This window comes from Hemitrygon akajei, unplaced genomic scaffold (genome assembly GCF_048418815.1).
Source record: "Hemitrygon akajei unplaced genomic scaffold, sHemAka1.3 Scf000196, whole genome shotgun sequence".
In the NCBI taxonomy this organism is placed as follows: Eukaryota; Metazoa; Chordata; class Chondrichthyes; order Myliobatiformes; family Dasyatidae; genus Hemitrygon; species Hemitrygon akajei.
The window spans coordinates 213,231-357,409 of NW_027332081.1; the positions used below are offsets into that span (position 1 = coordinate 213,231).

Sequence of the window (144,179 nt, forward strand, 5' to 3'; positions counted from 1 at the left end):
ATCCAGTATCTGTGAATCCTCGGGAGGATGCCTTTCGGCATTCTGACCCACCCCCAGTCATCTAACTGACCGCACACTGCTCCCTCGGGATCCAGTATCTGTGAATCCTCGGGAGGATGCCTTTCGGCATTCTGACCCACCCTCAGTCATCTTACTGACCGCACACTGCTCCCTCGGGATCCAGTATCTGTGAATCCTCGGGAGGATGCCTTTCGGCATTTGGACCCACCCCCAGTCATCTAACTGACCGCACACTGCTCCCTCGGGATCCAGTATCTGTGAATCCTCGGGAGGATGCCTTTCGGCATTTGGACCCAGCCTCAGTCATCTAACTGACCGCACACTGCTCCCTCGGGATCCAGTATCTGTGAATCCTCGGGAGGATGCTTTTTGGCATTCTGACCCACCCTCAGTCATCTAACTGACCGCACACTGCTCCCTCGGGATCCAGTATCTGTGAATCCTCGGGAGGATGCCTTTCGGCATTTGGACCCACCCTCAGTCATCTAACTGACCGCACACTGCTCCCTCGGGATCCAGTATCTGTGAATCCTCTGGAGGATGCCTTTCGGCATTTGGACCCACCCTCAGTCATCTAACTGACCGCACACTGCTCCCTCGGGATCCAGTATCTGTGAATCCTCGGGAGGATGCCTTTCGGCATTTGGAACCACCCTCAGTCATCTAACTGACCGCACACTGCTCCCTCGGGATCCAGTATCTGTGAATCCTCGGGAGGATGCCTCTCGGCATTTGGACCCACCCTCAGTCATCTAACTGACCGCACACTGCTCCCTCGGGATCCAGTATCTGTGAATCCTCGGGAGGATGCCTTTCGGCATTTTGAACCACCCTCAGTCATCTAACTGACCGCACACTGCTCCCTCGGGATCCAGTATCTGTGAATCCTCGGGAGGATGCCTTTCGGCATTCTGACCCACCCCCAGTCATCTAACTGACCGCACACTGCTCCCTCGGGATCCAGTATCTGTGAATCCTCGGGAGGATGCCTTTCGCCATTCTGACCCACCCCCGGTCATCTAACTGACCGCACACTGCTCCCTCGGGATCCAGTATCTGTGAATCCTCGGGAGGATGCCTTTCGGCATTTGGACCCACCCTCAGTCATCTAACTGACCACACACTGCTCCCTCGGGATCCAGTATCTGTGAATCCTCGGGAGGATGCCTTTCGCCATTCTGACGCACCCTCAGTCATCTAACTGACCGCACACTGCTCCCTCGCGATCCAGTATCTGTGAATCCTCGGGAGGATGCCTTTCGGCATTTGGACCTACACTCAGTCATCTAACTGACCGCACACTGCTCCCTCGGGATCCAGTATCTGTGAATCCTCGGGAGGATGCCTTTCGGCATTTGGACCCAAACTCAGTCATCTAACTGACCACACACTGCTCCCTCGGGATCCAGTATCTGTGAATCCTCGGGAGGATGCCTTTCGGCATTCTGACCCACACTCAGTCATCTAACTGACCGCACACTGCTCCCTCGGGATCCAGTATCTGTGAATCCTCGGGAGGATGCCTTTCGGCATTTGGACCCACCCTCAGTCATCTAACTGACCGCACACTGCTCCCTCGCGATCCAGTATCTGTGAATCCTCGGGAGGATGCCTTTCGCCATTCTGACGCACCCTCAGTCATCTAACTGACCGCACACTGCTCCCTCGCGATCCAGTATCTGTGAATCCTCGGGAGGATGCCTTTCGGCATTTGGACCCACCCCCAGTCATCTAACTGACCGCACACTGCTCCCTCGGGATCCAGTATCTGTGAATCCTCGGGAGGATGCCTTTCGGCACTCTGACCCACACTCAGTCATCTAACTGACCGCACACTGCTCCCTCGGGATCCAGTATCTGTGAATCCTCGGGAGGATGCCTTTCGGCATTTGGACCCACACTCAGTCATCTAACAGACCGCACACTGCTCCCTCGGGATCCAGTATCTGTGAATCCTCGGGAGGATGCCTTTCGGCATTTGGAACCACCCTCAGTCATCTAACTGACCGCACACTGCTCCCTCGCGATCCAGTATCTGTGAATCCTCGGGAGGATGCCTTTCGGCATTTGGACCCACCCTCAGTCATCTAACTGACCACACACTGCTCCCTCGGGATCCAGTATCTGTGAATCCTCGGGAGGATGCCTTTCGCCATTCTGACGCACCCTCAGTCATCTAACTGACCGCACACTGCTCCCTCGGGATCCAGTATCTGTGAATCCTCGGGAGGATGCCTTTCGCCATTCTGACGCACCCTCAGTCATCTAACTGACCGCACACTGCTCCCTCGGGATCCAGTATCTGTGAATCCTCGGGAGGATGCCTTTCGCCATTCTGACGCACCCTCAGTCATCTAACTGACCGCACACTGCTCCCTCGGGATCCAGTATCTGTGAATCCTCGGGAGGATGCCTTTCGCCATTCTGACGCACCCTCAGTCATCTAACTGACCGCACACTGCTCCCTCGGGATCCAGTATCTGTGAATCCTCGGGAGGATGCCTTTCGGTATTTGGACCCACCCTCAGTCATCTAACAGACCGCACACTGCTCCCTCGGGATCCAGTCTCTGTGAATCCTCGGGAGGATGCCGTTCGGCATCCTGACCCACCCTCAGTCATCTAACTGACCGCACACTGCTCCCTCGGGATCCAGTATCTGTGAATCCTCGGGAGGATGCCTTTCGCCATTCTGACGCACCCTCAGTCATCTAACTGACCGCACACTGCTCCCTCGCGATCCAGTATCTGTGAATCCTCGGGAGGATGCCTTTCGGCATTTGGACCCACCCTCAGTCATCTAACTGACCACACACTGCTCCCTCGGGATCCAGTATCTGTGAATCCTCGGGAGGATGCCTTTCACCATTCTGACGCACCCTCAGTCATCTAACTGACCGCACACTGCTCCCTCGGGATCCAGTATCTGTGAATCCTCGGGAGGATGCCTTTCGCCATTCTGACGCACCCTCAGTCATCTAACTGACCGCACACTGCTCCCTCGGGATCCAGTATCTGTGAATCCTCGGGAGGATGCCTTTCGCCATTCTGACGCACCCTCAGTCATCTAACTGACCGCACACTGCTCCCTCGGGATCCAGTATCTGTGAATCCTCGGGAGGATGCCTTTCGGCATTCTGACCCACCCTCAGTCATCTTACTGACCGCACACTGCTCCCTCGGGATCCAGTATCTGTGAATCCTCGGGAGGATGCCTTTCGGCATTTGGACCCACCCCCAGTCATCTAACTGACCGCACACTGCTCCCTCGGGATCCAGTATCTGTGAATTCTCGGGAGGATGCCTTTCGTCATTTGGACGCACCCCCAGTCATCTAACTGACCGCACACTGCTCCCTCGGGATCCAGTATCTGTGAATCCTCGGGAGGATGCCTTTCGGCATTCTGACCCACCCCCAGTCATCTAACTGACCGCACACTGCTCCCTCGGGATCCAGTATCTGTGAATCCTCGGGAGGATGCCTTTCGGCATTCTGACCCACCCTCAGTCATCTTACTGACCGCACACTGCTCCCTCGGGATCCAGTATCTGTGAATCCTCGGGAGGATGCCTTTCGGCATTTGGACCCACCCCCAGTCATCTAACTGACCGCACACTGCTCCCTCGGGATCCAGTATCTGTGAATCCTCGGGAGGATGCCTTTCGGCATTTGGACCCAGCCTCAGTCATCTAACTGACCGCACACTGCTCCCTCGGGATCCAGTATCTGTGAATCCTCGGGAGGATGCTTTTTGGCATTCTGACCCACCCTCAGTCATCTAACTGACCGCACACTGCTCCCTCGGGATCCAGTATCTGTGAATCCTCGGGAGGATGCCTTTCGGCATTTGGACCCACCCTCAGTCATCTAACTGACCGCACACTGCTCCCTCGGGATCCAGTATCTGTGAATCCTCTGGAGGATGCCTTTCGGCATTTGGACCCACCCTCAGTCATCTAACTGACCGCACACTGCTCCCTCGGGATCCAGTATCTGTGAATCCTCGGGAGGATGCCTTTCGGCATTTGGAACCACCCTCAGTCATCTAACTGACCGCACACTGCTCCCTCGGGATCCAGTATCTGTGAATCCTCGGGAGGATGCCTCTCGGCATTTGGACCCACCCTCAGTCATCTAACTGACCGCACACTGCTCCCTCGGGATCCAGTATCTGTGAATCCTCGGGAGGATGCCTTTCGGCATTTTGAACCACCCTCAGTCATCTAACTGACCGCACACTGCTCCCTCGGGATCCAGTATCTGTGAATCCTCGGGAGGATGCCTTTCGGCATTCTGACCCACCCCCAGTCATCTAACTGACCGCACACTGCTCCCTCGGGATCCAGTATCTGTGAATCCTCGGGAGGATGCCTTTCGCCATTCTGACCCACCCCCGGTCATCTAACTGACCGCACACTGCTCCCTCGGGATCCAGTATCTGTGAATCCTCGGGAGGATGCCTTTCGGCATTTGGACCCACCCTCAGTCATCTAACTGACCACACACTGCTCCCTCGGGATCCAGTATCTGTGAATCCTCGGGAGGATGCCTTTCGCCATTCTGACGCACCCTCAGTCATCTAACTGACCGCACACTGCTCCCTCGCGATCCAGTATCTGTGAATCCTCGGGAGGATGCCTTTCGGCATTTGGACCTACACTCAGTCATCTAACTGACCGCACACTGCTCCCTCGGGATCCAGTATCTGTGAATCCTCGGGAGGATGCCTTTCGGCATTTGGACCCAAACTCAGTCATCTAACTGACCACACACTGCTCCCTCGGGATCCAGTATCTGTGAATCCTCGGGAGGATGCCTTTCGGCATTCTGACCCACACTCAGTCATCTAACTGACCGCACACTGCTCCCTCGGGATCCAGTATCTGTGAATCCTCGGGAGGATGCCTTTCGGCATTTGGACCCACCCTCAGTCATCTAACTGACCACACACTGCTCCCTCGGGATCCAGTATCTGTGAATCCTCGGGAGGATGCCTTTCGCCATTCTGACGCACCCTCAGTCATCTAACTGACCGCACACTGCTCCCTCGCGATCCAGTATCTGTGAATCCTCGGGAGGATGCCTTTCGGCATTTGGACCCACCCCCAGTCATCTAACTGACCGCACACTGCTCCCTCGGGATCCAGTATCTGTGAATCCTCGGGAGGATGCCTTTCGGCACTCTGACCCACACTCAGTCATCTAACTGACCGCACACTGCTCCCTCGGGATCCAGTATCTGTGAATCCTCGGGAGGATGCCTTTCGGCATTTGGACCCACACTCAGTCATCTAACAGACCGCACACTGCTCCCTCGGGATCCAGTATCTGTGAATCCTCGGGAGGATGCCTTTCGGCATTTGGAACCACCCTCAGTCATCTAACTGACCGCACACTGCTCCCTCGCGATCCAGTATCTGTGAATCCTCGGGAGGATGCCTTTCGGCATTTGGACCCACCCTCAGTCATCTAACTGACCGCACACTGCTCCCTCGGGATCCAGTATCTGTGAATCCTCGGGAGGATGCCTTTCGCCATTCTGACGCACCCTCAGTCATCTAACTGACCGCACACTGCTCCCTCGGGATCCAGTATCTGTGAATCCTCGGGAGGATGCCTTTCGCCATTCTGACGCACCCTCAGTCATCTAACTGACCGCACACTGCTCCCTCGGGATCCAGTATCTGTGAATCCTCGGGAGGATGCCTTTCGCCATTCTGACGCACCCTCAGTCATCTAACTGACCGCACACTGCTCCCTCGGGATCCAGTATCTGTGAATCCTCGGGAGGATGCCTTTCGCCATTCTGACGCACCCTCAGTCATCTAACTGACCGCACACTGCTCCCTCGGGATCCAGTATCTGTGAATCCTCGGGAGGATGCCTTTCGGTATTTGGACCCACCCTCAGTCATCTAACAGACCGCACACTGCTCCCTCGGGATCCAGTCTCTGTGAATCCTCGGGAGGATGCCGTTCGGCATCCTGACCCACCCTCAGTCATCTAACTGACCGCACACTGCTCCCTCGGGATCCAGTATCTGTGAATCCTCGGGAGGATGCCTTTCGCCATTCTGACGCACCCTCAGTCATCTAACTGACCGCACACTGCTCCCTCGCGATCCAGTATCTGTGAATCCTCGGGAGGATGCCTTTCGGCATTTGGACCCACCCTCAGTCATCTAACTGACCACACACTGCTCCCTCGGGATCCAGTATCTGTGAATCCTCGGGAGGATGCCTTTCACCATTCTGACGCACCCTCAGTCATCTAACTGACCGCACACTGCTCCCTCGGGATCCAGTATCTGTGAATCCTCGGGAGGATGCCTTTCGGCATTTTGAACCCGTGATGCTTCGCGCGTCATTCTGCAGTTTCCCTGGGCAGGAAAAGTCAATGTTGATTGCATCAGCACAAGTCAGGTTTAGCAAAGCGATAGGGGCAAGAATCATCTGATATCGAATGGGGAAAGGAGAGAAAGAGGGAGGGGCCATTCTTTGGAAAGCCTTTATTCATGACCACCACGGAAATAACCCAGAGAACGGTATAGAAGGTGGTCACTCGCCCGATTCAATGTAACGTTGAGACTTTATAAATCACTGTTAGGGCTGCACTTTGAGTGTTGTGAGCAGATTTGAGATTCTCCGCTTAGAAAGGATGTGCAGAAACTAGAGGGGGCTCAGTCCTGGTTTACGAAAATGATTTCCGGATTTAACGGCTTGTCATATGAAGAGGGTTTGTTGGCTCTGGCCCGGAATTCACTGGAAAACAGAAAAATGAGATGTGACGTCATAGGAAATATCGAATCGTGAAAGATCTTGACAGAATGGATGTGGGATAGATAATTTTTTTAATTGTGAGTGAGTCTAGGACCAGAAGACGCTGCCTCAGAATAGAGGAGCGTCCTTGTAGAACGGCAAACAGAACCAATTTCGTTAGCCAGAGAGGACTGAATCCTGTAATTCCTTGCCACGGGCAACTACAGAGTCCAAGTCTTTATGTATATTTAAGACGGAAAGTGATAGATTCTTTATTCTGCAGGTCATGGAGAGAGAGAAAAAAACAAGACATTGGGGCTGAAAGGAAAATTGGATTAGCCATGATGAAATGGCGGAGCAGACTCGATAGACCAACTTGACTAATTCTGCTCCTATTCTTAATGTCCTTGTGGCCTTAACTGCTTTGCGCTGATTATTATATGAGCCGTCTCGTTAACTTTGCTTCCTGTATCGTTTCGATATCTACTCATGAATCGCCCGTCATCTGTGTGCGCAGTTACATTTGAAGACACCTGGTGACCCCATCTCTATCACAGGAGCGGGCAACGCCTTCCAATCACAACCACTTATTGTTTGTACAACACCGCGTGTGTAGCCCAGGTGGTATCCTGGTAAATCTGCTCTTCACCCCCTTTAACGTTTCCACCGTCTCCCTAAGCTCAACATTTCAAGTGTGGTCTGACCTGTGCGTTACAGATCTGCCACATTTTCTCACCATGTTTGAGCTCGATTCCAGACAAATGAAGGCCAGCGCGCCTTCCTGACATTGCTCCCGACTTGTTCATAGTTCACAGCACATTTACCATCAAAGTATGTATACAGTAGACAGCCTTGAGGTTCGTCTTGTTGCAGGTAGCCGCTTAAATAAAACAAGAACACAGAGAATTCAGGATTAAGAAAAACACCAAGGCATTCTACATGTATGTGAAGAGCAAGAGGATAAGATCTGAGAGAATAGGACCAATCAAGTGTGAGAATGGAAAAGTGTTTTTGGAACCCGAGGAAATAGCCGAGATACTCAAAGAATACTTTACTTCAGTGTTCACTACGGAAAAGGATCTTGGCGATTGTAGGAGGAGGTTGCTGAGTCTCTGGCAATGATCTTTGCATCATCAATGAGGACGGTAGAGGTTCTGGAGGATTGGAGGGTTACGGATGGTGTTCTCTTATTAATGAAAGGGAGTACGGATAGCCTAGGAAAAAATAGGCCAGTGAGTCTTACTTCAGTGGTTGGTAAGTTAATAGAGAAGCTCCTGAGAGACAGAATTTATGAACATTTGTAGAGGCATAATATGATTAGGAATAGTCAACATGGCTTTATCAAGGGCAGGTCGTGCATTACGAGCCTCATTGAATTTCTTGAGGATGTGACTGAAAACATTGATGAAGGAAGGGCAGTAGATATAGTGTATATGGATTTCAGCAAAGCATTTGATAAGCTAACCCATGCAAGGCTTATGGAGAAAATAAAGAGGCATGGGATCAAACGGGACATTGTGGATCCAGAACCGGTTTGCCTACAGAAGGCAAAGAGTGGTTGTAGACGGGTCATATTCTGCATGGAGGCCGGTGACCAGTGGTGTGCCTCAGGGATCTGTTCTGGGAGCCCTAGAGTTTGTGATATTCTTTGCGGGGTTTTTTAAATAAATGACCTGGATGAGGATGTGGAGGGATGGGTCAGTAAATTTGCTGATGCCCCATGTTTGGTGATGTTGTGGATAGTGTGGTGGGCTGACAGCGTTTACAACGGGACACTGATAGGATGGATTTTCGAATTTGATAGCAGAAAATAGTATTAATGGTAAGACTCTTGGCAGTGTGGAGGATCAGAGGGATTTTGGGGTCCGAGTCCATAGGACACTCACAGCTGCTACGCAGGTTGTCTCTGTGGTTAAGAAGGCATAAGGTGCATTGGCCTTCATCAATCGTGCGACTGAGTTTAAGAGCGAGAGGTAATGGTGCAGTTATACAATGTAGTGATAATGGTCTCTAAACTGAATTTTCTTAATGTGTGACCTTATTCGTTTATTTCTACCAGGGGACTGCGGAGGTATTCCCAAATACACGGGTATTTTACGTTAAAGCAGGAGATGAAGACATCTGTTTACGGAGTTGAATCTATAAATGACAGAAAATATCATGCCGGTATTTACACCAGAGACAAATGTGTTGATGCCTGTGCTCGCAACCCACAGCACAGTGAATGGTCTTATCAGCCCATTACATTCCTACAGCTAATTGAACGCTACAGTATTTCAGCATCTAACTGCTCCTCAGGTGGATTCAACAGCGGTTTCGATGGTTACCTTAACGTTTCAAAATCCACAGCAGGGGCAGGGAATTTTATTCATATAAATTACAAGAGGTATTTCAGCATACACGCGCGCATATATACATACACACTCCTACATACACACACATGCACACTCGAACAAACAAATAAACACACACACACAAACACAACCACGCACACACACACACACACACACACACACACACACACAACACACACACACACACACACACACACACACACACACACACACACACACACACACACACACACACACACACGCACACACGCACACACGCACACAAATACACATAACCACGCACAAATATATACACACAGATACTACAGATATGGAGAAGATAGTTTAAGAGATAAAGGGAACTGTGAACAACTCTGGACTTCAAGGTATCGCAAATAAATATTATAAAGGAGAGGCTGGTCAAAATGAGGGTGGTAAACATTGATGCCATCCAGGGCTGATGGGGAACTGGACAGAGTGTCTCGTACAAAAGCGGGGATAGTTTGTATCTGGTGGCACATAGTGGGGCGGGGTGGGGTGGGTTTGTTGCCTGAGCGGTGACGCCAGTTTCTCAGTAATTCATCAGTTAACCGCATGCTGCAATGTGGAATATTGGATTATTCCAAATGTGAATCCTGAGCTTCCCTCACATTCCTACTCACAAACTCTCTCAGTACCACACTGAACAAGGCTGTCACTACATTATCAATAAAACATGTGTGGATGATACAGACCAGTCTGAAGCTCACATAAATGGGACATCACTGGAATATACTCACACTGTTGTGCACATTGAGAAACGGATAAAAGAATCGGCAAACTCTTAAGAGAGAAGATACTCTGTGACTGTAGCAATTTAGAATTGTTGAGGGACATCTATTGATATACATGCTGCTGGAACATGAAACATTCTGCCTCTGTGGGTTTCATTTCTATCAATTCATTAATTTACTTACGCAGTTATATACCTAAATTATGCACTTATCTAAAGTGTTCTTTCTCATTCAACATTGAAGTAGTTGTTTTGCCAAGCCATGGAAAATTACAGACCAGGTGCTGTTCTGGTTGAGTAAAGAAATAGCACGCAGAATGATGCCGGGACGAACGGTCTGTTTGTCCCATGACTCTATTATCCGGAATGCACTGATTCGAGCAACAGACACTATTCAATGATGATCTCTCTATCTCACAATTATAAAAAAAATAACTGTAGTAGACTCTTGTTCCAAATATAGGTCAGGGAAGACAGTGACTATTTTAAGTGTAGTTACTAGATTTGAGAAAGTAAGAGCAAAAATATACACGCTCCCACTGAATCAGTGGCTTCCGGGTACAGGACTAAGAGGACACACATAACGCTCGATCAGAGACTGACAGATACAGAATGAAACCCACACTCTCACACTGTAGCAGAGACTGACAGATACAGAATGAAACTCACACTCTCACACTGTAGCAGAGAATGACAGATACAGAATGAAACCCACACTCTCACACGATAACACAGACTGACAGATACAAAATGAAACCCACACTCTCACACTGTAGCAGAGACTGACAGATACAGAATGAAACCCACACTCTCACACTGTAACAGACTGACAGATACAGACAGGAACCCACACTCTCACACTGTAACAGAGACTGACAGATACAGAATGTAACCCACACTCTCACACTGCAACAGAGACTGACAGATACAGAATGAAACCCACACTCTCACACTGTAACAGAGACTGACAGATACAGAATGAAACCCACACTCTCACACTGTAGCAGAGACTGACAGATACAGAGTGAAACCCACACTCTCACACTGTAACAGAGACTGACAGATACAGAACGAAACCCACACTCTCACACTGTAACAGAGACTGACAGATACAGAATGAAACCCACACTCTCACACTGCAACAGAGACTGACAGATACAGAATGAAACCCACACTCTCACACTGTAACAGAGACTGACAGATACAGAATGAAACCCACACTCTCACACTGTAACAGAGACTGACAGATACAGAATGAAACCCACACTCTCACACTGCAGCAGAGACTGACAGATACAGAATGAAACCCACACTCTCACACTGTAACAAAGACTGACAGATACAGAATGAAACCCACACTCTCACAGTGCAGCAGAGACTGACGGATACAGAATGAAACCCACACTCTCACACTGTAACAGAGACTGACAGATACAGAATGAAACACACACTTTCACACTGTAACAGAGACTGACAGATACAGAATGAAACCCACACTCTCACACTGTAACAGAGACTGACAGATACAGAATGAAACCCACACTCTCACACTGTAACAGAGACTGACAGATACAGAATGAAACCCACACTCTCACACTGGAGGAGAATAGACAGTGTCTATGGGAGAGCGAGGGAGTGGTGTCTGTGTGTGTGTGCGTGTGTGTTGATAATACTTTTTAATATGGCTTTATTTGACTGTTGCCTGAGTCCAATCACAAACAAGAGAAAATCTGCAGATGCTGGAAATCAAAGTAATGGACACAAAATCCTGGAGGAACTCAGCAGGTCAGGCAGCCTCTGTGTAAAAGAGCAAACAGTGACGTTTCTGGCCCAGACCCTTCATCAGAGTGATCCAATACAATAGGATTAGACATTTCTACCACAACTGCAGGGTCGGCGACAGATTTTAGACAAACAGGCATGTCTCTTACAAATAGAGGTAATTGTAATGAATAATATGCAACGGGTTGTCTGAGACCCCGATGTCGTTGTGCTAAATTGCCACTAGCAAACCCTTGGTGTTTATTTGCAAATAATTGGAAAGGAGCTGGATAGTCAGATATGCCCAAAGCAGGGACGGTTGACAAAGCGGGGTTAAGAGCATTAAAGGCTGTGTTCATTTCCTGAGTCCACTGTATTTCGGCAGACATGCTCGGTAATGAGGCTTGTCGACGAGGAGCCTCCATCATTCGATATTCAGGAATCCAATGCCTAAAGTAATTGACCATTCCCAAAACGGGAAACATTTCAGTTCGGGTGCTGGGAGGTGGCGCATTAATAAACGCTGCAATTCGTTCTTTGGCAATTTGCTTCAATCCTTGAGAAACCATGTCTCCCAAATCCTGTAGAGTGGACTGACATTTATTGAGGAATGTTTATTGAGGGATACCTTTTGTCTCTTTTCAGCCAGGCTTGGCAACAGAGCCGCAATGTCATTTTATCGCAATTAACTCGGCCGAGAGTGATAATCGGCAGTTTGTAAATTTCTACATTCCCCTGGCAACCGTTGGGCGCTTAAGTCTCGTGTGACTGCTGCGGCATAAACCGAGGGGTCTCAGTTTACCCATGATGCACCCTGGTCCGAGTTCACTGTCCATCACTGTCAGTGAAAGCAAAAAATACTGACTGTCCTTGTGTAATGGGATGGAGAAAAAGGCAGAACAGGGTCTATAACTGAATAACATCAGATGCGGCAGGAATATGGAGAGGATGACGTTAGCATCGGGCACGACGGGACCAAGAGGTACAACTATCTTGTTAATTGCCCTTAAGTCTGGTTAAAAAAAATCACTCACTATCACGATTTGCGTTTGGAATTGGTGAAACAGGGGAATTACAGGGACTACAGTTTGGGAGAAGCACTTCCTGACCCAACAGCGCATCTATGTGAGGCTTCATACCTTTCACTGCCTCCGGTGACGTTATATTTCCGTATAGAGGGTGGAACAGCATTGGTCTTCCTGTGGTGGGGCGGAATGTACAATCCCACATGGTTCTTGTGTACCGACCACAGGGAGGGAGGTGACCCCTCCGGTGACAAGTTATATTTCCGTATAGAGGGTGGAACAGCATTGGTCTTCCTGTGATGGGGTGGAATGTACAATCCCACATGGTTCTTGTGTACCGACCACAGGGAGGGAGGTGACCCCTCCGGTGACAAGTTATATTTCCGTATAGAGGGTGGAACAGCATTGGTCTTCCTGTGGTGGGGTGGAATGTACAATCCCACATGGTTCTTGTGTATCGACCACAGGGAGGGAGGTGACCCCTCCGGTGACAAGTTATATTTCCGTATCGAGGGTGGAACAGCATTGGTCTTCCTGTGGTGGGGCGGAATGTACAATCCCACATGGTTCTTGTGTATCGACCACAGGGAGGGAGGTGACCCCTCCGGTGACAAGTTATATTTCCGTATAGAGGGTGGAACAGCATTGGTCTTCCTGTGATGGGGTGGAATGTATAATCCCACATGGTTCTTGTGTACCGACCACAGGGAGGGAGGTGACCCCTCCGGTGACAAGTTATATTTCCGTATAGAGGGTGGAACAGCATTGGTCTTCCTGTGGTGGGGCGGAATGTACAATCCCACATGGTTCTTGTGTATCGACCACAGGGAGGGAGGTGACCCCTCCGGTGACAAATTATATTTCAGTATCGAGGGTGGAACAGCATTGGTCTTCCTGTGGTGGGGCGGAATGTACAATCCCACATGGTTCGTGGGTATCGCCCACAGGGAGGGAGGTGACCCCTCCGGTGACAAATTATATTTCCGGATAGAGGGAGGAACAGCATTGGTCTTCCTGTGGTCGGGTGGAATGTACAATCCCACATGGTTCTTGTGTACCGACCACAGGGAGGGAGGTGACCCCTCCGGTGACAAATTATTTTTCCGTATAGAGGGTGGAACAGCATTGGTCTTCCCATGGTGGGGCGGAATGTACAATCCCACATGGTTCTTGTGTATCGACCACAGGGAGGGAGGTGTCTGCGAAAGCAAAAGGTGTACGACACGCTCGGGCGAAGGAGGGGGAGCAGGCAGGTTAAACTTTGTTTTAACGCTGAAAAGGGCGAAGATTAAATTTCCGGAATGAAGTTGTAGAGTAGCGTTAGTATTAGGCAGTGATGTAGACTGTGTGCGGTTTAACCCTGTAAAGTCTGAAGCACGGGTCCGGGTAGTTCAGGAGTTGCAGGGAGTTTGATGGCAATAGTAACATAAGAAGTTCGGTTTGGCAGTTTAAACCGCTCATTCTGTTCTTCACTCATAAACAGTTCTGCCACTGTGTCTTCTGGACCATAATAGATGGGTCCTGTTAAAGAACGAGTTTCTGCTCTGTTAGTCACGGAAAGGAGCTTCTGGTGATCGCTCGGCTGAGATGTTTCAGTGTATCGGACGGTGCGATGGAAATGAATCAGAGGTCGGCCTGTTGGAATACACTGCCGTAGATAATAAGCGTCGTTCGGCAGTTTAAGAATGTCTGGTCTATCTGCACGGTAGCGCAGAGTTGTCCTGCTAGTCTATTCCAGCAGATGATTCCCATGTGTCAAGGAAACGGGAAGCACAGTCAGTCATATTTTCTCCTGTTTTTTGTCTGCACCTGACAACCTCTTCAAAATCACTATGGCTTCCCGATAATGGCAACCTTACACGGTGCCCTGTAACCACTTTCCATCAGTAACGTTATCTCCATCATTATCGTTTCTCACTTTATTCCTCTGCGGACTTCACAATGTCCTTGCACTGCAGTCCAAGTCGGTCCCACACACCACTTTCAATAACACCTGACCATTTCCAGGCAAGGGGTTATAAATCTTACAAATTTGTCCCATAGCCTGAACCTCGGACAGGGCCCACGGCCGGATTACCGCGACGGGGCAAATCTTTTGTTTTGGATATTGTGTAACAGGATCTATTCTGATTCGCTTCCCGTTTCCTGGTTAAATACGCAAATTATATTCATGTCCCGTTTGATTTTTAGTCCCATCCGCCAGTGGACAAGCGACCCTGAAAATGGGCTCATCTATCCGTGGATAGTTCTTTGTCTTGCGGTTTATCCCCCTTCTGCTCGTCGGCTTCGGTTGCCTGGGCGTTATAAGGCGGATCGGGGTGTTTGATTCTGTCGTACAGCTTCTGCGAACATTAAAACTTCGATCAGATGTGAATCCGGGGCGGGCTCGGGCTCTCTCAGACTCTCTAGGTGAGGATATAAGCCTTGAGACACCTCCCGGTTCTTCTGTTCGGACGTCTTCTGCACAGTCGGTCTATTTATTGGTTTCGGAGACTGATGCCGCTGAGCTACCTCCAGCCTTTTCTCAAGTCAAGTCAAGGTTACTGTCATTTAGCGAAACAACGTTTCGTTTCCCCGACCCAGGGCACACACAACCCACAGATACTTAGGAAAACAAAGACAAAATGCTCCGTTGACCAGGCTCAAAATAACAAAGTCAATTACATAAATCAAAACACTTTATTAAACCCGCGTAGAGTCTCCGTCTCCTCTAACAGTATCTTGTTTAAAATATTTAATTTTCTTTATCCCCAAAGACTCCCATAGCGCCACCGTCCTTGTGTCCAACCACACAAGTCACTGGTAAAAGGAATCACATGTCTAGTATATCCACTTTCCAACTAGCCATCATCAGCAGTGGAGATTGGCGGCACCAGCGGCTCTCCCCGGGATTTCGCTACTCGTTCCATCTGCCGGCGCAACTTTCTCATTCTTTTTCTTTACCTTTACAGAGAAAACTCACCCCGCATTTCTGTCAGCAATCTTTACTATCATTACTTACCATCTTCCTTCAATCTACTTACCTGGTTTTCATCATTATCTTTACAGGAAACTCTCTCCCCCGCATTCCTGATCAACTTTACTGTCACTGCTTCCCATCCGCCTTCAATCTACTTACCTGCTCCTGCCAAGGAAAGACAATCAGTCGCAACTCAAGCGTGAACGACATTTCGTTCCGTTCGCCTCTTGCAGACTTATTTATACCTGTTGGATTTGTTTACTAATTGGAAAACATCCTGGGTGGGACTAGGATCCGGATCCTCAAGTCCTTACTTCCCACAATACTTCACATAATACTGCGGTCTTTCCTACTTGATCTTGCCGATGCCGTCCTTTCTACCCGGTCATGGGCCAGGAGGCTCAAAGCGGATCACCCACTCGAAGTTGCCATTCCCACCCACAATTACTCCATCGTTCGAAACCATTTTGTTGGCATCCTGCTTAACTAAGGCAAATTGTCAGAGATGTTAAAGAATCAAGTTCAGTTGGCAAATCTTTTATTTAACATGCTATCACGGAGAGTCCACATGCGTGGAACTCTAAGGTACAAGTATAATGCTTCTCTTTATATCTAGTAGCAGAGAGGTGTGTGAAATCTCAGCAGAACAATGGAGTTAGTTCATAATGTTTATTTTCATGATTTATTGTTCATCCGTTTAAAATTGTTCATCCATTTGCGCAGCTGTATTATGGTTCTGAGGAACAGTAGTGACAGGCACGATATTATTTCGTGGAAAACGCAGAAGTCCAGAATCTCACAAAGCTTAAGCAACATACAGCCCTGTAAACCTCATATTCGGAAATTTCATCCATAGGGATGGCGGTTGGATGTCAGACAGACAGAGCGAGGGTGATGGTGGTGAATAATGTTCGGAGGGAGGGAGAGCGTGAATGCCGGTTAGGAGTGGCGTCAAGGAAAGGAGTCACAAAGACGGGAAAACTTTGTCCAGACCCGATTCCTGCCTGGGCACAGGCTGTCTAGGTGAGGATATAGACTCTGACATTCCTCACCTTTCTTTGGTTTGGACATGGTTTGGACAGTCAGTCTATGTTTTTCTCGGAGGTTGGTGTGGCCTAGCTACCTCCAGTCGAGTTTACTGTCATTTAATAACACACATGCACACCGACAAACTAGACAAGGTTTCTCCGAGCCGGGTTGTAAAGAACAGCAGCACAAACAACACACAGAACACACTACTTATGAAAGAAAGGACAGCATCCTCCGATGAGCCACGCACAGATAAACAAAGTAAATCAAAACACGTTATTATATTCAGATTCAGTTTATTTGTCATTTAGAAACCACAAATGCAATGCAGTTAAAAAAAAGAGACAACGTTCCCCCAGAATGATATCACAAAAGCACATGACAAAACAGACTACACCAGAAAATCCACATAACGTTTGGCAATGCCCAATCCAGGGTCCGGAGAGAATGCTGCGTATTCTTAGCACGTTACCCAGAAAGGAGCTCCAAAACTACCAGACAAAACAAGACCAAAAACTAAAGCTACAAAACCTGCACGAAACCACGTAGTTACAGCAGTGCAAACAATAGCATAATTCATTCAAATAAAAACAGACCATGGGCACAGTAAAAATAGTCCAAAGATGTTAAAAGACTATAAGTTCAAAAGAAACCACCACACAGTTTCCACAAGTCCACAGGGTCCCGATAGACTCGTCATCCCACGCAGGCAGCAGAAGGGAATACCCCCGCTATGGACTTCCGCGGCGCCGCCCGACTCAGCCTCGCAGACACAGCACACAGTGAAAGCGACCTGACCACAGCGGACTCCATATCCGGCGTACCTCCGAGCCTCCGACCATCCCCTCCGGCACAGCTTCTCCGAGCACCATCCTCTGCCGAGCGTATTAAGACGGCCCCGCCAACGCGACCCCGAGGAATGGGGGCCTGTTCTTCCCAGCTGAGTCCCGGATCTCACAGCAGCAGCAGCAACGAAGAAGGTCTTCCTGGAGATTTCCAGATGTTCCTCCGTGCTCCCACGTCCGTTTTTCATCCGATTATGATTGCGCACGGCACCCCGCTTCACAAATAACAGATAATCAGCTCCGGAATGGCCGCTGCAAGCTCCGTCGCGCCGCCATCTTGGATTACACTTGAATTTGAACGTGATTCAGCACTCCATATGTGTATATGCAATTGTGATAAGAAATACAGACCAGAAAACTTAAATGAGAAGCTACCTCAGAAAAACAAATCATCACTGTGGAAGAAAACCTTAACTAGTGGAATGAGTATGACCTTCCATGGGAGACATCCCAACGATCTGAGCAGACGAGATGGTGACAAGGAATCATCGAGCACCTGACTGAGAGTTGGAGACCTCTTCCCAGAAACAGAGGGGTTCCTTGCGGAAATACAGGACAAGGTGGTTAACAAAAGGGGAAGAAAATCACAAATACATACAATACAAACAAGGCAATCAATGCAGAAAATGCTAAGAGAAACCAGACACAATCCAACACATTCCAGGATCCTGCGGCAGTTGAACTCAATCTGATTAATTATGCAGCTGCAATCAAGTGGCAAATATCATTCACCAAAATCTTGCTTTAAAATACAAACGGATGAATGACCATGTTAACCTAATTAAGGTACAATAAATTCCAGCCTGATCCACTTAGTCAAAATCTCACAATTTATATGATAATTGATACATTATTACAGATAGGACAATCCATAATAACCATCCTGATATAATATTACAGGATAAACAAGCAAATCCCTCAATAGATATAACAATTCTGAACACACACGTTCCCTGACCAGTGGAGCACCTCACCAGGTATTGTTTGTGTCATTAGTCAGACAAACAAATTATTTTCTCTATCAGCTTCCAAATGTTGCTACTCTGTCATTCATTGCCACACCCCGCTGCTGATTTCCTTCTCCTCATCATACGTTCTTACCTCGACCATCGTCCAGAGCCCCAAACTCTGCCCTGTGCAGACTCTCCTCTGGTTTCTGATCCTGCTCCTTTGAACATCCAACCAATGTTTTCGCATTCTGCTTTCAGTCTTTAGAGGACAGCGTGTTTTCTAACAACTCTTTAGAAGCAGGGAAAATGACCCATAATGTGGAAATGAGCCATGAATAAGGAGGGTATCTCCCAAATTCATTCTTCCTCAGCTCAGAGATTTCAGGGGCAAAGAACATCTCAGACAGAACTGCAGTCAGCTCAACTTCTTCAGTCTGGAGAAAATTCAAGGGGAACCTTTTCACCCACAGAGTGGTGACTGTTTGGAACCCGTCCCACGGGGGAACAAGAGGTGAACGACAGGGGAGGATTTAAAAGGACTGTCGTGGGACAGAATCACTGGCAGGGTCCAGCAGGCCTGAGTTGACTCTCTGCTCAGTTTAAGATAGTACATAGGGCCAATATGTCTAAAGATAAATTGGTGCATATATTTCCTAATATAAGCCCTATTTGTGACAGATATAACGTAGAGGTAGCTGCTCTAAGAGATGTGTTTAGAATATTGTCTAAAGTTATAGATGTGGATGTTCAACTCAATTTCTCTTACGGCAATTTTTGGGATTATTCTAGAGGAAATAGGGAGAGTATCTGCTTCCACTCAACATGCAATCGCCTTTTCAACTTTACTGACGAGGAGTACTATCTTGTTATATTGGAAAGAATCTAATCCTCTACTGTTTTCTATTGGCTCACCTCCATTATGTCATATCTAAGCTTGGAGAAAATTAGAAGCTGGACATTTGATACATCGTTTAATTTTGAGCAAGTCTGGTGACCCTTTATTCAATATTTTCATATGATTTAATTTATTTGTTCTTTATTCTCTTTAGGAAAAATCCTTATCTGTGAAGGTTTGGAGGTGACTGGAAGGGTGCCTTTTCTCTTTGTTTTTCTTCTAATTTTATCCTCAATTGGACTGCCCAATCTCTTTTCTTATTCAGTTTAGTGTTTTTTTCCTGCATATAAATAAAATTTTCCAATCTTTTTTAACGATTTATTAAGAGTTGTGTTTTTTTGATTACACTGTATATATAACAGCATAACATTAAACCTATCTGATTTTGACAATATATACTTTTCTTTATTGCTGTTTATGTCTTTTGTATTATCTGTTTGCTAAACCTCTCCACTGATATGTATATTTTTCATTACTGGAAATCAATAAAAACATTGAAAAAATGAAAATGACTGTCCTGGAACAGAATCACTGGCAGGGTCCAGCCGGCCTGAGTTGACTCTCTACTGTACGCTAGGTGTGTTATAAATTCACCAAGTACTGGAGACAGAGTTTAAAATAGAACTGACTTATTTCTCTGATCCAGAATATTAAACTCCAGTCCCATTAAAGATGAATGTGCAGCAGAAGAAACTCCTCCCATGCCCAGTGACCAGGGTGCAGAACTGGGTGTGGTGATCAGCAGCAATAATTTACAAGTCACTCTTCAAATTGCATTCAGCAATGGTGATGAACAAATATCCAGCATGCAGCTTATTTAAAGGTTCTCCCCAGTGTGAATCCAGTAGTGTGTCACAAGGTTAGATGACTGAGTGAATCCTTCCCCACATTCACAGCAGGTGAACGGCCTCTCCCCAGTGTGAACTCAATGATGCACATAAAGTTGAGATGACTGAGAGAATCTCCTCCCAGTGTCTAAGTAGGTGATCAGCCTCTCCCCAGTGTGAACTCGCTGATGTACCTTCAGATGGGATGACCGAGTGAATCCATTCCCACATTCTGAACAGGTGAACGGCTTCTCCCCAGTGTGAACTCGCTGATGTACCAGTAGGTCAGATGACCGAGTAAATCCCTTCCCACATTCTGAGCAGGTGAATGGCCTCTCCCCAGTGTGAACTCGCTGATGTACCAGTAGGTCAGATGACCGAGTGAATCCCTTCCCACATTCTGAGCAGGTGAATGGCCTCTCCCCAGTGTGAACTAACTGATGTACCTTCAGTTTAGATGACTGAGTGAATCCCTTCCCACAGTCTGAGCAGGTGAACGGCCTCTCCCCAGTATGAACTCGCTGATGTACCTTCAGTTGAGATGACCAAGTGAATCCCTTCCCACAGTCTGAGCAGGTAAATGGCCTCTCCCCAGTGTGAACTCTCTGATGTTCCTTCAATTTAAACGACTGTGTGAATCCCTTCCCACATTCTGAGCAGGTGAATGGCCTCTCCCCAGTGTTAACTCGCTGATGTAACTTCAGTTTACATGACCGAGTGAATCCCTTCCCACAGTCTGAGCAGATGAACTGCTTCTCCCCAGTGTGAAATCGCTGATGTACCTTCAGATGGGATGACCGAGTGAATCCCTTCCCACAGTCTGAGCAGGTGAATGGCCTCTCCCCAGTGTGAACTCGCTGATGTACTTTCAGATTAGATGAGTAAGTGAATCCCTTCCCACAGTCCGAGCAGGTGAATGGCCTCTCCCCAGTGTGAACTAACTGATGTTCCTTCAGAGTGGATGACCGAGTGTATCCCTTCCCACAGTTTGAGCAGGTGAATGGCCTCTCCCCAGTGTGAACTAACTGATGTACCTTCAGATGGGATGACCGAGTGAATCCCTTCCCACATTCTGAGCAGGTGAATGGCCTCTCTCCAGTGTGAACTCGCTGATGTACCAGTAGGGTGGATGACTGAGTGAATCCCTTCCCACATTCTGAGCAGGTGAACGGCCGCTCCCCAGTGTGAACTCGCTGGTGAGCCATTAGATCAGATGACTGAGTGAATACTTTCCCACAAATTCAGCAGATGAGCAACCTTTGCCCAGTGTGATCTGACTGCTGTGTCCACAGGTGGGATGACCGACTGAACCCCTTCTCACACACAGAACAGGTGAGTGGCCTTGCCCAGTGTGAACTTGCTGATATACCTTCAGATGAGATGACCGAGTGAATGCACTCCCACTGTCTGAGCAGGTGAAATGATCGGCGTGCCAGTTGGTCAGATGACCAAGTGAATCCCTGTCCACAGTCTGAGCAGGAAGGATGATCGAGTGAATCCCTTGCTCCACTTCTTAAATATCTAGACCGAGACAGCAAAACTGGTATGCTGTGTCTGAATTTCCATAGACAAATTCCTTGTCATTTTTAACCTGTAAAGAAGGACAACATTTCAGATGAGCTCACTTGAGTTGCCAAAGTGTGATCTGATATCACACTGTTACAGTGTAGTTCAACCTAAGTTGGAGAGAGAAATCACCTTCTAACTGGGCAAAGTGTTAGTATCTGGAATGACCATCAAACTCTCTGATGGTCGAGAAGTATGGGGCATTTCTGCCATCTCCAGTCTGTTACTTGGCTCAGTTTGACTCTCTCCATTGGTATTATTCCCCGTTCCCCCTGAGCTGCATGGGTGCCTGGCCCCACAGTAACTGAAACACTCTCACGCAAGTAGCTTTTGTTGACATACAGCTGGGATTTTCTTTTATGTACTATTAATTTAAAGTGCCATAGACTTAATGCCATGTAAATATCTCCTGACCTAGTCTAGTTCCACATTGGAGATAAATGGTTTGTAATTCTGAGAATTAGTTAAAATCCGAGCAGAAGGATATAAATAAAGTAATTTAAACCATTGAATAAAATCAGGCCCAAAATTAAATTTTCTGATGTTTTCAACCCAATCAAAGGCCTTCTCAGCATCTAAGGATGTCACACATTCCAATGTCTCTTTGGAAGGAGAATAAATGACATTTAATAAATGACGAATAGTGAAATGAGAATATTTATCTTTAATAAATCCAGTCTGGTCATTTGAGGTTGTCCTTTGAGTCCTTTGCTCTTTGATCTGGCCTTAGAACACTTAGCTATTGCCTTTAGAGAATCTCAGTGTATCACTGGGATATTAAGGAGAGGTATTATTCACAAAGTTTTGTTCTATGCCGATGACCTACTACTTTATATTTCTAATGTCGAAACTTCTGTGCTTTCTTTACTTTCTTGTTTCAGCCAATTTTCAGGATATAATCTAAATTTACATAAGACTGAACTTCTTCCTTTGAATAATTTGGTACCCATTCATACTAACCTTCCTTTTAAAACTGTAAGAAATCAATTAACCTATTTTGGTGTAATAATTACTAAGATTTATAAGCTATTATTTAAAGGAAGTTTTTTCACTCTATTGGGTTACGTTAAAAGGACACTTTCAAAATGGTTGCCTCTTTCATTATCGTTGATTGGCCGAATCAATTCTATTAAAATGAATCTTACCTAAATTTAAATACCTTTTTTAGGCCTTACCCGTCTTTATTCCGCAATCCTTTTTTGATTTTCTTGACTCTACCCTATCTTCCTATATATGGAAACATAAACTTTCTCGACTAAATAAATTTCATTTTCAAAAAGCAAGAAAGAATGGAGGTTTAGCATGACCAAATTTTATGTTTTATTACTGGGCAGGCAATATATGGAACCTCACATTTTGGTCATACTATATTAACCATGAGGACTGTCCTGTTTGGGTTTCTATGGAAGCTAATTCTGTTCATAAATTCTCTATTATTTCTCTTCTTGGATCTTCACTTCCTTTATTTTTAAGTAAACTAACTGACAGTTTCGTAGTTAAACATACTTTGAGGATTTGGATACAATTTAGAAAATATTTTGTTTTAATGAGACATTCTCTATCAAGTCCTATTTGTTCTAGCTATTTTTTAAACCTTTTTTGATCGATGTAGTTTTTAAAGAATGGGATAGACTGGGTATTAAATGCTTCCAGGATTTGTTAGTTGGAGGAAGTCTTTTCGCTTGAGCAATTGTCAGCTAAATATAGCTTACCAAAAACCTTTTTTTTATATCTGCAATTTAGGGAATTTCTGCAGTCTCAATTGCATACATTTCCAAAAAGTCCAGGTAAGAATTTATTAGATGTAATTTTTAATCTGAAAACTTTTCAGAATGGTTCAATAACCAATATTTATGGCATGCTGTTGAGAATGACAAATGTTCCTTTAGACAAAATTAAAAATCTCTGGGAACAAGATTTGCAGACTTCAATCTCTGAGGAACCTGGAATGAAATTTATAAATTGGTTAATACTTCATCGTTATATGCCTGCCATCCCTTCCTACAATTTAAAGTAGTCCGTAGGGCCCATATGACTAAGGATAAGCTCTCTCATTTTTATTTGGATATGTCTCCCTATTGTGACAGGTGCAACTATGGAGTAGCTTCATTGATTCTTATGTTTCGGATATGGCCGAGGCTTGAAAAATACTGAAAGGAAGTATTTCAAAACTTTTCTGCACTTTTTAAAGTTAATTTTAAGCCTAATCCTTTGACTGCCTTATTTGGTATTGTTGGAGGGCAAGATATGATTTTGGAAATACCTGATCAGTGGCTACGTGATGTTACATCATGCTTAAATTTAGAAAAGATTCGGTGTTCAATTTCTGAATCAAAGACTTTAAAACATAATGGGGACCATTTTTGAATTATTTTCAAAGCATTTGATTTGTTGTTACGTACGGATGTTGGCTCATATTATCATCTAGTTCTTTATAATGATAAGGACGTTTTTCATTTTTTTTCTTTTTTTTACCAAGCAGCTTTTTGTTGGTAGCGGATTAGATTTTTTTTGTATAATGATAAAATTAGAAGATTTCAATATTATGATTTAAGTCAATTTACATGAATATATTCATTAGGCTTTACAATTCAACCGCCAGGACTTAAGAACTTTTTAAAAGCTATTATTAATGCTTTTTGAGTAAGTGATTTAGATGCATATCATATTTTTTTTACTGAGTTAAGTATTGTATGTAATTAGTTTTGCTACAACAAGTGTATGGGACATTGGAAAAAAGGTTGAATTTCCCCATGGGGATGAATAAAGTATCTATCTATCTATCTATGATTATAAGTGTGTTTCTAATATACAGTATTTGGTACCATTTTATCATTTTTTATAGTTTATTAAATATATATATATATATATATATATACACACACAATCAATAAAAATATTGAAAAAAATCTCCGGATCTGGCTGGTGGCACAGTGGCAACAGTGCCGGACTTCAGAATGAACCTGAATTTGAATCCAGCCGGCTCCCCTGCACACTTTCCATCCATGCCGGGTTACGGGCTGCTGATTTCTTTGGAACCACTGCTGTAACTTGCCTCGTACGCGGTTGCCCACGACGCCAGAGAGGCATGGAGGGAAATCGTCCGCTAACCGAAGAAACTCAGGTTGCAGCGTACGTTTCCTTAAATATCTCCCAAAACCATTGCCTCATTCAATTTACTATCTCATCTTGAATGCTAAGTGACTGAACCTTCTTGACCAACCTCCCATTTGTGACTTTGTCAAGTGCCCATGTAGAAAACATCAGCTGCCTTGCCTTCATCCACTTTCCTGATAGCTTTCTCCAGAGACTCTATAAGATTGGTTAGACATGACCTACCATGCACAAAACCATGCTGTCTATCCTTAATCAGTCCACATCGATCCAAATACTTACCGTAGATGTCGGATTATAAGCCACTACTTTTTTCCCACGCTTTGAACAGCTTTGACACTGCGGCCTTTACTACAGTGCGGCTAATGCATGGTTTTATTTCATGCCGCCAAAAACATTTTGCCTCGTAACAGTAGACCAATAAAATTGATGAGTAGTTCACAGAGGTCCAATGAAATTGTACGATAAATCAAGCGCACTTTCACAATTAAATTATTGTAAATCAGTCATTTGTACTCACCCTCATCAACATGGAAAACACTCGAAGAAAAGCATTGTGCTGCCTTTATGGCAGTTATTTAGTTTATAATATTTTCGCTTAGTTATTCATTTGTTAGTATTTTCTAGTTAAAGTTAAAAGTGTTAAGTATATTTGTTTTCTGTACATCCCGGGATACTATGACATCACATCCGGTTTCGCCGCGTCTTGTGGGAAATACCGGTTTGCGATAAATGGGAAGGTGGGTGCGAGCACATTAGCCTAGCGCATTAGACCCGAGCGCATTAGACCCGAACGAAAACGCTGCTTTTAAGTTAAAGGCGATCAATAACTTTTCCTGGTAGGCTGCAGTATATATTTTTTTACCAGTCGTTAGGAGATATTGGAATGTTGTTCGTGCACTGTTCAGTAAAAAAGTATACGCAACGTAATTTGTGTGTTACCGATACGTATGTATATTTAAAAGTAGCCGTGTTAGAGGCACGGTTCGAAAAAAAGCATTTGCAATATGTATTTGTTTATGTTACCATACGGATTTAATTAAAAGTTAAAAAATCCTCACGTGTAATATCTTTCTGTGTAAATATCTCATATTACAACGTGGGACACCTGCGGCCTAAAATCCGGTGCGGCTTGTACAAGTACAAAATTGATTTTCTTTCTAAAATTAGAGCCAGCGGCTTTTAATCAGGTGCGCTCTGTAGTGCGAAATCTACGGTATATATCCGGTTCCTGCTCATATGTTCTAATAACTTTCCCACTACTGATGTCAAGCTCACTAACATAAAGTTTTCTCATTTATCCTTAGAGCCTTTCTTGAACAGCGGATCAACCTTGGCTGTCCTCCAATCCTCCAGTACCTCACCTGTCACTAAGGATGATTTAAATATCTCTGCTTGGACCCCCACAATTTCTGCACTTGTCTTCCACAGGGTCCTGGGGAACAACTTGTCAGGCCCTGGGGATTTATCCATGCTAATTTGCCTTAAGACAGCAAACACCTCCACCTCTGTAATCTGCACAAGGTCCATGAAGTTGATGCTGCTTTGGCTCACTTCTATCGACTCTGTGTCCATCTCCTGAGCAAATACAGATGCAAAACTACTATTTAAAACCTCCCCCATCTATTTTGTCTCCTGTATAGGTCACCATTCTGTTCGTCCAGAGTGGGCATGTTTCTGTTCTGACCTTCTCCACGTTTCTGTGACAGAGAAGCTGGCCAAACTTATTTGGAAGGGAAAAGGTAGGAGTGACAACAGAGCAGCAATGGCTGGAGTTTCTGGGAGCAACTCAGGAGCTGAGTAATCAATACATCCCAAAGACATGGAAACATTGGAAAGGCAGGAGGACTCAACCGTGGCTGAAATGAGAACCCAAAACCAACATAAAAGCCAAAGCGAGGGCAAATAAGCTTTTAGAAACCAAGAGAAGACAACTAAAGAAAGTCAGATGAGCTCAGGGTGTGGGAGTATTATATTGTAGTCATTAATGTGTCTTGGTAGCACCCAACAGCCTGAGGAATTTAGAGGAACAAAATATCCGGGGCCTCGATATCAGTTGAAAACAAAGGTTCCCTGCACCAGTTAACTTTCAACTTTTATTTTGGCAGGCACATACAAACTCTACACCCTCAAAAATTCACTTCTGAAGAATCCCCACTTACCAAGTACTCCTTTGCCAGAAAACAGCCTGTTCCAATCCACACTTGTCAAATCCTTGCAAATACCATAAAGTTGATCTTTCTCCAATTTAGAATCTCAAGAGAGGTCCAGATCTCTGTTTTTCCATATTTTCTTGGAATCTCATGGCATTATGATCACTATACACAAAGTGTTCCCATACACTAATTTCTGTCACCAGGCCTGGATCGTTTCCCAACAGCTTATTGCACACTTCTACGCCGGATGTTTTACGTACTGATTAAGGCTCATTTGACAAACTCGACCCCATCTAGTCCTTTTACAGTATGGGAGTCCCAGTCAATATATGGAAAGTTAAAATCACTTACTATATCAACTATTGCTTCTTGGTGTAGTCTGTGAACTCTCTACAAATTTGTTCCTCTACATCCCTCAGACTGTTGGGTGCAACCAATTCCCAGTAATGCCTACGATATCACAATTCCATGCCCTGGGCTCATCTGGCTTTCCTACGATGCTTCTTGCATCATGACTTCCACAGCTCAACACATTCATCGCACCATGCTCAAGCATTTGATTGCTGACTCTATCTGAGGACTGAACAACATCTGTCTGGTGTGAAGAAAACAACCTCTCCCTCAATGTCAGAAAAACCTCTGACGCTGAGTTTTGTGGTGAGGACGCAGGAAAGGTTTTCTTCTGATGACTCTTCCATGAAGGTCATGTTTGTGCAGGTGTTGCTGCACAGTAGAACAGTGCACCACCACTCCAGAGTCTGCTAAATCTTCCTGAATGTTTTTTTACAGTCAAATGGGGGTTTCGATTTGCCTTTCTAGGAATCCTACGAGTAGTTCTCTCAGAAAGTTTTCTTGGTCTTCCAGACATCAACTTGACCTCCACTGTTCCTGTTAACTGCCATTTCTTAATTACATTGTGAACTGAGGAAACGGCTACCTGAAAACGCTTTGCTATCTTCTTATAGCCTTCTCCTGCTATTTGAGCATCATTTATTTTAACTTTTAGAGTGCTAGGCAGCTGCTTAGAGGAGCCCATGGCTGCTGATTGTTGGGACAAGGTTTGAAGAGTCAGGGTATTTATAAAGCTTTGCGATTTGCATAACCTGGCCTGCCCTAATGATGACTGTGAACAAGCCATTGTCCTAACAAGCTAATTCAGGTCTGAGACCGTGGTAAAATTTAACTGAGAGCTCAAATCTCTTGGGGTGCCCAAACTTTTCCATGGTGCTCCTTTCCTTTTTTTCCCCCCCCCACTCTAAAATTGTACAAAACAGAAATAATACACTAAACTCCTCATGAAGGGTTTCAGCCTGAAACGTCGTCACTACCTCCTCCCATAGATGCTGTCTGGCCTGCTGTGCTCTGCCAGCATTTTGTGTTTTTAATAACACACTAATCTTACTTAAAATGTTGAAAGGAATGTTTTGTGTTTAACTTTATGACTTTTGGAGATCAGTTCACCTTCTACTCACTAAATTATTCACAGTAACAGAATGTTTGACCAGTGGTGCCCAGCTGTTTGCATACCACTGTATTCAATGAGGTGGTGAGCACGGGGTGTGATGGGGGGGGTGAGGAGGAGGACTGACAGGGAGCGAAGAGGGAGAACGTGTGGGGTGAGTGGTAGATTTAGAGAGTGATAAAGAGGGGAAGACAATGATGGATACGGGAGCCAGCAGGGAGAGTGTTTGAGAGAGGGGGGAGGGTGGGAGGTAGGGAGAGAGATAGAGAGGGTGAGAGCTGGAAATGGAGGTTACAGAGTGGTGGAGGTGACTGAGTGAGAGAGACAATTTTGATTGAAGTGAGAGGGTGCATGAGACAGGGGGAGATGGAGAGGGGAAGGCAGAAGGTGAAAGAGAGTGGGAGAATGGTCAAGTAGCAGTGTCACTGAGGCGGATACAGAAGAGGGAAGGGGAGGGTAGAGGTGGGGAGGAAGCAAGAATGATTGAGAGGGGTGATGATATGGAAGGGGTGAGGGAGAGGTGAGATGGCGAGGGAGAGACTGAATAAAAAGGGAGGTCTGGAGTAGAGGGCAGGAGGATGAAGAGGGACTGAGGAGGGAGTGGTGAGGGAAACGGGGTATGTAGACAGGGATGAGGGAGAAATGTGAGAAGATGGTGTGTCTGATTAGAATTGTTAGACTAACTATTTATTCAGTCCCCAGTTGCAGGGTCGTTAATCACATATGTTCACAAGTCACCGAACAAATCCACCGTGGGATTACGGTTCCATGCCTTGAGATTTACTGTGTATGATTCTGGTCAACATATCCAACAGTGGGGAGCTCTAACACGTACGGTTCTGGTCAACATATCTGACAGTGGGGAGTTTCACAGCATACGGGGACCTGCTGCAAATCGCAGTGCAATGCCAACCCCAGCGGATGCTGGTGTTACTCCTGTTCAGTTAGCGGTGAGGAAAGAGTTAATCTCGGGTTTGTGTAAATCGAGGGCCGGTTGCAGTGGGAATGGGCTGGGATCGATCCAGACAGCTGGAGGCACCGGGTTCTCCAGTCTTTTAGATTTGCGCCCGAGTCGGGATTGCGGGATCAGTTTGTTGTGTTTCCCCTCCAGCTTGGGAGGGTGGATGTAGGTGAAGGGGGCCTGTCTATGTGTCGGTGTGGGGTGAATGGTCAGAAGGGTGTGGGGCCACTGGTGGGACGGAGGGGGGTTTGGGTACTGTGGGTGATCGGATGTAACATGACCTGAGTGGATGTGCAAGGGGTAAATTACGTTGTCAACGAGGGTGGATCTGGTCCATTGAATCAGACAGCTCAGCTCACGTGTCCTGTCAGGAGCCACAATTCTCTCATCATCTTAATCACTGACTAATCTTTCTGTTAACATTGAGTTTGTTACAGAGCCCCAGGGTCTGCAAACAGATGATTGGTAAGAGGCAGAGTGTTATGGTGACTGCCTGTTTCTTGGACTCGAGTCCCGTGCTTAGTGACTTTCCCAGGGGTTACGCCCATTGCTATGTCAATAATTTAGTTGAGAAAGTACAGGGTATGGGGAGAGAGTTTGCAGCAAGTTCAAACAATTAATCTTTTTGAAAGACAGTCAGCATAAACACTCCCCTCTCTTTCCCTCCCCCACTCAGAACTGACCAAAAGCTACATCAGAGGATGCAAGATCTTGAACTGAGTAACCACTGTGAGGGAATGGGAGTGGTTTCAAAGGGCTGGGCTGCTGGAAGCACATTACCAGACCTGGAGTCATTGCAACTGGGTCTGACAGAGGCATAACTGGTTCTTCTGGACACATTCAGTCTCACTCCAACTATTTCCTACCTTCCTTTGTACAGGTATGTAATGTCTAAAGGACCAGTGTTTGAGTAAATGAGACCTACCAAACTTTCTCCTGACTGAATCACTGGAATCTCCGAGTCAGATGGGTTCTCTCCAGTTGATGCTCTCAATCCTCGGGCTGGTTCACTTGTTGCTGTTCCCTCGTCTTCAGTCGTGGTTTGCCTCCAGTTGGGGTTTTTCTTCAAATAAATCTCTCACCACAGGTCTAACTTTAACCAGAGAGACAATGAAGCACATTAATAATGAAAAGGAGAACCAAACATTTCTGCGTAATGTTACTAAGAACAAAACTCTCTGAAATTTAAACACTGAAGGCAGATTTAATGATCTCAGTGAACAATCTTTTATTGTCCCTCACATGTCACAGACGATATGGGATAAGAAGGAGCATTCATTCAGTCATGGTAAGACATAATACACAGGAACAGAATTAGGTGATTCAATCCATCTGGTCTGCCCACCATTCAACCACGGCTGATTATCATTCCAACACCATATTCCTGTCTTCCTCCTGTAACCCTGAAGCTACTCAGCAATCATGAATATATTAATCTCTGTCATAAATATACCCAAATGGCAGCCTCAATCAACTTCTGCGGCAACAAATTCCACAGATCAGACATCTTTTAGCCAAAAAATTCTTCTCATCTCAGTTTTAAAGGGAAGCATCTTTATTCTGAAACTGTGCTGTAAGATCACAGACTCTGCGTCTATTGGAAACATCCTCACCATGTCCACTGTATCTAGGCTTTTCAGCATTCAGTAGGTTTACTTAACCATACATCTCCCACCACCCCCACCGTCCCTCTGAACTCCATTGAGCACAGGTTCAGAACCATCAGAGACTTGCAGAGACTCCAACGGAGGCCTACAAACTATCACAGCCATTTTCATTTCCAGGTTAAAACAGGTCCAGTTCATGAAATGTAAACCAAGAAATAAAAAGAAACTGGAATTACCAGAAACACTCAGCAGGTAAGGGACAGCTTACAATACAACTCAATTAATAACATTTCATCAGAATGACTTCAAACATTTTTAGTTTTTAGTGTAGATCTCCAGCACAGCTACCTGATTTCCACTGTGTGACAGTGAGGGGGGGGGGGTGGATTTCCAAACACAGTTTGAACACCAAACTCAGGGTCTATTTCTACTGTTTAAACATGGAACAGCCCATTTACTCACAGCCGAGACAAAGCACATTTCCAAACCTCCCAAATGGTTGCTCTCCTCCCGTTAACATTTATCACTTCCAAAATACAATATTTTCTATTCGTATAGATGTGATAATAATTTATGTAAAGATTCAAGCTTCTTTAAATTTTTATATATTTAAAGACTAAACAGGATCTGTAAAGGTCTAACCATGTAACACCCGACGTGTGAGGATATTGTGAGTATCGACACTCACAGGTACACTTCCTGTCCAACCATTTCTGCGAGAGAAACGGTACAAGGCAGAGTTGCCAACCTACAGCTTTTGAGACTAATATTCACCAATATTCATGGCTTTAGCAATAGTTCATCAGACGTTCTTTTTTCATACTTGATTACTTGGTTCCAATTTAGGGGCTAAAAGTGTAAAAAAATGAATTGTTTTATTTCTGTTATTTTTATACCTCTGAGTAACACTGCTAAGGTTACTGTCGATGCAATGCTCCTCAGACAGGATGAAGAGGTCAATACTCCCCAATGCCATTAGACTTTGCAATTCAACTGCCAGGACTTAAGAACTTCTTTAAAGCTATTATTAATGTTTTTTTTTGATTTAGTGATTTAGATGCATATCATATTATTACTGAGTTAAGGATTGTATGTAATGAGTTTCTGCTACAACAAGTGTATGGGACATTGGAAAAAATGTTGAATTTCCCCATGGGGATGAATAAAGTATCTATCTATCTATCTATCTATCTAAGCGCTGCGGGCCCTGCCGTCTGCTCCGACTCAGTCGTATTAGTAAGGCTACATCTGTGGTGGTCCGTGGATTACTCGCTAAGACTAAAGTACATTTTTCTCACTAACAACCCTTTGACTTCTAAGCAAAGTTATTTTACTTGCTTGATAATTATATTCTATGATAATCAGTTAAGTGCAACTGTGTAATACTTTGTCATATTATTAAATTAAGTATTCTATGTTTAATTGTACCAGTTATACACTGAAATGTAGTGAGAGGCTATAACCTTGTTAATGTCTTAGCTATCACTATATTTCTGTGGAGCTCTGGAATTCATATATTTCTTTCATCTTGGTTTACTGCTTGACATTATAAGAAGCCCTATATATGTCACACACAATTTGTGTACCTGCTCATTAAATGAATGGGGCAAGAAAGTTGCCCAGTACATGAAATGAGCATGTACACAATTTGGGTCTCACAAACTTGGGGTGATTAATAAGTTCGTGGCCTAAGGTGGAAGGATTGAATTTTACAAAACCTAGCAATTTTCAATTATCTGAAACAGAAATACCACAAAAGTTATTAACTTCAAACTTTCTGCATAATCACTCAAAGAGTTGAACTGCACGTGCAGGTACCGAGAGCTGTATAACTTCAAGCCTTCTAACTTAGGCCACGACCTTATCAATCATCGCCACCCGCCCGCCGCCACAACCCCCCCCCCCCATACAGCTCAGGCAAAAAAAAATTGCCACTGCACCCCTGCTCCAGCTGTCCGGCAGAGCTCGGGCCCGGCCCTTTCCCAATGCAACCGGCCCCCAAGTTACACAACACCGGGATCATTCCCTACTCACCCCTGCTCGAATCAGAGAACCGCCAAACAGCGGCAGTCCGCACCGCGCATGCGTTCACAGGCGTTTCTCCGCAGCGCCACCGGTGGCCGGAGGTCTGCACATCGTTGCCGATGGCTGGAGATCCATACAGCGCCACAAGTGGCCGGAGGCGGGAGGGACAACGGAGAGGTAAATCACAAACACGACAAAGTCTGCAGATCCTGGAAATCCAAAGCAACACAAACAAAATGCTGGCCGAACACAGCAGGCCGGGTAGCAACGGGAATGGAAATAGGAATGAAAATGTTTGGACACCGGGAAGTCCCGCTCGGAACGGGTAGTTCAAAGGTTAGTTTATTATTAAAGCAGGTATCCATAAATAACGATGCTTTTTTTTTCTCTCCAGAGAACCACGAAACAAAGAAAGAGCATGAAAGTCGTTCACAGAGAAAAATCAAACTTCTACCCCACCCCCCGGATCAAGAAGAACGGGATCCCAATCATCAAACCCCAAAACCCATCCCTCCGCACAAAAGGGAACAATAATATCGACCCCCGATAAAAAAAAAACACTCCTACCCCGCACAACTGCGGAGGAGCCGGTGTCACCAGTGTAGAGGCGGACGCATCGGGAGCACCGGACACAACGGGCGACCCCGGAAGATTCACAGGTGAAATGTCGCCTCACCTGAAAGGATGTTTGGACAACGGAGAGGGTTCGACCGTCTGGCCCTTTCACTGTGACACCCCGAACTCCACATCAAATCCGTCCAAACGAATCTGGGTGAACTTTAATGACCAATAAATATAATTCCTCTCAGCGATCAGCTGTCTGAATGATTCCCTGACTCTGAGAGGAAGGGGTATCTATGGTCCACACTGTCAGGGTGTTGAGTTTACCAGGAGACAAAGACTGCAGGGACAGGAGGAGGAGTATAGGAAACTGATACAGGACTTTGTGATATGGTGTAACTCAAACTACCTGCGTCTCAATATCACCAAGACCAAGGAGATGGTGGTGGACTTTAGGAGATCTAGGCCTCATATGGAGCCAGTGATCATTAATGGAGAATGTCTGGAGCAGGTTAAGACCTACATGTATCTGGGAGTACAGTTAGACGAGAAGCTAGACTGGACTGCCAACACAGATGCCTTGTGCAGGAAGGCACAGAGTCGACTGTACTTCCTTAGAAGGTTGGCGTCATTCAATGTCTGCAGTGAGATGCTGAAGATGTTCTATAGGTCAGTTGTTGAGAGCGCCCTCTTCTTTGTGGTGGCGTGTTGGGGAGGAAGCATTAAGAAGAAGGACGCCTCACGTCTTAATAAGCTGGTAAGGAAGGCGGGCTCTGTCGTGGGCAAAGTACTGGAGAGTTTAACATCGGTAGCTGAGCGAAGGGCGCTGAGTAGGCTACGGTCAATTATGGAAAACCCTGAACATCCTCTACATAGCACCATCCAGAGACAGAGAAGCAGCTTCAGCGACAGGTTACTATCGATGCAATGCTCCTCAGACAGGATGAAGAGGTCAATACTCCCCAATGCCATTAGACTTTACAATTCAACTGCCAGGACTTAAGAACTTTTTTTTTAAAGCTATTATTAATGCTTTTTTTGAGTTAGTGATTTAGATGCATAACATATTATTACTGAGTTAAGTATTGTATGTAATTAGTTTTTGCTACTACAAGTGTATGGGACATTGGAAAAAATGTTGAATTTCCCCATGGGGATGAATAAAGTATGTATCTATCTATCTATCTATCTATCTATCTATCTATCTATCTATCTATCTATCTATCTATCTATCTATCTATCTTTCTGTTGACTAATACACTGTGTGTGGACCCCACTGGCAATTCTGGTGTTGTGACCCGAATAGAGACAAACACCACGCTGCCCACTCCACCAACAACACGGCACAGCCGGACACATAACAGGGGACTTTACATCCCACAACACTGGATTCAGTGATGAAACCCGTGATTAATGTTGTTGTCCCACTGAAAAGTCCATTAAGGTGCTTTTAAATGCCAGCGCTCTCCCACAGGTGACGTCACACATGGGCTCCCCCACCGGGATCTGCCCTCACGTGCGCGTGGGTTTCGTCACCCACGCGCTGCTGTGCTCGAGCTTTATCGGTTGAACGGCTGGGCTACTAATCACGTGACCAGCCCCTTCCCCACCGCTGTCAACAGAGGATTCAGAAGCTGCGCTATTCTCATTGGTGCGAAGCGATGTCAATCACTGGTTACAACCAGTCGCGGAGGCGGACAGGCCGAGTGGACGTTACTCCGCTGAGTTCGTCTCCCGCTCGAGCGCCGACCGCCTCCTCAGAGCGGAGAAAACCTCAAAGTAAATGTTCGCTTTCTGATTTATTTCCATTTCTCTCCGAGGGAAGTTGGGGGCTTTTGTGAAGCGTCTCCTGTGGCCGGAGTCTGATGTATCGCTGAGAGGTAGGAGGAGACCGCTCGGCCCGTCGGTTTGATGCCGGTTCCCCGGGGAGGGAGGGAGAGGGGGGATTTTATTGAAAGGATGAAGATGTTGAGAGAGGGGGCGGACAGGATGTTTGTCCCGGTGGGGACAGGAGGGGCTCATCTGTGGAAATGTCTGAGCCCACTGTGGCGTCGAGCAGAGGGATTCTCCACATTAGGGGGCAAACACCGGCAGACTGTTGCCCTGCAAGCGGGGCCAATGGTCCGGGCAAAGTGACAATTATTTGTGCTTTGTTGAGATTGTACCTGGAATATGGTGTAAAATCCCGCTCCCCACACTAACACGGGTTATACAGACCAAAGGACAAACTGCCGGAGCAACTCAGTGGGTCGGACAGCATCTGTGGAGGGAAATGGACCGTCAACATTTCGGGCTGAGACCCTCCCTCTGGACTGAGAGTGGACGGGAAATAGTCAGAGAAAAGAGGTGAGGGGTGGGGATGGGGCAAAAGCTGGGGAGTGAGAGGTGGATCCAGGTGAGGGTGAGGTGGGAAGGTGGAAAAAGTGACAGGGGTGGGAGGTGAGTAGTTGGGGCAACACGGGGCTGCAGAAGATGGAAATTAATTCCATAGAGGATGAACAAAGAGGTTAGAGAGTATTTGTTACAGAGAGTGCAATGAAGATTCACCAGACTGATCCCTGGGGTGGTGGGGTCATCATATGAAGAAAGATCAAATGTGATAACCTTTCATTTAGAGAATCGAGGACTGAGTGGTGAACACATTGAAATGCACAACATCATTACCGGTTCAACCAGGGATCCCAGTCTCTGAAAAAGGGGTGGACTGTCCGGGACTCAGATGAGGGGAGATGTCTCCACTCCAAGGGTGGTGAATGTCTGTAAATGTCTGTAAAACGGCAGATGTGTGGAGACCGAAGGGATCAAGGAAATGAGGATCGGACTGAAACATGTGGCTGAGATGGGAGAGCAGCCGCCATCTTCTTGATAGTTAGAGGGGCCGAATGGCCACCTCCTGCAGTTTCTCTCTTGATGTTTCAGTGTTGCTGTCCAGTGAGGCCGGAGGAATGTGAATAGAAATTAGTGTTTATAAACATAGACTGATTTACATCAAACCTGCACAATTCTGGTTTGGATCTAAAATGTTTGTCGGACTGGCATGGGATTCGAACCCATAACCCCAACCCAGGGAGGTGGAGGGATGGGACGGGAATATATGGAGGGAAAATGTTAAAATTGTACCCGGTGTAAATATGGAATAATATGGGAAATGCGGTGGGGAGGTCGGGCGGAGTGTGAGGGGCGAGGAGCGGAGTCACCAGGTCACGTGGAAGACCCTCCAGTCGTCACGTGATCCCGTTTTACCGCGGATCTGCAGCATCTGCAGCACACACAAAATGCTGGTGGAACACAGTAGGCCAGGCAGCATCTATAGAGAGAAGCTCTGTCGACGTTTCAGGCCGAGACCCTTCGTCAGGACTAACTGAAAGGAAAGATAGTAAGAGATTTGAAAGTACGGGGGAAAGGGAAAATGCGAAATGATAGAAGAAGACCGGAGGGGGTGGGGAGAAGCCAAGAGCTGGAAAGGTGATTGGTGAAAGTGATACAGAGCTGGAGAAGGGAAAGTATCATGGGGCGGGAGGCCTGGGGAGAAAGAAAGAGGGAGGGGGGCACCAGAGGGAGATGGAGAACAGGCAGAGTGACGGGCAGAAAGAGAGAAAAAAAGGAGGGTGGAAAAAAACTAAATATATCAGGGATGGGGTAAGAAGGGGAGGAGGGGCATTAACGGAAGTTAGAGAAGTGAATGATCATGCCATCAGGTTGGAGGCTACCCAGTCGGTAGATGTTATTGTTCCTCCAACCTGAGTGTGGATTCATCTTGACAGTAGAGGAGGCCATGGATAGACATATCAGAATGGGAATGGGACGTGGAATTAAAATGCGTGGCCACTGGGGAATCCTGCTTTCCTTGGCAGACAGAGCGTAGGTGTTCAGCGAAACGGTCTCCCAGTCTGCGTCGGGTCTCACCAATATATAAAAGGCCACACCGGGAGCACCGGACGCAGTATACCACACCAGCCGACTCACAGGTGAAGTGTCGCCTCACCTGGAAGGACTGTCTGGGGCCCTGAATGGTGGTGAGGGAGGAAGTGTAAGGGCAGGTGTAGCAGTTGTTCTGCTTACAAGGATAAGTGCCAGGAGGGAGATCGGTGGGGAGGGATGGGGGGACAAGGGAGTTGGATAGGGAGCGATCCCTGCGGAAAGCAGAAAGGGAATGTGGAGGGAAAGATGTGCTTCATCGTGGGATCCCATCGGAGGTGGTGGAAGTTACTGAGAATTATACGTTGGACCCAGAGGCTAGTGGGGTGGTAGGTGAGGACAAGGGGAACCCTATCCCGAGTCGGGTGGTGGGCAGATGGGGTGAGGGCAGATGTGCGGGAAATGGGAGAGATGCGTTTCAGAGCAGAAGTAATGACAGACAGACAGGTAGACATACTTTATTGATCCCGAGGGAAATTGGGTTTCGCTACAGACGCACCACCAAGAATAGTGAAGAAATATAGCAATATAAAACTATAAATAATTAAATAATAATAAGTTAATCATGCCAAGTGGAAATAAGTCCAGGACCAGCCTATTGTCTCAGGGTGTCTGACACTCCGGGGGAGGAGTTGTAAAGTTTGATGGCCACAGGCAGGAATGACGTCCTATGACGCTCAGTGTTGCATCTCGGTGGAATGGGTCTCTGGCTGAATGTACTTCTGTGCCTAACCAGTACATTATGGAGTGGATGGGAGTCATTGTCAAAGATGGCATGCAACTTGGACAGCATCCGCTTTTCATACACCACCGTCAGAGCCCCTTTGTTTAAAAAAGGAAGACATTTCCTTCGTCCTGGAATGAAAAGCCTCATCCTGAGAGCAGATGCGGCAGAGACGGAGGTATTGCGAGAAGGGGATAGCATTTTTGCAAGAGACAGGGTGGGAAGAGGAATAGTCCAGGTAGCTGTGAGAGTCTGTAGGCTTGTAGTAGATATCAGTAGATAGGCCGTCTCCAGAGATGGAGACAGAAAGATCAAGAAAGGGGAGGGAGGTGTCGGAAATAGACCAGGTAAATTTGAGGACAGGGTGAAAGTTGGAGGCAAAGTTAATGAAGTCAACGAGCTCAGCATGCGTGCAGAAGGCAACGCCAATGCAGTCGTCGATGTAGCGAAGGAAAAGAGGGGGACGGATACCCGTATAGACTTGGAACATGGACTGTTCCACAAAGCCAACAAAAAGGCAGGCATAACTGGGACCCATGCGGGTGCCCATGGCTACACCCTTGGTTTGGAGGAAGTGGCAGGAGCCAAAAGAGAAATTATTGAGAGTAAGAACTAATTCCGCTGGACGGAGGAGAGTGGTGGTAGAGGGGAATTGTTTAGGTCTGGAATCCAAAAAGAAGCGGAGAGCTTTGAGACCGTCCAGGTGGGGGATGGAGGTATAGAGGGACTGGACGTCCATGGATAAAATAAGGCGGTGGAGGCGAGGGAACTTAAAATCATTGAAAAAATTCAAAGCGTGAGAAGTGTCACGAACATTGGTGGGAAGGGATTGAACAAGGGGGGATAAGACAGCGTCAAGGTATGCAGAAATGAGTTCGGTGTGGCAGGAGCAATCTGAGACAATGGGTCTACCTGGACAGGCGGGTTTGTGGATCTGCAGCTGCGTTCCGAGGCCCCGCCCACTTACCTGGTGACGGGCGGGCGACATCGCGCATGCTCAGTACGGGAAGGGCGGCGGTGTTTTTCGTTCTTTGTTGAAGCGGGTCGGCCGTGGGATCGAGATCGGGATCGGGAGGGGGTCCTCACCCTCGCCCCCTGGGCTGGGGAGCCGGGGACGGATTATTCTCTGCGGGGCGACGACAACAGTTTCATTTCGGTGAGTATTGAAGCAGGTCCGGAGCGGGGAGGTCCCGAATTCAAACAAGAGAACTGGAGAATAAAAGGTGGGGGTGGGGAAGGGAGAGAGAAACACAAGGTGATCGGTGAAACCTGAAGGGGGAGGGAATGAACTTTCCCGAACTGGCGGCCTCGCCTCGCTTCCTTCACAGAATCTGCCGGGGTCGGTCCGGGTTGTGAGACCTTCACACCGAACCGTCTGAGATGAGCCGCCGCTCAGCCCCTGGTCCTATTAGCAGGATGAAGTAAAACATATTTCGATATTGTTACTGACGGAGAATCGTATAACTTGTGTTCCGTGTGTTATCTGAATGTACTTGCCTGTGATGCTGCCACAAGTCAGTGTTTCTCTGTACCTGTACCTTCCCGTACTTGTGCACTTGGCAATAAATTCAACAGGACCTGAGAAATCTCAGTGAGATTTGATTAGTGATGATCATCTTGGCAGCTCGGTAGGTGGAATGACTGAGACAGTATACTGTTAAATGCAAAACCCTGAACAGTGTTGATGATCAGAGGGATCTTAGACTCCAAGTTCATCGCTCCCTGAAAGAGACTGCACTGATTGATCGGGTGGTTAAGAAGGCAAATGGCATGGTTGTCTTTATTAGTTGAAGCATTGAGTTCAAAAGTCGGGAAGTTGTGCTGCAGCTTTATAAAACTAGTTAGACCACATCTGGAATGTTTCATACAGATCTGGTCGCCCCCATTCTCGGAAGGATGTCGGGGCTTTGGAGAGGGCGCAGAAGAGGTTTACCAGGACACTGCCTGGATTAGAGGGCATGAGCTATAACGAGAGGCTGGACAAACTTGTGTTGTTTTCTCCAGAGCGGCGCAGGCTGGGGTGAGACTGGATGGACATTTATACGATTATGAGAGGGATAGAGTGGATAGACGATATATTTTTCCCCAGGGTTGAAATTTCTAAGATAAGAGGCCAGCCATTTGAGGTGAGGGGGGTAGGTTAATGAAGATATGAGGGGCGTGTATGTTGTTCCTCACCGAGTCTGCTGGGTCGGTCACTGGAATTTGCTCCCTGGGGTGACCCTCCGCTCTGACGCAGTAATCACCCTGTGCATGCTGACAGTCGCCGCCCCCCCCCGTCCCCCGGATCGATGGTGGTTTTTCTCCCCGTTCGTTGTTGAAACGATATATATATACCTTCGGGCCGGGAGCCGGGGGAAAAATCAGATTCCCGTCGGTGAGTACTGAGGCCAGTGTCGAGTCGGCAGTGAGTCCCGGTAACTTCCCGAACTGTCGGCCATTTACTCATTTTCCAACTATCTGGTCGTGGAGTGGGGCTGAGGAGGGGGAAAAGGGTCACCCTGATTGAACGCCGGAGCAGAGTCGATGGGCCAAACGGCCTAATTCTGCTCCTATGTCCTGTGGAGCCGGTTTATTGTCGGGGAGACACGGCCACCGATCACGGTATCCTGTTTTCCGCTCTTATTCTGCCGCAGATCTGCAGCCTGCGGGTTTTTCCCGAGGCCCCCCCCCCCCCCGGTCGATGTGAAAATCGCATTGCGCATACTCACAGTCGGCGGAATGCAGTGATTTTTGGCCGGCGGAGTGCAGTCACCGTTTTGTGCTGACGTGGATTTGTTGGAGAAATCTAATATTGGCCAATGAGTCCCGTTAACTTCCCGAACTGTCGACTTCGCCTCGCTTCCTGGAACTTCTCAAAACTTTTTTCACTTCAGATAAACCGCTTTTAAGCCTGGGGATATGTATCTTCTCCCTAATGGGGGTGGGTGAGAAAAGGGAATGCCCAGGTTCTGGGGATCTTTGATTTTACTAAGGGAGTGGGAAGTCCAGAAGGAGTTCACGTAGGGGAGACTAGTTTCTGTGATGAGCTGATCTGTGTCCGTAACTCTGCAGTTCCTTGCAGCCATGGGCAAAGCAGTCACCATACCAATGTGACTTCTGGTTTGTTCCAGCTTTGTTATTTTCAGATCTTTTATACAGTAGTATTGTGGTGAGCATTTGGTCCATAATGACAGATGAGGCAGTTCATTGAACTCAATAACAGTTTTATCGTGATAAACACAAAATAGACCAGCAGGCACGACCCCAAGAGTGAACCCAACCAGTCTCATACAGACAGGGGAGGCGACCATCACACACCCTGGTTACAGTTAGTGTGACCCAGAAATACACAAGCAAGTAACTGTATAATCCAAGCTAAATGGTAACAATAAATGAACTGGAACATCCCATCATAATCCCACAAAAGCATTTTAATACAAGAACAATAAACAGTGCTGTTCATTAGAAATGTAGGGGCGGGCTGTTGACCAACCCCTCCTCCTGAAGACCATCAGTGATCATCCTTGATCCCTTCTCCCAGCTGATCCCATCTGCTCATTCCCCGCCCATCCTGTTCAACCTCTGTCCAGTCTGTATCCCATCACCTCAATGATATATATCAATAATCTTGTTCAACCTCTGTCCAGTCTGTATCCCACCACCTCAATGATATATATCAACCATCTTGTTCAACCTCTGTCCAGTCTGTATCCCACCACCTCAATGATATATATCAACCATCTTGTTCAATCTCTGTCCAGTCTGTATCCCTCCAACTCAATGATATATATCAACCATCTTGTTCAACCTCTGTCCAGCCCCTATCCCACCAACTCAAATATATATATCAACCATCTTGTTCAACCTCTGTCCAGTCTGTATCCCACCACCACAATGATATATATCAACGATCTTGTTCAACCTGTCCAGTCTGTATCCCTCCACCTCAATGATATATATCAACCATCTTGTTCAATCTCTGTCCAGTCTGTGTCCCTCCACCTCAATGATATATATCAACCATCTTGTTCAAACTCTGTCCAGTCTGTATCCCACCACCTCAATGATATATATCAACCATCTTGTTCAACCTCTGTCCATTCTGTATTCCACCACCTCAATGATATATATCAACCATCTTGTTCAACCTCGGTCCAGCCTGTATCCCACCACCTCAATGATATATATCAACCATCTTGTTCAACCTCTGTCCATTCTGTATCCCACCACCTCAAATTTATATATCAACCATCTTGTTCAACCTCTGTCCAGTCTGTATGCCACCACCTCAATGATATATATCAACCATCTTGTTCAACCTCTGTCCAGCCTGTATCCCACCACCTCAATGATATATATCAACCATCATGTTCAACCTCTGTCCAGTCTGTATCCCTCCACCTCAATGATATATATCAACCATCTAGTTCAACCTCTGTCCAGCCTGTATCCCTCCACCTCAATGATATATATCAATAATCTTGTTCAACCTCTGTCCAGCCCCTATCCCACCACCTCAAATATATATATCAACCATCTTGTTCAACCTCTGTCCAGTCTGCATCCCACCACCTCAATGAGATATATCAACCATCTTGTTCAACCTCTGTCCAGTCTGTATCCCTCCACCTCAATGATATATATCAACCATCTTGTTCAATCTCTGTCCAGTCTGTGTCCCTCCACATCAATGATATATATCCACCATCTTGTTCAACCTCTGTCCAGCCCCTATCCCACCACCTCAAATTTATATATCAACCATCTTGTTCAACCTCTGTCCAGTCTGTATTCCATCACCTCAATGATATAGATCAACCATCTTGTTCAACCTCTGTCCAGTCTGTATCCCTCCACCTCAATGATATATATCAAACATCTTGTTCAACCTCTGTCCAGTCTGTATCCCTCCACCTCAATGATATATATCAACCATCTTGTTCAACCTCTGTCCAGTCTGTATCCCTCGACCTCAATGATATATATCAACCATCTTGTTCAACCTCTGTCCAGCCTGTATCCCACCACCTCAATGATATATATCAACCATCTTGTTCAACCTCTGTCCATTCTGTATCCCACCACCTCAAATTTATATATCAACCATCTTGTTCAACCTCTGTCCAGTCTGTATGCCACCACCTCCATGATATATATCAACCATCTTGTTCAACATCTGTCCAGCCTGTATCCCACCACCTCAATGATACATATCAACGATCTTGTTCAACCTCTGTCCAGTCTGTATCCCTCCACCTCAATGATATATATCAACCATCTTGTTCAATCTCTGTCCAGTCTGTATCCCTCCAACTCAATGATATATATCAACCATTTTGTTCAACCTCTGTCCAGCCCCTATCCCACCACCTCAAATATATATATCAACCATCTTGTTCAACCTCTGTCCAGTCTGTATCCCACCACCACAATGATATATATCAACCATCTTGTTCAACCTCTGTCCAGCCCCTATCCCACCACCTCAAATATATATATCAACCATCTTGTTCAACCTCTGTCCAGTCTGTGTGCCACCACCTCAATGATATATATCAACCATCTTGTTCAACCTCTGTCCAGTCTGTATCCCACCACCTCAATGATATATATCAACCATCATGTTCAACCTCTGTCCAGTCTGTATCCCTCCACCTCAATGATATATATCAACCATCTTGTTCAACCTCTGTCCAGCCTGTATCCCTCCACCTCAATGATATATATCAACCATCTTGTTCAACCTCTGTCCAGCCCCTATCCCACCACCTCAAATATATATATCAACCATCTTGTTCAACCTCTGTCCAGTCTGTATGCCATCACCTCAATGATATATATCAACCATCTTGTTCAACCTCTGTCCAGTCTGTATCCCATCACCTCAATGATATATATCAAACATCTTGTTCAATCTCTGTCCAGTCTGTATCCCTCCACCTCAATGATATATATCAACCATCTTGTTCAAACTCTGTCCAACCCCTATCCCACCACCTCAAATATATATATCAACCATCTTGTTCAACCTCTGTCCAGTCTGTATCCCACCACCTCAATGATATATATCAACCATCTTGTTCAACCTGTCCAGTCTGTATCCCTCCACCTCAATGATATATATCAACCATCTTGTTCAATCTCTGTTCAGTCTGTGTCCCTCCACCTCAATGATATATATCAACCATCTTGTTCAACCTCTGTCTATTCTGTATTCCACCACCTCAATGATATATATCAACCATCTTGTTCAACCTCTGTCCAGCCTGTATCTCACCACCTCAATGATATATATCAACCATCTTGTTCAACCTCTGTCCATTCTGTATCCCACCACCTCAAATTGATATATCAACCATCTTGTTCAACCTCTGTCCAGTCTTTATGCCACCACCTCCATGATATATATCAACCATCTTGTTCAACATCTCTCCAGCCTGTATCCCACCACCTCAATGATATATATCAACCATCTTGTTCAACGTCTGTCCAGTCTGTATCCCTCCACCTCAATGATATATATCAACCATCTTGTTGAATCTCTGTCCAGTCTGTATCCCTCCAACTCAATGATATATATCAACCATCTTGTTCAACCTCTGTCCAGCCCCTATCCCACCACCTCAAATATATATATCAACCATCTTGTTCAACCTCTGTCCAGTCTGTATCCCACCACCACAATGATATATATCAACCATCTTGTTCAACCTCTGTCCAGCCCCTATCCCACCACCTCAAATATATATATCAACCATCTTGTTCAACCTCTGTCCAGTCTGTATGCCACCACCTCAATGATATATATTAACCATCTTGTTCGACCTCTGTCCAGTTTGTATCCCTCCACCTCAATGATATATATCAACCTTCTTGTTCAACCTCTGTCCAGTCTGTATCCTATCATCTCAATGATGTATATCAACCATCTTGTTCAACCTCCATCCAGTCTCTGCTGCCTGGGGTGATGGTAGTGGCAGATACATTGGGACTTTTAACAGATATTTAGATCAGCACATGAATGTGAGGAAACTGGAAGGATATGGACATTGTTCTGGCAGATGGGGTTAGTTTAGTTGGCCACTTCATTAATTGAATAGACTGAGCACTGTGCTGTACTGTTCTGTGTCTCTTGTTGAGATGTTTTGTGGTAATGGAGGGAAAGGAGTGAGTGGGAACAACAGGTCACTGGAGCCCAGTGTGGGAAATGGCAAATCACCCACTTCTGTAGCAGAAACTGAAATCCTGAGTATGTTAAAATGGAGAGTTTGTGCAGTGGGTAGAGAGGGAGGTGAAAGGTACATTGTATTTATTGTAAGAGTTATTGGGTGTAAGAGTGAAATGACATTAACAATTACTTGCGTTTTGTTGAGATTGTACCTGGAATATGGTGTAAAATCCCGCTCCCCATACTAACATGGGTTATATGTTGAAGACACATGCTGTTGAAGAAAGGCTTAAAAAAATAAACCAGCAAACTATAGACCAGTGCTTCTGACATCACTATTAGAAGCACTGCATATGTAAGTATTTGAAAAGACAAGACTGACTTGGAACAGTCAGCATGACTTTGTTTGCTCCTGGCAACACACAGAATTTTTTTTTTGAAGAGGTTATGGGAAATGTTACCAGTAAAGTAGATTTCCTTGTTACCAATCAAGCAAATGTTGTTTACATGGTCTTTTGCAAGCATTTAACAATCCTGCGTGGGAGGTTGGTCAAGAAAATACATTTGCATCACGTTCAACGTAAGGAAGTAAATTGGAGTAGACAATGGCATTTTGGGAGAAGGTGGACTGTGATGATAGATGATTGTCTCCATTAGAAGGTGGACTGTGATGGTAGATGATTGTCTCCATTAATCATTGGGTCCGTTGCTGTTTGTCATCTATATCAATGAGTGGGATGGTAATGTTTTTAACTTGATAAGCACATTTACATGTGACACCAAGATTAGGGGTGTAGTTGACAGAGAGGCAAATTATCTATCATAGGTTACGGGGATCTGGAACAGCTGGAAATACTGAGCTGAAAATGGCAGATGGAATTTAATGCAGGTAAGTGCGAAGTGTTGTGCTATGGTAGGTCTTACGCAGTAAACAGTAGAGCACTAACGTTGCGGTGGAACAAAAGAATCTGGGAATAGAGGTCCATAATTCATTGAAAGCAGCGCCACAGGTAGATAGGGTGGTTAATAAATGCTTTTGGCATAGTGACCTTCATCAATTAAATTATTGTCTGCAATTGATGGGATGTTATTTTGAAGTTGTATAAGACATCGGTTAGTTGGAATTTAGAGTATCGTGTGTAGTTTTGGTCACCTACCTACAGGAAAGATGTAAGTAAGTTTGAAAGTGTATTGGGAGAAATTTCAAGGATGTTTCCGGAGGACCTGGGTGATAAGGAAAGGATGAATAGTTTCAGACTTTAATCATTGAAATGCTAAAAATTGAGAGGAGACTTGATAGAGCAGGACAACATGAAGATGGGTAGAAATAGGTAAATGCAAGCAGGCCTTTTCCAGTGAAGTCAGGTGGAACGACAACCAGAGATCATGCATTGTGGGTGAAAGATGAAAAGTTTTAGGGGGACATGAGTGGATAAGTCTTCAATCAGAGGGTTGAGAGAATGTTGAATGAGCTGCCAACAGGAGTGGTACATGCGAGCACGATTTCGCCTTTGAAAATATGGATGGGTGAATATGGCTACTGTGCAGGTGGGTGGGAACAGGTGGTTCAAATGACTGAGACAAAGCGCCTGTACTGTGTTCTGTTTTGATATGACTCTCTAACTATGACTCTGACTGCTTGATCACAGACAAAGGTTTGATTGAGTAAAAATCCAAAATTAATATCAGACTTGAATGATTTACACCTTAATTCCCCAAGAATATTCAACAGTATGGATATGTTTTGATGTGATGTCAAACTGCACACACGCTCCCAGTCGCGGATCTTTCGTAACTAGGGAAAGACAAAATGCTGGAGTAACGCAGCAGGTCCGGGCAGTGTGTATGGAACTGAATACAAAGGGAGCATTTCAGGCTGAGACCCTTCAGAGGAACTGGAAAGGAAGAGGGAAGAGGCAATATCATTGATTGATTTGGATTGTGCAGGTTGCTTTTCTATGAGACACAGAGCTCAGGGTTTGTGTTTAAACAGCACATTCCTCAGAACAGGGAGCGGCATTTCTGCTGAAACTAGTTCCACATTTCACTCTCAATCCTGTAAACAAAGTCACTTCAGTATTCTATTTAACTATTTCTCCATATGTAAATGTGCAAAGCTGTTAATAGTTTGCAATGAACCTGTAGCATGTCGTAAATGACACTGCTGATGGGCTCGAACCAGCTATGTTACCAATTACAGCTGTGAGTTTGCAGTATTTAATTATTTTTACTTCAGACTCACATTATCTGCAGTAATTTTTAAACTTTTTTTCCCAATACCTTTTTTTAAAAAATGGATCCATGACATTCCCAACTGTGACACTCCTTAATATAAAGACATTACACAGTGTATGAAACATGCATCTTTCTCAGTCAAAGTTGCCAATAACCCTTGAAATATTGTTGATGTAAGGGTGAAGGTGAGGGGTGGAATGAGGTTGAGCAGGGAGAAGGGAAACGGTCAGGGCCAGGGTCTGCAAGGTGGACAGGGAGCAGCTAAGATGAGGGTGAGTCAGTGGAGTAGGTAGATGGGGGGTAGACCTTGGGACAGAATGGGTAGACAGCGGGAGGAGATATAATTAGAGAGAAAGGGACAGAGAGGGCGGAGGGTGAGAGAGTGTGTGAGTGAGGGGTTTGAAAGATGGGTAGAAAGGGGAGAGAGATCTGGAGAAATGGAGTGAGAGGTGGGAAGGGAAAGAAGAGTGAGAAAGGTTAAGAGGGAGTAGAAGGTACAGGGTGAGAGAGGGAGGGACTGTGAGAAAGGGAGTGAGGGAGATAGTGAGAAGAGTAGAGTGTTGTTGGAATGGGACAGAAAGGTGGAGAGGTTGATGGACAGTGGAGTGAGTAATATGTAAAGAGGATGAGGGAGTAGAGCGGAAATGGTAGTGTGAGTGGGGTTTCGGGAGTGGAGGATGGAGATGAGGAAGGAGAGGTGTGGACGAGGGGGCGAGGAGGATGGGTGAGCGAGAGCAGCTGCAAGCAAGCAGGGGTGAGTGACGAGTGAGATAGGCCATGAGGAGGGACGGAGCTGGATGTTCAGTGAGGAGCGAGGGGTGACTGAGTTGTTGTGGCAGGTATATTTAAATTATACTTGCTGACATGTGAGGTAATGGAGGGTTGGAGGATAGTTAACGTTGTTCTGTTTAAGAAATGCTGAAAAATTAAACCAGAAAACATAGGCCAGTGATTCTTCATACTTAATACTTTATTGTCACTGTTACGAACCCCGTAACTGGGTTACTTAACAGCAAAGACAGACGCGTCCGTTGAAGCCTGATGGTACTATTTTTGACAGTATTTATTAGTAAAAATACACAAATAATATCAATGCAAATATACAGATAATATATGTCATCAATACGAAACCTAAAAGTGCGGGTATAATAATAATAAGAAATAAGCTCTATCGTTGTCTAGGGGATAATGCATTGTCCGATGGAAATATAAAGTTCGTTTCAGTTCACACAGGCTCCAGTGTTTGTTTGTCGCTGTGTTGCAATTGTTGGAGAGAGAGAGAGAGACAGACAGAAGAATGGGAACAGTTACCGCTATTGTATTTGCCAACCTTCCTTTATGATTTCGATCCGTCAGTGTCTCGTTGTTGTGGCTGTTCTCCTTTAGCTAAACCGTTCTTCCGTTATGAGCCCGCCACTCAGGCAAGGGAGGACGCACACGAGCTTTCACCGGCTTTCGCTATAAAATGCTGTCACTGGATTTCTAGCGTTTCTCCTGGTGCGTCTGAGGGGTGTTCCCCAGACCCTCTTATCCTCACTCACGGGGTCTCAGATGTCAATCAGGTTGGGATGATGCAATCCCTCAACCAGACCATTCTGGTTGTCCCTGAGGGGTTTCAATGAATAGTACAGTACTCAATACACCATTCCTTCTCCAAGACACAATAGCAGTAATCAGTGGTTCCATTCCGCTTTTGTTAGGAGACATTCCAACTTGTTGTGTATTCTGCGTTGTCTATAACAACTGCCTTTGCTGTGATCCTGCGTCTTTCTCTCTCTCATTTCTGACATGCTGTGTATCTCTCATTTCCTGGATCTGAGATCCGAAATAATAGCGATCTTGCGATTCTCAAAAAGAAGGGGGGGGGGGGCGACTTTGCTCCCTTCATTCGTAACATCACCAAACAATTAATACTAGAGCGTACAATCGTTACAGCGATATTTGATTCTGTGCTTCGCACTCCCTAAAGTACAAATCGAATTAAGTATAATAAAAATTGAAATTATAAATCATAATTAGAAAATAGAAAAGGGAAAGTAAGGTAGTGCAAGTTAGGTTCGGTTATTTGGAAGGTACGGCCCAGATCCGGGTCAGGATCCATTCAACAGATTCTGACACCAGTAGTGTGAATGGTATTGAAAGCACCACATTATATAACTATTTGAAAAGACAGGACTGATTTGGCATGTTCAGCATGACTTCCTCTGTGCTTGGCAATGACAGAATTTTTTTCGATGAGGTTAGGGGGAATGTTACTAGGGAAGTAAGTAAAGTCAATGCAGTGGATGTTGGCAACATGAACTTTTGCAAGGCATTTAACTATCCCGTGTGGGGGTTTGGTAAAGAAAATTCATTTGCTCCCAGTTCAATGTAAGGAAGTAAATTAGAGTAGACAGTGGTGTTTTGGATGAAGGCCGACAGTGATGATAGATGGTTGTCTCCCTGATTGGGGGTTTATGACCGGTGGAGGGCCACAGAAATGGTAGTTGGGCCGTTGCTGTTTGTCATCTATGATAACGTGTTTAACTTGATAAGCGCATTTGCATATGTCAGCAATATCAGGGGTGTAGTTGGCAGAGAGGCAGGTTACAGTGGGATCTGGCGCAGCTGCAAATTCTGAGCTGAAAATGGCAGATGGAATTTAATGTACCGTAGATTCCGGATTTTAAGCCGCTACTTTTTTCCCACATTTTGAACAGCTTTGAACTTTGCGGCCTTTAAAACGGAGCGGCTAATACATGATTTTTTCCATGCCGCCTCATAAACATTTTGCCTCATAACAGTAGACCAATAAAATTGATGAGTAGTTCACAGAGGTCCAATGAAATTGTACGATAAATCAAGCGCACTTTCACAATTAAATTATTGTAAATCAGTCATTTGTACTCACCCTCATCAACATGGAAAACACTCGAAGAAAAGCATTGTGCTGCCTTTATGGCAGTTATTTAGTTTATAATATTTTCGCTTAGTAATTCATTTTCTAGTTAAAGTTAGAAGAGTTTTAACTATATTTGTTTTCTGTACTACATCGCGGGATGCTATGACGTCACACCCGGTTTCGCCGCGTCTTGTGGGAAAAATGCCGTTTGCGATAAACGGAAAGGAGGGGGGGAGCGCATTACGCGAGCGGTATTGGATCTGAGCGAACGCTGCTTTTAAATGCCGTTTGCGATAAACAGGAAGGAGGGGGCGAGCGGCATTACGCGAGCGGCGTTAGATCTGAGCGAACGCTGCTTTTAAGTTAAAGGCGATCAATAACTTTTCCTGGTAGGCTGCAGTATATATATTTTTTACCAGTCGTTAGGAGATATTGGAATGTTGTTCAGTAAAGAAGTATACGCAACGTATATTTAAAAGTAGCCGCGTTACGGGCACGGTTCGAAAAAAAGCATTTGCAATATGTATTTGTTTTTGTTACCATATGGATTTAATTAAAAGTTAAAAAATCCTCACGTGTAATATCTTTCTGTGTAAATATCTCATATTACAACGTGGGACACCTGCGGCCGAAAATCCGATGCGGCCTTTACAAGTAAAAAATTGATTTTATTTCTAAAATTAGAGCCAGCGGCTTTTAATCAGGTGCGCTCTGTAGTCCGGAATCTACGGTAGACAAGTGCAAAGTGTTGCACTATGTAGGTCTTACACAGTAAACGATTGTGCACTAAAGAGTGCAGTGGAATAAAGGGATCTGGGCATACAGGTCCATAATTCATTGAAAGTAGCGCCACAAGTAGATTGGGTCATAAAAAAGAGCCTTTTCCAGATTGCCTGTGTAAATTAATGTACTGAATCCTGGAGATGGGATGTTGTTTTGAGGTTGTAAAAGACATTGTTGAGTTCGAATTTGGAGTATTGACTGCAGTTTTGGTCATCTATCTATAGAAGACAAGTAAATAAATTTGAAAGAGTACTGGGAAAATGTTTTTCTGTGAGATTCTGAGCTTAGGGTCTGATGTAAGCAGCTGTCTGGCCCTGCATATTCCACAGAACTACAGGCAGTTCTTCTTAAAGCATAACTTTAGGCCATTCTGCTAAAACCATATCCAACTCTCATTCGGGTGTTAAAACATTCACATTATTAGTCTGTTTGACTATTTCTGCTGCAGGGAGGGTCAATGAATGTGAAAACTGATATAAAGAACACTACCGATGATTTCAAAACCACAACATTACCAATTACAGTTGATGCTCTGCTTGCTGCGAGTTTCTGGAATTTTATAATTTTTTCCTTCAGACTCACATTGTCTATATTTGTTTCTAAAACATTCTTTTCATGATTCCTTAAAAAATCAGTCTGTGACAGTCACCGGACCATGAGACACAGGAGCAGAATTCAGCCTATCGATTCAGCTCCGACATTCCATCATGACTGATCCCCGATCCCACTCAACCCCGTACATCTGCCTTCTCACCATATCCTTTGATGTTCTGAATGATCAGGAGACAATCAACTTTTGCCTTAAATACACCCACGGATTGTCCTCCACTACAGTCTGTGACAGATTCACTACTCTCTGGCTAAAACAAATCCTTCTTTAATCTTTTCTAAACGGTCGCCCCTCAATTTTAAGGCTGCAACCCCCAGATTTGGATACCTTCACCACAGGGCACATCCGCTCCACATTCGCCACAGCCAGTCCTTCTAACAGTCAGTAGGTGTCAATGAGATTCCCCAGCATTTTTCTAAATTCCAGTCAGTACAGGCCCAAAGCTGCCACATGCTCCTCATATGTGAACCCCTTCATTGCTGGAATCATCCTCATGAACCTCCTGTGGTCACTCAACAATGACAACACATGCTTTCTGAGATATTGGGCCCAAAGCTGTTGATGACACTTGAAATATGGCCTGATTAACATCTCATAAAGACTCAAAATTTTCTCCTTGCTTTTATATTCTATTCCCCTTGAAATAAATGACAACATTGCACTTGCCTTCTTTATCACAGACTCAACCTATAAATTAACCTTCCAGGAGTCAGACCCGAGTACACCTGATTCCCTCTGCACCTCTGATGTTTGAACATTCTCCCATGCAGATGACAGTCTACATTATTAGACAGGGATAGACAGGCGGTAGCTGGGCAGGAAAAAGAAGGAGAGATGGAGAGGGATGAAGGCATGAGAGAGCGGGGAAGGGTGTGGGGAAAGAGGAAGGAGAGTTGAGCATGGGATGAGTGGAGCACGGGAGGGGGAAGCAGAGAGCTCGGGGTAGGTGGGGAAGGAGAGGGTGGGAGGTAAAGTGGACAGGGGTGGGAGAAGAGCGCAGCGGTGAAGGGGGCAAGTGGGAGGACAGCGCGGGAAGGATAGTGAGTGTTTTGTAATGAGCGACAGACACTATATAACCGAATAACCTCGGGTGTAGCGGCTCAGACTGACATCTCTGTGTATGGTGAGCACACCGCTCACCCAGCATCTTACTGAACTCCGTCCGGTTTCAAAATCACAGTAAGTGTTGTCTCCGATTCTTCAGAACCAGGGAGCGTTTACAGTGGGGTTTGGCTTTTGTCGGGCTCAGGAGGGAAGTCAGTTGGAGAAGGGAACGCTGAAATCTTCAAATTATCAAATTAATTATTGACCAAATGGATTAAAAGAAACAATTACCTTCAACTACAAACATTCTCCACTTGGTTTCTCCTGAGACGCTGTAGAAAAACCTTTCTGCAGTGATATGCGAAATATCCCCACGGGGCAGTGAAAGAGTCTCTCTCCCTCTTCTCCCCCCCCGACACACACTCACTCACATACACAGGAAAAACTATTGAGAATACAGAGCTACTGTAAGATATTGGCATTCGGAACATCGTCGTGGACTATGCCACAGATCGATTCATTTAATTAAATAGCAAATATATATATATTAAAACTACATATATTGGGTGTTTGAAGTAAAATGAACTACTGGAAACTCTCAACGTCTAATAGCAATTGTAATAAGTAGACATTCAGATTGCAGACTCTGGTGAACTTTCTTTTCTATATGATTGGTGTTGTAATGTTTTTTCCTTTTACAGAAATATTTAAATTCAGTGTTAAATTAGATTTGTTCACAGTTGAAGGTGAGCGCGAAATGTTGAAGTAGTTTGTTCGTTTTCAGCAGAGAAGCCGCTCCCTGCTCCGAGGAATGTCTGCGTGTCAGAATTTGCCCTGCAGACAGGCAGCAGCTTGCACACAGAAAATTACACTGTGAGTCTCACAGAGCAGCAACATCGGCCCCTCCCCAATAGTTACTAAATGACCCTCGTCTGATGGTCTGGTGTAAAGTTAGAAGGAAACCACTTGAAAATATACCCACAGGGAGACTGAACATTCTTAGTGAATTAAGGTGAATTCAGCTTCTGTTGTTTATTTCTGATCTTTACTTCCAGTTCACACGTTACCCGTGTTTTGGATCAGTGATCAAGAAGTTACTTGCAAACAAGAGAACATTTGCAGATGCTGGAGCAACACACACAAAATGTTGCAGAAACTCAGCAGGCCAGACAGCATCTAGGGAAAGAGTGAACAGATGACATTTTGGGCTGAAACCCTTCGGCAAGACTCCTTTCCCAGATGCTGCCTGGCCTGCTGACCTCTTCCGGCATTTTGTGTGTATTAGAAGAAGTTATTTGCACTATTTTGTCTCTTCTGGCGGTCGTGGTATTTGTGTTCTTGCATTATCCTGTCTGCAAGGTTGAGATTCTCCACAATTCATGTCAAGGTTAAAAACAGTTCCTGAATCAGGGGTTACAATTCCAAAGCAAGTGTGCAAAAAGATGTTTAGTCGTTTTTCTCGTGACTGTGTTTATCGTTGGTGTTTCGAGCTGATTTCCTCAACGTCCTTTAAAAGAAAAAGACGTTGATTCTGTTCCAGGTCTCGATACATAACAAACAGTGGGGGTGGGGTGACCAGTTACAGAAAGCGATAGGCGGCATTTCGGAGCGAACACCGTGATTTCACAGGCTCGATGGGCTGAGTGGCCAATTTCTGCCTGGTCTGTGAACAAGAAAAGCTCTGACTACAGAGTTACTGTAAACTAAGTTAATAAGTACGGACCACGGCAAATAACCTACTGTTGAACAAAAAACAACTATTGCAGTAATTAAATCATCCAGAACGTTGACCGAGATGATAAGCAACAATGAACCTAGCACCGACCCCCACTGCACCCCACGAGTCACTGGTCTCCAGTCAGAGTCAAACCATCTTCCACTACTTACTGGCTTCTCCCACAAAACCAATGTCCAAATCAATTTACCACCTCATTCTGAATGCCAAACCTTCTTGTCTAATCTCCCAGGTGGGGACTCTGCCAAATGTCTTGCTACATTGTACTGAACTATATATTTTTAATTCAGTAAATTAACTGTTCTCTCTCCCAGAGCAGTAAGTGTCACGTTGTTCGAGTTTGATAACTGACCGACAACATTCTTGCACAGCAGACTTTCACTGCTCTGGGGAGAAACTAACCATGAAAGTTATGGGGGAGACTTTGCAGAGCTCTGCTGTTGCCCAAAGCCCAGTGTCTGAGTCCAGGACCTGATGACCCCGGGGCTGCTGCAGGACCGTCCACACTGCAAGTGTCCTCTCAGGGCAGTGGGAATGAGTCTGTTTCAAAAAGCCTCGGGTATCCCTGTGAACACAGCCCCAAATCGGCAATGCTCAGAGTCTGGCTCTCTGGAAAGTGATATGAGAAAGATGGTTTCCCATCACTGACAAGTGGAGCAGTGGCATTTCTGCCCCACGACGGCTGTGATTGAGACCCAGGGATGAGGATGTGATCCGTCTGTCTGCACAGTTTGTTATTGGGAAACAGAGAAGAACACGGGAAGTGGATCTTTAGCCTGATAGGCCCAATCGGGATTAATCCCCGTAGAGTCATCAGGAGGATGTGTCATATCACAGGCATACGTAGTGAATGTTGTTGGCTTTGTGGCAGCAGTACAATGCAATATATAATAGTAGAGAAAAAACTGTATTACAATAAGTATCTGTTACTGAAAGTTAAATAAGTATTGCAACAATGAATTCAGTGAAGTAGGTTCATGGGTTCCATGTCAATTCAGAAATCGGATGGCAGCGGAAAGGAAGCAGTTCCTGACTTATTGAGTGTGTGTCCTCAATCTCCTGTACCACCTTCCTGGTGATACCAATGAGAAGAGGGCATCTCCTTGGTGAAGCAGATCCCTAATGATTGATGCTGCCGTTTTGAGGCATCGCTCCATGACGATGGCTTGGATGCTATGTTGGCTACTGCCCATGATAGAGCTAACTGAATTGACAACATTCCTTAGAGTATTTCGATCCTGTGCAGTTGCTTCACCACTTCCCCTATCCCGCCATATCAAGTGATGTGCAGCCAGTTAGAACAGTTTTTACGGTACATCTGTATCAATCTGTGAGTCTTTGGTCACATACCAAATCTCGTCAAACTCCTAATGAAATATAATGGCTGCCATGCATTCTTGGTAACTGCATCGATATGCTGGGCCCTGGATAGATCCTCAGAGATGCTGACACACAGGAACATGAAGTTGCTCACTCTTTCCACTGCTGACTGATCAATGACGATTGGTGTGTGTGTGTGACCTCATCTTACACAATCAGAAGTCCACAATTAGACCATTGGTCTTACCGATGATGAGTGCAAGTTTGTTGCTGTAACACAACTCATCCAGGTGATATATCTCGCTCCTGTTTGCCTTCTCCTCGCCACCTGAAAATCTGCCAACAGTAGCCGTGTCGCTGGTGATGTGCAGGCGTTATATCCAATCCGCACCAATTGTGGTTTTCCGGTGAGGAAATCAAGGATCCAGTTGCAGAGGGAGGTAGAAAGGCCAGCGGTTTGAGCCTTTTGATCAGAACTGTAGGAATAATTGCATTACACGCTGAGCTATGGTCAAGAAACAGCATTCTGATGTAAGTATTCGTATTGTCAAGGTAATCCAAAGCCGCGTGAGGAGCCGATGAGATTGCATTGTGAGCTATTGTGGATACAGGTAAATTACAGTGGGCCCAGGTCCTTGCTGAGAGAAGAGCTAATTCTAGCCATCGCAAACCCCTCAATCATTTCATCACAGTAACTGTTATTGCGATGGACGATAGTCATTAATGCAACTCACACTGCTCTTCTTGGGCACTGGTATAATTGTTAGCCTTTTAAGGGATGTGGAAACTTCCAACTGCAGCAAAAATGACCCCATCTCTGAAGCATTCTCAGAATACAACTCGTGTTTTTCTGGGGTGGCTGAAATCCCTCATAACTCTGTGTGACGACTGCACCCACCACTTCCTCACTCTCCCAAAATCGATGGAAACACAAACATTTTCCCACAATGCCCCAGGATTAGTCTCAGTAAGAATCTCTATCAATGCCATCAGCATTCCAAGATGGGGTGCAGAATGGTGCACCGTCATGCTATTCAAAGACCCAAGTGGGGCTCGGTCTCAGACACCAGTCATGCCATCAGTATTCCAGGATAGGGCACAGAATGGGACCCCAGTAATCAGATTCATTATCTCAGGGGTGAGGTTATGTGGGGGGAAATCCCGTTTGGCTGTGTTATGAGGTCGGTGGAGCTGGACTGTTTACTCCTGTCCCTGTTGCAGCCTGTCTGTTTAATGTTCATTTGATAAATATCTCAGCAGTTGACTCTGGATCTGCAGACATGCTCGGACACGCTGCTGCACTGTAGTTTTATATCAATGCAGAATGACGGTGATAATTGGGAACAGTTTAACTCATTGGTGTTAATTTGTTAATGACGGTGGATTTAAAGTCTGGAAGAAAATGTCAAAGTCGAATGGGTCAAGGACAGTGGAGTCACACAGATCAATTGCTCCTGCCACGTGCTTGGAGATGGAAGCTCCTATTTTGTGGAACTGTTTTACATCCTCCATTTTGTGAGACAAAGTTGCTTTGCTTTTTGTGTTTTAAAATAGACACAGTGGGGTTTCAGGTCATTTACTAAACTAGAGATCCTTTCCAAAGAAGTTCTTTGATATGATATGACATGCAGTTTTGTGAATGCTGGGGATGGTGCCTGCCTGATGTGGTTCTAGCTGATTACTGAAGAGAATGCATTAGGGTTCTCTTCCTAGTCATCCTCCTCCTCTTGATGAATGTATTGAATGCCTTAGGATTCACCTTAATCTGACTTGCCAAGAATTTTTCATGACACCTCTTGCCTTTCGCAATTCCCTTTTTTAGTTATTTTCTCGTCTCTTTGTACTCCTCATGAGTTTTCTTTGATCCTAACTTCTGAAGCTTTACATACGTTTCCATTTCCTTCTTGACCAAATTTATCACCTCCCTGGCCATCTAACGTCCTCGTGTCTTTTCATCCGTCCTTTCTTTTAAGGAACTTTTGGTAAATATCAAAAGTTGAATGATTCACACAGTAATTCCCCAAGAATAGTCCCACAGCGTTTTGATGTCATTGTAAACTGCCACAGCCACTTTCCTCAGAAATGCTGCAATCAAATGGAACCAGTTCGACAAATCACTCTCATTCGGGTTTGAACAAAGTCACTTTAGTATTGTATTTAACCATTTCTGCTGCAGTGTAGTGATAGAGCCTTTAACATGACATAAAGAACATGACTTAGGGTCTCGAACCCGTAACGTTACCGGTTTCATTTGCTGCCTTGTTTGCTGTGAGTTCACAAAATTTTATTTTTACCTCAACTCTCATCATCTGCAGTTGTGTTTTTTCCATGATTCCTTCAAATAAACCAGTTCATGCCATTCCCAAATGTGACAATATTTAAATTAAAGAATATTACCCTAGGGCAGGGGTGTCAAACTCATTTTAGGTCATGGGCCGGATTGAGCAAAATGCAGCTTCATGCGGGCCGGATCAGTCGGACGTGTGCGAACGCAGCTTTCTCTCTCTCTCTCTTTCAATCTTTTTATTAGTATTAAAAATATTATGAATGAAATATAATTAAAATATTGATAAGGGATTACAAACATATAGACTCCCATTACACATGAAGGAATACATAAGCAATGAATACAGTATAAGTAAGTTTTCCCAAAACATAAACCATATAGTATATATATGAACAAGGTAAGTCTAGATATTCCATAATATATAATATAAAAAAGAGGAAAAAAAATAATAAATCTATATATGAAAGTTAACTAATCTACTAATCTAATATGTAAAGGGAAAAAAAAACAAAGAAGGAAAAAAAAAGAGAGAGAAAAAAGGGCTGTTCATAGTATGTCACAAGCATACATAAACATCAATGATGTCAACTCCGATCCTCTCAACATACATACGATTAAAGCTGAAAAAACCAATAAGCCTGGCACAGGGCCATTACATCATATGAAAATATTGAATAAATGGTCTCCATATCTTTTCAAATTTAATAGAAGTATCAAATACAGCTCTTCTAATTTTTTCTAAATTTAGACATAACATAGTTTGAGAAAGCCAATGAAATACCGTGGGAGGATTAATTTCCTTCCAATTCAACAAAATAGATCTTCTAGCCATTAAAGTGAGAAAAGCAATCATTCGACAGGCGGAAGGAGATAAGTGAAGTAAGTCCATCATTGGTAAACCAAAAATTGCGGTAATAGGATGGGGTTGTAAATCAATGTTCAGTACCGCCGAAATAATATCAAAAATATCTTTCCAATATTTTTTCAAAAGCGGACATGACCAAAACATATGAGTTAAAGACGCGATTTCTAATTGACATCTGTCACAAATAGGGTTTATATGAGAATAAAAATGAGCTAATTTATCCTTGGACATATGGGCCCTATGTACAACCTTAAATTGTATTAATGAATGTTTGGAACATATAGAAGATGTATTAACTAATTGAAGAATTCTATCCCAATTCTCAATAGGAATAATAAGATTAAGCTCTCTTTCCCAATCATTTTTGGTCTTATCAAAGGGCACTGAACATATCTTCATAATTATATTATAAAGTTTTGATATAAGCCCTTTTTGAAAAGGGTTTAATTCAAACAAACTCTCCAAAATATCTGAAGACACAAAATTTGGGAACGTAGGAAGTACCGTACTTAAAAAATGCCTAACCTGTAAGTATCTAAAAAAATGAAATCTAGGCAAATTATATTTATTAGCTAATTGCTCAAAAGACATAAAACAGTTGTCCAAAAATAAGTCGGAAAATCTTAATAATCCCTTAGTTTTCCAAGCCAAAAAAGCTTGATCTATAATTGAGGGGTGGAAAAAACAATTAGATTCAATAGGACTATTTAACACGAATTGAGTCAACCCGAAAAATTTCCGAAATTGAAAGCATATACGTAAGGTATATTTAACTATCGGGTTGTCGATTCGATTCGGCAATTTAGAAAGAGCAAAAGGGAGAGATGTCCCTAAAATAGAACCCAGAGCATAACCAGATACCGATTTAGTTTCCAAACTCACCCAATGAGGGCCAAAAGGACCATCCCATTCTTTCAACCAACATATCAAATATCTAATATTAACTGCCCAATAATAAAATCTGAAATTGGGTAATGCCAACCCACCATCCTTCTTTGTCTTCTGTAAGTATATTTTACCTAACCTGGGATTTTTATTCTGCCATATATATGAGGAAATTTTTGAATCAACATTAGTAAAAAAGGATTTCGGAATAAAAATTGGTACCGCTTGAAAAACATATAAAAATTTAGGTAAAATAACCATCTTAATAGCATTAATCCTACCTATCAGAGATAAAGATAATGGTAACCACTTAGTAAACAAGCCTTTAATCTGATCAATTAAGGGTAGAAAATTAAACCTAAATAATTCTTTATGGTTTTTGGTAATTTTAATCCCTAAGTAAGTAAAAGAGTCATTAACTAATTTAAAAGGTAAAATACCATAATTTGGGACCTGTCTATTCAAAGGAAACAATTCACTCTTATTAAGATTTAACTTATACCCAGAAAACTCACTAAATTGAGCCAACAATGATAAAACTGCTGGAATAGATTTCTCAGGGTTAGAGATGAATAATAATAAATCGTCTGCGTATAAAGATACCTTATGAATATCTGTTCCACGATTCATACCCAAAATATCCTGTGATTCTCTGATGGCAATTGCCAAAGGTTCTAAAGCGATGTTAAATAGTAATGGACTAAGAGGACAACCTTGTCTAGTGCCCCGAAATAAACAAAAAAATGGAGATCTTTGATTATTAGTAAACACCGAGGCTACTGGAGTTTGATATATCAGTTTAATCCAAGAAATAAAGGTCGGACTGAAATTAAACTTCTCCAGCACATAAAATAAGTAAGGCCATTCAACTCTATCAAATGCTTTCTCCGCATCTAATGAAATAACACATTCTGAAGTATTATGTGAAGGAGTATAAACAATATTCAATAATCTCCTAACATTGAAAAAAGAATAGCGATTTTTAATGAAACCGGTTTGGTCTTCCGAAATAATTTGGGGTAATACCTTCTCCAGCCTGGAAGCCAGTAACTTGGAAAAAATCTTAGAATCCACATTCAATAAAGATATTGGTCTATAAGATGCACAATTAGTAGGGTCTTTATCTTTCTTCAGTATTAAAGAAATGGAAGCTCTATAAAAAGATTGTGGCAAATTCCCCAATCTAATTGCTTCTTCAAAAACCTTGCATAGCCAAGGAGATAAAGTAGCAGAAAAACATTTAAAAAATTCTACTGTGTACCCATCTGGACCTGGTGCTTTCCCAGAATTCATTGAGGAAATAACCCCTTTAATTTCCGCATCCGTAAACGGAGTATCTATTACTGAAAGATCATCAGATGATAGTTTTGGAAAATTCAATTTCCCGAGAAAATCACACATGGTATTATGATCCTGAGGGAATTCAGATTGATACAGGGAGGTATAAAAGTCTTGAAAAGGCTTATTCATCTCATCATGGTTAACTGTCAAATCCCCATTCTGCTGACGAACCTTAGTGATTTGGCGTTTAACTGAAACATTCTTCAGCTGACTAGCTAACAGTTTTCCCGATTTATCACTATGTATATAGAAATCAGATCTGGTTTTCATTAATTGATTTTCAATCGGAGATGTAAGTAATAAACTATGTTCCATTTGAAGTTCAACCCTTTGTTTATAAAGTTCCTTGCTAGGAGTAGTCGAATATTTCTTGTCAATCTCTTTAATTTTATCAACCAATAAAAGAGTTTCCTTCTTAATGCGTTTTCTCAGACCAGCAGAATAAGAGATAATCTGTCCACGTATATACGCTTTAAAAGTGTCCCAAAGTATTCCGCAAGAGATATCCTCCATGGAATTAGTTGAAAAGAAGAAATCAATCTGTTCCTTCATAAATTTAATAAAGTCCGGCTCTTGCAATAAGGTAGAGTCAAATCGACATTGTCTAGCACTTAAAGCTGTATCCGTAAAATTAATAGAAAGTTTTAATGGAGCATGGTCGGAAATAGCTATAATATCATAATTACAACCAATTACCGATGGAATAAAACAAGAGTCAATAAAAAAATAATCAATTCTCGAATAGGAGTGATAAACATGTGAGAAAAAAGAAAACTCTTTGTCATTAGGATGACGAAATCTCCAAATATCAAAAACTCCATTATCAGTCAAAAAGGAGTTAATACAAGTGGCCGACTTATTGGGTAGAGTCTGAATAGGTGTAGATTTGTCCATCAAAGGAATTAAACAACAATTAAAGTCACCACCCATTATTAACTTATATCCATTTAAATTAGGTAAAGAAGTAAATAAGGACTTAAAAAAGTCAGGACAATCCACATTCGGGGCATAAACATTAACCATAGCAACCTTTTTATTACCAAGTAAACCCGTAATTAACAAAAATCTACCATTCAGATCCGATAGGATATCATGTTGAACAAATGCAATAGAGGAGTCAATAAAAATTGAAACTCCCTTAACTTTGGCATTCGAATTCGAATGATACTGTTGACCCCGCCAAGACCTAAAAAAGAGATATTTGTCCTCCTTCCTCACATGAGTTTCTTGTACAAAAATGATATGAGCATTAAGTCTTTGGAATACTTTGAAAATCTTCTTTCGTTTAATCGGATGGTTTAATCCATTAGTATTCCAAGACACAAAGTTAATGGTTTGAGCCATGTTTCTAAAGTCATCCCTTTGGTATATAAAGGGTTAACCATGTTATAAACTCATGCACCCAGAAGAGGAACAAAAATAAGGAGCGGACCCGGAAGTGACGACATCGTAGACATATTTGTAGTTCAAGAACAGCCCAAGTAAAAAAACTAAAACAAATTAATGAGAAAAAAATTAAAAAGGAAAACAGACCAACCCCCACCCCCACAAGAAAAAGAAAAAAAGCCAAAATATGGCTAGAAAAAGGAAAAAATGAGACTAACTCTACCCCCATATCAGCAGCAGACCACTCCGTGTTTAAAGGATATATAAAAAAAATCCACCCCAACTTTAAGAATTATGATTGCAGTACTAAAAACTACGCTTCTTAATATGCTGGGTTGTAAAAAAAAAAGGGAATATAACCACCAAAAGTTTATAAATCGGGTTATAACCCAAACAAATCAAGAAGTATTTAAACTATGATAAGCGATGCATTATAGGAAGAAGACGAAAAAAGAAACAATAACGCCATCTTAAACAAAACCCAGAATACTTTACAAAAAACCACTATCTTGATATTAAAAAAAATTCCCTTCGAAAGGTTAAAAATATACCTTCAAGGGAACAAAAATAATAGACAAAAATATAGTATAGTAGTTAAAGTGTATAAGACAAAGCGATTAATATAACGAAAGCACACTTTAACTTAAATATGAAGTATAGGATAAACCTACACCAATAACCAGAGACTAACCCTGGTTTAAGGAATCGAAAACCATCTTTCACAATCAGAATCACTCATTTATTAGAGAGTAGTGACTGTATCAGTAGGGAAGTTCTCCTCCAAATACTTTTTCGCCTGGAAAGTGGAAAGAAATACTTTACGCGGAGCATTCGGGGGGGAATCCTGAGCTTCGCCGGGTATAAGAGCGCAGGTTTTAGATTTTTCTCATAACATTCAGACATCAGAGGTTTAAAGAGAAGCCTTTTCTTCATAATTTCTGGACTAAAATCTTCCACCAAACGAAAGCAATAATCATGAAATTTAATCATCCCAGCCCTTTGAGCTTCACGAATGAGTTGTTCTTTGTCGTGTACGTAGTGAAATCTGACGATTACCACCGGGGGTCTAGCTGACGCACTCGGTGAACGACTCCAAATTCTATGTGCTCGATCAAGTACCTGGGGGTTTTCTGGAAAAACCGAAGGAAACGCATCTTTTAGAAATTGAGCAAAGTATTTCGAAGGATCGCCTTTTTCTATGCCGTCTGGGAGACCAAGTATGCGTAGGTTCTGTCTTCTGGACCGATTCTCCAAATCGACACTCTTGGCTTTAAGTGTCTCCACCAGTTTAATGGTCGAAATTAAATCCTGTTGCAATTTTTCAATTGTCAAATCTCGTTTCCGCGCTTCATCTTGCAAAGAAGCGATAAGCACTTGCTGCTGGTTAATTACTGAATCCGTCTTAACCATATAATCTTGAAAAGCCTTTATATCTCGTTGAAAAGCCTGATGTTGTTCATCAAATTTTCTATCCAAAACCTCCATAAACAGTTCATAAGTTAACTCAGTGCGTTGCGGTTGAGCTTGCTTCTTTCCATTACCATTCGGGTTACGCCCCGGTTCTCGTCCTTTGGATCTAAGAGCCATTTCTGTTTGCATATCTTCAAAAATTCACAATAAATTCTTAACGATAAGCCCGAGAAAGTAGCAAAAATCTTTTGGTGTAGGTAACAATAAGTTGAATAAGGGTGATCAAAGGTTAGAAAAGGTAAAGGTTATGGAGTGGATCTGAAACAGTACTCACTCCATGAGTGTCTCCCGCTGACTCTCCGAACGCAGCTTTCGTTGTCTCCGTTTTTTCAGCCTGCTCTCATGTGTCTCAGTCTCTGCTATAACTACAAAGTGTTTCACTTTACAAATTCCGTTTCTTATGAAGAAGACTGCCGAATAAACACTAAAAACCCTGGAAACCTGGTACCTGAATAAACTCAGCATTAGCCATATCATACGCCATAGGCGCTTCGATTACTGGGGCCAGCTTTAATAGTAATTAGATATTATCTCGCGGGCCAAAAATAATTCCAACGTGGGCCGGATTTGGCCCGCGGGCCTTGAGTTTGACATATATGCCCTAGGGTATGGACCCACTAAACTTTTAATTGCTGTTGATGTCAGGGTGAGTGACTGAGGGTAAGGAGGGGAGTGTTGGGGTGAGCAGGGTCAGGGGAAGGGCAGGGTGAGTGTGTGGAAAGTGGAGAGGGGGAAGTAGAGGAAGTAGAGAGAGTGGGGAGAGTGGGAGTGAGAGATGGGGAATGAGGGGAGAGGGCAAGAGTGAGGGGAGGGAGAGGGAGGGTCAGAGAGAGGGGGAGTAAGAGTGATACATGGGGAAGAAAAGAACGGGAGAGAGACAAAGGGGGAGTGAGGTGGGGAGAGGAAAAGCAGGGTGAGAGAGGTCTAGAAAGAGGAGAGGGGGACAGATGGGGAGAGGGTCAGAGAGAGGGAGGAATAAAGAAGGGGAAAGTGTGTGGAGAGTGACTGAGAGGCTGAGAGAAAGGGAGTGAGAGGGATGGATGGATTATGAGAGGGTAATGGGAGGCATAGAGAGGGGAGTGGAATAGGAGAGAGGGTGAAGGAAAAGAGGCAGAGAAAGAGAGGAGCAAGAGCGCCGAAGGATAAATGGTGGGGAGAGTGAGGGAGTGACAGGGAGAAGGAGATAGGGTTAGGGAGAATAAGTGGGGAAGGTAGAATAAATAGTGTCGAGGAAGGGTTGAGTGAGTGGGATGTCGAAGGAGGGGTGTGCAGGAGGCTGCGAGGAATGGGTGAGCAAGAGGGGCAAGTAGGTTAGCAAGGAGAGAGGGATGAGATGGGTGGTGAGGAGGGAGGGATGAGATGTACAGTGAGGAGGAAGAGTGACCGAGTTGGGTGGCGAAGAATGATGGGCGAGTGAGAATGACATCAGTGGCAGAGCAGTGAGGGAAATAGGATTGAGGCAGAAGGAATGAAGGTGTGGGGTAGGAGGGTGAGGACCTGCGTGATGATGAGAAAGGAGTGTGAGGTTGACGGGTAGTGAATAGTGTGGTGCTAGTTGGGAAGAGTGAGGGAGAGGGATAGAGAAGAGAACAGGGTTTAGAGCATTGGTGAGGAGGCAAGGATGAGTGAGGGAGGTCAGAATTATTGGATTAAATATTTACTCATCCACAATGGCAAGGATGTTCGTCATGGCTGATCACAAGTCACTGAACAACTCCACCATGAGGTTGTTGTTCCCGGTCTTGATATTCCACAGAGGGGGTGTTTACCACACACATTTCCTGGTCTCCAATTCCACACGAGAATTTCTCTGCAAACAATTCCCGGTCTTTGGATCGTATCGCCCACCATTCCCAATCTCCATACCCCACACCGGCTACTTTACTGTGAATGATTCCTCTTCTCCCTTTCCCACAGCGGGAGTTTTACTGTGCACACTTCCCGGTCTCCCTTTCGAACTGTTAATACGACTTGACCTTTTGACCTGCCCTCCACCCCTCCCATCCATGCACCTATCCAAGTTTCCCAAACAGATATTGTTAAGACCTCAGACAAAGTCAGGAATCGAAGGTTAACCATGGTGTGATTAATGTTCTGAGCTGCGTATATTTCAATGCAACAAGTATTGAAGGAAAGGCAGATGAGCTTCGGTCACGGATCAACACATGGCATTAAGATATTGTCCCCATTATTGAGACTGGCTTGCAGAGAACTGGCAGCTCAATATTCTGGTGTTCTGTTGTTTTGGACAGGACAGAGCGTGAGGGATTAAAGGGGCAAGGGTGGTTTCATTACTCAGGAAAACTGTCACAGCAGTGTGCAATAAGGACAGATGGGAGAACTCATCTAGTGAGGCTTTATGGGTAGACCGGAGAAATTAATCAGTACACTGAAGTCCTAAAGACTCAAATGTGATACTTGATCACAAATTAGGGACTGAGACATGACAGATGTAACAGATGTCTGTGTGGGGAAACTGTTTGCATCCAGTGATCACAATGCCATCAGATTCAAAGGAAGTATGGAGAACGATGGCTCTGCTCCGTGGTATTGAGGTTCTGCTATAGAAGAAAAAAATAGATGTATAACAGGTGTAGGCAGGTAGGGAAAAAATTCAGGTACTTATGAAGTCGAGGAAATCAGGCTTCAGCGAGAACAGGCAGAGGCGAGGTTTGAACGGGGCACAACTGCGCAAGTGAGTGAAAGTCGGCCTGTGAGGCAGTGGGAGAATTTAAATAGTGAGCAGAGGCTGAGTCCGAGCTTCACTCCAGGTGAGGTAAGGTCGGGTAAGCTCCTTTAATTAATCTAATTAGCTTAGGAGTTGGTAATGGAGGCAGCAGTTAGGGCAGTTGAGCGCTCTGTTTGCAGTATGTTGGAAGTCAGGGCGAGCACAGCTGTCCCTGATGACTACACCTGCAAAAGGTGCATCCAGCTGCAGCTCCTGACAAACCGTGTTAGGGAACTGGAGCTGGAGCTGGATGAACTTCGGATCATTCGGGAGGCAGAGGCAGAAATAGAGAGGGGTTTCAGGGAGATAGTCACCCGTAGGAGTCAGGAGACAGGTAGTTGGGATGACTGTCAGGAGAGGGAAAGGGAATAGACAGGAAGAGCAGAGCACACCTGTGGCCGTTCCCATCAACAATAAGTATACCATTTTGGATACTGTTGGTGGGGACAACCTACCAGGGACAAGTTGCAGTGGTTGCGTCTCTGGCACCGAGACTGGACCCTCAGCTCAGAAGGGAAGGAGGGAAAAGAGGAGAGCAGTAGTGATAGAGGATTCGATAGTTAAGGGGACAGATAGGAGGTTCTGCGGAATAGATCGAGAATCCCGGATGGTCTGTTGCCTCCCTGGTGCCAGGGTCCGCGATATCTCGGATTGAGTTCTCAGTATTCTCAAGAGGGAGGGTGAGCAACCGGATGTCGTGGTCCATGTAGGGACCAATGATGTGGGTAGGAAGAATGAGGAGGACCTGAAAGGTGAGTTTAGGGAGCTAGGTGGCAAGTTAAAGTACAGGACCTCCAGGATAGCGATCTCTGGATTGCTAGAGTGCCACATGCAGGTGGGCTCAGAAATAGTAAGATAATGCAGATCAACACGTGGCTGAAGACATGGTAGAGGAGGGAGAGCTTCAGATTTACAGACAATTGGGCAGTTTTCCAGGAAAGGTGGGACCTGTTCCGGTGGGACGGTTTACATCTGAACTGGAGGGGGACAAATATTCTTTTAGGCAGGTTTGCTAGAGAGGCTCCAGTGAATTCAAACTAGATATTAGGCGGGAGGGGAACCAGAGTGTAGAAACAGATGTATGGGGGAAGGAAGAAAAAGAAGACAGTAAAGTTCTGTATACTGTTAGAGATAAACAGAGAGGAAGAGGTGGAGAATTTCTTAAATGCATTTATTTTAATGCTAGGAGCATTGTAAGAAAGGTGGATGAGCTTAGAGCATGGATTGATATCTGGAAATATGATGTTGTAGCTATTAGTGAAACATGGTTGCAGGACGGGTGTGATTGGCAACTAAATATTCCTGGATTTTGTTGTTTCAGGTGTGATAGAATCGGAGGGACAAGAGGGGGAGGTGTTGCGTTGCTTGTCAGAGAAAAAATTACAGCGGTGCTCTGACAGGATAGATTAGAGGGCTCATCTAGGGAGACTATTTGGGTGGAATTGAGGAAAGGGAAAGGTGTAGTAACACTTATAGGGGTGTATTATAGACCACCTAATGGGGAGCGAGTATTGGAGGAGTAAATTTTCAAGGAGATAGCAGATATTTGTAGTAAGCTCAGGGTTGTGATTGTGGGAGATTTTAATTTTCCACACATAGACTGGGGAGCCCATACTGTAAAAGGGATGGATGGTTTGGAGTTTGTAAAATATGTGCAGGATAGTTTTTTGCAGCAATACATAGAGGTACCAACTAGAGAAGGGCCAGTGTTGGATCTTCTGTTAGGGAATGAAATAGGTCAGGTGACGGAGGTGTGTGTTGGGGAGCACTTTGGGTCCAGTGATCACAATGCCATTAGTTTCAATATAATTATGGAAAAGGATAGGACTGGACCCAGGGTTGAGATTTATCTATATGGACTTCAGTAAGGCCTTTGAAGGTTAGTTAACAAGGTTCAATCATTAGGTATTAATATTGAAGTAGTAAAATGGATTCTACAGTGGCTGGATGGAAGATGCCACAGAGTAGTGTCAGGTTGGACCCTGGTGACTAGTGGTGTGCCACAGAGATCAAAGGCCTTACTGAAGTCCATATAGATAACATCCACTGCTTTACCCTTGTCAACTTTCCTCGTAACTTCTTCAAAAAATGCAGTAAGATTTGTCAAACATGACCTTCCACGCACAAATCCATGTTGACTATTCCTAATCAGACCCTGTCTATCCAGATAATTATATATACCATCTCTAAGAATACTTTCCATTAATTTACCCATCACTGGTACTGTGTCCAATGTTGTTTGTCATATACATTAATGATCTGGATGATGGGGTGGTAAATTGAATTAGTAAGTATGCAGATGATACTAAGGTAGGTGGTGTTGTGGATAATGAAGTAGGTTTTCAAAGCTTGCAGAGAGATTTAGGCCAGTTAGAAGAGTGGGCTGAGTGATGGTAGATGGAGTTTAATGCTGATAAGTGTGAGGTGCTACATTTTGGTAGGAAAAATCCAAATAAGACATGCATGGTAAATGGTAGGGCATTGAAGAATGCAGTAGAACAGAGTGATCTAGGAATAATGGTGCATAGTTCCTTGAAGGTGGAATCTCATGTCGATAGGGTGGTGAAGAAAGCTTTTGGTATACTGCCCTTTATAAATCAGAGCATTCAGTACAGGAATTGGGATGTAATGTTAAAATTGTACAAGGCATTGGTTCGGCCAAATTAGGAGTATTGTGTACAGTTCTGGTCACTGAATTATAGGAAAGATGTCAAAAAATGGAGAGAGTACAGAGAAGATTTACTAGAACGTTACCTCGGTTTCAGCACCTAAGTTAGAGGGAAAGATTGAACAAGTTAGGTCTTTATTCTTTGAGGCGTAGAAGGTTGAGGGGGGACTTGATAGAGGTATTTAAAATCATGAGGGGGATAGATAGAGTTGAAGTTGACGTGGATAGGTTTTTTCCATTGAGAGTAGTGGAGAATCAAACAAGAGGACATGAGTTGAGACTTAGGGGGCAAAAGTTTAAGGGTAACATTAGGGGGAATTTCTTTACTCAGAGTGGTAGCTGTGTGGAATGAGCTTCCAGTAGAAGTGGTAGAGGCAGGTTCGGTGTTGTAATTTAAAGCAAAACTGGATAGGTATATAGACAGGAAAGGAATGGAGGGTTATGGGCTGAGTGCGGGTCGGTGGGATTAGGTGAGCGCAAGTGTTCAGCACGGACCAGAAGGGCCAAGATGGCCTGTTTCTGTGCTGTAATTGTTATATGGTTATATGGAAATGCAAGGTAACAGTGAGGAAAGAAACCCGGAAGGCTATAGGGTGGCATAAGGTTGTCCTAGCAGACAAGGTGAGGGATTATACAGATGTTTTAAAAGCAAAAGGATTTCAGCAGACACAATTGATTGTCTGGATTATCGTCTGGTTTTTGCTTCTGTGTTCACTTGGGAAAAGGCTCTATTGAAGTGAGGCCATGGATTTTATACAAATTACGGATGAGTAAGTGTTATGGGCAAATTGGGCAACTTCGAGTGTTTTAATCCCCAGCGACTGAGAAATTCAGTCCTCGGACCCCGATGGAGGTGGATTCAGAAATTGCAGGGACGTAACCTAATTTGGAGTATTGTGTGCAGTTTACGTCACCTAAATAGGAAAGATGTAAATAAGTTTGACAGAGTACAACGACAAGGATGTTGCTGTGATTGGAGGACCTGAGTTATAAGGGAAGATTGAATAGGTTACGACTTTGTTCCTTGGAAACGCAGAAGATTTGGGGGAGATTTGATGGAGGTCTACAAAATCATGAGGGTAGATGGGGTAGAGGGATGAGGATAGTGAGGGTTAGGTCAGGGGATAGAGAGGAGTCAGGCTTCCACTTTTAATCGGCACACAATTCTCCCTCCTCCCATACTCATTTCAATCAGTGAGTCATTCCCTCTCTGTCGGCCATTTTAACGAATGTGACAACTTTCAGTGAGTGCATTACTCCCTCGGTAAAACTTCAGGCCATTTGGAATAAATGACTTTTAAAAGAAATAAATTTAACAAGTATTTCCGGCGGGGTGTCGATCAACAACCTCCGCTTGTGAAATGAAACTCGCTGTTAACCGGGGGCGAGGAGGGTTCTTGTGACAGCAGTTGTCCGGATGGAAATGCAATGATCTCTCCCAGTTTTTTTTCTAGTTAGTGGAAATATATAGTCAAACGTGTTTGGTTTAATTTCAGCAGAAATGCGGCTCCCTGTACCTGAACAGGTGAGGGACGTTTGAGCTGAAACTCTATCCACGCCAGGCAGTCTTTCTTACACAGAGGGCGGAGCTCAGACCCTCCCAGAACCCGGACTGGATCAACTCCGCAGCCTGGGACTGGCTGAGTTAAACAGAGAAACTCCGCCCCACTGGTTGCGGTGAAAGAAAAGGAGAGATCCACATGGAAATCCGGACAGAAAGGTTAACGCAGCCTGTTTGTTTTCCTCTTTAGGGTTGCTACAGTGATCCCACTCCCGCCTCCTCCCGCTGACAGACCCGTCCTGAGCCGGTGAGAGTTAGTGTGACCCGGACTGCGGCAGTCCCGCTCTACCCCGGCTCACCCGGCCCTGTCCATCTGTAATGAGCGACGGACACATCACAGCCAAGTGGCCTCGGGAGCAGCAGCTCAGACTCAACTCTCCGTACAGGGTGAGCACACCGGTGCAGGAACATTGTCGGTCACCCGGGAAGTCAGACTGTGATTTCCCGGGACCACACTGAACGCCGTCCGGTTACAACATCAGAGGTAAGTGTTGTCTATGATTCTGCACAACTATTCAGCGTTTACAGCGAGACTCGGCTTTGATCGGGGTCAGGAGTGAATTCAGTGGGAGAAGGGAGTCCTGACATGTTCATGTTAACGAGTCAACTACTGTCCAAATGGCTTAAGAGAAATGATGCCATTGCCGTCAACCACAAATACTCTCCAGGGTGGTTTCTACTAAGTGGGAGCAGAAGGCATCTTTCACCCCGGTAGTGACATGTGAAATATCCCACTGGACAGTGACCCGCCACCGATCTCTCAGAAACAAGATAAAATCAGCAGATAGATGCTGGGAATCCGAGCAACACACACAAAATGCTGGAGGAACTCTGCAGGCCAGGCAGCAGAGTTAATTAGTCATGTTAATTCTCATTGATGTGAAGAGATGTCAGTCACTGGTTCCACCCAACAGCGCAAGCGGACCGACGAAGAGGGTGTTACCTCCAGTCCGATCTCCTGTTCAAAGCGGAACAAACAAAGTAAATGACCTGCTTTGTGATTTATTTCCATTTGCCTCTGAGGGAAGCTGGGGGCATTTGTGAAGCGTCTCCTGTGGCCGGAGTCTGATGTATCGCTGAGAGGTAAAAGGTGACCGCTCATTCATCAACTTGATGCCGGTCCGCCGGGCAGGGATCCTGGCAGAAGACGGAAGGATTTTATTATCAGGATAAAGATGCTGGGAGAGGGAGTGGACAGGAGGGGCTCATCTGTGGAAATTTCTGAACCCATGGTGGTGGCGAGCAGAGAGATTCACCACATAGGGAAGCAAACACGGGCAGACTGTTGACCAGCAAGTGGGGCCAATAGTCTGGGGAAAGTAGGGGGCAAGAGTGGTGTTGGCGGGGTAAAGATGCACCGGCCCAGCGTCTTGTTGAATGACCGGACAGTTTAGAGGGGCCAGGTGGCCTGCTCCTTTTCCTGTTTGTGTGTTTAAATAGAAGGAATAACCAGACCTTCGTGGGCCTTCAGGATGTCCCAGTGTGTGTTGTAGGGACTGGTGCTTGGAGCCCAGTTTTTCACAAACTGGCAGCAAGTGGGCTGAGGGGGCAAATTCAACAATTCCAAGTGTGCTGTCGATACAAAATGTGTATTTCTATATCGTTAATGACATAAAACCGATATTTCCATATTGTTACTGATACAGGATTGTATAATTTGTGTTCCATGTGTTATCTGAACGTACTTGCCTGTGATGCTGCCACAAGTCAGTGTTTCTCTGTACCTGTACCTTCCCGTACTTGCTCACCTGGAAATAAATTCAATGTGATTCGAAAAGCTCAGTGAGATTTTATTAGTGATGATCATCTTGGCACCTCGGTAGGTCAAATGTAAATGTAAGACCCTTAGCAGTGTCGATGAGCACAGGGATCTTGGAATCCATCACTCTCAGAAAGTGACTACACAGATTGATAGGGTGGTTACAAAGGCAAACAGTATCCTCAACTTTATTATTCGAGGCATTGAGTTCAAAAATCGGGAAGTTGTGTTGCAGCTTTTTAAAACTCTAGTCAGACCACTTCTGGAGTATTTCATACAGTTCTGGTCGCCTCATTCCAGGAACGATGTCAGGGCTTTGGAGAGGGTGCAGAAGAGGTTTACAAGGAAATTGCCTGGATTAGAGGGCATGAGCTGTAACAGGAGGTTGAACTGCTCGGGTTGTTTTCTGTGGAGCCCTGCAGGCTGGGGTGAGACTGGATAGACATTTATAAGATTATGAGAGACATAGGTAGAGTAGATAGAAAATGTATTTTTACTATGGTAGGAATGTCTAATACCAGAGGCCATGCATTTAAGGTGAGAGGGGGAATTTTAAAGGAGATGTGAGAGGGCAAGTGTTTATTACACAGAGAGTGCCGGGTCGCTGGAACGTGCTGCCTGGGGTGGTGGTAGATCAGACACATTGGGGACTTTCCAGAGACATTTCAATAGGCCACGAATGTGAGGAAAATAGAGGAATATGGACATTTTGTAAGCAGAGGGGATTTTATTCGTTAACATTCTGATAACAAATTTAATTGGTTGAGCACAACACTATGGGTCGAAGGGCCTGTTCCTGTGCTGTACTGTTCTTTGTTCTGTGTCTCTTGTCGAGAGATTTCAGTGTAACAGAGGCAAAAGGAGTGAGTGGGAACAACAGGTCAGCTGGTCCAATGTGGGAAATGTGAGATTACCCATTTCTGTAGGAGAAACAGAAACACTGGGTATGTGTGTGGAGAGGGACTGAGGTGTAGTGGGCAGGGAAGGAAGTCAAAAGTACATTGTATTGATGGTAAGACTCATTGGTATAAGACTGAGAATTACTTTAACAATTATTTGGGCTTTGTTGAGATTGTACCTGGAATATGGTGTAAAATCCCACTCCCCATACTAACACAGGTTATACAAACCAAAGAACAAACTGCCGGAGGAACTCAGTGGGTCGGGCAGCATCTGTGGAGGGAAATGGACCGTCAACATTTCGGGCCAAGACCCTCCCTCTGGACTGAGAGTGGACGGGAAATAGTCAGAGAAAAGAGGTGAGGGGTGGGGATGGGGCAAGAGCTGGGGAGTGAGAGGTGGAAAGGTGGAAATAGTGACAGAGGTCAGCAGATGTGTGGAGACCGAAGGGATCAAGGAGATGAGGATTGGGATGAAACGTGGCTGAGATGGGAGAGCAGCCGCCATCTTGTTGATGGTTTGAGTAGCTGAATCCGCCTGCTGTTTCTCACTTGATGTTTCAGTGTTCCTGACCATTGAACCCAGGGGAATGTGATAGAAATTAGTGTCTGTTCACATAGAAGTGGCTTGAATGCACGATTGATTTTTGGGTCTGAATTGTCTGTTGGACAGTGATTTCTTGTGGATGGATGTGGCGGATCGTGTGTGGGATCAGGAGAGTGACCACACCCCCTGGGGCGGGGAGCCGGGGAAGAGATCATTCTCTATGGGGCGAGATCAATGGGATTCCGTAGGTGAGAACTGAGGCCGGTCCCGAGCGATGTTGGGCAGTGATTCTCTGTTACTTCCCTGAACAGCCGGACTCCCACCGTTTCCTGGACAGAACCTGCTGGGTCGGTCCGGGTTGTGGGACTTTCACACCGAACATCCTGAGATGAGCTGCCACTCAGCCCCTCTTGCCCTGGTCCTGTGATGGGGTGATGATACCAAGACTGCACTCATCCATTGAGGTTTATCCCGGGAACTTTACCTTCGTCACCCAGCCCCGTATCGGGTCCAAACTTCACCTGGATCGATAGCCTGTGTCTACAATTGTTTTCATCATTCCAGGGCGCGGGAAGCAGCCCTTCCACCTGTTGTGTTCTTGCAGACAGAGAAGGTTAAACCGGGTAATCGCACCTTCGGGACACTGCTCCATCAGTCTGAGTAGATACATCTTTCGCCCGTTCAGACAAGGCAGTGAGATCCAGATCTCTCACGGCCTCTCGTTTTGGGTGGTCATCATTGTGTTTATTTTTGTTGAATCCATGCCACTGTTCCAACCTGCTGAAGCACAGCCAATGTTTCTAGTTGTATAACCCCATTAAATGCGAGAAATAAGCCTTTTCCAGTTATCCGGGCAGCTCAAAAGTGTACAGTGTACATCGAGTTAGACTGTGAGGTCAAGAGTCCAACTTATCACATGGGGAACATTCAATGTGCTTACAACAGCAGCCTGGAATATTTCCTGGAGCCTGGTGCTCTGTGTTTTCAATGTCATTTTAAATCTTCGACCCGTCTGATAAGAGGGAATAGCGAGGGTTATGAGGATCTTTGATGCTGCCTGCTTTACTGATGCAATGGGAAGTGCAGTCACAGTCCAGGGAGGGGAGTCTGGTTTCTGTCATGTCCTCAGCGGTGCCCACAGTTTTCTGCAGTTCCTTGCAGTCAAGGGTAGAGCGGTAGCCTTATGAAGGCGTTATGTATCCGGATGGGATACTTTCTATGGTGCTTTGATAAGGTTTGGGGAGGGGCAATGTGCCTAAGCCAAATTTATTGTTGTTTGATCTAGGTTTGTCATTTTAGGATATTTTTCTATCGTATTATTCAGTCCCCGTGTATTGCTGAATGACCACCAGTGACTGTCCTTGATCCCGCACCCACATGGTTCCATCTCATTCACTCACATCTTGTGCAACCTCTCTCCAGCCCGTGTGAACCCACCTCGATGATATACAATACATCAATAAAGTTTCCTGTAACATTTGACTTCATTGTGAAGTATTATCTTGCACCTCCTATCTCATTGAGATTTCCAGGAATCAGTTTTTGTTAGCTAGAACGACGAGGTTTAACTTAATGCAGCACCTGGTAAGGTAAGAGTTACAAGCTATGATCCTAGGGTATGACAGAGAAGATTCCAGCATGTACAGAGCAGTAGTTGGTAGGCAGGAGACAAAGAGTGGGAATAAAGTGAGCCATTACTGTTCGGCTGCCGGTGACTAGAGGTTCCACAGGGGTCTGTGACGGGACCCATTTTTTTACCTTATATGTCGATGATTTGGATGCTGGAATTGATGGTTGTTGCAATGATTGCAGAGGATATGAAGGATGGCGGAAGGGCAGGTAGTTTTCTGGAGAAGGATTTAGGACAGATTAGGAGGACACGCAAAGATGTGGCAAATGAAATAAAGTTTCGGGAAGGGTTTGGGCATTTACTTTGGTAGAAGAAATGAAATGGTTTACTATTTTTTTAATGGACAGAAAATACAAATAACTGAGACACAAAGGGACTTGGGAGATATTGTACAGGATTCCATAAAGGTTAATTTGCAGATTGGGTCTGTGGTCAGGAAGGCAAATACAATGTTAACATTCATTTCAAGAGGACTAGAATATAAAAGCAATAATGTAATGTTGAGATTTCATAAAGCACCGGTGAGGCCTCACGTAGAATATTGTGAACAGTTCTGGACCGCGTATCTTAGATCCGATGTGCTGAAACAGGTGATGGTTCAAAGGAAGTTCACGAAAATGGTTCAGGATTCAGCGGCTTGTCAGATACAGAACGTTTGATGACTCTGGGTCAATTAATCACTGCAATTCAGAAGACTGAGCGGTGCCCTCATGGATCATATCAAATGGTGAAAAGCCTTGATAGAGCGGATGTGGAAAGGGTGCTTCCTCTGGTGGAAGAGTCTAAGACCAGAGGTCACAGCTTCAGAATAGAGGTGCGCCATTTTAGAACGGAGATGAGCTGGAATCTCTTTAATCAGAGTGGTGAATCTGTGGATTTCCTTGCCGCAGGCAGCTGCGGAGGTCTTTTTTTTATGTAGATTTAAAGTAGAGGTAATGGGGTAAGACAGAAGATTGGGGAAAGCCAGAAGATTGGGGCAGAAGAAAAATGTATCAGTCACGATAAAATGGCGGAGCAAACTCGTGGTCCAAATGGCCTAATTCTCCTCCTATATCTATGGTCTTAAAGGGTAAAAGTAGCCATTACAGTTTTTAGTTTCACCGTTACAAAATGGTTACAGCATTAATATTTGTCACAATGAAGCTCACAGCATGTGATGTTGTTTGTTATTTTCTTTTCCGGTTATTTTAGGTTCATTAGCTTGAAAATGTTTCTTGCGTTTGTAGTTTTTAAAAAAAACATTACCTTGGAATGAGTTGTGTTTTCTGGGAAACGGACCCGTAGAACGCTTAGTTAAGAGTGATTCCCCTACCGCGCAGAAACAGTCCTTTCAGCCCATCTAGTCCGTCACATTCTCTGCCTGAACTCATCCCCTGCACACAAACTGCAGCCTCAATACTTCTCTCAACGATGTACCCACGCAAACTTCTCTTAGACACTGCAATTGAACCCGCATCTACCAGTTCCGCTGGGAGCTGCTTCCACATTCGCCCTTCCCTCTGAGTGAAATAGTTCCCGCTCAGATTCCCCTTAAATATTTCACTTGTCACCCTAAATTCATGACCTTACCAAAACTAAGGGGCAAATACCTGCATGCATTCCATAGAACCATAGAACATTACAGCACAGAAACAGGCATTTTTGCCCTTCTTGGCTGTGCCGAACCATTTTTCTGCCTAGTCCCACTGACCCGCACCTGGGCCATATTGCCCGAAGTCCCTCTCAACCAAGTTTTTCTTAAATGTCAAAAGTGAGCCCACATTCACCACTTCATCTGGCAGTTCATTCCACATTCCCACTGCTCTCTGCATGAAGAAGCCCCTCATAATGTTCCCTTTAAACTTTTCCCCTTTCACCCTTAACCCATGTCCTCTGTTTTTCTTCTCCCCTAGCCTCAGTGGAAACAGCCTGCTTGCATTCACTCTATCTATACCCATCATAATTTTATAACCTCTATCAAATCACCCCTCATTTTCCTACGCTCCAGGGAATAAAGTCCTAACCTATTCGACCTTTCTCTATAACTCAGTTTCCCAAGTCCCGGCAACATCCTCGTAAACAATCTCTGCACTCTTTCAACCTTATTAATATCCTTCCTGTAATTCGGTGACAAAAACTGCACACAATACACCAAATTCGGTCTCACCAATGTCTTATACAACCTCACGATTACATTCCAACTTTTATACTCAATTCTTTGTAAAATAAGGCCAATATACCAAAAGCCCTCATTACAACCCTATCTACTTGTGACACCACTTTAAGGGAATTATGTATCTGTACTCCCAGATCCCTCTGTTCTACTGCACTCCTCAGTGCCCTACCATTTACCTTGTATGTTCTACCTTCGTTTGACCTTCCGAAGTGCAACACCTCACACCTGTACGCATTAAACTCCATCTGCCATTTTTCTGCCCATTCCTCCTTCAACCTATATTCACCCTATATCCAGTCTGTATCCCACCACCTCAAGGATATATATCAACCATCTTGTTCAACTTCTGTCCAGTATGTATCCCATCACCTCAGTGATATATATCAACCATCTTGTTCAACCTCTGTCCAGTCCGTATGCCACCACCTCAGTAATATATATCAACCAACTTGTTCAACCTGTGTCCAGCCTGTATCCCACCACCTCAGTAATATATATCAACCAACTTGTTCAACCTGTGTCCAGCCTGTATCCCACCATCTCAATGATATATATCAAACATCTTGTTCAACCCCGTTTCAGACTGTGTCCCATTGCCGCAATGATATCTTTCAGCAATCTTTCTTCTAAACTTTGTCCTCATTGTGAAGTTTTGTTTTGCCTTTTTTTTGTGTGTGAAAATAATAGAAACACCAGAGGTTTAGTTGGACACATCACGTGGCAGAGAAAAAGCAACCATTTAAATTTTAGGTTCACCATTACAAAATGGTTGCAGTGTTAATCTTCATCATAATGGAACTCATAGGATCTGATGTTGAGTTTATTATTTCCTTTCTCGGTTATTTTCGGTGAACCACTTCCTCTGTTTCCAGGGTAACGGCCCGTCAGAGCTGCAGCAAGTGTTGCAGTTTTTATCGCTCTGTGGTCACCGCCTCTCAGTGTAGAGACAGTGGCCTCTGGAGCAAATGTAACAGAGTGATAGTGGGAGGAAAGGATGCTGTGAGCATTGGCTGAATGGGATGTATTACACCAGGGTCAGAATGAACACAGAACTAATAAATTGTTTGGGGTGGGGTGGCAATCGGTAACTATCTGTGCATTAAAATAAAGGAGAAATACTACAGTTGCAGGAAATTTAAAGTGAGGAGGGGAAAATACTGGAAACGCACAGCAGATCGGCAGCATCTTGGACAGTCTCAGTTCTGGAACTGGGTATTCCACCATTTCTCTTTTCAGAGATGTAGTCTGATGTACTGAGTTCCCAGCATTTTCTATTTTATAATTTTCCATTTCGTTCCTGCTACACTGCAGGAAAAATGGCAGCCCGCTCTGCTGGGCAATATCCCACACAGCAGGAAGATTGTGATCAAATGTGCTCGGTTTAGCTGCTGGGGTCAGGCTGAAGTGTATCCGCATCCTCTATACAGACCGGGGAACCAGCCTGAGCACCGGCCACAGCAGAGGGTCATTAGGTTCCAATTCCACCTGAGTTTGCGAAGCGGAAATGGCAGGAACACCACGGCAAATTGCCGGCACCAAAGCGTCTTTGTATGGGTGATGATATTGGGCTGGTGACTCTGAGGATATGGAACCGGCAGTATACGGACTTCAGTCCAGGTTGGTAATTCGACAGCTGGGATCGGAATTTTCTCAGTCTGCAGTGATGCTGAAGTCTTGGGCGGTTGGGCGTTGGTTATGGGGAAATCACAGTCAACACTGCCCAATAGAACATCACATCTGTCAAGTATTTTGGAGATTATTTAAGAGTTAACTAGAGAGTTGGGTGAAGTTGGGCAGTGATGTTGTTCATCTGAACTTTGGTAAACAAATCTGTAACAAGATCCCGCATGGCAGCAGATTGGGAAGGTTCAGTCACGTGGGATTCACGGGGAGCTGGCGAGGTGGATTCACACCGGGCTCAAGAACAAGAAGCAGATGGAAATGGCAGGAGGATGGGAACCGGAATGATTGAGCAGAGAAGGGGGAAAATAAATCTGAGATAGTGAGCAGTAAAAATGTCAGGAAGGACAGGCAGGCGATGGGGCAAATTGCAGACATTGGGATGAGTTGTGGTGCAATCAAGTTGCAGTGCAGTCAAAGAAAAAATTAACAAATACTGGACTTAAGGTGTTATTCTTAAATGCACGCAGCATAAGGAATACAGTGGATGATCTTGTCGTAGAGCTACAGATTAGCAGGTATGATATTGTGGCCATCACTGAGACATTGCTAAAGATGCATGCCTCTGGGAGCTGAACGTCCAAGGATACACGGGGTATCGGAAGGATAGGCAGGTAGGCAGAGGGGTTGGTGTGGCTTTATTGGTAATAAATTATATTAAATCATTAGAAGGAGGTGACATAGGATCGGAAAGTGCAGAATCTTTATAGGTTGGCCTAATAAATCGCAGGGGTAAAAGGACCCTGATGGCAGATATATACAGGCCTCCTAACAGCTGCGGTGATACGGACTACAAATTTCAATAGGAAATAGAAAAGGCTTCCCAGAAGGGCAGTGTTATGATAATTGTTGGGAGTTAAACATGTGAGTGGATTGGGAAAATCAGGTTGGCACTGGTTCTCAAGAGAGAGAATTTGTAGAATGTCTACGAGATGGCTTTTTAGAACAGCTTGTTGTTGAGCCCACTGGGGCATCGGCTGTACTGGATTGGGTATTGTGTAATGAACCAGAGGTGATTAGAGAGATTGAGGTGAAGGAACCCTTACGAGGCCATCATCACAACATGACTGAGTTCACTGTGAAATTTAAGAAAGGAAAGCCTAAATCTGATGTGTCGGTATTTCAGTGGAGTAAAATAAATTACAGTGACATGAGAGAGGATCTGGTCAAGGTTGACTGGAAAGGGACACTAGCGTGAATAACGGCAGAGCAGCAGTGGCTGGAGTTTATGCAAGAAGTGAGGAAGGTGAAAGACAGATATATTCCAAAAAAGAAGAAATTTTCGAGTGGAAAAAGGATGAAACCGTGGCTGACAAGAGAAGTCAAAGTCAAAGTAAAAGCAAAGCAGAGGGCATACAAGGAAGCAAAAATTAGTGGGAAGACAGAGGATTGGGAAGATTTTAAAAGCTTACAAAAGGAAAGTAAGAAGGTCATTAAGAGAGAAAAGAACAACTATGAAAGGAAGCTAGCAAATAATATCAAAGAGGATACTAAAACCTTTTTCAAGTATATAAAGTGTAAAAGACAGGTGAGAGTAGATATAGGACCCATAGAAAATGATGCTGGAGAAATTGTAATGGGAGATAAGGAGATGGCAGAGGAACTGAATGAGTATTTTGCATCAGTATTCACTGAGGAAGACTTCAGCAATATAGCGGACATTTAAGGGTGTCGGGGAAGAGAAATATGCACAGTCACAATTACGACAGAGAAAGTACTCAGGAAGCAGAATAGTCTAAGAGTAGATAAATCTCCTGTACCAGATGGAATGCACCCTCGTGTTCTGAAGGAAGTAGCAGTGGAGATTGCGGAGGCATTAGCAATGATCTTTCAGAAGTGAATATATTCTGGCATGGTTCCAGAGGACTGGAAGATTGCAAATGTCACTCCGCTATTTAAGAAGGGGGCAAGGAAGCAAAAAGGAAATTATAGACCTGTTAGCTTGACATCTGTGGTTGGGAAGTTTTTGGAGTTGATTATCAAGGATGAGGTTACGGAGTACCTGGAGGCATATGACAAGATAGGCAGAACTCAGCATGGTTTCCTTAAAGGAAAATCCTACCCGACAATCGTATTGCAATTTTTTGAGGAAATTACAAGCAGGCTAGACAATGGAGATGCAGTGGATGTTGTGTATTTGGATTTTCAGAAGGCCTTTGACAAGGTGCCGCACATGAGGCTGCTAAACAAGATAAGAGCCCATGGAATTACGGGAAAGTTACATATGTGGATAGAGCGTTTGTTGATTGGCAGAAAATAGAGAGTGGGAATAAAGGGATCCCATGCTGGTTGGCTGCCGGTTACCAGTGGTGTTCCACAGGGTTCTATGTTGGAGCCATTTCTTTTTATGTTGTATATCAACGATTTGGATTATGGAATAGATGGCTTTGTGGCTAAGTTTGCTGATGATACAAAGATAGGTGGAGGGGCCCGTAGTGCTGAGGAAACAGAGTCTGCAGAGAGACTTGGATAGATTGGGGGAATGGGCAAAGAAGTGGCAATTGAATTACAATGTGGGAAAGTGTATGATGATGCTCTGTGGTAGAAGAAATAAGCGGGCAGTCTACTATTTGAATGGGGAGAGAATTCAAAGTTCTGAGATGCAACGGGACTTGGGAGTCCTCGTGCAGGATACTCTTAAGGTTAACCTCCAGGTTGAGTCGGTGGTGAAGAAGGCGAATGCAATGTTGGCATTCATTTCTAGAGGAATAGAGTACAGGAGTAGGGATGTGATGCTGAGGCTCTATAAGGCACTGGTAAGACGTCACTTGGAATACTGTGTGCAGTTTTGTGCTCCTTCTTTAAGAAAGGATGTGCTGACATTGGAGAGGGTTCAGAGAAGATTCACTAGAATGATTCCGGGAATGAGAGGGTTAACATATGAGGAACGTTTGACAGCTCTTGGACTGTACCCCTTGAAGTTTAGAAGAATGAGGGGGGACCTCATAGAAACATTTTGAATGTTGAAAGGCATGGACAGAGTGGATGTGGCAAAGTTGTTTCCCATGGTGGGGGAGTCTAGTACAAGAGGACGTGACGTGAGGATTGCAGGGCGCCCATTCAGAAAGCAGATGCAAAGAATTTTTTTTTTTAGCCAGAGGATCTGTGGAATTTGTTTTCACGGGCCGCAGTGGAGGTCAAGTCATTGGGTGCATTTAAGACAGAGATTTATAGGTGTCTGAGTAGTCAGGGCATCAAAGGTTATCGTGAGAAGGCGAGGGAATGGGACTAAATGGAGAATGGATCAGCTCATGATAAAATGGTGGAGCAGACTCGATGGGCCAAATGGCCGACTTCTGCTCCTTTGTCTTATGGTCTTATGGTGTTGGGCAGGATCCCTAATCACAGCAGGAAGATAGTGTTCAAGTGTGCTTGGTTCAGCTGCTGGGGTCAGGCTGAAGTGTATCCGCATCCTCTATACAGACTGGTGAACCAGCCTGAGCACCGGCCCCGGCAGAGGGTCATTAGCTTCCAATTCCACCTTAGTTTGTGAATCGCAAATGGCAGGAACACCACGGCAAATTGCCGGCACCAAAGCGTCTTTGTATGGGTGATAATATTGGGCTGGTGATTCTGAGGATATGGAACTGGCAGTATACGGGCTTCAGTCCAGGTTGGTAATTCGACAGCTGGGATCGGAATTTTCTCAGTCTGCAGTGATGCTGAAGTCTTGGGCGGTTGGGCGTTGGTTATGGGGAAATCACAGTCAACACTGCCCAATAGAACATCACATCTGTCAAGTATTTTGGAGATTATTTAAGAGTTAACTAGGGAGTTGGGTGAAGTTGGGCAGTGATGTTGTTCATCTGAACTTTGGTAAAGTCTGTAACAAGATCCCGCATGGCAGCTGATCGGGAAGGTTCGGTCATGTGGGATTCACGGGGAGCTGGCGAGGTGGATTCACACCGGGCTCGAGAACAAGAACCAGAGGGAGATGATTGATGATGGTTTTAGCAAATGGAGCCCTGTGGCGAGTGGGATGTGTGTGTCAGTGTCGAGACCTCTGTAATTCACTATTCATGTCACTGCTTTGTATGTGAATGTACGTGGCACAGTTAGCAAGCTTGAATTTAATTGAATTAAATTGAATTAATTTCTTACATCCTTCACCCACATGAGGAGTAAAAATCATTACGTTACGTCTCGGTCTAAATGTGCAATGTGCAATCAAACTATTTTATAATAATTTATAATGAATTGGACAGTCAATATAATATCAAATCAGCGTGAGCTAATCAGTCTGATGGCCTATTGGAAGAAGCTCTCCCGGAGCCTGTTGGTCCTGGCTTTTATGCTGCGGTACCGTTTCTTGGATGGTAGCAGCTGGAGCAGTTTGTGTTTGAGGTGACTCTGGTCCCCAAGGATCCTTCGGATCCTTGTAAGTGTCCTGAAACATAGGAAGTTCACAACTACAGATGTGCTGGGCTGTCCGCACCACTCTCTCTGGAGTCCTGCGATTGAGGGAGTTACATTTCCCACACCAGGCAGTGATGCAGCCAGTCAGGATGCTCTGAATTGTGCCCCTATAAAAAGTTTTTAGGATTTGTGGTTGATACTGAACTTCCACAATCGTCTGTGGTGAAAGAGACTCTTCTGTGCCTTTTTCACCGCACAGCTGGTGTGAACAGACCACGTGGGATCCTCGGTGATGTGGATGCCAAGGAACATAAAGCTGTTCACCCTCTCAACCCCAGATTCATTGACGTCAATAGGGGTCAGCCCGTCTCCATTCCTCCTGTAATCCACAACCAGCTCCTTTGTTTTTGCGACATTGGGGGAAAGGTTATTTTGCCACCACTGCGTCAGAGAGATGACTTCTTCCCTATAGGCCACCTCATTATTGCTTGAGAGCAGTCTAATCAATGTAGTGCCGTCGTCAGATTTAATTAGCAGATTAGAGCTGTGGATAGCAGCATTGTCACGGATATACAGGGAGACTAAATTCGGGAGATTGGTTGATAAGGCAACAGGTGACAATGAATTTCAAAGACATCTTGGTCAGTTATGTAGATGGGCTGAGGAATGGTAAATGGTTTGCAACGTGGACAAGTGAAAGATGGTGCATTTTGGACAGTCAGACCAGGGAGGAACTGGTATAGTGAATGGGAGTGCACCGAGTGTTGTGGAACAGAGCGACCTGGGAGTACAAGAATACAGTTCAGTGAAAATGGACGGGCAAGTATAGAGGGTGAAAAAGAAGGCTTTACGCATGCTGGCCTTAGGGCATGAGGTCCGGATTATGGGCATTATATTGTAGTTATATAAATTGTTGGCGCGGCTACACAGAGTATTATGTACAGTTGTGTTCACCCTACTGTAGGAAAGATATTATCAGTCTGGAGAGGGTGCAAACGAGATTGCTGAAGATGCTGACTGGACTAGAGGGGCGAGTCACAGGGAGAGATCAGCTGAGCTGGATCTTTATTTCAGAGGAGGGTGACATTGTAGAAGTTTACATAATCAAGAGGGAGTATAGATAATGTGGTTGGTCGTGGTATTTTCCCCAAGGTTCAAGATTCAAAATTGTTTAATGTTATTCCAGTACATAAGTGTAAAGTGTGATCTGGCCAGCACGGTACGGGACCGAGGGACACTCTCCCCGTTCCCTGTTACTGACTCTCACCGTCTTCTGCGCGCACCAGCTCCCCACCCCACCCACTGCCCACGCGCGCCCTCTCGCGGATCTTCGACACCCTTGCGCTTCCGGGCTGATGTTGAGACGATATAAGCATGTTGCGTGTACCCGGTATCTCTCGTGAAGTGGCATGATATTTACTTGTCTGTCATTGGTGAGAGCAAATGCCAATTTAGCATACCAACCAACGGGGATATGGGTTTCATCATTAAGGTGTTCCCTCCTTCGACCCCCACCACGTGTTTCCCAACCTGATTCCCGTGAAAGATCCAAAAAGCTTGTTTCTTTAATGTCACACGGAGAGCGGAGAGAGGTAGAGAGGGAATTAGTGTGGGATCCTGTTGAAGGTGTCGGAAGTTGTGGAGGATAATGTGCTGGATCCGGAGGCTGTTGGGGTGGTAGGGATAGGGAATAGCATTTTTGATTTGGCAGGGTGGGAAGAGGTATAGTCGAGATAATTATGAGAGTCAGCTTCCACTTATTTTCCATTTATTACCACGGAGTTAATAGGTCTGGCTGGTTTTCTTAGTATTGAGCAATAAGCCAGCTTTCCACTTTCTTCTTTCACTTTCATTAGAAGCTTCCTCAGATCCTCCTCACTTTCAGCCATTAGAATAGTATCGTCTGCATATCCGAAGTTGTTATTATTTTGTCTGGTAATTTTGATTCCAGCACTTTGAGTCCTCGAGACCAGCATTCCTCATGATATGTTCAGCATATAGATTAAATAAGTAGGGTGACAGTATGCAGCCTTGTCGTACTCCTTTCCCAATCTTAAAACAGTTTGTTGTTGTGTGGTCAGTTCTAACTGTTGCTTCTTGATCTTTGTACAATTTTCTCATAAGGCAGATCAGATGTCCTGGTATGCCCATTTCTTTGCCTTAGTTTATTCTGGTCCACACTGTTGAAGGCTTTTGAGTCGTCATTAAAACATAGATTAATATTTCTCTGGAATTCTCTTGATTTCTCTATTATCCAGCATAAGTTAACAATTTGGTGCCTGATGCCTCTGCCTCTTCCAAAACCAGCTTGTACATCCGGCTATTCTCATTTGGTATATTGCTGGAGTCTTGCTTGCATGATTGTTGGTAATACCTTGCTACCATGTGGAAATTGTTCGGTAATTTGAACATTCCTTTACATTTCCCTTTTTGGAAATTTGGATATAATTTTTTTTTCATTTTAAATGTCATTGTTAGGTTTACCAGATCTGCTGGAAAATTGCATGCACCACTTTTACAGCAACACATTTTAAAGTTTGAAGCAATTCAACTGGACTCCAGTCACATCGTGCAGCCTTATTATTGGCGATATTTTCTATTGCCCATTCGAATTCACTTTCCAGAATTTCCGGCTCTAGATCGAGAAGGGAGTTATTGCAAGTGTCTTGGCTGTTGGGATATTTCCTGTACTTTGTTGGGATATTTCCACTTCTTTGTATGCGTACCATCACTTTTTGATGTACTTGCTTCTGTAAGGGCCTCCCCTCAATTCTCTTTTACTGTACTTAATTTTGCATGAAATGATCCTTTCATTTGAATAGGTTTCTTGTTTTTTCCAATTCTGTTGTTTACTTCACCTTCTTTGCATCGCTCCTTTAAGTAAGCTTCCTTACGTCTCCTTGCTATCTTCTTGAACGTTGTGTTCATTTGGAGGTATTTGTTCCAATCTCCATTGGCCTTCACGTCTCTTCGCTGTTCAGCTTCTGCAGAAATCCATTTTGCTTTCCTGGTCTTCTTTTTGTTGGTAATATTTTTTGTTGGTACCTCTTGTATAATGCTCCTTATTGTTATCCATAGTTCTTCTGGCATTGCTCTCCACCAGCTTTAATCCATGAATCTGTTCTTCACCTCAACGGCATATTCTAGAGGGATGCTCTCCACATCAAACTTTCCCGGCACGTTGGTTTTCCTGGTGCTCTTCAGTCTCATTCTGAATATTGTCACAAGCAGCTCATGGTCTGAGATTGTCAGAGACCAGAGGGACCGTGGAGTTAAAGTGCACAGTAGTTCAATGTGGCGACACGGGGTGGAGAAAGTGTGTTTATTACTCTGTCCTTCAACAGTCAGGGTGCTGAGTGCAGGAGTTGGGAAATAATTATTTTATTTATTTTTTTTATTGAGATACAGCGAGCCACGCTGTCCATTAAGTCCCCCACTTTGATCCTAGTCTTGTCACAGGACAATTTACAATGACCAATTAACCAGTCCACCGGTACTTCTTAAGACTGTGGGAGGGGGGCAGCCAGACCACCTAGAGGAAATGCATGCGATCATGGTGAGAACCTGCAAACTGTTACTGGGAGCAGCGGGAATTGCAACCACGTCGAACTGTAAAGGGTTGTGTTAACTACTATGGTGCCGTTGTACAAGGCGTTGCTGATATTGTGTTTGGAAAGGCTTGGTTAAAGTGGAAGGAGTGCAGAGATTTGTGAGTCTGTTGTCAGGGCCAGAAGGCCTCAGTTCTGGCGAGAGAATGACCACTGTATATTTTTACCCCCTGAGCAGCGACCTTACAAAAATGTTTGAAATTTGAAGAGCAGAGTAACTGACTCTGACGCTAACGCTTTAATTTATGTAATTCCGATCATCGCCAGCAGGAGGTGCTTTCCCGGACGGCATACAAGAAAACGATAATCAACCAGCCTCAGTCAGAGTCAGAATGGACACAGGTATGTTCACTGGGCTCTTTCTCATTAAAACTCTGTCCTTATGGTACACGTGTAGTCAAATTATCAATAGTTCAGAGGAATAGACTTGGGAGATAAAGGGACAGAGAGAAACTATCATCATTGATCCTACTGGTAAGGCAATCTTGAGCACTGCAACAATACACCAGGCTCAGTGCAGGGACCTAACAAGAGGAATGGTCGAATCACTCCGCTCACCAGGCAAATCTTCACCTGAATGAAAGGAGAAGGAGCTCCTGAATAAGGTGGGTGTGGGCGAAACTCAGACAGGATTACAACAGCAGGCAATGTAACTGTCCAGGGAACAGATAAAATTTATGTCAGTATTTGGACCATCCTGATGTGGGAAATGCCTTCAACAGCCAGTGAGAGAAACACGAGGAAATCTGTAGATGCTGGAAATTCAAACAACACACACAAAATGCTGGTGGAACACAGCAGGCCAGGCAGCATCTATATGAGAAGCACTGTCGACACTTCGGGCCGAGTACCATAAGCACCCGTATGGGCCCTAGTTATGCCTGCCTTTTTGTTGGCTTTGTGGAACCGTCCATGTTCCAAGTCTATACGGGTATCCGTCCCCCTCTTTTCCTTCGCTACATCGACGACTGCATTGGCGCTGCCTCCTGCACGCATGCTGAGCTCGTTGACTTCATTAACTTTGCCCCTAAATTTCACCCTGCCCTCAAATTTACCTGATCTATTTCTGACACCTCCCTCCCCTTTCTTGATCTTTCTGTCTCCATCTCTGGAGACAGCTTATCTACTGATAACTACTATAAGCCTACAGACTCTCACAGCTACCTGAACTATTCCTCTTCCCACCCTGTCTCTTGCAAAAATGCTATCCCATTCTCGCAATTCCTCCATCTCTGCTGCATCTGCTCTCAGGATGAGGCTTTTCATTCCAGGATGAAGAAGATGTCTTCCCTTTTTAAACAAAGGAGCTTCCCTTTTTCCACCATCAACTCTGCTCTCAAACGCATCTCTCCCACTTCCCGCACATCTGCCCTCATCCCAACCGCCCACCACCCCGCTTCGGATAGGGTTCCCCTTGTCCTCACCTACCACCCCACCAGCCTCCAGGACCAACGTATAAATCTCCGTAACTTCCACCACCTCCAACGGGATCCCACTACCAAGCACATATTTCTCCCTCCCCCCATTTGCTGCTTTCCACAGGGATCGCTCCCTGTGCGACTTCCTTTTCTATTCGCTCCCCCCCCCCCAAACCTTCCCACCTATCTCCCCCCTGGCACTTATCCGTGTAAGCGGAACAAGTGCTACACCTGCCCTTACACTTCCTCCCTCACCACTATTCAGGGCCGCAGACAGTCCTTCCAGGTGAGGTGACACTTCACCTGTGAATCGGCTGGTGTGGTATACTGCGTCCGGTGCTCCTGGTGTGGCCTTTTATATATTGCTGAGACCCGACGCAGACTGGGAGACCGTTTCGCTGAACACCTACGCTCTGTCTGCAAGAGAAGGCAGGATCTCCCAGTCGCCAAACATTTTAATTCCACGCCCCATTCCCATTCTGATATGTCTATCCATGGCCTTCTCTGCTGTCAAGATGAAACCGCATTCAGGTTGGAGGAACAACACCTTATATACCGGCTGGGTAGCCTCCAACTTGATGGCATGAACATTGACATCTTTAACTTCCGTTAATGCCCTGCTCCCCTTCTTACCCCATCCTTGACATATTTAGTTGTTTTGTTTTTTCTCTCTCTCTCTGCCCATCACTCTGCCTGTTTTGTTTTTTCTCTCTCTCTCTGCCCATCACTCTGCCTGTTCTCCATCTCCCTCTGGTTCTTTCTCCCTAAGCCTCCCGTCCCATGATCCTTTCCCTTCTCCAGCTCTGTATCCCTTTTGCCAATCACCTTTCCAGCTCTTAGCTTCATCCCACCCCCTCCGGTCTTCTCCTATCATTTCACATTTCCCCCTCCCCCTCCTACTTTCAAATCTCTTAGTATCTTTCCTTTCAGTCAGTCCTGACGAAGGGTCTCGGCCCGAAACGTCGACAGTGCTTCTCCCTATAGATGCTGCCTGGCCTGCTGTGTTCCACCAGCATTTTGTGTGTGTTGAGAGAAACAGATATTGTTTTCTGTTTGGAAGCGCAATAGTGAATTCTCCCCCGATTTTTGGGTTGCTGCATGTTGGAGGTGAGGGAAGTTTCCTGGTGTCTGTTTTCTGTGGTCGAGTTGAAGAATGTTATATTGTGGGAGAAGGGGATGGGTGCGGGAGACAGTGAACAACAGAAATTGTTAAAAGGCAATGGGGGGGCGAGGGAAACAAAGAAATTTCCTTGGCGAATAGGATTAAAGTAAAACAAAATGTTAAGTAGGGAGAGCACCGCACAAAGTGCTGGAGGAACTCAGCAGGTCAGGTAGCAACTATAGACAGAAATTAACTATTGACGTTTCGGGTTGAGGAATCTCAATCAGAGTATTTGTAAATTGATTTTAGAGTTGCCGTGGGCACATAAAATGGAGTCAGGACTGGAGGAGCATTGTTCTGGCTGAAAACCCGTGACCAGTGGTGTCCGCAAAGATCACTGTTTGGCCATGTGTCGTGTGTGATGTAAATAAATTAATAATAAACTATGTATTACTCAAAATAATATACCAGGTGCACAGTTAATCCTGGAACGGTTAATACGATTGATGTACGGACTGGTCTTGTGATAGATATGCATAGTTTCCTGAAAGTAGCAACACATTTGGTAGCGTGCTAACTATGAGTTGTGGTATTTGTTGAAGTTGGCCTGTAACTGGATACGCGTTGGTTAAGAGACGATTTCAGTATTGTGCACAGATCTGGTAACCACATCACGAAAGTGATGTGGAGGGTCTGGAGAGGCTGCAGACGAGTTTCACCATAAATACCAGAGGGAATTGGCTTAAGGTTAGAGGGTAAAGTTTGAAGGGAATTTAGGATGCAGGTTTTCCACAGAGAGTGATCGGTATCTGGAATGAGCTGCTGAGGGAGGGACTGGGAACAGATACTCAGCAGCATCTGAGAGGCGTTTGAACTCATGAGTAGGTCGGGAACGGAGGGATATTGACCATGTTCCTAAAGATGGGATTGGTTTAAATTGGCATCGTGTCTGCATACACTCTACTATTTTATGTTCCATGACCAACTACAGATCTGAACTCCGCAATCTTCACCTTCCTGTCAAATTGTGAGGATCACCAACTGTTCCAGTTGACGAGATTCTATATGGAGCGACTGGAGCAGGCGATTGAGGAGGGTGTGGAGGGAGTCAGCTTCATGTTAATGGGCGAGGATCACTTCACCGGGCCAGAGTATCACGTAAGTGGGAGGAACATAGACTGAGTGTAGATTCTACTGAATGAATTACAGACCAACAGAGCAGGCGCAACAGCATTTCTGGGCTATGAAAATCCTGAAAAGCTTGTGGTCAACATCAAGAAAAGAGTTTTCATCTGCGGAAACACTGAACCTTTATTCACCAATATAAGCTTCTCTCCGGTTTTCTGACCACGTTCATTTTTTAGACAGGTTCGGATACAGACAATGATTGGCAGGAGACTTTAGAAGTATGACACTTGACAGACATTGCAAGTGGACAGGGAACCACTTTACACCACTCTATCTGACATCACATGAAGCTCCCAATGTTCGACCTTAATGGCCATTCACCAATCTGTGTTCTGATGACCCACGGGTGTCCCAAAATCAAATATATAGACTTAATTCTCAGCTTATTTCTCGAGTCTACCTTCAAAGCCATCGTCAATTGAACAGGCAGTACTAAATACCATCTCTCTTTTCAACTACTGACCCTCTTGCATTTAATCAAATATTCCAACATGCCTCATGGTTCAGTTACCGTCTGTTCCTTGTGACTGTTCCATTTGGAGTTTGTAATTACCACAGCATATACTGTTAACACTGGGAAGTGCAAAATCATACAATTGAAAAAAGACCAAGCATCTGCAGCTAACACAGAATTACCAAGAAACGCCCTTCTATTGTCCTCGTGTTACTGGGACATATTCACCTGTTGCTCACCGGACTGAATTTAAGTGAAGAACCACATATTATCCCTAACCCTAACATTCCACCTGAAACAGCTGACAATTTCAATCCAAACTTCTGTCTTTGCATTACTACCATTTGACTTTGGTCTCTCTGACAAGCACGAAAGTCCTGCAATTGCGTTCTGCTCCTCATTGCCAGTTCCCAGCTGTTGGCTGACACTGGAGCCATCATAGATTCTGCTGCGGTTCACCAGTGATTACCCCAGAAAAAATCAACTGACCCTGTCATAGTTTGACAGCCATAGTCATCGAACTCTACAGTACAGCAACAGGCTTTTCGGTCCATCAAGTCCACACTGACCTATTATATGCCTAGTTGCATTGATCTATACACTGACTAGAGACATCCATACCCCTCTCTTTCATGTATTTACCCACATTCTTTTTAAATGTTTAAATCGAATGCACATATACCACTTCCGGCGGCAGCTTGTTCCATATTCTCACTAGTCTCTGAGTGAAGATGTTCTCCCTCAAATTCTCTTTCATCTTTCATCCTTAATCCATGACCTCTAATTCCGGTCTCACCCAACCTCAGTAATAGATGCCTGTTCGTATCTACCTTATCTGTACCTTTTATAAACTCTTATACATCCAGCACATCTCTCCTGGTCCTCCTACACTCTATGGCAGTCGTAACCTATTCAAACTTTCCCTATATCTCAGGCCCTCAAGTTCTGACAGCACCTTGTAATTTTTTATGCACTCATTCAATCTTATTGATATCCTTCCGAGAGGTAGGTGTACACATTGCTCCCAATTAGCCTCTGCAACATCAATTTCGACATAATATCCCAACTTTGGTATTCATGAAGGCCCATATCCTAAAAGTTTTACCAGGACATCTACCTTTGACAACACTATTAAGCAATTTTGGATCTGTATTCCCTGATTTTTACAGCACCGCTCAATGCCCAATCATTCAATGTCTTAATGCTATCGTGGTTTGTCCTCAAATAGTGCAACACCTCACACTGTCTTCATTAAATTCTATCTGCCATTCTCCATTCCACCTTTTTCCAGCTGTTCCAATTCCCGCTGCAAGCTCTGATAACTTCCTCGCCGTTACTACCTTGATGTCTTCTACAGGTTTACTGACTCATTGTTTTGCCACATAGTTATCTGGAGCATTTCTGTATGTGTGTGTGTGCCATACTTTAGCCCCCCTGATTTCCTCCTTTAGTAACTCTTGAATTTCTTGTACTCATCAAGTACCTCATTTGAACCTTCGAGCATATATTGCGATGTGCTCAGTGACTTGATATCTCTTTTTAAAAAAACAACGTTCCCTAACCGAAAGTAACCTTGCCTTTTATTCTGTCAGGAAAATACAAACACTTCACTTGTGGTCATTTATGCATTTAAACTCTGTACTCTCAAAGTATCAGTTTTGGAGGCATCACACTTACCAAGCACATCTGTTCCAGAACACAACCTGTCCCAATCCACTTTTGTCATATCCTTACTGGTACCATTAAAATTGGCCTTTCTGCAATTTAGAATCTTAACCTGAAGACCAGACCTATCCTTTTCCATAATGATGTTTTAACTAATAGCATTATGGTCACCAGATCAAAAGTGTTCCCCTGCACACATCTCTATCAACTGTCCTGTCTTATTCACTAATAGGAATTCAAGAATGCGCTCTCTCTGGTTGTGACCTGAATGTATTGATTACAGAACTTCCCTGGACATATTTGACCTGCACTATCCCATCCAGCCCCATAACTCAATGTGCCAGTCAATAAATGGAAAGTTAATTATATACCACTAGAATCTTGTGTTTCTTGCAACTGTAGTGATCTCCCTGCACATTTGATTTGCTAAATCCCATTGACTATTGGGTGCTCTAAAATATAATCCAACTAACGTGGTCATCCCCTTCTTATTCCGTAGATTCACCCATTGGACCAGCTATCCAGTTTGTCCTTTCTGAGCAATGCAGTGACATTTTCTCTGACTGGTTATGCCACAACTCCGTCTGTAATCCATCCCGCTCTATCGAATCATGTCTAACGGAATGGAACCCTGGAATGCTGAGCTGCCAGTCCTACACCTCCTCCAACAAAATCACATTAATGATTACAATGCTGTAATTCAATGTGCTGATCCATGCGCTAGGCTGATCTGTCTTTCCTACAGTACTCCTTGCATTGAAATAATACGTATTTTGAAAAAAAAAACGTCTCACGATACTCATCCTTTAGTCTCCTGACTTTGTATGTAGGCTTAACAACATCTTTCCCACACAACCACTTCACTATCCACTCTGGTTCTTCATCCCCCTGCAACTCAAGTTTAACACCTCCCCCCTCCCCATGCAGCGCTAACAACCCTTCCTGCAAGGGTATCAGTTCCCCTCCAATTCGGGTACAAAATGATCACGTGTGTCCAAGCCTCTTCCTTGGAAGAGAGTCCAATCATCAAAACATCTAAAGCCCTCGGTCATGCACTATCTCAGCAGCCACATGTTAAACTGTATTATTGTCCTATTTCAGGCCTCACTAGCACGTGGTATGGGTAGCAATCCTGAGAACACATCCTGGAGGTGTTGCAATTCAGCTTAGCATCTAACTCCATGGACTCACTTTGCAGGACCTCATCACACCTCCTACTCTTGTTATTGGTACCAACGTGGACCACGACCGCCGGCTACTCACCCTTCCCTTAAGAAAGTTTCAGACTCGATGCAAGATATCACTGGCCGTGACAACCCACCATCCAGAAATGTTTTTCCCGTCAAAATAATCTCCAGTCTGTTTTCCTAACCATTGAATTCCCCTGTTAGTGCAGTTCTCTCTTCTCACTACTTCTGAGTTACAAAACGAAACTCAGTGCCAGAGGCATAAACGCCGTGGCTTACCTCTGCTGGGACATACCCTGCAACTGTAAGCCGTATACCTGTTGTAGAGGGTTTCCCTGCAGTGGCTGTCTCTGCCCTTCCTATCAATCCTCCTCCCCGACCCCCACCCCACCGCTGATGGTGACCCAGTTCCCTGTATCCTGCGCCTTGTGTATAGCCCCCTCCCTTTATCGCCTGTCAGTCAACCTCTCAGCCTCCTGAGTGATCCTGGGTTCAACCAGTTCCAGCTCCAATTCCTCAGCACAATCTTGAAGAAGCTGCAGCTGGATGCAATTCCTGAAGGTGTAATTATCGGGGACACTGGAGTTTTCCCTGTCATGCCACACACCAAATGAAGAGCATTCCACTATCCGGCCTGGCATTCCCACTGTTCTAACCGTGAAAAAGGGAAATATTACCACAAATCTACCTAAAGCCTCCGCTTTTCCTCACTGAACCCTCTATGTCACAAACCCTCTGTCTGTTCCGTTTAAACCTTGCCAAGTGGATAAGTACCCCGCAATCTATGGCGTTCAGAAAGTCATGACTGACCACGCCAACTTTTTTAAAAATCTCTCTTCTGCCTCGAACACTTCAATGGCTCTTAGTGATCTGTGGTAAGCTGGGTCAGTCCATATTCAGGGTAGATTTGTATCCATCCCTCCGCTCCTCAATATATTCCCCATTGTTCATTACAGAGTGTGACTGAGCTTGCGGAGAAGGGAAACCGAGCGGGCGCTTCCAAACTCCTCCTGGATCTGGTGATGGAGAAGGGCTGCGGGGCCCGGAGGATGATGTGGGAATCCTTTGTGAAACTACATCACCATTTACCGAAGCTGAGCAGAATATTGGATGAAATACAGGAACGTGGTACGGTGAACAATATACTGTGTGTTACAGATGTAAATGCTGATGAATTTACAGTATTACACAGAACAGACTTCATGCAGGTTAATCTGTTTGAACAGGTGACGGCCAGTTCACCTACATGGACACTGAGGGGGGTTTATCTGAAGTGCCCAAACATCTGAATGGTAAGTGAAGGAATGGAAATCTCAAAGTATTTATTTCACTCTGAGAGGTTGAATACCTGTCTTTAGCCAACTGTTAGAGTTTGGGAGGCAGGCTATTGTTGCTGTGGCTGCAGGACAGGTAACCAAATACATTTGTCACAACAACTGGCAGTTTCCGGTTTCGGGCTGTGCACCCAGAGGCCTCTATGAGAATTATGAACAGACATTCCCATAGATCAGAGATGAAACCTCGACGCTACCCTTTCTCTAGTGCCAAATATCTGGAGATTTGACAAAACTGAAGTCAAACCTTTCCAATTGGAACATCCAACTCCAGCAAAGGAAGTCTCACACCTCCGATCCAAAGTGGAGCCGAGATTTGCTGTTATTCCTCCATAAAAGCACAAGACATAGGAGCAACAGTCCACCGAGTCTGCTCCGACATTCTATCAGTGCTGATCCCAGATCCCACTGAACTCCATACACCTGTCTTCTCGCCATATCCTTTTATGTCCTGACTGATCAGTAAACGATCAACTTCCGCCTTAAATGTACCCATGGACTTGACCCCCATCACAGTCTGTGGCAGATTCATTACTCGCTGGCTAAGAAAAAATCCTGCTTACCAGTTCCAAAGGATCGCCCCTCATTTTTGAGGTTGCACTCTCTACTTCTGGATGCCCCCACCACAGAAAACAGCCTCTCCATATCCACCCTATCTAGTCCTTTCAGCATTCGGTAGGTTTCAAGGAGATCTCTGTATTCAAAATCCAGTGAGTACAAGCATAAACTGGGAAAACACCCCTCTGCGACGCCCGTGTTTCAGCCACGACTCAGTGATGTCAACAATGTCATTGTGCTAAGAGTTCGTCCACCTTATTCCGAATGGTACGCGTATCTAAATACAGCATCTTCAGTTCTGCATCTGGGCCCTTTTAAATTGTGCTCCTGATGTACAATTTAACACTTTGTCTGTGTTTGAACCCAGTCATTGGCCTGTCTTTCCTTACACACATGTTAAACGCGATATCTCTTGCAAACCTGTCAGTTCTATCATCCTGGTTCCCATCTCCTTGCCATATCAGTATAAAACATTCCTTACAGCTCCAGTAAATCTGCCCGCGGGAATATTAGTTCCCCTCAAATTCATGTGTAACTCGTCCCTTTTGTACAGATCTCACCTGCCTTTGACAAGGTGCCACACATGAGGCTGCTTACCAAGCTAAGAGCCCATGGAATTACAGGAAATTTACTAACGGTTAGAGCCACAGGGGTCGGTGTTGGGACCGCTACTTTTTATGGTGCATATAAATGATTTTAATGAAGGAAAAGTTGGCTTTGTTGCCAAGTTTGCAGATGATGTGAAGATTGATGGAGAGGCAGGTCGTGTTGAGGAAACAGGTAGGATGCAGAAGGACTTAGAGAGATACGGAGAATGGGAAAAAGAGTGGCAAATTAAATACAATGTTTGAAAAATGGTCATGTACTTTGGTAGTAGAAATAAATGTGCGGACTAATTTCTAAACGGTGAGTAAATCCACTATCTGAGATGCAAAGAGGCTTGGGAGTCCTTGTGCAGAACACTCTGAAGGTTAATTTGCAGATTGAGTCGGTGGTGAAGAAGACAAATGCCATGTGAGCATTTATTTCAAGAGGTCTGGAATCTAACTGCAAGGATGTGGTGCTGAGGCTTAAAAAGGCACTGGTGAGGCCTCACCTTGAGTATTCTAAACCGACTTGAACCTCTCATCTGAGAAAAGATTGGAGAGGGTCCAAAGGAGGTTCACAAGGAGAATTCAAGAAATGAAAGGTGTATCATATGAGAAACGTTTGATGTCTCGGGTCTGTATTCGTTGGAATTCAGAAGGATGAGGAGGAATCACATTGAAACCTTCCGAATGCTGAAAGGCCTAGACAGAGAAGCTGTGGAAAGGATGTTTCCCATGCTGGGACAGTCTAGGACAAGAAGCCACAAGCCTCAGGATAGAGGGGCGCTCTTTCAAAACAGAGATGGGCAGAAATTTGTTCAGCCAAAGGGTGGCGAATTTGTGGAATTTGTTACCAAGAGTAGCTGTGGAGGCCAGGTCGTTGGGCGTAATAAAAATAGAGAATGATAAGTTCGTGATTAGACATGGTACCAAAGGTTACGGTGAGAAGGCCGACAATTGGGGTTGAGGGTGAGATAGAAAAAAGGGATCAGCCATGATTGAATGGCGGAGCAGACTCGATGGGCCAGATGGCCTAATTCCGCTCCTATTGGTTATGCTCCTATGGTCCAAGAGGTCCCAATTATCCAGAAACCTGAGTCTCTGCCCCCTGCTGCAAGTCTCCAGCCTCCATTTATAGGCCACCTCATTCTGTTCCTATCCTCACTGTTGCGTACAACAGACAGCAATACCGAGAATACTACTTTAGAAGTCTACTTCTTAGCTTCCTTCCGAACTCCCTGTGTTATGTTTTACAGAATCCCTCCCTTTTTTAATTTCTATGTCGTTGTTTCCAACATGTCCTATGAATTCTGGTTGCATGATCTGTTTCTGGATATTGTGGACACGTAGAAACATAGAAAACCCTTACAGGCCCTTTGGCCCTCAAAGTTATGCCGAACATGTCGCTACCTTAGAAATTACTATGGTTACCCATAGCCCTGTATTTTTCTAATTTCCATGTACCTATCCAAAAGCCTCTTAAAATACCCTGTCGTATCCGCCTCCACCACCGATGCCGGCAGTCCATTCCACGCATTCACCACTCTCTGAGTAAAAAGCATACCCCTGACATCTCCTCTGTACCTACTTCCAAGCACCTTAAACCTGTGTCATCTTGTGACAACCATTCAGCCCTGGGAAAAAGCCTCTGACTATTCACATGATCAATGCCTCTCATCATTTTATACACCTCTATCAGATCACCTCTCATAAGGCATGCTCCCCAATCCAGGCACCATCCTTGTAAATCTCCTCTGCACCCTTTCTATGGCTTTCACATCCTTCCTGTAATGAGGCAACCAGAACTGTGCACAATACTCCAAGTGGGGTCTGACCAGGGTCCTATATAGCTGAAATATTACCTCTAGGCTAGTAAATTCAATTCCATGACTGATGAAGGCCAATACACCGTACGCCTTCTTAACCACAGAGTCAACCTGCGCAGCTTCTTTGAGTGTCCTATGGACTCAGACCTCTAGATCCCTCTGATCCTCCACACTGTCAAGAGTATTAATGGTAAGACACTTATCTGGGTTGACCTCCATCTGCCACTTTTCAGCCCAGTTTTGCATCCTATCAATGTCCCGCTGTAACCTCTGACAGCCCTCCACACTATCCACAACACCTCCAACCTTTGTGTCATCAGCAAATTTACTAAACCATCCCTGCACTTCCTCTTCCAGGCCATTTGTAAAAATCACGAAGAGTAAGGTTCATAGAAGAAATTCCTGAGGCACTCCACTGGTGACCGACTTCCATGCAGAATGTGACCCGTCTACGTCCACTCTCTGCCTTCTGTGAGCAAGCCAGTTCTGGATCCACAAAGCAATGTCACCTTTGATCCCATGACTCCTTCCTTTCTCAAGTAGCCTTGCTGAAATCCATATACACTACATCTACTGCTCGTTCTTCATCAATATGTTTAGTAACACCCTCAAAAAATTCAATCAGGCTCGTAATGCACAACCTGCCGTTGGCAAAACCATACTGACTATTCCTAATCATATTATACTTTTCCAAATGTTGCATAAATCCTGCCTCTCAGGATCTTTTCCATCAACTTACCAACCACTGAGATAAAACTCACTAGTCTATAATCTATAATTCCCTGGGCTATCTGTACTCCCTTTCTTATCCTCCAATCATCTGGAACCTCTCCCATCCCCATTGATGATGCAAAGATCATTGCCAGAGGCTCAGCAATCTCCTCCTTCGCTTCCCACAGTAGTCTGAGGTACATCTCATCATGTCCCAGTGACTTGTCCAACTTGATGCTTTCCAAAAGCTCCAGCTCATCCTCTTTCTAATATATACATCTCAAGCTTATCATATGAGAAAGTCATCACTACAATCACCAAGATCCTTTTCCATGGTGAATACTGAAGTAAGGTATTCATTAAGTACCTCTGCTATTTCCTCCAGATCCATACAAACTTCCCACTGTCACATTTGATAGGTCCTATTTTTCACGACTTATACGCTTTCTCTTTACATACTTGTAGAATGCCTTGGGGTTTTCATTAATCCTGCCCGCCAAGGTCTTCTCATATCCCCTTCTGGCTCTCCTAATTTGTAAGCATTTCTTTTCTTCTTGAGTAGATTTATTACACGGTCAGAAACATTTCGGACCCTGGCACTTGAGAGGCAATCTACCATCCGTGTTTCCACTTAATGTCCACAGAATCGCCCAGCTGTTCCCCTGACTATAGAGTCCCCTATCACTGTTGCCATCCTCTTCAGTTTCCTGCTTTTTACGTGGAACTTCAGGGAATTGTCTGTGTTCATCCCAGCTCCTCGGAGCAGAGGAGACTACAGAGGTGTGGTGAAGCGTATTGTCTCAGTTTGTATGCCAGCTCCTCAGTGCAATGAATCTGAATCAGATAAGAAATGTTTCTAGACATCATTCACATTCAGTCACTCTTACCTCCCATCTCCCGATTTCGCCCAAACAATGTCTTTAACAATTATTAATTCGAATAAAAAATAAGTTGAGTATTCTACATACTTCAGAAGGGGCACTGACACCGTATTTTTCCACATCCTAAGATGTTCGACAGAAACACATGGAGACTCTGCGGACACAAACCGAAACACTGAGAGTGAACACGATCCTGATGCGGGAGAAGGTGAAGGTTTTCCAGCTGGTTGATCGATACGCTGAGCTCACGGTCATTTCTACTGTTCGAGATCGGACACTGGTGGAACACGAGATGCTGGCAAGAGGCAGAGACCACGAGGAATGGAGAGAGAAACATCTCCGTGGAAAACTGGAAAAAATCCGGAGTGATCAGTTATTCAAGAGGAGTTTTGTTCAAAAATTGAAAAGCTCTTTCTTTGGAAACAAATCCGGTATTTCCGCTGTAGTGGCCGGAGTCCCGGGAATCGGGAAAACAACAATGGTACAAAAAATTGTTTATGACTGGGCCACAGGGAAAATATACCAACAGTTCCATTTTGTCTTCAGTTTCAAATTCCGGGATTTAAACTCCATTAACTGTAGAATAAACCTGAGGGATCTGATTCTGGATCAATATCCTTACTTTGGGAATTTACTGAGAAAGGTCTGGAAGAACCCAGAGGGATTGCTGTTTATATTCGATGGTTTGGATGAATTCAAACACAACATCGATTTTGCGGACAGTCGGAGAGATACCGAACCCAAGCACCAGTGCCCAGATCCCGAGTGGTGGTGTGAAGTGTCTGACATTGTGTACAGTTTAATCCAGGGCAAGCTGCTCCCAGGGTGTTCTGTGCTGGTGACCACCCGCCCCACTGCATTACATTTATTGGAAAAGGCGGAGATCAGTGTCTGGGCTGAAATCCTGGGATTTGTTGGTGAGGAAAGGAAGGAATATTTCATCAGGTATTTTGAAGATCAGACGGTGGCAGCACTTGTTGTCAAACACGTGCAGGAGAATGAAATCCTGTACACCATGAGCTACAACCCCTCCTACTGCTGGATCCTCGCTTTGGCACTGGGCTCCTTCTTCACACAAAGAGTCAGGGACCCGCAGCGAGTTCCCAAGACAATCACTCAGTTATATTCCTATTATATTTACAACATCCTGAAAAACCACGGCCGTGAGACTGAGAACCCCCGTGAAGTGTTACTCAGGGTTGGTCAGATGGGCTTCAGAGGCGTGTCCGAGAAGAAAATTGTATTTACTGTCGAGGATTTGATCAACTACAATCTGAAGCCTTCCCAATTCCTCTCCGGGTTCCTGATGGAACTTTTGGAAAGAGAGGATTCTGCCCGGTGTGTGGTGTACTCATTCCCACACCTCATCATCCAGGAGTTTGTAGCTGCAGTCGCACAATTCCTGAATCCACATCCTGGGGATGTCCGGAAATTCCTCACTAAAGCCCACAACACAACAGATGGACGATTTCAGGTATTTCTCCGTTTTGTTGCTGGTCTCTCCTCCCCAATGACAGCTCGGGGCCTGGAGGAGTTTCTGGGTCCATTTCCTTACCAAACGACCTGCCGGGTGATTGACTGGGTGAAGGAGGAGGTTAAACGCCAGATTGGAAAAACAGAGAGTGAAGCTGGTAAAAGGAGCCTCCTGAACACATTGCACTACCTGTTTGAGTCTCAGAATCGTGGACTGGCTCAGGACACACTGGGATCTGTGTCAAGACTTTCATTCAGTGGAATGACACTGACCCCGATTGACTGCACAGTCTTGTCTCATGCCATCGGACTCTGTGATATAATGAATTGTCTCGACCTGGAGAACTGCTACATTCAGTGTGAAGGAATCCAGCGGCTGGGACCCGGGCTGCACAAGTGCCAGGAGTTGGGGTAACATGATTTATCTCTCACTCTGAACTGTGAAACTGTTCCATTGTGTTGTTTCAATGTAAAGGGATTTGGCTAAAACTGTAGTAAATCTAATTGTGAAGAATTGTGACAAATACCCAGGGGATCGGTCAGTAATTCCCCAAGGACGGGCGGGTTCTTTGGTTCCTTCTGAAGGGATTTTAGAAACTTCATCAGATCAGTGAACAATGGCCTTTAATTTAATAGTAGCAAATCACAGGAATGGTCGTGTTTCTCGTTGCCTGTGACACGTCCATTGACAATGTTCCTTCTCACTGTTACTGACACTCAGACAGACACTGACTGCAGCAGGTGGGTCACAGCTTCACCAGTGAGGGCCAACAGACCGTCAGCGGACTGTCCCAGTGAGAGGGAAAAGTACCATTGTGAGATTGTCCTCCCCTGCCCTTCGCCGTGTGTGACTATAACCAGTAGTCCAACTGTGTGACAGTGCTCACTACCAGAAACCCAGACACATGGGCACAAATCCTCTCCTGATAGGATGGACTCAGTTCAGACCCACCCCTCCCGTGCAATCTATTTCTCCATCCTTACATCTTGTTTGATTATCTTTTCCCATCGGTATACCGCTGTGGGATCTCCCATCCCCATTCCCCTTCCTCCTGTGGTGTTTCTCACGTTCATCTCCTTTCTCCTAGGGAATGCGCCTCCTTTCTCCTGTGGAATCTCCTTTCTTCATTGCCCTTCTTCCTATAGGTACAGTCTTCTTATCCCTTTTCCTCAGGAACGGTCTCTTCCAAAATCTTCCCCCGACACTTTCTGCATGAGTGAAATTCTCTCGGACAGACGGTTTGAATCACTTTGTTCATCAATCTGTCTGTTTGTGTTTAGACTTGGGGGGAGTGAACTGGGAGATTCAGGAGTGAAACTGGTGTCTGCGGCTCTGAGGAACCCGGAGTGTAAAATACAGAAACTGCGGTAAGTACCAGACTGTCGGAGATTGTGTTTACAGTCACTGGGTGTCTGACACTGAACATTAATGTGATCAGTAATTGTGTTACTGATAAACACTGGGGATTTGTACCATCTCCTGTCTCTCTGTGTCCTTCACCCTCACTCTCTCTCATCTCCAGGCTGGAGAGAGTCGGTCTCACAGATTCTGGTGCCGAGGATCTCGCCTCCGCTCTCTGTACAAACCCAATACTGACGGAGCTGAACCTGAGATCAAACTCTCTGACAGACCGTTCTGTCCCCGCTCTCCGCCGCCTCATACTGAGCCTCCCGAGACTGGAGTGGATCTGGTGAGTGTTTGTGTTAATGTTCAATGTGGTAAAATATCAACAAATCCGCGGGTTGGTAGTGCTATTTGCCTATGCGTGTTGTTGAAATATTAACCCCAGACCCGTGCTACTGGCTCTGTTGTGTAATTTGTTTATTTCATCTGTATTCTTCCATCTGTTTCAGGCTGTGTGGGAATCAGTTCAGTTTCGGCGGGAAGCATGAATTGAAGTTGCTGCAGGAAGTCAGACCCGGACTGGCATTGATCACGAACATCTGAATTTGTGAACATCCCCGTCTGCGAGATGGGGACATGTTGACCGATTCCCCGCCCTCCCCTTTAACAGCTGCCCTCCACTTTAATGTTCCCTCTCCAGGTTTAATCCTCAATGATTCTAACGAATCCCGGCTACAGCCGAGCACTCTGAGGCGTCAAACACGGTCCCGCAGTGGCTCCTTTTCAGTGGCTTGGCTTCTGGCACATGTCTGGGTTCGAGAGCTTCCCAAAGGTGAGACCCCGAGGAATTACACAGACAGGAGGAGCCCAGAGCGAGTCTCAGTCTGGTACCCCAGTGTCCCGGGGTGGGATTAACTAGAGTGCAAATCCTATTACTCACTTTGGGGTGAAGACGGTGCATTCGGCAGTCGAGCCGATATGTCAAATTAACATCCCACGGTCGTGTTCTTGGATCTGCATCGATGTCGGACACTGCCGGGAAGTGTGACTTTATAATTGTCGGTTCACCGATGCAGAGCGGCGGTGAGAAACAGGACTGATTATTCAACCTGTCACTCTTTGTCGCCGGTCATTTTTGTGTGACTGTGAGAGAGGCTGCAGACCCTGTTTGAGTATCTCACGGGGCTGCTGTTCAGGTTCCAGCTGCATTTCAGCCTCAAGCTCCTCACATACGGACACCCAGTACAGAATTGGTGGCGGGTCACGGGGAAGATCTCCTGGTGGGCTTGCTCCTGGGCCTGGCAGTGGAAAGCGGAGGCTCTTACCGGGCCAACTTTATAACAAAGGTTAATGAAACCCAAAATTGTAATGCTAGGAAGTTCTACCTGCGGAGGGATGAAAACGAGGTTTAACAATTTTAAAAAACAGAGAGTTTGGAAAAATGCTGTGTGAGAGAGGGGCGGGCTGGACTGGACGAACAAGGAGAGAAATGCAGCATTGATTAGAAGCTGAAGACGTGAACTGTTAAGAGAGGAATTAGTAGTGAGTATCTTTACACTAAAAACTTGAAACCCTCAGAGTGAAACCCCTGGAGGAGAGACAACAGCAATAAAAAAAATATATTGGAGCTACAGTTCTAACATGCAGCAGCTATAATGAGACAATATCGACAGCACACTCCAGAAGTATATTGTGTATTTGGGCATCAGTTCTGCAAAATCATAACAAGACATTTGGTCAAGTATTGTACAAGTTTGTGAATTGACTTACTGTGGATGATCAATGATTTCATCCATCGAACCAAGATGGCGAGCCACCCGAGATGAAGAGCCAGGGCAGAACCGAAATGTGAAATGGCGCAGAGGATTAATACGGTTTGATGTTTCAAAGGTTTCAAAGGTACATTTAATTTCAGAGAATGTATTCCATATACATCCTGAAATGATTTTTCTTCGCAACCATCCACAGAAACAGAGGGGTGCCCCCAAATAATGAATGACAGTTAAATATTAGAACCCCAAAGTCCTCCCCCCAGCTCCCCTCCCTTCCGCGCTTAAGCGGCAGCAAGCAACAATCGACCCTCCCCCCACCAGCAAAAAAAACATCGGCTCCCGCCATCGAGCACTCAAGCGTGCTACAAAGCAACAACAAAGACACAGCCTCGCAGACCCGTCCACCCAGTATTCGTCATACCACAGGCTCTCTCTCCCTAACAAAGGAGAAAGTGGTCTCTCCGTTATCAGTAAGTTATTCTAATACGATGTATAAATTATTTCCTGCAAAAACGGATTATTTTTGTACAGAGTTTAATAAGTTACCGAATGAGATTTACTTTGTTTAGCAGTTCTGATGTTGGAGAATTGTCGTGAAAGGAGTTAAACTGTGTGTATATAATTTTTGAATTCGAATTTAAGCTTGTAGAAATACTGCCTGGAACTGAAACTGAAGTTAATTATTATTCTTGAGAATAGAAATTATATCTCGTTTACTAACTACCTAGGGATAAGTAAAAAAGGAAGTTTAGTCTGCAAACTTTTAAATAGGGAATAACACTAGATGTAGTTAGAGAAATTGGAGTAACAAAGTTTATTCTGGTGAACCTAACTAATTCTAACTAAACAGGAATTTCAATTTTGTTGATATTTAAGACTTGTAACCTAAACAGAATGTTTGAATTTTGAATTGTTTGTGCTAATGTAAAATTTTGTAGATATGCTTGTTTTCTTATAAACAAAATCTTATTTCCGGAAGTGTGTGGTTTCTATTCACTGCCTCCTTCCGACATCTGGATTCTTCTGATGGCCTATTAGCACGTAGTGTAATTTGATTTTCTCTAAACAGTGCGACTACTAGTCACACACAATAAGACTGGAGCTACACAGCTTGCCGCTCTTCGGAAGGACACGTTCGTGCCCGGCTGTCCTTGGAGAGGAATCATGTCATCGCAATCTGTACAGTGGGGGATTTCCGGGAGCGGTGGGCCCACAGGGGATTGATTGTTTAATAGATCATAAAAATCAGAGTTTAATGTGAGTGTACTGACGGTCTTGTAAAGACTAAATGTCTGTACATTTTGTATTTATTCTGTAAATAAAGTTTTATAGTTTAACAGAGAAAAAATCGTGAGGAGTTAATTTATTCACAGAAGTGACATGTTTAATTTACGTTTGTCATCATGAAATCAATAAACTGCTGTGTCCCTGTCTTGGTTTCGGATTTGAGTATTATTCAAGGAGAAATCATGACCCGCGGTTATTGCTGCTCCGTGCAGTGATCCAGTGCATCTCACCTCCAGACTGAGGGATGTTATTCTGGCAGTGAATGGTGCCAAGGACCTTGTTCCCCTCATCCACGGCAGCCACTCGGCTCCGAGTCCTCGTGCGCTCCCCTCAATCCCGCCACCCCGCGCGCTCTCCTCAACACCGCACACAAAATCTAAAGAGATACAAAACTCAGATATAATATCTGACGGGTCTGCAGTGAGGTCCCGAAGAGAAGAGGGATGGGGTATGCAACACACACTCTAGGAGTTACACACACTCCAAGGGTTCAGACAAAGAAGGAATCTCCCTCCACAACAACCTATCATACACTCCACGGGTCAGACGCGGGTCCGAGTTGATCTCCCTCCACACCTACCTATGAGAAACTCCTCAGGTCAGACACAGTGAGAAGCTTCTTCGGCACCGTCCCAGTACATACTCCCTGGGTCAGACACAGTGTGAAACTCCATCCGCACTCCACACTCTCCCATCCACACACTTCTCATGTCCACACAGTCGCAACAAATAATCATGGGATCAGACACAGAATCAAGCTCCATACATTCCTCCTCTCATCCACTCCACCGGTGAAGTTCTCTCAGTACCATCCCATGACATATACTAGTTGTGAGACATATTGTTCAGCTCCTACTACGACCAATCACACACTCCCCAGGCCGGACACAGAGGGAAGCACCATCCAGGCACACAATACCAGGTCAGACGCAGGCTGACGCTCTCGCTGCACAATCCCATCACACAATCCACGAGTCAGACACACAGTGAATTCCCTCCCCATACACACTCTCAAGGTCAGACACAACGTGAAGTTTCCTAAACACATTCCCACGAAACACTTCCCGGGTTAGACAGTCCCTCCATACGTCACATCACACACTCCCGGGGTCAGACACAGAGTGAAGCTCCCTTCACATCGTCCCATAACGCACAACCATGGTCAGCCACAAAGCGACGCTCCCTCCGCTGCGTCCCATCACACACTACAAGGGTCTGGCACAGTGAAGATTCTTTTGCACCTTCCCATCACACAATCATGGGGTCAGACAAAGAGTAAAGCTGTATCAGCACTGTCCCATCACACACTGCTGGGATCGGACACAGGGTGTAGCTCCATCTGCAGCATCCATTCACACATGCCCAAGGTGAGACACAGAGTAAAACACTCCGCGGTCAGGCACAGAGTGAAGCTCCCTCAGCACAGTTCATCACACACTACCAGGATCAGACACAGAGTGAAGCACCTCTGGCATCCTCCCATCACACACTCAGAGCGTCCGACACAGAGTGCATCTTCCTCCGCACTGTCCCATCACATTCTCCTGGGGTGAGACACAGAGTGAAACACTCTCCGCACCGTCCTATAGCGTAACTCTCGGGTCAGACACATGTGAAGCTCCCTCCGCACTGTCCTATCAAAGACTATAACGGCCAGTCACAGAGTGAAGCTCCCTTCACACATACCCAGAGTCAAAAGCTCAGCCCACCCCCCATCATTTTCGGAGTCAGACACAGAGAGAAGCTCCCTCCGTACCGTCCCCTCACACAATACCAGGATCAGACACTGAGTGAAGCTGTCTCTGCACCGTGCCATCACAAAATTAACGAGTCCTACACAGTACATCTCTCAGCGCACCACCAGATCACACAGTCCCCAGGTGAGACGCAGAGTGAAGCTCCCCCCGAACTTTTGCATTACAATAGATACATAGAAACATAGAAAGTAGGTGCAGGAGTAGGCAATTTGGCCCTTCGAGCCTGCACCGCCATTCAGTATGATCATGGCTGATCATCCAACTCAGAACCCTGTACCTGCTTTCTCTCCATACTCCCGATCCCTTTTAGCCAAAAGGGCCATATCTAACTCCCTCTTAAGTATAGCCAGTGAACTGGCCTCAACTGTTTCCTGTGGCAGAGAATTCCACAGAATCACCACTCTCTGTTTAAAGAAGTTTTTCACCATCTCTGTCCTAAAAGGCTTCCCCTTTATCCTTAAACTGTGACCCCTCGTTCTGGACTTCTCCAACATCGGGAACAATCTTCCTGCATCTAGCCTGTCCGATCCCTTTAGAATTTTACACGTTTCAATAAGATTCCCCCTCAATCTTCTAAATTCCAGTGAGTATAAGCCCAGTCTTTCCTCATATGAAAGTCCCGCCATCCCAGGAATCAATCTGGTGAACCTTCTTTGTACTCCCTCTATGGCAAGAATGTCTTTACTCAGATTAGGGGACCAAAACTGCACAAAATACTCCAGGTGTGGTCTCACCAAGGCCTTGTACAACTGCAGTAGAACCTCCCTGCTCCTGTACTCGAATCTTCTTGCTATGAATGCCAACATACCATTCGCCTTTTTCACCGCCTGCTGTACCTGCATGCCCACCTTCAATGACTGGTGTACAATGACACCCAGGTCTCGTTGCACCTCCCCTTTTCCTAATCGGCCACAATTCAGATAATAATCTGTTTTCCTGTTCTTGCAACCAAAGTGGATAACCTCATATTTATCCACATTAATTTGCATCTGCCATGAATTTGCCCAATAACCTAACCTATCCAATTCACCCTGCATCCTGTTAGCATCCTACTCACAGCTAACACTGCCGCCCAGCTTCATGTCATCCACAAAATTGGAGATGCTGCATTTAATTCCCTCGTCTAAATCATTAATATATATTGTAAACAACTGGGGTCCCAGCACTGAGCCTTGCGGTACCCCAGTAGTCACTGCCTGCCATTCTGAAAAGGTCCTGTTTACTCCCATTTTTTGCTTCCTGTCTGCCAACTAATTCTCTATCCACATCAATACCATACCCCCAATACCGTGTGCTGTAAATTTGCACACTAATCCCCTGTGTGGGACCTTGTCAAGAGCCTGTTGAAAATCCAAATATACCACGTCCACTAGTTCTCCCCTATCCACTCTACTAGTTACATCCTCAAAAAATTCTATAAGATTCGTCAGACATGATTTTCCTTTCACAAATCCATGCTGACTTTGTCCGATGATTTCACCGCTTTCCAAATGTGCAGTTATCACATCTTTGCAAACCGACTCTAGCATTTTCCCCACCACCGATATCAGGCTAACTGGTCTATAATTCCCCGGTTTCTCTCTCCCTCCTTTTTAAAAAAAAAAAAAGTGGGGTTATATTAGCCACCCTCCAATCTTCAGGAACTAATCCAGAATCTAAAGAGTTTTGAAAAATTATCACTAATGCATCGATTATTTCTGGGCCTACTTCCTTAAGCACTCTGGGATGCAGACCATCTGGCCCGAGGGATGCGTTTAATCTGGCCCGAGGGATGCGTTTAATCCCTTCAATTTACCTAACACCACTTCCCTACGAACATGCATTTCCCTCAGTTCCTCCATCTCATTAGACCCTTGGTCCCCTACTATTTCCGGAATATTATTTATTTATGTCCTCCTTAGTGAAGACAGAACCAAAGTAGTTATTCAATTGGTCTGCCATATCCATGTTCCCCATTATCAATTCACCTTTTTCTGACTGTAAGGAACCTACATCTGTCTTAACCAATTTTTCTTTTCACGTATCTATAAAAGCTTTTACCGCCAGTTTTTATGTTCCCTGCCAGATTTCTCTCATAATCTTTTTTCCCTTTCCTAATTAAGCCCTTTGTCCTCTGCTGGACTCTGGATTTCTCCCAGTCCTCAGGTGTGCCGCTTTTTCTGGCTAATTTGTTATGTTTCTTCTTTGGACTTGATACTACCCCTAATTTCCCTTGTCAGTCACGGGTGCACTACCTTCCCTGGTTTATTCTTTTGCCAAACTGGAATGAACAATTCTTGTAGTTCATTCATGCGATCTTTAAATGCTTGCCATTGCATATCCACCGTTAACCCTATAAGAATCATTTGCCGGTCTATCTTAGTGATTTCACGTCTCATACCTTCAAAGTTACCCTTCTTTAAGTTCAGAACTTTTGTTTCTGAATTAACTATTTCACTCTCCATCTTAATGAAGAATTCCACCATATTGTGGCCACTCTTACCCAAGGGGCCTCGCTCGATAAGATTGCTAACTAACCCTTCCTCATTGCTCAATACCCAATCTAGAATGGCCTGCTCTCTATTTGGTTCCTCGACATGTTAGTTCAGAAAACTATCCTGCATACATTCCAAGAAATCCTCTTCCTCAGCACCCTTATCAATTTGGTTCACCCAATCTATATGTAGATTTAAGTCACCCATTACAACTGCTGTTCCTTTGTTGCACGCATTTCTAATTTCCTGTTTAATGCCATCCCCAACTTCACTACTACTGTTAGGTGGCTTGTACACAAATCCCACCAGCGTTTTCTGCCCCTTAGTGTTCTGCAACTCTACCCATATCGATTCCACTTCCTCCAGGCTAATGTCCTTCCTTTCTATTGTGTTAATCTCCTCTCTAACCAGCAATGCTACCCCACCTCCCTTTCTTTCCTGTCTATCCCTTCTGAATATTGAATATCCCTGGATGTTGAGCTCCCATCCTTGGTCACCCTGGAGCCATGTCTCTGTGATCCCAACTATATCATATTCATTAATAACTATCTGCACATTAAATTCATTCACCTTGTTGCGAATGCTCCTCGCATTGACACACGAAGCCTTCAGGCTTGTTTTTACAACACTCTTAGCCCATATACAATTATGTTGAAAAGAGGCAATTTTTGCTTTTTGCCCTGGATTTGCCTGTCTGCACTTTTACTTTTCACCTTACTACTTTTTACTTCTACCCTCATCTTACACACCTCTGTCTCTCTGCACTTGTTTCCATCCCCCTGCCACATTAGTTTCAATCCTCCTGAACAGCAGTAGCAAACGCTCCCCCAAGGACATTGGTTCCACTCCAGCCCAAGTGCAGATCATCCTGTTTGCATCGGTCCCACCTCCCCCAGAACTGGTTCCAATGCCCCAGAAATTTTAATCCCTCCCCCTTGCACCATTTATCAAGCCACTTACTCATCTGAAATATCCTCCTATTTCTACTCTGACTAGCATGTGGCACTGGTTTTAATCCAGAGATTATTACCTTTCTGGTCCTATTTTTTCGTTTATCTCCTAACTCCCTAAATTCACCTTGTAGGACCTCATCCCGTTTTTTTTAAACCTATATCGTTGGTACCTATGTGCACCACGACCACTGGTTGTTCACCTTCCCACTCTAGAGTGTCCTGCAGCGGCTCAGAGACATCCTTGACCCTTGCACCAGGGAGGCAACATACCCTCCTGGAGTCTCGTTTGCGGCCGCAGAAACACCTATCTATTCCCCTTACAATCAAATCCCCTATCACTACAGCTCTCCTACTCCTTTTCCTTCCCTCTTGTGCCACAGAGCCACCCAGGTGCCATGAACTCGGCTGCTGCGGCCTTCACCTGATGAGACATCTCCCCCAACAATATCCAAAGCAGTATATCTGTTTAGGAGGGAGATGATCTCAGGGGACTCCTGCACGACCTGCCTACTGCTACGCGGTCTAGTGGCCACCCATTCCCTTTCTGCCTGTGTGGCCTTTACCTGCGGTGTGGCCAACTCACTGAATGTGCTATTCACAACTTTCTGAGCAGCGCGGATGCTCCAGTATGAATCCAGTCGCAGCTCCAGCTGCTCAATGCGGTCTGCCAGAAGTTGCAGCTGGACACACTTCCTGCACACATAGTCGTCAGGTACACTGGAAGTATCCTTGATTTCCCACATGCTACAGGATGAACAAACCACGGGGCCGATCTCAGCTGTCGTGACCTATCCAATACGTTGCCTCAACTTTTGAAACGTTCCCCTTTTAAAGTAACTTACCCAGCCTTACCTCACTTGGAGTGAAGCTCGTCCTCAGCCTCTGCTCGCCGAAGCCTCTGGAGACAAAGCCTTCCTTCTCTGTTTCCCTCTACTCCCTCTATTCTTAGAGACAGGAAGAGCATCAGGGAATTCATGGTCATTCCAGATACCAGCACTCTGCCCAGTCAGGAGATGATTTATCTGTCCAACGTGGGTTTAACCTCGTTGTGATAGCAGATCAAACCTTGGCAACTCATGTAATCTCATCTGAAATGTTGTCCATTGATGTATTTTGTAAATCTTTTTACAGGTTAAAAACGAGAAGGAATTCGTCTCCTGGAAGCTCAAACACGGCACAGGAGTTTTGTTGTCTCTGTCTAGATATTTAAGAAGTGGAGCAAGGGATACAATCGACCATCCTTCTTGCTCAGACTGTGGGGAGGGATTCACTCGTTCATCTGACCAACTGGCACGTCCGTCATTTTACACAGGGGAGAGGACATTCACCTGCTCAGAGACTGGGAATGGATTCACTCGGTTATCACAATTGAAGGTACATCAGCAGGTTCACACTGGGCAAGGCCATTCTGTGTGTGAGAAACGATTCTGTTGGCCATCCAACCTGTGTGCACATAATTCAGATCACACTGGGCACAGGCTTTCATCTGCTGAATTTCGGGGAAGGGATTCTCTCAGTTATCTGACCTAATGGCACACCAGCGTGTTCACACCAGGGGGCAGCCATTCACCTGCTCAGTCTGTGGGAGGAGATTCACTGTGTCATCCCACCTACTGGTACATCAGCGAGTTCACACTAGGGAGAAGCCATTCACCTGCTCAGTCTGTGGGAAGGGATTCATACTTTCATCCCACCTACAGAGACACCAGCGAGTTCACACTAGGGAGAAGCCATTCACCTGCTCAGTCTGTGGGAAGGGGATCCCCTATTGATAGGGGATTCCATAGTCAGGGGGGCGGATAGGAGATTTTGTGGGGAAGATCGGGAGTCTCGGATGGTATGTTGCTTCCCTGGTGCCGGGGTCCGAGACATCTCAGATCGGGTGCAGGTTATTCTCGAGAGGGAGGGCAAGAATCCAGATGTTGTGGTCCATGTAGGGACCAATGACGTGGGTAGGATGAGTGAGGGGGTCCTGCGTAGGGAGTTCAGGGAATTAGGTGCGAAGCTGAATAGCAGGACCTCCAGGGTAACAATCTCAGGATTGCTACCTGTGCCACGTGCGAGTGAGGCAAGGAACAGGAGGATTATAAAGATTAAAGGCTGAGAGGCTGAGAGGATGGTGCAGGAAGGGAGGGCTTCAGGTTTGTAGATAATTGGGCTTTGTTCCAGGGAAGGTGGGATCTGTTCCGAACTGTTTACACCTGAACTGGAGCGGTACTAACATTCTTGCAGGGAAGTTTGCTAGTGCTTCTTGGGGGGGGGGGGGGGGGTTAAACTAAATTTGCAGGGGGCGGGGATCCAGAATGTGAGGGAGGATAGCGAAAGGAAGAATAAAGGACAGGTGGGGACAACACGGTTCCGGAATATTAAGTGTGTAGTAGAGGAAGGTGGGGCGGAACAAGTGATAAGGAGGACTCATGTACAGAGGGATGGTCTGACGGAACATGGAATTAAATGTGTTGAAAGAATAAGTAAATTTAGGACGGACAACAAAATTCTAGGGGCGTATAGCCCGATGAGAGTTGGGCAGCTGGGTTAAGCACAATAGGCAGCGATTCAAACAGAGAGAGGAGAAATGGGTTAAAAATTCTATATCTGAATGCACGAAGTGTCAGAAATAAGGCGGATGAGCTTGAAGCCCAGGTGCGAATGGGTAACTATGATGTTGGTGAGATAACGGAGACATGGCTGCAGGGATATCAGACCTGGGAAATGAATGTACAAGGGTATACGTGCTAGCGTAGGGACAGAAATGTGGGCAGAGGGGGTGGGGTGGGCCCTATTGGTGAGGAATGAGATTCAGTCCTTTGCAAGGGTGAACATGGGGTCAGGAGAAGTAGAATCTGTGAGGATAGAACTGAGGAACAGTAAGTGAAAAGGACCCAAATGGGTGTTGTCTACAGGCCACCAAACAGTAGCATGGATATCGGGTGCAAGTTGAATAGGGAGTTAACATTGGCATGTGGCATGTCGCAGTAGTTATGGGGGATAGAGGCAGAAAATATGTTCCAAATGCTTGGAGAGTCCAGTACCAGAGGGCATGGTTTGAGAATAAGGGGTAGGTCATTTAGGACAGAGTTAAGGAAAAACTTCTTCTCCCAGAGAGTTGTGGGGGTCTGGAATGCACTGCCTCGGAAGGTAGTGGAGGCCAATTCTCTGGATGCTTTCAAGAAGGTGCTAGATAGGTATCTTATGGATAGGGGAATCAAGGGATATGGGGACAAGGCAGGAACAGGGTATTGATAGTAATTGATCAGCCATGATCTCAAAATGGCGGTGCAGGCTCGAAGGGCAAAATGGTCTACTTCTGCACCTCTTCTCTATTGTCTATTGTCTAAGAGATTCACTTGGTCATCCCAACTACTGGCACACCAGTTTGTTCACACTGGAGAGAAGCCGTTCACCTGCTCAGAATGTGGGAAGGGATTCACTCGGACATCCCGCCTACTGGTACATCAGCGAGTTCACACTGGGGAGAAGCCATTCACTTGCTCTGTCTGTGGGAAGGGATTCTCCCAGTCATTCAGACTACAGTGTCATCAGAGAGTTCACACAGGAGAGAGATCGTTCACCTGCTCAGACAGTGGGAATGGATTCACTCGGTTATCACAATTGAAGGTACATCAGCAAGTTGTTACGTACCCGTGACACGTGGCAGTGGTACCCTTGTCACGTGACAGGTGTTGAAGCTATACTGCACTTGAGGGAATGGTCATGTGATGGTGCAGTGACGTCATTTTCCCGCCAGTAGAGGTCATGTGACAGTTTTTTTTACAGGGTATAAAAAGAGGACCCCTCCCTGTGATGAGGGGCATTTCGTGGCTGTATTTGCCATGTTGACTTCATGCCACTGCGTGATTTAATGTTATGACGCAGTTTAGTTGAAAGATAGAGTTTTATTTAATGCCTAAAGTTTAAAAGGTCATTGCCAGCAGTTTCTTTATAACACTGCTAGTTGAGAATCAGTGGAGAGTGAAGATCAGAGTACGAGAGTTAAATGATCGAGGAAAGTCGATTTTGACGGTGAAACAGGTTCGAACTTGTTTGATCCTCATTCGGAAGGAATTCATTGACTGTCCCGTGTTAATTCCTGTGAATAGCAGAAAGGATTGGGAACAGTTTTGCAAAGGAAACGTCAGTGCCTTTAAGCCGTTTCATTTTCCATCTTCATAAATTCTTCGTGGGAAAAATAGTTCGACTGGGAATCGCAACAAGACGACGTGAAAGAGAATTTAAATCGTCTTAAAAAGTCTCTCCCTTAAATGGACTGTAAGCATTTTGAACTTTTGCAATACTACTTTGAAGAACTGTTTTTGCTAGATCGCTTTAAGAACTGTTTAAGCTTCATCGCTTTAAGAACTGTTTAAGCTGCCGCACAGCAGCTGATTTCCGGTTACGTCAGTGATTTGTTTACTTTTGGGGGTTTGTTTTTCAGTGTTTAATAAACGTTTTGTTTGTTATCAAAGCCCTGCCTCACTCATATATTTATTGTTGCTGAATCGGTAACATAAATATGGGGGCTGCGTCTGGATTGGATCATTTGAGATTAAATGCTTGTTAAATTTTGAATCGGTGTTTTGGAAAAGGGGAACACTCGATTCTTTTGTTTGATTGGCTTGTGAGTGGTATTGGGCAACAATGAATATTGTTGAGTTTCTGGATTCGCCAGACGTGGAGTTGTTAGCGAAGGCGAAAAAAACTGAGGTGTTTGAGATAGTTAGTAGATTGCAACTTAAAGGTATTTTGAAGTCTACATCAAAGGCTCTAATACAGAGAAAACTTGCGTCACACTATGTGGATTCGGGTGATTTTGATGAATCGATTTTAGAGTCGTTTCCAATAAGTAATATAGAGATGCAGTTGCAAATCGAACAAATGAAGTTGGAACAAAGTAAAGCGGAATTGGAGCGTTGTAGGTTAGAAGCTGATCAGAAAAAAAGGGAATTTGAATATGCGATGACGGAATTAAGGTCTGGGAATCAGTCTTCTTTTTCTAGAAAACCGTTTGTTGCCAGTCAAGAAATTAAATTGGTCCCTCCATTTAGTGAAACAGAAGTGGAAAGATATTTCCAGCATTTTGAAACGATTGCTCAGATTTCAGAGTGGCCAAAAGATAAATGGTCAGTGTTGTTACAGAGTGTAATTAAAGTCAAAGCACAAGAAGTTTATACAGCTTTAACTACTGCGCAAACACTTGATTATGATATTGTGAATAAGCATATTTTAAAAGCATACGAATTGGTCCAAGAAGCGTATAGAGAAAGATTCAGAAGTTTGAAGAAGTCTGTGGAAAAAACCTATGTGGAATTTGCCTATGATAAAGCTGTGTGTTTTGAGAGATGGGTTTCTTCTAAAAATGTAAATGGGGACTATGATACATTGAAAGAGCTGATTTTTAATGGAGGAATTGAAAAGAAGCATCCCTGTTAAAGTAAGGACGTACTTAAATGAGAGGGATACTGATACATTGCAGGACTCTGCTAGATTAGCTGATGAGTAGGTTTTAATCCATAAGAATAAATTTCCTCAGGGCAGAATTTTTAAGAGCAGAAATAACACGGAGACTCAAGGTAGATCAGAAATTAAATCAGAAGTTAATTGGAAAGGTAAGGAGGAAGGAAAATCTGCGAAGGAAAGACAGTTTGGTCCTATTTGTAACTATTGTAAAAAACCTGGCCATGTAATAGCTAACTGTTTCTGATTGAAAAAGAAAGAGAAGGAAGCAGTCCCAGATGCTTGTGTGCAACATACTGAAGCACTTGTAAAATTACAGGGTTTGATAAACACAAATCAGGTTTTGTTAGAGGCTGACCAAGTTAGAAAGGGATATGATCATTTTATAACTGAAGGGTTTATATCCTTGAAAGAAGGATCTATTCTAGTGCCAATAAAAATCCTTAGGGATACTGGAGCTTCTCAATCACTGATGTTAGACAGTGTATTGAAGTTTAATGAAGAGTCTGATACTGGTGAGGTAAATTATATAAGAGGTGTTGGAGTGATTTTATGCCTGTACATTTACATAAAGTAAATTTAAAGTCAGGGTTAGATACAGGATTTGTTAAAGTAGGATTACAGCCGAGCTTACCTGTGAAGAATATTCCTTTATTGTTAGGTAATGACTTGGCAGGTGGGCAAGTTTTTCCTGAAATGCATTTGATAATGGAGTCAGAGGAACCAGAGATGAATTCTAACACAGATTCTTCCTGTGTTGTGATTAGAGCTATGGCTAAAAAGACTGATGCGCAGATTGAGGTTGTTAATCATGACGGTTCAACTCAGGATTCGAGTTCTGAGGATGTGTCAGAGACTTTCTTACTTTCGTTGTTTGAACAAGATTCTTGGAGTAAATCTGACTATGAAGATTTATCTCTGTCTCGGAAGGAGATGATAGCAGAGCAGAATAGAGACCCTGAGATTATAAAATTAAGAGAACAAGCTCTACTAGATAGTGAAATTGAGAAGGTGCCAGTAGGATATTACTTGGAAAAACGAGTGCTGATGAGGAAGTGGAGATCACCTACAATTACTGGCAAGTGAGGAATGGAATATTGTTTACCAGGTAGTTGTCCCTAAAGTTTATCGAAATGAGATTTTGACTTTAGCTCATAGTGTGCCTTTAGGTGGAGATCAAGGGAAAAGGAAAGCTGTGGACAAGGTTTTAAAACATTTTTACTGGCCTGGTCTACGAAAAGATGTGGCGATGTTTTGTAAAACGTGCCATACTTGTCAAATTGTGGGTAAACCAAATCAAGTTACACCAGTAGCTCCATTACAACCTATTCCAGCATTTGGTGAACCGTTTTCTGAAGTTATTATAGATTGTGTTGGTCCATTACCAAAGACAAAAACTGGTTATCAGTACTTGTTGACTATTATGTGTACTTAGTCTAAGTTTCCAGAGGCAGTGCCACTTAGGAATATAACAGCTAAAACTGTGACAAAGGCTCTTATAAAATTCTTTTTTATTTTAGATTACCTAAGGAAATACAAACTGATCAAGGCAGTAATTTTATGTCTGGATTGTTTCAACAGATAGTTTATAACTTGGGAGCTAAGCAAATCACTTCGTCTGCATACCATCCAGAGTTGCAAGGTGCCTTGGAGAGGTTTCATTCTACCCTCAAGAATATTATTAGGACATATTGTGTGGAAAATGAGTGATTGGGATGAGGGTATAAATTTACTTTTATTTGCAGTAAGGGAATCGGAACAAGAATCTTTAGGTTTCAGTCCATTTGAACTTGTATTTGGGCATAGAGGTAGAGGACCTTTAGCTTTATTAAACGAACAGTGGATTAGTAAGGAAATACACACTAATTTGTTGGATTATATTTTGAAATTTAAGGACAGGTTACATAAAGCTTGTCGTTTAGCCAAGGAAAATTTAAAATTGGCTCAGGAGAAAATAAAAACTTGGTATGATAAAGAAGCTACGATTAGGATGTTTAAGCCTGGAGATAAGGTGCTAGTTCTTTTCCAAGTGCAAAAGAATCCTTCACAAGCTAGATTTCATGGTCCTTATGAAATTGTGTCTAAAATCAATGATGTGGATTACGTGATAAAAACTCCAGAACTTAGAAGGCCAACACAACTTTGCCATATAAATATCATAAAACCATATTTTGAGAAACAATCTGATACTGTGACTGTTGTGGTTAGTGAGAATGAGTTTGATTGAACTAGGAACATGACACATTATTCATCTGAATTTCATTCTAAATCCAACATTGTTTCTGACAGGTTACCAAATTCAACCATTCTGGAAAATATTGATGAGAAATTAGCACATTTACAGCTAGAGCAGAAACAACAGATGAATAAATTAATTTTTAAATATAAGGATTTGTTTCCAGATGTTCCGAGAAGGACTACTATAACTTCACAAGATGTAGATGTTGGAGATGCCAGACCTATTAAAGAACACCGATATAGGATGAACATAGAAAAATGTGAACTTGCTGAGAAAGAAATTAAATATATGTTAGAGAATAATATTATTAGACCTTCTAACTCGAATTGGAGTTCACCCTGTGTTATGGTGCCAAAACCAGATGGTAGTATTAGGTTTTGTACGGACTATAGGAAGGAGAATTCTGTGACGAAAACAGATGCATATGCAATTCCTAGCGTAGATGATTGTGTAGATAAAGTTGGGAAAGCAAAGTTCCTTACAAAGATTGATTTATTGAAAGGGTATTGGTGGTGTGTTCCATTATCGGACAGAGGTAGAGAGATTTCTGCATTTGTAACTCCATCTGGGCTATATGAATATAATGTTCTTCCATTTGGGATGAAGAATGCCCCAGGTACTTTCCAGAGGATGATTGATTCTGTGATTCAGGGATTGAAAGATACTGATGCTTTTATTGATGATTTAGTGACAGGAAATGATACTTGGGAAGCACACATTATTGCGGTGGAGAAATTGTTTGAAAGGCTTTCAAAAGCTAACAACTATTACTTTAGCAAAGAGTGAATTTGGACATGCCACTGTGACTTACCTTGGTTATGTTGTGGGTGAAGGTAAGGTAGCTCCTGTTCAGGCAAAAGTTCGGGCAATTTTAGAGATTCGCACTACAAAGGGGAAAAAAACTCTCAGAAGATTCTTGGGAATGGTAGGATATTATCGAAAATTTTGTAGGAATTTTGCTAATGTTGCCCTTCCATTAATTAACCTTTTGCAGAAGAATGTGAAGTTTGTGTGGACAGTGCCTTGTCAAGAAGCATTTGAAAAATTGAAAACAATGATATGTCAACAACCTGTGCTCAAGGCACCTGACTTTGGAAAACCTTTTTCATTAGCTGTAGATGCTAGTGGTGAGGCTGCAGGAGCAGTATTAATGCAAAGGAATGAGGATGATGAGGTTGATCATCCAGTAGCTTTCTAAGAAATTTAATAAGCATCAAGGAAAATATTCGACAATAGAGAAGGAATTGTTATCTCTTGTTTCAGCTTTAGAATATTTTGAGGTATGTGTTGGTACAACTCAAAAACCACTTATTGTTTACACTGATCATAATCCGTTAGTGTTTCTGAGTAAGATGAAAAACAAAAACAGAAGATTATTCAATTGGAGTTTGATGTTACAAGAGTACAATATTGTGATAACTCATATTAACGGTAAAGATAATGTGGTTGCTGATTGTCTATCTCGATGTTGAATGTACAATGTCATTTTTTTATGGAGTGTTTTTTTTTACAATTGTAACACTCCTACTGTATTGTGAGTTGTAACATGTTATATGCTGATACTGTATTGTATAGTGTGTATGTTATAAAATTTATACATTTGTTTTTCTTGTAAATAATTGTTAAAATTTTTGTTCTTGACAGACCAATGTCTTTTTTTTGGAGGGAGGTGTTACGTACCCGTGACACGTGACAGTGGTACCCTTGCGTGATAGGTGTTGAAGCTATACTGGACTTGAGGTAATGGTCTTGTGATGGTGGAGTGACGTCATTTTCCCGCCAGTAGAGGTCATGTGACAGTTTTTTTTTACAGGGTATGAAAGGAGGACCCCTCCCTGTGAGGATGGGCAGTTCGTGGCTGGATTTGCCATGTTGACTTCATGCCACTGCGTGATTTAATGTTATGACGCAGTTTAGTTGAAAGATGGAGTTTTATTTAATGCCTAAAGTTTAAAAGTTCATTGCCAGCAGTTTCCTTATAATACTGCTAGTTGAGAATCAGTGGAGAGTGAAGTTTGGAGTTCGGGAGTTAAAAGATCGAGGAAAGTCGATTTCGACGGTGAAACAGGTTCGACATTGTTTCATTCTCATTCGGAAGGAATTCGTTGACTGTCCCCGTGTTAATCCCTGTGAATAGCAGAAAGGATTGGGAACAGTTTTGTAAAGGAAAGGTCAGTGCCTTCAAGCCGTTTCATTTTCAATCTTCGTAATTTCTTCGTGGGAAAAGTAGTTCGACTGGGAATCGCAACAAGACGACGTGAAAGAGAATTTAAATCGTCTTAAAAAGTCTCTCCCTTAAATGGACTGTAAGCATTTTGAATTTTGCAATACTACTTTGAAGAACTGTTTTTGCAACATCGCTTTAAGAAACTGTTTAAGCTTCATTGCTTTAAGAACTGTTTAAGCTGCCGCACAGCAGCTTATTCTGGTTACGTTAGTGATTTGTTTACTTTTGGGGGTTTGTTTTTCAGTGTTTAATAAACGTTTTGTTTGTTATCAAAACCCTGCCTCACTCATATATTTATTGTTGCTGAATCCGTAACAAAGTTCACACCTGGCAAGGCCATTCACCTGTTCTGTGTGTGAGAAAGGATTCAGTTGGTTTTCCCACCTGGGGACACACCAGTCAGTTCACACCGGGCAGAGGCTGGTCATCTGTTAAATTTGTGGGAAAAGATTCACTCAGTCATCCGACCTAATGAGTCACCAGCGAGTTCACACCAGGGAGCGGCCGTTCACCTGCTCAGTCTCTGAGAAAGGATTCACTCTGTCATCCCCCTACTGGTACGTCAGCGAGTTCACACTGGGGAGAAGCTGTTCACCTGCTCAGAATGTGGGACGGGATTCACTCACTCATCCACCCTACAGAGACACCAGCGAGTTCACACTGGGAGAGGCGATTCACCTGCTGAGAATGTGGGATCGGATTCACACAGTCATCCCAACTACTGGCACACCAGTCAGTTCACAATAGGGAGTGGCTGTTGTTATGATTCCCTAGGTTTCGTTTGCTGTGGACGGTCATTTTAAGAGAGAGAGAGAGAGAGAGAGAGGAGAGAGAAAGAGAGAGAGAGGGGAGAGAGAGAGAGAGAGAGAGAGAGAGAGAGAGAGAGAGAGAGAGAGAGAGAGAGAGAGAGAGAGAGAGAGAGAGAGAGAGAGAGAGAGAGAGAGAGATTAAGAAGGCGAATCAGTCTGACTTGCAGCTTGTTTACATCGCTCGCAGCTTGTTTATTTTAACCGAGGAGACAGACACTCAGAGTCAGAGGGAGACGAAGGAGGAAAAATGGAAGGATCGAAACCAGGGAACTAGTGGCCAAGGGTCACTGTTTGAAATTTTCCTATGCCCAGAACTGTGTGGTTGTCACCTTGTTTGATCCATAGGAGTGGATCTGATTTGGGGTATCCTGTGAAGACCACTGATGTGTTAACCCTTGCATGGCTGTGGTGTGGTAGTTCACTTGAAGACTATACCACTTGTGACAAGTCACTTTCAGTGATAATTCGTATGTGGATTTGGAACGATGGATAAAATCTACAGCAACTGTTCTCTCGTTTTACCACCGTGGAACATGTGGAATTCAACATAATTGCCTTCCCTTGACATTTACCCTGGATTACAAATATCTGCCCCTCATCACCTATTCTGTGGTTGAACTGAACTTTCATACTATACCGTCTTAAGACCCTGAGCCTTGTTTCCCCCGAGCTCAATAGTTTAGGAGTTATATTTACACACATTTATACATATACCACTTAACTTTTGTTTAACTTGTTTAAGTTACAATATTATAAATAGTTATCAATAAAGATAGTGGTTTTAACCTCATGAGAAGTTAGGGTGTTTTGACCGCTGGTGCACATATAAAAATATAAATGATGATTTTTACAGATAGAAAGTGTTGGTTTTAATTGAAGAATTCAAAAGGTGCGTCCCTGATGACATAAAGGCGTATTTAGATGAAAAGGATGCTGCCACTTTGCTGGAGTCTGCTAGATTGGCAGATGAGTTTGCTTTAACTCATAAGGTTAAGTTTACCCCGAATAAGATCTTCCAAAAGAGTAGCAGGGATCACCAGGGTAAACCAGAAATTAAAGCTGGGACTAGTGACAAGAGTAAGGATGAAGGGAAGCACTTGAAGGAGAAATGTTCTGGTCTCACTTGTTACTATTGTAAGAAAGCTGACCATTTGATGGCTAATTGTTCCATCCTGAAGAAGAAAAAGGAAAAGGAGTCAGTCCCAAATGCCTGTGATCAGTATGTTGAAGCACCTGTAAACCCACAGGGTTCTGAACATTCTGTTGAGGCTCAGATAGGAAAAAGGAATAGGAGTCAGTCCCAAATGCCTGTGTTCAGTTTGTTGAAGCAACTATAAACCCACAGGGTTCTGACATTCTTTTGAGGCTCAGTTCAGGACAGAGAGGTCTGACCGAGTTAAGAAGGGATTCGATCATTTTATGTCAGATGAGTTTGTATTAGTAAATGAATGGTCAACCCCGGTACCAGCGAAAATTCTTCGAGATACTGGGGCTTCTCAGTCACTTATATTAGACAGCGTTCTAAAGTTTGGTGATAAGCCTGACACTGGTGAGATAAATCTTCTAAAGGCATTGGGGGCGGTATAGTTTCTGTGTCATCGTAAAAGGTAACTTTACAGTCAGGGTTGGTTTCAGGACCAGTTGAGATCGGATTATGCTCCAGTTTACTGGTGGAAGATGTTACTTTGCTGTTAGGGAATAATTTGTCAGATGGTAAAGTTGTTCCTGCAATGCAGTTAACAACTAAGCCAACCACTGACGTCCCACAGATGGATTTTAACATTTATCCTTCCTGCGCAGGAACTCGAAGTATGGCTAAAAAGTCTGCCGACGCAGACGGTTCTGTGCAGCATGATTCTGATACCCATGATAGCCAAAATCGTGATTCAGGTTATGATTACTTGTCAGAGAATATCTGCCTTTATTGTTTCAACAGAATTCAGGTAGTAAGTCTGATGAGATAGATATATTCCAGTCTAGGAAGGAGTTTATAGCCGAACAGAACTGAGAGCCTGAGATTGAAGCTTTAAAAGAAACAGATGATGAGATTAAGAAAGTGCCAGAAGAGAATTATCTCAAGGATGGAGTGTTGATGAGGAAGTGGGGGCCACCTGCTATACCAGCGAGTGAGGAATGGGCAATTGTTCACCAAGTTGTAGTTCCTAAAGTTTATAGGACTGAATTTTAACTTTGGCCCACAGTATGCCCGTAGGTCGACATTTTGGAGTGAATAAAACTGTAAATAGGATTATGAAATAATTCTACTGGCCTAATTTGAGGAAAGATGTTGTGACCTTTTGAAGAACCTGCACACTTGTCAATTTGTGGATAAACCCCACCAGGTCACCCCAGTGGCCTCACTCCAGCCTATACCTGCATTCGGAGAACACTTTTCCAAAATGATAGTGGATTGTGTTGGCCCATTGCAAAAGACTAAAGCTGGCCATCAGTATCTGCTAACTATTATGTGTACTGCATCCAGATTCCCAGAGGCAATACCTCACAGAAATATTAAAGCTAAAGCTGTGGCGAAGGCTCTTACCAAGTTTTTTTTACCTTATTTGGTTTGCCTAAAGAAATCCAGTCTGATCAAGGAAGTAATTTTACATCTGGATTGTTCCAGCAGGTAGTTATGAATTGGGAGCTAAACTACTTACATCGTCTGCATCCCATCAGGAATCACAAGGGGCTTTAGCAAAATTTCATTCTACCCTCAAACAATGATTAAGACATACTGTGTTGAAAATACAATGGGATAAAGGAATACATTTGCTTTTGTTCAGAGTAAGAGAGTCGGCACAGGAATCACTGGGATTTACTCCATTTGAACTTGTATTTGGTCGCAGAGTGAGAGGACCTTTGCCCTTCTTAAAGGAACAGTAGATTGATGAGGATGTACATGTTAACTTGTTAGACTATGTTTTTAAGTTTAAAAATAAACGACACCAAGCCTGTAGTCTAGTGAGACAAAACGTAAAGATTTCTCAAAACAAAATGAAGTGTTGGTTTGATAAGCGGGCTTGTTAGAGTAAATACCAGGTGGGAAATAAGGTGCTTGCCTTATCTCCAATGTTGACGAATCCACTTCAGGCGAAATAGTCTCTCAAATTAATGATGTGAATTCTGTTATTAAAACACCTGACCGATGTAAACTAACACAAGTGGTACAGATAAATATGATAAAGCTTATTTTGACATGCAGACACCACCTGTGAGTGTCGTTGTCAAAACATATGAATCTGGTAACCCTGAGAATGAAACAATTGACTCATCTGAGACTTTTCACAAGCCAAACATGGTCCCAGTTGGGCTAATGAACTCAGTTGTTCTAGAAAACATTGATAGAAGGTTGGCTCAAATGTAGCCAAAGCAATACCAGCAGCTGAAGGAATTATTCTGAAGGTTAAGGATGTGTTTCCGGATGTTCTCAAGAAAACCACCGTCGCAGTACATGACGTAGATATTGGTCAAGCCCAACCGATTGAACAACACCCATATCACAAGAACGTAGAAAAGTGTAAATTGGCTGAGCAATAAATTGAATAAATGCTGGGAAATGGTATTATTAGCCCTTCAGCATCAAATTGGAGTCATCCTGCGTTATTGTGCCCAAACGTAATGGAGTGTTAGATTTTGCACTGATTATAGGAAGGTAAATGCAGTAACAAAAGCCGATGCCTATCCTATCCCTAGGGTGGATGATTGCATCGACAAGATTGGAAAAACTAAATTTCATACAAAGATTGATCTGTTGAAAGGGTATTGGTGTGTTCCATTGACAGTCAGAGGTAGAGAAATTTCTGCATTTGAGACACCAACTGGTTTGTGTGAATACAATGTTTTGCCTTTTGGAAGGAAAAATGCTCCAGGAACATTCCATCCAGGAACATTCCAGAGAATGATTGATTTTGAAATTCGAGGGTTAGAACATATAGATGCCTATATTGATGACTTAGTCACAGGGAGTGACACTTGGGAAGAGCATATCTCTGCAGTAGAAAAGCTGTTTGACAGGTTTCCCCAGGCCAGCCTTACAGTTAACTTAGCTAAGAGTGAATTTTGCCATGCCACTGTGACCTGTCTTGGCTATGTTGTAGGTCAAGGCAAGTTAGTCCCTGTTCAAGCAAAAGTCCAGGCAATTTCTGAAGTTCCTATTCTGACTGCTAAGAAGGCTCTTAGAATGATTTTGGGAATGGTTGGCTATTATCGTAAGTTCTGTAAGAACTTTGCTGATATCGATCTTCCCCTGACTAATCTCCTGAAGAAGGGGTGAAAAGTTTGTTTGCACCGAGCCTTGTCAGGAGGCACTTGATCGATTGAAAGCCATTTTTATGTCATTAACCTGTGCTCAGGGCACCTGACTTTACAAAGCCATTTTCTTAAGCTGTGGATGCCAGTGATGAAGCTGCCGGGGCAGTGTTATTACAAAAAGATGATGATGATGTTGAACATCCTGTAGCTTACTTTTCGAGAAATTCAATGAGCATCAAATAAATTATTCCACCTTAGCGGGCTCACCTTTGACATTTAAGAATAGCCTGGACAGGTATATGAATGAGAAGGGGTTTGGAGGGATGTGGCCCAGGTGCAGGTCAGTGGGACTAGGCAGAAAAATGGTTCGGCACAGCCAAGAAGGGCCAAAGGCCTGTTTCTGTGCTGTAATGTTCTATGGTTCTTAGAGAAAGAGTTGTTGTCACTCATCTTGGCCTTGCGGCATTTTGATGTCGATGTTTGTCCTGAGAAGAAACCTCTTGTAGTTTATACTGATCATAATCTGTTGGTGTTTTTTATTAAGGTAAAGGACAAAACCAGAAGATTGTTAAACTAGAGTCTGATTTTGCAAGAATATGATATTGTGATAACGCATATAAAATCCACGGACCAATATCATTGTCGATTGTCTTTCCAGATGCTAAGCTTACAGTTTTAATAGTGAAGCAGAATCTGGTATTTGCATACGATTCTGCAATGTGTTACATGATAACCATACATGCATTATTTTACATACTGTAGCTCTCCCCTGGTGTGAACCGACTTGTGTACCCAGTAGGTGGAATGACCCGAGTGAATCCCTTCCCACAGTCTGAGCAGGTGAACGGTCTCTCCCAGGTGTGAAATCGCTGATGTAGCTTCAGTTGAGATGATAAAGTGAAACCCTTCCCACAGTCTGAGCAGGTGAACGGCCTCTCCCCCAGTGTGAAATCGCTGATGTACCTTCAGTTGGGATGAGCAAGTCAATCCCTTCCCACATTCCGAGCATGTGAATGGCCGCTTCCCGGTGTGAACTGACTTGTGTACCAGTAGCTGGGATGACCGAGTGAATTCCTTCCCACAGTCTGAACAGGTGAAGGGCTTCTCTCCAGTGTGAACTCTCTGATGTTCCTTCAGATTGGATGACTGAGTGAATCCCTTCCCACACACTGAGCAGTAGTGAACAACCTCTCCACAGTTTGAACTCGCTGATGTACCTTCAGTTTAGATGACCATGTAAATCCCTTCCCACACACTGAGCAGGTGAACAACCTCTCCACAGTTTGAACTCGCTGATGTACCTTCAGTTTAGATGCCCGAGTGAATCCCTTCCCACAGTGCTGAGCAGGTGAATGGCTTCTCCCCAGTGTGAACTGACATGTGTAACAGTAGTTTGTAAGACTGAGTGAATCCCTTCCTACAGTCTGAGAAGGTGAACACCCGCTCCCCGGTGTGAACTCTCTGGTGTGCCATTAGATCAGATGACCGAGTGAATCCTTCTCCACAAATTCAGCAGATGACAGCCTCTGCCTGGTGTGAACTGACTGTTGTGTCCACAGGGTGGGAAGACTGACTGAATCCTTTCTCACACACAGAACAGGTGAATGGCCTTGCCCAGTGGGAACTTGCTGATGTACCTTTCAGTTTGAAATATCCGACTGAATCCATTCCCACCATCTGAGCAGATGATTGGGTCCCGACTGTGTGAGATGACGGGTATGCCAGTCACACAGATGATCAACTGAATCCTTCCCCACAGTCTGAGTAGGAAGGAAGATCGAGAGAATCCCTTGTTCCACTTCTTAAATATCTGGACAGCGACAACAAAACTAATGTGTTGTGTTCACGATTCCCGCAAATTCCTCGCCATTTGTAATCTGTAAAGAGATTTACAAAATCCATCAATGGGTGTAGGACAACACTTCTGATGAGATCACTTGAGGTTGTCAGGTGTGTTCTGACATCACACTGTTACAGTGAAGTTCAAACCCCAAGTTGGAGACAGAAATCATCTTCTAACTGGGTACAGTGCTGGTGTCTGGAATGAGCATTGAACGCTCTGATGTTCTTCCTGTCTCTATAAGAATGGGGCATCTCTGCCATCCCCAATCTGTGACTTGGCTCAGTTTGACTATCTCCATTGGTATTATTCCCTGTTCCCACTGAGCTGCATGGGTTCCTGGCCCCAAAGTAACTGAAACACTCTCACACAAATAGCTGGCAGTGCATTCCATGCACCCACCACTCTCTGAGTCGAAAACTTACCCTTGAAATCCCCCACAGTATCTATTTCAAATGACCTTAAACTGTGCCCCCTTATGTGAGCCATTTCAGCCCTGCGAAAAAAACCTCTGGCTATCCACAAGGTCAATGCCCCTCATCATCTTATACACCTAAAAAACACTCTAAACATAAATAATGAAATTATGCATTACTTTGAGGATTTGTCAGAAGTATAAAAAATTATGAGGGTATAGATAGGGTAAATGCAAGCAGCTTTTTCCACTGAGGTTGGGTGGGATGACAACAAGAGGTCATGGGTAAGGGGGGAAGGTGAAAATTTAATGGGAACATTTGGAAAAGCTCTTCACTGAAATGGTTGTGAGAGTGTGGAATGAGATGCCAACACAAGTGGTGAATATGAGCTCGGTTTCACCATTTAAAAGAAGTTTGGATGGGAGCCTGGAGTGGTAGGGGTATGGAGCGCGAAGGTCTCGGAGCAGGTAGTTGCATTAGACAGTTTAAATGTTGTTGGGTTTTTTTCGGCATTGACCAGATGAGGCAAATTGCCTGTTTCTCTATGAACTGTTCAACGTTTCTATAACAGAGAAGCTGGCCAAACTTGTTTGGAAGGGAAAAGGTAGGAGTGACAACGGAGCAGCAATGGCTGGAGGTTCTTGGAGCAATTCGGGAGCTGAGTGATCAATACATCCCAAAGAAGTGGAAGCATTGGAAAGGCAGGAGGACACAACTGTGGCTGGAATGAGAAGCCAAAGCCAATATAAAAGCCAAAAAGAGGGCAAACAAAAAAGCAAAAGATATTAGAAAGTTAGAAACCTACAGAAGACAACTAAAAAAAAAAAGTCAAATGAGATAAGGGCATGGAACGGTGATTAATGAGTCAGTCATTAATGAGTCTTGGTAGCACCCAACGGTCTGAGGCATTTAGAGGAACGAAAATATCCAGGGTCGCAATATCTCCTGAAAGCCAAGTTTCCCTGAACCAGTTACGTTTCAACTTTCATTTTGTAAGGCACGTACAAATTCTATACCCTCAAAATTTCACTTCTCAAGGCCTCCTACTTACTAAGTACTCCTTTGTCAGAAATCAGCCTGTCCCAATCCACACTTGTCAGATCCTTTCTGATACCATCAAAATTGACCTTTCTCCAATTTAGAATCTCAACGCCATGGTCCAGACCTCTCTTTTTCCATCTTTATTTTGAATTTCATGTCATTATGATCACTAATTTCTGTCACCAGCCCTGATCATTTCCTAGCAGCTTATTGCACACTTCTACGTCGGGAATTCTAAGTACCGATTAAGGGCACATTTGACAAACTCTACCCCATCCAGTCATTTTACAGTATGGGAGTCCCAGTCAATATATGGAAAGTTAAAATTACTTACTGAATAACTTTTGTTCCTTTGGCATGCTCTGCGATCACTGTACAAATTTGTTCCTCTAAATCCCTCAGACTGTTGGGTGCAACAAAGTCCCAATAATGGCTACAATATCATAATTGCCTGTCCTCAGCTCATCTGGCTTTCCTACGATGCTTCTTGCATTGTGATATACACAGCTCAGCACATTCATCGCACCATGCTCAACCATTTGATTGCTGACTCTGCCTGAGGTCTGAGCAAAATCTGACTGGTATCAAGAAAACAAACTCTCCCTCACGGTCACAAAGACAAAGGAGCTAATTCTGGAGGACAGGAGGAATGGAGACACAGATAAGGGCGTCACCCCTGGGACTAGTGAACAACCGACAGCTTCCCCAGTTTCCGAACCCCCAGTGGTGGGCACTTAATCTGGATTCCACTGCGTTTGAACCCCTTCTGCCAGCGGCCGACCCCTATGTGACTCTGTGCTTTGACCCTACGGGGTGCGCACTGAGGAAAACCAATATTATGCACCCCACGAGGGACAGAAGTTCCCAGTCATGGTGATTGGACAGGTTAAAGGAAGAGAGGGGCAGAGCATTACTGGCCAAAGTTCCGGATCCCCTTTGGCGACAGACAGGACTGGTGGTCCCCTATACCACTGTTAGTGTTTGCCCTGGGTTCAAGCCAAAGAGCTTAGAGTTCCCCTGCCTGCACCCTGACGAAACAAGCCTCCAGCAACATTGGAGACTGGCAAGACATGGCCGCGGGCCAACTCCGATACTGGAAGGAGTCTGAGGTGAAGACAGGACATCTGGTAAGACACTCTTTTAATATTGACTGAACCCAAGATATTGTACACAATCTCTGCTCAATTTCAGGCAACGAAGTTGATGGCACCAACTGCTTCCCATCTAGATCACCATGAAAGAAGGACAGACTCTCCCCTCAAGCCCGAGGCAACGTTCATGAGGATCCTGCAGGAAAATGATATTCTGTCTTGTGTGATAGTGATGGACCGTGAAGTAATTGACAGGCCTCTTTTGAAGCAGCTGTCTCCATCCAGAAGGCTTAGCCGTTTGCTCTGACTCGTGTCTGTATCCCAGCAACAGAAAAAAAGTGGGAACGTTTACACAGACTGCCGTTATGCATTTGGAATGGTACAAGACTACGGGGCTTTCTGGGAACATGGGGATTCCTGAATTCCTCTGGCCACCCCATTAGTAATGCCACCTTTGTAAACAACTTACTCACTGCTCTACAGCTACCTCCAGTTTTGGCTGTTATTAAATGAGCGGCCCACACCCACATGTCCGGCTGTGTCACTAAATGCAATGATTTAGTGGATGAGACAGCGAAAAGTGCGGCACAATCCTCTGTAGTTGTAGTCCCCTCGGGTTCCGTCAAGCAACCCTCTGTGACTTAAGCAGAACTTGTTTGCCAGACATGCGGGAGGTACGTACTTTTCAGGGGGACGTCTCTGCGGAGGAGCACAAATTGTGGTCCCAGATGGGGTGCCAGAAAGAACCCAACCTAGCTTTTTTTGAAACCCCAGTGGGACAGGTTGTGTTCCTACACAGTTTTTACCAATATTGGTCGATCATATACATGATTGTCACACCTGGGAAAGGAGGGAATGGTTGGTATCCTGTACCTGCACACCGGGTACGACTCCCTTGCCAGGTGGATCTTTCTCGTGTCTACAAATTGATTTTATTGAATTGCATAGAGTACATTGCTATAGATACTGCTTAGATATTATTGATATGCTTAGTAGATGGATTGAAGCAATTCCAACTACCAATAAAATACTGCTATGACTGTTGTGAAGGTAATATTATGGGATATAGTTCTCAGGGTACGGCCTGCCCAGAGATGCTGAACCTCTGACAATGGGCCCACACTTTGTGGTGAAACTAACGACAGGAGTACGTAACGAACTAGCTATCAAGCAACAATGCCACTAGTGTACACCACCCACGGGCCGCTGGCAGTGTGGATAGAGTCATGACATTTTGAAGAGTAAACTGGCCAAACCTACAGCGGAGGACTGGACTCACTTGTTGAAGGTCCGACCATTAGCCCGATTCCACATGAGGGTTACCCCACAGGGGAAAACAGGGTTGTCACCAGCTGAAATCATTTCTGGACGGCCCATGAGGACACCCTGGGGACTAAGACCTTGTGTACCATTGCTCCCAGAAAGTCTACCATCAAATTGGATATGCATACCCGAAGTGAAAAGATTGGGAAATATGTATGCCAACTAACCAAAATTTTTCCAAGCATTACATTCACAGGTACGACAGGCTTACAAGGAAAGAGAACTGGCCCCGCAGAGAGGAGTGAGTATCCACCACAAATCTTGGGAATTTTGTCCTAATCAAGAACTGGAATTCAGGGAATCTCTGACCTCAGTGAAGAGGACCATATCAGGTGTTATTGACCACTCCCACGGCTGTGAAACCGAAGGGGCAATCTCGATGGATACATTGAACAGACTGAAAATGTGTTACAGAAGGAACTGAGTAGAAGGGCTCTCTCGGACTTAAGGAAAATGTATTCGTTGATAGTGGTGTTTGTGTTTTGTCTTATTGCTCAAACAACATCCGTGGGCCCCCATGTTAACACCTTTCTGTCTCTCTGTCACACCTATGCCAAACAGGCAGAACTAGGGCCTGCTGGGTTTGTGCTGAAATTCCACAGCATGGTAAAACTATGATTCCAATGTTAGTAATCCCTCTCAACCAGCGTGAGGAACTCTCGGCCTGGACTTTCTCAAATAACACCCGGGGAAGTGAGGTGAGGAACTGTGGTCCAGTCAGAGATGACTGTGGCTGTCAGTGTTTTGAGGGATGGTATCTCAAGTTCCCATCAAATGGAACTTCCGACACTGGGAAACATACATCCTGGCCTTACTTGCAGGTGTCCAGCAGCGGAGAGGAATAACTGAGATTGAGTGATTTTGGATGATCGCTTTTCTCTCCTATGGAGTAGCCAGGAATTCAGGAGAGATAACCAATTTACCTACAGCATTTGAGGAGCTGGCCACAATCCTGCAGGGGCTCTGACAGAAACAATCTGGGAAACAGTCGTACAGAATAGTACGGCTTTAGATTTTATCCTAGCTGAGAAATGGGGAACCTGTGCTATTATTGACACAGAATGCTGTGCCTATATCCCTGATGAATCTAATAACATTACATCCCTCTCTGAGCACACTACCAAGGAGATTGACAGCATCAAGAAAGTAGGGCAGGATTTATACCGGTTCACTGAAGGGTCGAAATGGAGGTATTTGAAGGTCTGTTCAGTAATACATGGGAGCAGGATATTGCATCATGGCCTAATATTTGTCCATATCATTGTTATAAATACTGTTGTACGCTGTTTTTTTTTCCCCCACTGATAAGTCAATGTTGTACTCGTTTGCTTTCCCTGGAAAAATTACTGCTTTGTTGATCATGTAATGATCAAAAGGAGGGAATGATAAAGTGTGTAAAAACTGATCACAATAACGAAAATATCGATGCCCTTCAGGTCTGATGGAGAACTGGACAGGGTGTCTCTGTACACAGCGGGCATGTTTTATATCTGATGGCACTTAATGGACGGGGTTGGGGTGGGTTTGGTGTCTAATGGGGAACTGGACAGGGTGTCTCTGTACACAGCAGGTATGTTTTATATCTGATGGCGCATAGTGGGACGGGGTGGGGTGGGTTTGGTGTCTAATGGGGAACTGGACATGGTGTCTCTGTACACAGCGGGTATGTTTTATATCTGATGGTACATAGTGGGACGGTGTGGGGAGGGTTTGGTGTCTGAGGGGCCAAAGAGGAGCTGCTAAATTAGGAAATACTGAACAATATTGACTGAAAGTCTGCAAGAGGAGACTGGGAGGGTGTTCCTGTGTCCCTGGATCCAGAGTACACTGAGGGGAAACCGGATCTATTTGTAGAAGAAACAGAGGGGACAGTGAAAATTGCCGAAAATGCTGGAAACATCGATTCCGTAATGCTTGTGGAAAGAGAACCACAGTGAAAGTTTCAGATTGGAAAATGGGAACAGTCGTGACCGCTGTCAATACAACTGTGGAATGCGGTAAATGAAACCGCTCAATGCTCATTTACTGGTCTCATTGAAAAATTTGGTTGAATTACACAGAGGGATCTGACTGAGGTAATGCCAATGATACTGACGTGTTCGTGTTACATGCCAACAGTATTTGCACCTGAGACACTGCCGGTGATGTAATTTGTTTGTTCAATAACAATGGTCAGAGGTGGGACCTTGTCACTGGAGATCGATCCCCTGTATAAATCAGAGCCTGTTGCAGCACATCAGCCCAGAGTGTCTTGCCGAGCTGTGGAATTCAGAGCAATAGCGTTCACTGCGTCACTCAAATGGGATATCCAGTAATCTGGCGGATAGTAGATATTTACTACCCTGTTATTTCAGCCGTTGGGATTCCCGGTAAGCCGCTGTCACACCTGTAAACGGCAAATTGGAGCCGAGATACCGCCTTTGACTTAAATCCTCTCTGCTGTCTTGATGTAATGTAATAATTGTGAATGGAAATGTCTGCACAGGGGGACACCGGGCTACACTGCATCCGTGGGAGCCAGCCGACCTTCTGTTCTGTCTGTATGAATCGGCTGTGAATTGCGCTGACTGGGTGATGGAACAACGCGAATGGCTCATTTATGTTATAAATATGAGCAGAGGGAACCGCCGATGCGGATTTTATTTCATTCCTGTGCGGCTCAGACCAGTGACGTTGGTATATCAGACCCATTCCTTACTGCGGCCAGGAAGCGTTTAACCAGCTGTCATCTGGCCGGTTTGGGAATTCACGCAGATTGAACCCATTTACAAAACTCGCGGAGAGTTCTCTGTCACGCCGATATTGCACACCGTCAGCGAGTTCTGGGTCCAGTTTCCATCATTTGAAGCAGAGAAAAAAAAAAACAAGGTGAAGTCTAATAATAATAACTTTGCTCTATTGCCCTGACAGGTCAGTAATTTCTCTGTTTCCTTCCCTCCCTCTTGCAGTTATCCTGGTGGCGATTGTTATTCTGTCCCGAGGAAAGTGCGGTCTCTCCAAATGTATCACTCGCTACCCGCTGGGAATGGCAGCGGCCGATCTCCTGGTCGTTATCTCTGACCCTCTGCTGAAGTGGACTGTTCTCATATACTTTACGTCTTCCTTCCTCTATTGGACTCCCACTTGCAGGGTTGTTCGTTGCCTGCTTTTAGCAATGCACCGGGGTTTCTGTCTGGCCGACAATCGCATTCACCTGTGACAGATTTCTGGCCATTTGTTGTGAAAAGCTGAAAATAAACTATTGCACCGAAAGAACGGCGGCTGTGGTTATCGGGACAGTGAGTGTTCTAGGCTGTTCAGAAAGTATCCCTTTCCAGTTTACCTTGGAGCCTTTGGTGATAATTGATGGAGTTTTCTATGGCTGTTTGACCAAGAGAACTTCTCTACGCCTCCCTCGTGGGCCGCACTTCTTATGGTACATCGCATTTTCATGCCTTGTCTCTCTTTCATTCTGATTTTATTGTTCAATGTTCTGAAGGTTTAGACGGATTTTTTCCGCCATTAAAGTCCGGATGGGGCTCCGGGGCCGCAGTAACGGAAAGAATGACAAGGACCCGACGATGGAGAACCGAAGGAAATCGGTCGTTTTACTATTCAGTATAACCGGTAGCGTTATATTTCTGTGGTTAAACACTGCTGGTTTTTGATATCTACGTACTGATTGCAAACATCCCTCGTTACTGGGGGCACGGATCCGATTTATATCGCAGACTCCACGGCGACGATGCTGCCGCTCCTGCACCAACACATGTATTTACGCGCGTGACTCAGAGCAAGTTCAGAGAGGAGCTGAAGAACGCGGTGAAATACCCTCTGAAACTTTTCAACAGGTTCTTTGAATCATAGAGAGACTTGTTACTTTCTGCCGGAGATTTCAGTCAAACACCCATGCTTCCTCCATAATCTATCCACTTGCCGATATGTAGAATCACGGGTAACAGCTGAGCGCTGTGAAATACGCATGTGTTTTGTGATGATATATTTCACTCGCTGTTTACCCCCGTACAGGTGAAATGTGTCATTCATCAAATATGTAATATGTAGCGGTCACCTCAGCTGTAATTCACCCCGATTGAGGGTCTATAGTCAGGTCCCGCCCGTTTTACTTTAATAATCTCCATCACATCTGACAGCGTTTTACTCTGGGTTGGTCCAGTTAGGAAGAATCCTCTCGCTTTTCTCCATTCTCTCCGTTGTTTCTGATTCTTCCTTTTCAGTGACGCTCACGGTGTTTTACTCCCAATAACCCTCACGTTGTCCTCGCTTACTCCTTCCCCACGCCGGTGAGGGGAACGTGATCAGATTGAAACATAGCGGAGGTGTGTGTGTGTGTGTGTGTGTGTGTGTGTGTGTGTGTGTGTGTGTGTGTGTGTGTGTGTGTGTGTGTTGTGTGTGTGTGTGTGGTGTGGGGGGGGGGAATCTGTCTGTCACAGGACAGGCCGAGTCGCCGAGCGGAATGTTATGATTTCTATGTTCTATATCTACCCTCGACTCTCTTTTACCCTTTATATACTCAGCAATCTTTTAGTATCTTCTTGTGATAGTAGTCGCCATCTTCCTCTGATAATTCATTTTTTCCTTCCGAATGACCTTCTAAGTTTCCTTCTGTAAGTTTTTAAAAGCACCACAATCCTCTATCTTCCCGCTCGCTCAGGCTTCCTTGCATGCCCTCTCTTTTGCTTTTACATTGGCTCTGACTTCACTTGTCAGCCACGGTGGTGTCCTTCTTCCCTTCGAAAATGTGGTTTTGTGCAGGTCTTGTAGCTTTAGTTTTTGGTCTTGTTTGCCTGGTGGATTTGGAGCTCCTTTCCAGGGAACGCGCTAGACAGTAGCGCGATATTAATACGCAGCAGCCTCTCCGGACTCTGGATTGGGGATTGCCAAACGTTATGTGGACTTTCTGGTGTAGACTGTTTTGTCGTGTGCTTTTGTGATATCATTCTGGAGGAACGTTGTCTCATTTTTTAACTACATTGCATTTGTGGTTTCTAAATGACAATAAACTGAATCTGAATCTGAAATGTATTCTATTTGGAAATTTATCTGTCTTGCACTTCCCTCATTTTTTGCACAAGCTCCGGCCATTGCTTATCTGCCGTACTTCCTGTAAGTGTCCCTTTCCAGTCAAATTCGGCCAGTTCCTCTCTTCTACGTTGTAATTTCCTTTATTCCACTGAAATACCGCCGCAGTGGAATTTTGTTTCTTTTTCTCAAATTTCAATGTAAATTCAATCATATTGTGATCACTGTTCCCTAACAGTTCATTAACCTTGAGCTCTCGTATCACCTCCGGACCATTGCACAACACACAATGCAGCAGAGTCTATTCTATAATGGGTTTTCAACAACAAGCTGTTCTGAAAAGCCATCCTTAGACAATCTACAACTCTGTCTCTTGGGTCCAGTACTGTTTTTTCCCCAATCCACTGTCATGTTAAAATCGCCAACGATGATCATTGCACACCCCTCTGACAGGCCTTTTCTATCTCCTGCTATAATTTGTAAACCACATCCCGGCTGTTGTTTGGAGGCCTGTATACAACTGTCATTAGTGTCCCCTTACCCTTGTCAGCCCATAGAGACGCCACACCTTCCGATCCTATATCATCCCGTTCCAATGAAATAACATTATACACAGGACCAAACCACCCGCTCTGCCTACTGACCTAACTTTCCGATACACCGTATATCCTTGGACGTTCAGATCCTAATGGCAGCCATCCTCTAGCCATGTTTCAGAGATGGGCCACTACGTCATCCTTGCCAATCTGCAGCTGAATTTCAAGATCGTCCATTTCCCTTCTAATGTTGCGTGGATTCAAATATAACATTTTCAGTCAAGTATTTTTGCATTCCGTTTTAACTGAACCACACCTCTATTGCTATGTAACTCTCTCCACTGGCTGGTGATTATGCCTCAACCCCTACCTGTCCTTTCTATCATCTCTTTTGCAGACATTCTTTGATTATTTCAGTTTTCCCCTTCCTCAGGCCTATCACTCTGGTTCCCATTCCCGACCAAATTAGGTTTAAACCCTCCTGAACAGTTCTATTAAATCTGCCTGAAAGGAGATTGGATCCCTTTGGGTACAGGTGTAACCCGTCCATTTTGTAAAGGTCTTATCACCGCCAGAAGAGCCCACAACGATCCAGGAACCCGAATTCCTACCCCCTACACCAGTTTCTCAGCCACTCGTTAATTTGCCTAAACATGCTATCCTTGTGCTCGTCAGCACGTAGCACAGGCAGCAATCCTGAGATTACTACCCTAGTGTTCCTGCTTTACAGCTTCCTACCCAACTCCCTGAATTCTCAATTTAGTACCTCCTCCCCTTTTTCTACCTATGTTATTGGTACCGACGTGTACCAGGACTTCTGGCTGTTCACTCTCTCCTTCATAATAGTCTGCCCCGATTGGAGACATCCTGTACCCTGGCACCTGGGAGGGAACACATCATGCGGTATCTCTATCAGGCTGTCAGAACCTCCTGACTGTTTCCCTCACCATGGAATCCCCTATGACTACCGCATTTCTCATTTCCTTCTTTCCTTTGTTACGTACTCCGTAACTGGGTTAACAGACCAGCAGAAATGGACTGATACGTTGGAGTCTGGTGGTACTGTAACTAAAGGTGTTTATTAGTAAACTAAACAATACAGTATCAAAAATGCTAATATACATATAAAAGAGATTAGCAATGATAAATACAGAAGTGTAGGAATAAGAATCAACAGTAAAAACCGAGCTCTATCGAAGTCTAGGGGTTAAATGAATTGTCATAAGAAGTTCAGTTCAGTTCTACCTGTGGTGTTGTTGTTGTTGTGTTGCAATGTTGGGGGGAGAGAGAGAGAGAGAGAGAGAGAGAGAGAGAGAGAGAGAGAGAGAGAGAGGAGAGAGGAGAGAGAGAGAGAGAGAGGAGAGAGAGAGAGAGAGAGAGAGAGAGAGAGAGAGATGAGCAGCCTGCAGCAGGCAAACCTTCCGTCGTCTTCTTGTTCCGTTGTGCCATTGGGGGTAATCGGTTATGACCCTTCCGTTCCAGGCTAGACCGTTCTTCAGTGATGAACTCGTCACCCAGGCAAGGGCGGACACACACACAAGTCCCCACCGGTCTGCCTTCATACACCGTGTCCCGGACCGATTCTCCTGAACCGTTCCTCCAGCCCCCATCTTCCTGTGGGTGCACAACACCCTTTCAGTGTCCACTGGGGTGTCTGAAGGTGTTTCCCCAGACCCGTCTTTTATCCCCACTGACGAGGTATCAGCTATCCATCAACTCCACATGTCCATGTTCATCAAACTAGTCCACTCCCTGCTCTCTCTCAGGAATGTCCTTGTAGAAAAAGGCAAATAATCATTGAAGAAGCCATAATACATAAATCTTTCGTCTCTCTCTCTCTCTTATCTGTAGCAGAAGCCCTTCTGTTCTTCATTTCTCTCTCTCTCTCTCTCTCTCTCTCGTCTCTCTCCCTCTCCCTCTCTCTCCTCTCCCTCCTCCTCTCTCCTCTCTCCTCTCTCTCTTCTCTCTCTCTCCTCTCTCTCTCTCCTCTCTCTCTCTCTCTCTCTCTCATTAGCAGCATAGTTCCCGGTGGGGGGTGGGGGGGCGGTGTTCAGCTCTGGATACCATTTCCATCTGGTTTGTTCAGCACACATAACAAACTCCATGCTGCTATATTATTGTACATCTCCCTCTTTTTTCTGAACCAAGTTCCAATATGCTTGAAAACCATGGCGCTTTCAAACTTTTAAAACTTTCCTTTCAACCTAACAGGAACATAAATATTCTGTACACTCAAAATTTCACCTTTAAATAACCCCATTTCTCTATTACATCCTTCCATAAAACAAATTGTCCCAATCCACTCCTTCTAAATCCTTTCGCATCTCTACAAAGTTAGCATTTCTCCAATCAAAAATCTCAACCCTTGGTCCAGTCCTATCCTTCTCCATAATTATATTGAAACTAATGGTATTGTGATCACTGGACCCGAAGTGCTCCCCAACACATACGTCCGTTCACCTGACCGATTTCATTCCAAAACTGGAGATCCAACACTGCCCCTTCTCTAGTCGGTACCTTTATGTATTGCTGCAAAAAAAACTATCCTGCACACATTTTACAAACTACCAAACCATCCATCCCTTTTACAGTATGGGCTTCTCAGTCTATGTGTGCAAATTAAAATCTCCCACAATCACAACCTTCTGCTTACTATAAATATCTGCTATCTCTCTGCACATTTGCTCCTCCAATTCTCGCTCCCCATTAGGTGTTCTATAATACACCCCTATAAGTGTTACTACACCTTTCCCATTCCTCAAGTCCACCCAAATAGTCTCCTTAGATGAACCCTCTAATCTATCTGCCAAAGCACCGCTGTGATATCTTCTCAGACAAGCAATGCAACACCTCCTCCTCTTTTACCTTCGATTCTCATCAAACCTGAAGCACCGAAATCCAGGAATATTTAGTTGCCAATCACACCCCTCCTGCTACCAACATCATATTTCCAGGAATCAACCATGGAATATTGTATTCCATCTGCCACATTTTTGCTCTTTCTTCAAATTTGCCTGTGTCCTTCTGCAATCACATTGCTTCCTCAGCACTACCAACGCCTCCACCTATCTTTCACAAATTTGTCCCATAGCCCGAACTTCGGACGGGGTCCACATCCGGATTACCTCGGTTGTGTCAATCATGATTTTTCGACAGTGTAAACCAGGATCTAATTCTGACTTCGTTTGATTTTTGTTTTTCCGATTCGTCCAACCACCGAAGTTACTGGTAAAAGGAATCACATATCTAGCATATCCGCTTTCCAACCTGACCTGATCATCCGGGGAGACTGACAGCACCAGCGGATCTCCCAAGAATGTCTTTACTCATTCAATCTTCTGGTTTTTACGGGAAAAAATCTTCTGGCCGTACAGATCTTCTGGAATTTTTGAAGAAGTTACACGCAGGTTAGATTCAGGAGAATCGTTGGATGTTGTGTACTTGGATTTTCAGAAGGCCTTTGAGAAGGTGCCACTCATAAGCTGTTTAACCAGAAATGGCGTAAGACCATGAGACCATAATATGTAGGAGTATAATTAAAACATTTGTTACATCGAGTGCGCTTCGCCATTCCATCATGGCTGATCCAATTTTCCTTTCAGCTCCAGACTTCTGTCTTCCACCCGCATCCACTCATGTCCTGAACAATCAAGAATCTATCACACTGTGCATTAAATATACAGAAACACTTGGACTCCGCAGATGACAGTGGTAAAGAATTCCACTGATTCACAACTTTCTGGCTGAAGGAATTCTTCCTCAATTCTGTTTTAAAAGGATTGCGTTCCGTAAAATCCTCTCCACATCCATGCTATCCAGGCCTTTCATTATTCTATAGTTGTCAATAAGGTCACTCCTATTTTTTCTGAATTCCAGTGAATACAGATCCAAAGTGATCAAATATTCTTCAGATGGCACGCCATCCAATCCTGGAATCACTTATGTGGAACTGAATCCTGGAGCAAACACGAGGAAATCTGCAGATGCTGGAAATTCAAACAACACACACAAAATGCTGGTGGAACACAGCAGGCCAGGCAGCATCTATAAGGAGAAGCACTGTCGACGTCTCGGCCCGAAACGTCGACAGTGCTTCTCCTTATAGATGCTGCCTGGCCTGCAGTTATCCAAACCCGGAATAATTTTCGTGAAACTGATCTGAACCATCTCCAGTCAAAGCACATCTAAGATAAGGGGCCCCAAACTGCTCATAATACTCCAGGTGAGACCCCACCAGTTCTTTATAAAGTTTCAGCATTATCTTCTTGCTTTTATATTCTGGTTCTCTGGAAATACGCGCTCACATTGCACGCCTTCTTCCCCGCAGACTCAACCTGCAATTTCCCCATTATGGACTGTTACACAGGACCTCTCAGGTCACTTTGCGGCTGAGCTTCTGTTTGCATTTTCTATCCATTTAGAAAAAAAGAATCAATGCTTTCATTTCTTCTACCAAAGTGCATAGCTGGAGACGGTACTACCTTCCATCTGCCATTTCTTTACCCATTCTCCTAATCAATGTAGGTGCTTCTGTAGCCTCTCTACTCACACAAAGCTCCCTGCCCATCCACCTGTCTTCATATCATCTGCAAACATTGCAAATAAAAGCGATGCATTCCATCATTGAAATCATTGACATGAAACGTAAGAAGAATCGGTCCCAACATGGAGCCCTGTGGATCCCCACTCTTCACCGGCAATCATCGTTTCGATTATTTGACAGTTTACCCAGGTTCATGGAAACTTAGTCGGCTGTGTACGTTCACGTGCTGATTTAGCTCAGACAATAAAGGTACTTGTCAATAAATACAAACTCCTTCTGTACCTAACTGATCATTATTGCTGATGGGAAACCCTTGTAACGCATTGTCTCAATTGTGAAAACTACATCTGCATCATCCAAAAGTCAGCACGTAGTAGCATTAAACAATGAGGCCTACACAGCAATACTGATGTCAGTCTCCAGAACACCATGATAGTTTACACGAATAGAGTGGCTCGAAAGTTCACACGAATTGAGAAGTAGGTGTGTGAGGTGTGCTCAGGGTTTAGCAGCCGGAGCTGAGAGAAAAAGGAAAAACAAACAAACAACGTGCAGCTGCAATAATACCATTGATAATAATCTACCCGTTTAAAGACAGGATATATAATTGTAGCATCATGCATCCCACAGCTATTCGACACTCACTGAGATAATCGCAATATAATCACAGGAGAGCAGAAAGTATGCCGTCAGGGTGGGAAAATATGAAAGATAACTGATAATAGATTCTGTAATTCTAAATCAAGCCCGAATGAATATCTAAAAACTTTCATGTTGTTATGTTGACTACCGAAAATCATTTAATTCTGCTCCACACTAGATAAGCATGCAATTTGGACTGGAGAAACGCAGAACATTAAACACAATGAAAGGTGCAATAGAGCGAGTAGAGCAGCAAGGTCCGATACTCCCCATGGATGGAAATGAAACAGATAAACACCTGGGATATCAAAATGCAAACGAATTGGATCACAGTGTGATAAATGGAAATAAATCACTTCAGGGCTTTAGAAAATGCGCCAGGAGGAGCTCAATAGTGAAAATATTACAAAGGCAACACACAGTTTGGCTGCAAATATATTATATTTGTTTTTCGAAACAGATCTGGAAAACTGATAAAGAAAAATAACAATCGAAATGAACATTTTAGAGAGCGCACTTACCTCGGACAGAGGCGGAAGAGGAATAGCAGAATCAATAAGTTTACACACTAGTCAGATGAAACTTCGAAAGATAACTTTTCATCAAGGAAGACAGGATTTAGAAATCAACGCGAGCATGTGGAATTCTGATATGGAGACCACACCATTAAACTTAAATGCAAGCACAATATAGAAAAAATGACAAAATTATCACTTTGGAAGAAAGAGTTAACCAATGGAAGAACATGACCCTCTGCGGATGACATCCCCACGATCTGAACAGAGTCGATGTCGACACGGAAACGTCGAAGGTTTGGCTCAGAGTTGGAGTCCTTTTCCCAGGAGCGGGGCAACACAAGGTGGTGAACTCTGAACCAATATAAAATACAGAAGAAAAGAACAACAAATTCAAGCCGACAAT

General features: G+C 44.4%; 1 protein-coding gene and 1 long non-coding RNA gene across 7 annotated transcripts; one reads left to right on the forward strand and one right to left on the reverse strand.

The window, feature by feature from the left end:
* Positions 1 to 21,339: 21,339 nt before the first annotated feature.
* LOC140724358 (uncharacterized) lies at positions 21,340 to 33,114 on the reverse strand. The gene is made up of 3 exons (XR_012098109.1): positions 33,076 to 33,114; positions 30,360 to 30,527; positions 21,340 to 21,766 (listed from the first exon to the last, which is right to left on the reverse strand). It is a non-coding gene; the product is annotated as an uncharacterized lncRNA (long non-coding RNA).
* A 6,164-nt stretch (positions 33,115 to 39,278) lies between these two features.
* LOC140724354 (NACHT, LRR and PYD domains-containing protein 3-like) lies at positions 39,279 to 106,609 on the forward strand. Of its 6 annotated transcripts, XR_012098106.1 has the most exons (11): positions 39,279 to 39,425; positions 71,409 to 71,702; positions 88,123 to 88,194; positions 91,364 to 91,530; positions 95,823 to 95,994; positions 96,093 to 96,158; positions 100,892 to 102,647; positions 103,518 to 103,604; positions 103,760 to 103,927; positions 104,091 to 105,823; positions 106,423 to 106,609. XR_012098106.1 is itself a non-coding variant. In XM_073038805.1 (10 exons), exons 3-10 carry the CDS (start codon positions 88,185 to 88,187, stop codon positions 104,182 to 104,184), a joined length of 2,520 nt encoding a protein of 839 aa, XP_072894906.1. In that variant the 5' UTR covers positions 39,279 to 39,425; positions 71,409 to 71,702; positions 88,120 to 88,184; the 3' UTR covers positions 104,185 to 106,609. The 6 variants fall into 6 exon arrangements, 4 of the variants coding, with proteins under 4 accessions (XP_072894906.1, XP_072894905.1, XP_072894907.1 ...); XR_012098107.1 differs by lacking the exons at positions 104,091 to 105,823; positions 106,423 to 106,609 and adding an exon at positions 103,325 to 103,382 and having other exon boundaries at positions 103,760 to 103,796; XM_073038805.1 differs by having other exon boundaries at positions 88,120 to 88,194; positions 104,091 to 106,609.
* The last annotated feature ends 37,570 nt before the right edge of the window (positions 106,610 to 144,179 follow it).

Coding starts and splice junctions, on each gene's coding strand:
- LOC140724354 (XM_073038805.1), top strand. Junction 96,159..100,891: donor AGTGCCCAAACATCTGAATG/GTAAGTGAAGGA, acceptor CCACATCCTAAG/ATGTTCGACAGAAACACATG. Junction 103,928..104,090: donor CCGAGACTGGAGTGGATCTG/GTGAGTGTTTGT, acceptor CATCTGTTTCAG/GCTGTGTGGGAATCAGTTCA.